Source organism: Lontra canadensis, unplaced genomic scaffold, assembly GCF_010015895.1.
Source record: "Lontra canadensis isolate GAN:19392208 unplaced genomic scaffold, GSC_riverotter_1.0 scaffold4, whole genome shotgun sequence".
NCBI classification, from domain to species: Eukaryota; Metazoa; Chordata; class Mammalia; order Carnivora; family Mustelidae; genus Lontra; species Lontra canadensis.
Genome location: NW_022630998.1, coordinates 29883935 through 30028113, shown reverse-complemented (window position 1 = coordinate 30028113; position 144179 = coordinate 29883935). Strand labels below are relative to the sequence as shown.

General features: G+C 38.4%; 2 protein-coding genes across 5 annotated transcripts in view; both read left to right on the top strand.

The window, feature by feature from the left end:
- The window catches only part of XRCC4 (X-ray repair cross complementing 4), a 332298-nt gene extending 310314 nt beyond the window's left edge, over positions 1 to 21984 (top strand). Inside the window, exon 9 of the mRNA XM_032847173.1 lies at positions 21440 to 21984. Coding sequence (XP_032703064.1) covers positions 21440 to 21606 — 167 coding nt within the window. The 3' untranslated portion in view covers positions 21607 to 21984. The remainder of the gene's footprint in view (positions 1 to 21439) is intronic.
- A 3237-nt stretch (positions 21985 to 25221) lies between these two features.
- Positions 25222 to 134626, top strand: VCAN (versican). 4 transcript variants are annotated; one of them, XM_032847135.1, is made up of 15 exons: positions 25227 to 25776; positions 37503 to 37578; positions 43502 to 43879; positions 47469 to 47643; positions 47728 to 47855; positions 65097 to 65390; positions 71938 to 74931; positions 91307 to 96535; positions 99857 to 99970; positions 101533 to 101646; positions 106545 to 106703; positions 107962 to 108044; positions 124919 to 125063; positions 132333 to 132515; positions 132661 to 134626. In XM_032847135.1, the coding sequence occupies exons 2-15, from the start codon at positions 37509 to 37511 to the stop codon at positions 132786 to 132788; spliced, it is 10194 nt and encodes a 3397-aa protein (XP_032703026.1). In that variant the 5' UTR covers positions 25227 to 25776; positions 37503 to 37508; the 3' UTR covers positions 132789 to 134626. The 4 variants fall into 4 exon arrangements, with proteins under 4 accessions (XP_032703040.1, XP_032703026.1, XP_032703031.1 ...); XM_032847149.1 differs by lacking the exon at positions 91307 to 96535 and having other exon boundaries at positions 25222 to 25776; XM_032847140.1 differs by lacking the exon at positions 71938 to 74931 and having other exon boundaries at positions 25243 to 25776; positions 132661 to 134148.
- The last annotated feature ends 9553 nt before the right edge of the window (positions 134627 to 144179 follow it).

Genomic DNA, 144179 nt, shown 5'->3' with positions numbered 1-144179 from the left:
CTTCCTTCCTTCCTTCCAAGAAAGTAGTTCAGAGCAATTCCAACTAAGGTATTAATACACTGTCTCTGAGTTCTATAGACCTATTTCCCAGTGGCAATTCTCTAGAGCCTCAGTCCTGACTAAATCACTCAAAGGATTCCATCAAGATTTCTAGCCATATTCTTGTACCACTGCTCTTGAACAGACTTTATAGGTTTTCTCTTCTTACCTGTAACTCCTGGAAGCTGCCTTGTACATCATTCCAAACAGCCAAAAACCAGAACTCAGTCAAGGGGGAAAAATGAAGAAATTATATGCCTAGAGCTAATCTTGGTCATGCCTCCCTCTACCCCTGAAGGAAAATACACTGTCAGACAAAAGCTGCCCTTGTTCCTCCTATACATTCATACCCTTAGCAAAATCTCTACAGAAACTGCAGACAAGGCAATATGAAAGGAATGTGCTCATCAATAAGCATGCAATAAATATCTATCTATACACATTAGACTGTCTTCAGTGTTGAGTAGAAAACAGAAATAAATATAAAGCACAGTTCTTGGATTCTCAGAGCTTGCATTGTTTGTTTGGCAAAACTTCCATTTAAATATTTACGGAAAACAGATAAGCAGGCATGCCCATAAATCACATCTAATTTTCGTATAGAAATAATGGCAGAATGAAACCTTGTGTTGTTGACCAAGAACTTGATGCTAAACCCTTTATAGCATTAATCATGAGCATCACATTGAATTAAGTAGAAATAGTACTTCTGAAAGAGGTACCAGGAGCTCCAACAGTGAAACATAGTGTAGTTGGTCAAAATGGTGGACTAACAACAAAAATATATGTCCATATCTTAATGAATATGACCTTATTTAGAAAAAAAAGGGTATTTGCACATGTAATTAAGTTAAGGATTTTGAAATGAGATTATTCTGGTTTATCCTGGTAGTCCTATGGCAAGTATCCTTATAAGAGACAGAAGAGGAGTCACAGACACAGGGGAAAAGGTCATATGAAGACAGAAGCAGGTATTTTAATTTTGCAGCCACAAATCAAGGAACCCCTTGAACCATAACAAGTTAGGAAAAGGCAAGGAATGTTCTCCCCTAGAGCTTTCAGAGGAGAGTGGCCCTGCCAACACCTTGACTTCTAGGTGTGACTTCTAGTCTATCACTGTGAGAAAATAAATTTCTGTTGTTTTAAACCACTAAGTTTTACTAATTTGTTATGGCAATCACAGGATACTAATACTTGTGGTAATAAATCACATAAAACCTTTTTTGATGGTCTCTTTTTCCTTACCATAATTTCCTGCCTTTTCTTTACGAATCAGAATTTAAATGAATCAGAAATGAAACCAGTAATGAATCAGAAATTAAAGGTAGAGGGTTCTACAGGGTGTGGGATAGCAGCTCTGAAGAGATATCCCAGGATGAAAATAAGAGTTAGAGAAGCTTACCCACGTGTATCTGTTTTGCAGTCACTTTTCCATGTATTCAAAGTTCTGGGTAACAAAGGAATTAAGGAATTAGCTTTTTTTTTTTCTTTTTTTGTAACCTGTTATTTTCATTCAACAAATATCACACACATTTTCTCATGCTAATAAACCCAAATCTAAAATTACATTCATTGTTGGTAGTGTATGGAATTAGCTTTGGTTCATCTGTTACCTCCAAACCAAAGTCTGTCTGGCTTCTTGAAGCAAACCCAATTAAAAACTTGTGTGTTTTTCTGTGTAACACAGTTGAAGAAACAAAATCATAAAACTTTGGAATATCCAAACCAACCCTTTTGCACCTTGATCTGTTAACAGTGTTATTTCATCATTTGGGAATCCCTAAAGCTCTATTTGGATTTTTACCAAATCGTTGTCGAAATTTGATCCTGAATATGCATAATTAAGAATGTATCTGAGACATACGACTGACTTTACCAGATAGCAATTGTTTGTAATTGCTAGTCATCTTGGAGGAAAACTGAGATATAACTTTAAATTAATGGGATTGATTCCTAAACAATGCCGGGTATATAGCCGGCACTCCATAAATATTTGCTCAGTGAATGAATTTATTCAGCTAAGAAAGAGTTCAACTTTAAGTAGCTTTATTATTAGTAGTTAAAATATTATTAGTAGTTAAAATAAACCCATTCAAACTGATGGTGTCTGTAGGAAGCCAGAGACAACCACCAAATGAAGCCCATCGGATTTCTTTATGTAGAACAAACAGCTGCAGGTCCCTCAAGAGGCTACAAGAGCAATGTTACCTGGGGTCGCATAAGAGAGAGAGTTGGGTCTGGAGAGTTGGGGGTACACTGGAGGGCACACACTCTGTCTTAAGGGAGCAGCCACTACTCAGCTGGAGCAAACTGTCACCATGCAGAAATTGGAGCCTAATTTGCCATTCATCACATATTTTCAAGAGAAGCCCGAAATATACATGAGAACACTTGCCATTTTAAAAGTTGGCAATGAATTCGCTCTTTTCAAACATGCTCTGTGGTGGCCAAACAAAACACATCTGCTAGCCAGATAGGCCTAGAGTCCTCCAGGCTGGGTCTCAACTTCTTAGTATCTTTTCCTTTCTTTACTTCCCTTGGACTTCTCTCTATTTCCTTTTTCTTTCTTTCTCTCCTTTCAGCCTCCAGAATCACTGATTGTTGAGAAACTAGGTGTCTGGGATAAAAGTTGTGCAGGACAGGAAGACTGGAGAACTGGATGTGTTTTCAATATCAGAGCAAGGTTTAGTTTGATCAAGTCAGAAAACAGGGAAGCAAGTAAATGGGTTTTGGATATCATAAATGCTTGGTTTAGTCCATAATCTAACAACTATCTAATCATTGAAACGTTACTTAACTTCTTTGGTTCTTACTTGCACCATCCACAAAATGGGAGTGATTGTACTAATATCCATTGCACCATTATTATGAGACATAATAGTTTTAAATGAACCTTATCGATATATAGGGCCATAAAGCTATTAATCATACAATAATTATTAATAACAAGAGGCTTATTGGTGTGCTGCATGCTTTTTTTCATATGGTAGTTATAATTTACGGAGCACCAGCAATGTAAATAGCCAGAAGTCATATAGTCGTAAATCGAGCATGCTGTATTGAGTTCTACAAGATAGTGTATAAATTATATGGTAAAGACTAAAAGTGCTATACCATTTCAGAGGAGAAGGTTGGTGACAACTAGAGTGAAAGCATGCTAGAAGTAGTGAGACTTACACCAGACTTTAAATGCTGCAAAGGATAGTGATAGTGTTACTGGCTTGTTTCAGGCCTCAAAACAGAGTTTACTTCGGAATTACATTTTTATGTATGTGGTCTGTGGGAAGCACCAAACCGATTTAGTTGGTTTCCCAAACTTCATTCATTCATTCCTTCATTCTTTCACCTGTTGCTGGTTGACATCTCTGTACTAGGTACTTTGGTAGGTGCTAGAGATACACTGTCTTTGCCCTCAGGGAGCTTGCCATCAAGATGTTAAGTTCAGGGGAAATGCTAGGTTAGTTGGGATAAACGTTCTTGGGTGGGACTCTTGTATGTGGGTGTGTGTGTATCTATGTGTGTTGAGCTGAAGGATTTTCAGATCTTTTATTATCCTTGAGTCTGGAGATACAGAGAGAATAGTGTATGGAGAGTTCCTTTTACAGATTAGCAGTTGGGACTTATTGTTTAAATTTAGAGATGCTGCACCTGAGAAGAACAAAACTGGAGGACTCAGACTTCCTGGTTTCAAAGCTTGCCACAAAGCTCCAGTAATCAGAATGGAGTGGTACTGACATAAGGACATTTCACTCTGTGAGGTACATGAAATAATCAAAACCATAGAGACAGAAGGAAAATGGTGGTTGCCAGGGGCTGGGAGGACATGACGGGCATGAGCACTTCATGTTTAAAGGGCATTTCAATTTTGCAACATGAAAACAGCTCTAGAGATGAGTGGTGCTGATGGTCGCACAATCATCTTGAGTGTACTAAATATCACTGAGCTCTACACTTAAAAATAGTTATTCAAAAGAGTATGCTTTATGTTATGTGGTTTTGTCACACTCCAAAAGCTGGAGAAAAAAATAAAAATGATTTTCCAATAATTATGGTAAAACATTGACTTTGTCATCTTTTAAAGACGTCAGCCTACACCACTTAAGCTTTCTGGTTTTTTTTCCACACTTTACTCTTCACTGTCGTTTTCTGTTTTGCCTCATTTCAGGGCCTCTGGCACCAAAAAGGTTAATGTTTAAAGCTCTTAAAAAGTGGGTGCATTTATTCACAGGTCTTTTACATGTAGTGAGGGTATTTCACTTCCCCAGTCCCATCCCCAGTCTGTACCTGCATTGGAGGGATTTATTACAAATATACACCTTGTAGTCAGGACCTCCTCTTTGCCTCGGGACACTCACCACCTGTGAGAGGCTCCCCCAGAGATTGCTCAGCCTCTTGGGAACCACTTCTCTTCTCCTGAAGGTTTGTCACTTTCCACCCCCACCACCTCACTGTGTACAAGTCCTTGGTTTCACCTAGTCTAGAATTTTTTCATCTAGTTTTCTCATCTAAATTGGCATTCATTTGGAATAAAGCAAAGATGGAAGGATAACATGAGGGGCCTAAACTGTGTACGAACTAGAACACTCACATCCAGAAGCCCATGACCTCTCCTCTCTGTAACCTCCCATAACATTTTAGCCCGTGGCTCAGGTCACTGTGTCTCAGGGGCTGTCCTTCCTCTTGGGATGTTGGAGAGCAGCATTTAGCTCATACCTACTCCCCCAAACCAGGAAATATTATTTTAACAGATGAAGCATACTGTTGACACCAGAAAAGATGCAAAGCATAATGTGGTATGTGTTCATCAGCTCCCAGAACACCTAAGGCAAGTAGGTTCTTTACAAACCCTATTTAGTGAGAGTTGCTTGACAATCCACAGGAGAGGTAAAATAGGATAAGTGAAAAATTCCTTAGAAGTATCTCTTGCAGTTCAGCTGATGTATAACTGTGTTTCTGAACTAACCCATAACCATCCTCATTTATTAAGTTCTTACGATTGGATGCAGGGCTATGAAACACCACACTGAACTGTCCTCTCTGATCTGAATGTGTAAATAGTATGAAATCAACTAACTGGCCAATTATATATATCCAAGATATAATCAACCAACTGGCCAGGATATATCCATTTTGCTTTTCTTCTTCCCAGATAAATAGGTGAGAAATTGCATTTTCTTATGTTCAATGTACTTCATGATGAAGATCCAACATCCAAATGTAACACAATATAAATAATAGACTAATTATTTGATGTCCATTGTAAACTGAAATATTAGAAAACGTGAGATATGACTACAGTTTCATTTAATGATCACATCTTTCTTGGTTTACTTGGTAAATCATACTGTTCACATCATAAGAATGAAGTCATGCAAGAGTGACACTTGTGATCAAGGTAAAATAAAAGGGCCTAGATCTATTCCCTTCCCAGAAATAGCTGGAAAATTGGACAAAATGTATTACACAGTGGCTTTCAAGTAACTGGAAGTCAGGCAAGAAAATATAAGCAATATCAATGGGAAATGAACATGGCAAGCCCCACCATTGTCCTACTTTACTGGCAAGAGAGCTTCCGGGCCATGGTGCCATGTGTCTAAGCCATGGAGGAACTGAAACTTATAGGCACTGCTGGTGGTCATATAAAGGGCTCAGTGACCTTGGACAACAAGTTAGCAGTTTCTTTAAAAAGTTAAACAGACACATACTGTGAAATCCAGCCATTCCAGTCCTAGTTATTTATGCAATAGAACAAAAGCATATGTCCTTAGATTTGTGTGTGACTCTTCATAACATCTTTATTTGTAATGGCTAAAAAACTGGAAACAAACCAAATGTCCATCAAGAGATGAATGAATAAACACATGGGTAAAATACATACAATAGTATACTAACCAACAATAAAGAGGAATAATCTATAGTCTGTTGATACTTACAAGAGCATGAGTAAATCTAAAAGAAAGAAGCAGACTACATAGGATACATACTTACTCCACTTACATAAAATCCTAGAAAACATATATTAATCTTTAGTGACAGAAAGAATATCAACAGTGGGCTAGGAGTGAGGGCAGAGGTAGAGGAAGGGCAGGATTGCATAGTGACCCAATGAATATTTTGGAGATGATAAATATGTTCATTGTTTTACTGTGGTGATGGTGTTACAGGTGTACAGATGTCAAAATTGTCAAAAATTTTGTACACTTTTAATACATGAAGTTTATTGTATGCCATTGAAAAGTATGTTTCAAATGTTTAAAATTGTGGTAAAAGATACAGAACAGAAAATTTACCATTTTGATCATTTTTTAACTGTACCGTTCAGTGACATTAAATACATTCACGTTGTCTGGTGCCACCATCACCGAACTGTTTTCATCTTGCAGCCCTGAACACATTAATATGTTTGTCACTCATATCTCAGTAAAGCTGTTGGAGGAGAGGGAGGGGGAGGTGGAGCAGAAGGAGAAGCCCCCCAAAGTGAGAATTTTTTTCCAGCTTTTTAAAAAGAGAATAGATTATAAGACACTAGCCTTATTATTTGTCATTTATAAAAGCTGATCCCATGATGCTGGGCTTTGGGCAAAACCTCCTATGTACATTACATCTTTCAATCTTCACAAGAACCCTATGAGGTGTAAATCGTGTTACAATCCTGGTTTCACAGATGAGTAGACTGAGGAAGTGTGTATGTGTGTGTGTGTGTGTGTGCGCGCGTGTGTGTGCAGAAAGCGCAGAATGAAGTTACTCTTCCAAGTTTATTTGACTAGTAAAATGGTGAAGCCACTTTTTTAAAATTTTTTTAAAGATTTTTAAAATTTATTTATTTGACAGATTACAAGTAGGCAGAGAGGCAGGCAGAGAGAGAGGAGGAGGAGGAGGCAGGCTCCCTGCTGAGCAGAGAGCCCAATGCTGGACTCGATCCTAGGACCCTGAGATCATGACCTGAGCCGAAGGCAAAGGCTTTAACCCACTGAGCCTTCCAGGTGCCCCTGAAGCCACTTTTTAAGCACCGGCAGCCTCTTACCATTTCAATTCTTATATGTCCATGAATAATTTTTCAGTGACAACAAAATAGGTGCACTGATAATTTTACTTCATTTGGAAGACTGGGAAGGAAACAAAAGTTTCCTGAAATATCTCAAATCTGAAATTCCTCAAAAATCTGAAATGGAAACCAGATGTGTTCTTTCTCATCATTCATTTTTCACCCAATAATTTTTTAGGATACCTAGGTGTTAAGCACTGCTCCAAAAATTTGGGATACAAGTACAAACAAAACAAAACATGGCCCTTGCTTTTAAAGTCTCATATAATCCATGAATTCTAACAGTACTGTGATACATGTAATAATGAAAGGGTGTGCAGTTTACAGTAGCGATTCTGAGAGGCAGCAGGAGCTGGGGTGGAGTATAATAAGCAGGCAAGTCACCTGAGAAATACTTTTACTACTATACCTTTAATCCAGGTCTTGAAATTCTGGTCAGGTTTTTCTAGATAAACAAAGGTGGGAGACAGGGAAAGAAGTTTGTAAGTTGTAGAAATGCTGTATATGAAGGCAAGAGGGGGTTATAAAAGAGCAGATGTTTTCAAAGGTAGAAGCCACAGGGAAATGAGTTCTTTAACTTAATTTGTTATAAGGAAAATCATCAGTATTTTAGTTGGAAATTTCTGGAAAGTGTGTAGTGTTCATTAGGAGTTCATTAGGCTACTGTAATTTCCAGAAATATTAAAACTGAAACATGCTGTGCTTTGTGGCCAAGAGGTAACAAAAATAGATGAACTTGAGGTTTGCTGTGATATACACTTCGGGTCACAACGTGTGACCTAGGATTGCTAAGTACATGGTATCTCTAAGTGGTATATCAGTAAGATGAAAATACTTTGAGTCTGGACTAAACTTTTCCTGGCAAGCTAAACTCTACATGGAAATAAGACTGCCTCAAAGCTATTTTAACAAATGAAATGATGTTTATTAAACATTTTTTTACAAAATTTGCACTTTCATGCAAATGTCATAAAACTTTTTCTAAATCTCGATTTCTCTTTAAGAAAATGGAGCACTTGAAATGCTGAAACATTTAATGCTCATTTTCCCCTTACAGAGTCCAATTCTTATGAAATCACTGTTTTACTTTTGTTGGAAAATTTTAAGTCTATAATTTTTAGTACCTATAAACAGATTTCTTAGTTATGTTCTTAAAAGATTCCTGTTTTTATTTTTATAGATTATTGACCCAACTTTTAAACATTACATTAACTTTGGAGAGACCCCCAAAGACAGTTTTTTTTTTTTTAAGGCCAAAATTTCCTAAAGATTTTGAGGTTTTAGTTTGTGTTTATTATGACTACCTCAGAGACTGATAGGAGTCTGAGAGCATGGGTAACATATTACAAAAAGTCCTACTGAACTTATTTCAAGAACATTTCTATCTGTGAGGGCTAATATCCAAGGCTGATGCTATCATGTTGTTACTTTGAAGCATGGTAGGAAAAAAAAAAAAAAGGTAAAAGGAAGCATTTAATTGAATGAAAGCAATGAAACAAAACACCAATTGATTTTTCTGTGTTCTTGCGTAAAACGGAAAAAGGTCGAAGACAAATTATCAAAATAAAAATAATGTCCCCAGAACTGAGTTTATCAGAATGACCAGGATGGTAAGGATTTACAGAGCACGTAACTACATCTGAGACCTTTCAAATGTGATAACTAGTTTTGCCACACACTTCCCCCTCCTCCTTTTATTTTTTTAAATTTTTTTTTTAAGGAGGGTGGTAGCAGGGCACTCCTTGTTCGGTTCAGCTTCAGTTTAGCAAAGAAGAAGAAAAGAGTAATAATATTTACTATCTTGGGGCACCTGGATGGCTCAGTCGTTAAGCATCTGCCTTCAGCTCAGGTTATGATCCCAGTGTTCTGGGATCGAGTCCCGCTTTGTGCTTCCTGCTCGGCGGGAAGCTTGCTTCTCCCTCTCCCACTCCCCCTGCTTGTGTTCCCTCTCGATGTGTGTCTCTCTGCCAAATAAAATCTTTAAATAATACTATCTAAACAGTAATGACTCCCTGGCAAGTTACAGTATTCTTTGGAAATTCATTTGCAGCCTGACACAGGAATATATGACCATGTAGAGACTGGACTGTATGTGATACATGGAAGTAGCAGTCATGGGATCAGACAGATTTTGGATGGTTGAGGTAGTGGCCTTCCCCTCTAAACTTCACATTTCTCTTCTGTAGAACCAGAATAATAATACCCACTTTTCAAGAGTATCATGAAGATATGCTTGGCCTACATTAGGTGCTCAGCGATTGGTGGCTATTACAACTGTTATTTTTACTACTGTCATTATTATTTTTATTATTATTATAATTGTATTTGGAGAATGAATAAGAGAAATTTAGAGTTCATCTGAGATTATAGTATCTTTTGGACGAACAGTACCCTGGAAACAAAATATTTTGGTTTCCATAACAGGGAGATAGTATGATGATTAGATTTGTCACCAAAATAGAAGTAAGAAATCAGTGCCAGCCATGTGCATTTACTTTAACCAACGACAACATTCTTTTTAAAACCTAATGGTGGTTGTCCCATTCAATTTAAAAACTACTATTGGCCGGGTGCCTGGGTGGTTCAGTAAGTGAAGTGTCAGACTCTTGGTTTTGGCTCAGGTCATGAACTTGGGGTATGAGATTGAGCCTCTCATAGTCTGCTTGAGATTCTCTCTCTCTCCTTCTGCCTCTGCCCTTCCCCTCTTAATCTTCCCCCCCCCCTTTCTAAATAAATAAAATATTTTTTTCCTTTTTTTAAGAATTTATTTATTTCTTTGACAGAGAGAGATCACAAGCAGGCAGAGAGGCAGGCAGAGGGGGAGGGGGAAGCAGGCCCCCCGCTGAGCAGAGAGCGCCGCGGGGCTCAATTCCCAGACCCTGAGACCATGACAAGTAAAATCTTTGAAAAAATATTTTTTAATAAAAAAATGAAATGATAATTACTGTTGGCTGCAAACGTCTTGAATGTAACTTTACCCAGCATTTTAGGTTAAAATTGTTCTAAAATCATTGTTTCAAGATGCCTAACAGTATTGCCCCGTGCCAGCCACCAGCAGCCAGGTGAACCCAGCATGGCCAGGGGCCTTCACCTCAGGCCACAAGTCCTCCTGCTTTCCTTCTGGCTCTCTGGAAGAACTGGAGACCATCTCTCAGACTTGCCAACACAAAGCTAATTTTCAAGCAATACAAGAGTAGTTGAAAGCACTCATTACAACTTGAGATATAGTAGATATAATAATGTTTTGTTTATAGTAATACGGCACTAGGTATGGGTAGGACAACTTCTGCTTGAGTAAAGATGGCTTGCTTTTAAGACTATTCCATTTCCTATGGAAATGGACAAACAGGGGAAAGAAGTGACTTTTCAAGAAAGCAGAAAACTTTTGTGAATATTAAACTATAAATCCCAGGGTGTCTGTAGGAAAGTATCTCTTAGGACTCTGGAGGCAAAATTCAGTTTTGCAATTGCTAGTATTATGCATGTATGTTTTAGAACAACTGGCAGATAATTGCAGGACCTTTTTACGAGTCATTCAAATATAAAATGTTGACACTTTTTTGGAAAGCTACAGAGCTGATATGATATATCCTGCTGATAAAATGATACTTTGCAGTTGTTTTCTTATTACAAATTAATTATTTCAACCATCACTTAACTGTATCTCCCAATTAAAGTGCAGCTTTAAGTGCAGAAAATCAAATTGGACCCTTCAAATAAATGAATCCCCAGATATCAAATGTTTAAAGTAAACTAAATTTGAATCCTTTATCTAATCTTTCTTTCATTAAAGAAGTCTCTAGTCATTTATGTCAAAACTGGACCTCCCAAATGGAGTTACTGTGTACCTCTTTCCATCCTTAAACCACACATTTGATTCAGAAATCAAGTAATTACATGTACAAAGGGATCTTGGGAAGTGCAATCACTTCACTGGCACATGTAAGTAAAATATGGATGCTCAATTTCCATCTTAATGCATGCAAATGATAGACCCACACATACAGGCATTATAACTGGCCCCATGCACAGCCTGTCACGTTCACTACTGAATTTAAAGACATATCCTGTTCCTCCGAGCATGTTGAACAACATTCAGCAGGATAATTGTCTCCAAGTCTATTTTTGTTTAAAATTCTTACTTTCATTTCTAAAATAAGAAATATTGAATTCTGATGCTTATCATATTTTTATCTTTTGCCTAAGAATGTTGATATATTACTGTATTTCATTTTATAGTGAAACTGGCATATTATCCCTTTAGGTTCTATAATCCTTGCAGAGCTTTGGGTCTAGGATTTACTAAAGGTATGGCCTAACCTCCATGAGACTTTCTTTCCTCGTCTGAGCAATGGGACTGTATTCATGGCTGCCGTGTACAGAACAGAGGCTGTACACTGTGTGGTGGGAAAGATGCTTGCACAACTATACACAGTAGCTCACCTCTGTCCATTACAATATAGGTTTAATCTTTCTAACAGAGGCTCAAAATTAGAGTGACTTGGTGAGCTGCAAGTTTATTTCTTTCTCATGGAACAATCTGATTAATTAATGTAAGCTCCGTCAACACTGGTATGGCAAATTCACAGGCCAAGTACCCAGGCTCCTTCTCTCTTGCCCTTTTGCCATCCCTAGGCTATTGTCTTTGTACACATGATCCAAGAAATTGAACGGGGACATCAACATTTTAGGCAGCAGAATGAAGGAAGTGAGGAAGAGGGACCGTGTTGCCTTCCTTGAATGACATGTCATAGAAGTTACTCATGTCATTTCCTCTCCCATCCTATTAGCCAAAATTCAGTCATATGGTCCTTCCTGGCTGTAAGAGAAGCTGGGAAATGTTGCCATTTTCCTGGTAGTGATGATCCAAGGATACTATGAAAGAGGTGTGACCTGTTGAGCAGACAATTAGTTGGGGGGGGAATATATTGACTGTATTTACTTATTTTCTGTATTCTTGATGCACTGGCATTTGGAGCCTTCCTCATGGAGAGACTGTCCCTCCTAGAGCTAGCTAATTCCGAGAGATGGTAAACAATTCTCCTGCAAACCAACCAATCCAGAGTCCACAACCCCAACCAACCCCTTTATCAAACACACATCAAGCCAACACCAACCCTGTATCTCCCCAAGGCCAGGTACTAGACCACTAGGGATCATCTCACTAGCCCAGAGCCTGCCAAAACTATTCAAACTATCCAAACCTAAAGTTACTCAGTGTACCTACCCTTTCTTACCTATTACTTACCATACACTAAATAATAAATAAAATAAAATAAAACTAATAATAAAGGCTCTGGGCCATGCTCTGCTTTCACCCCTTGTCTGACTCTTGACCACCCCTGGTCCTTCTCCATATGACACTGTGTGGCATGCAATGTGTCTTATTTCTAGAGATCTGTGTGTGCATACTTCTTCCTTCATGATAATATTGGTGTCTTACCAAATCTAATAAAAACAAATTATGGGTACATTTTCAACTTAGGGAACAACTAGATGTCTCTGCCATCACACCTCTTATTATCTTCCACATACACTACTCAGGGATTGTTCAAACATTAAGTGACTAGTGAATACTAACTTTGTAACTTTGTAAATACTAACATTCTGTAGAAATAGAAGGGCAGATATGCAAATCCAAGAGTGAAAAAATCTTTAATAGGAAAATTTTTAATTTTTAACATTGTGTCATGCAGTTCACATTAACAACTTTCACCTCAAACTTTTATTCTGATTTAGTAAACACTGTAAAAGGAATGGCCAGAGTTGGAAATGGGAAAGATGAAATCTCATTCCAGTGGTAGTGGTGAAGGGGAAAGTAGAAACTGGATCCCCTAAGCTTTAGAAACTTTCCAGGGTCGTCTTGTCTTTATTTTGGTTGATGGTGATGATGATGGAAATTTTTACCACTAATTACTGAAATTTTACTTGCTTTTTTTTTCTTTTTTTACTACTTTTAACTTTTATCATTGAGCACATGAGTGAGAAAAGTAGAAAGATAGACTCTTCCAATTTGTTGCCTTTAACTGCTCACGTGGGAAAAAAAGGTTTTTGTTTGTTTGTTTTTATCCAAACTATTTGTCAACTGTTGGACTTCAAATGCCACACTTATTACAAGGAAAAATCTCCCAGCAAATGCTATAACAAAAAATATAATACAATTACTTCTTATGACAAAATGGTCGTGTGGTTGACAAACTTATAGCATAAAAGAATGATTCAGTGTACTTGTTTGTATTACACATATCTGGGTTTCACTCACAGAAATTCTAATTTAGGAAGTCTGGAGAAGGGCTGAGACTCCTGCATTTTTACGAGTGTCACAAGTAAGATTTTTAAAGATACCTTTACATTTCTTCGGTAACACCTTTGAGATATAATTTGTATACCACACAATTCACATTTAAAATGTACAAATAAATGCCTTTCATTATATTTACAGAGTTATGCATCTATCAGCACTAACATAATCCAGAGCATTTTCATTACCACAAAAAGAAACACGACGCCCACTAACAGTCAACCCCATTTCCCCATACTGCTCAGCCCTAGGTAGCCCTATTAATCTGCTGTCTGTCTCTATAGGTTTGCCTGTTCTGGACATTTCATATGAGTGGAATCCTATAATATGTGGTCTTCTGTGTCTGGCTTTTGTCCCCCTAGCATAGTGTTTTCAAGGTCCATCAATTTATAGCATGTCTCAGTTCTTCACTCTTTTTTTATTGCTGAATAATTCCCTTGTGTGGATATACCATATTTTATTTATTCATTCATCAGTTTATAGACATAGAGGTTGTTCCCATTCTTGGAACAATGATACTATGAACATTTGTAAGCAGATTTTTTTGTTGACATATGTTTTTGTTTCTCTCAGATATATACCTAGGAGTGCAATTGCTAGGGCAAATGAGTAACTTCTGAAGAAACTACCAGACCACTTTCCAAAGTAGCATTACCATCTTACACTTCCACCAACAGTGAGCAGGGTTCTAAATTCTGCATATTCTCAACAACACTTGTTATAATCTGACATTTTGATTCTAGCTCTCTAGTGGCTGCAAAGTAGAATCTCATTATGGTTTTGAATTGTGTTTTCCAGATGGCTAATGGTATTGAGCATCTTTCATGAGTTTACTGGTTATTTGTTTATCTTCTTTGGAGAAAGTTATCTTCTTCACAAACTTTGATCATTTTTTAAAAAATAGGTTGCCTTTTTATTATTGAGTTGTAAAATTTCCTCATCTTCTAGATAAAAGTTCCTTCCCAGATCTGTGATTTGCAAAAATTGTGTCCTATTTTGTGCATTGTCTTTTCACTTTCTGGATGGTATGCTTTGACACCGTGCAAGTTTTCAATTGTGAGGAAGTCCCATTTTTAAAATTTTTCTTCTATTGCTTTTAACATTGGTGTCAGAACTGTAAAATACAGATTGTTTTCTATAGTGGCACAAGATATACACTGAAAAATACTGATCTAGTTGTAGATGGTCCTTGACTTGAACCAGTGCATTCAGTTGGAGCTGGCTCTTGTGAATTGATTGAGAGCAGTCTTCGGTAGGAAGTTTAGCCAAAGCCATGCCCCAGTAACAAGACACCACATTCCATTTATTTGTTCGTCTAATGGCTATCCCCAAGTTTGCAGGCATTATGAAAATTACAAAGAGGGACCAGCTGTGGGAAAATAGAGTCCCTTGGTAAAAGTCTTGGCAGGTTGTGTCAGACGTGGAAAAAAATCTGCCCCTTGCTCCTGTCGATTATAGACCTTTGCTGGGTCAATGGCGTAACTAGCAGAGCTTGGATGCTGTGTTTCAGCCTCTGCTCATTTGCTTGGCTGGACACTTATTTAGTGCAAAGATTGAAGAGCAATGCACAGTGGCCCTGGCCAATTTGTTAGGTGGGTCAAATCTTGTTAACTCTATTGTGTAGGTATTGTTACCGCCGTTTTGCCAGTGAGGAAACAGGTTGGTGGGCTTGCTCAAATTCATGAAACTGGCAAGTAGTCGAGCTGAGATTTGTTCCCCCTTCCTATGACTTCAATTCTACAAGGCTTTCCACTCTGCCACTGTTTTGTATTCTGTTTGTCACTCAGGTTTTAAGACCTTAAAAGCTTATTAAATTCCTCCATCTGAAACCAGATCAAGAACTGCCAGACATGTCGGGAACCCGTTTACCTTGCTGGAGTCTGTGCTCAGATTACTACTTCTTTCCCATTGCTTCCCTATACCAAACCCCTGACCTTCCTATTTAGAACTTTCCAAGGCTTGACAGCGTTTCTCTTCCCTTACTGCTGAACCATAGCCAGATCTCTTCTCCCTTCATGGAGTTACCAAAATGCTATTTATCAGAGAAAATCCTGGAATTTGGTATGGAATTGCCATATCACTGGAATGCCTGGAGGCTTTTCATTCAAATGAGACATGAAGGTCTACGATATGAAGTACATGCACACCTACAGTTCCATAAAGGAACAGATAGAAAGTCAAGGGGCTATGGCAGAGGAGAATAGAGGAAAGGTTTTTGTAATATCTTTCTTGCTGGACAAATCTGTTTTCACCAAGATACATCTTGCTACATTTCTAGACAACCTGACAACCTGCTTTACTCCTCACCAATATCTCCTGCGCTACCGTCCACCAAACTATATGCCAGTATTTTTTTGTGGTGAGTACTGTCCATTTTCTCTCTTCTCCTCAAAGGAGAGGTGAAGGGGAGACTCCAAGAGAAGTCACAGAAAATGAGGATGTTTCTAAGAAGTAGAGCTCAGTGTATGTACTCAGAAGGGGACTTTGTTGTTCATCCTTGTGCCTACTGTACAGGAGGGAAGGTATTTGGTGGGAAGTGATTGGAAGGAGAGAGGGCACGGGGAGCCTACACTCCCACTATTTGGTCTGGCGAAGACCAGAATTTGGGTCTTTTTCTTAATGAGCTAAGTGATGGGCAGGAAGTAGCTGCACTAGAGCTGCCTCGCTGGTGTCCCAAGGGTCACCTGTCAGACTTGGGGAACAACAGCAGGGGGTGTAGGGTGTATCAACTGAGACTGAGTTGAGGGTGAAAGAAGCACAAGTGCACCTCCTAGGGCATGAGATTGCACCACAGGATGTCCTTTAAAGACTCCTGGAAATCGCACACTTGACTTCTAGGTGGGCAGCATTGGGACACCTGACCCATGGAGGGCATCAGCTGCCAGTCACTGTTGTCCAGGAAGCTTTAATTATCCCAAAGAGGATTCTAACAACAGCCCATAAAGAAGAGGGTCTTGTCCCTTTCCTTCCCCCTCACTTGCGCCTCTTTGTAGCAGGAATGCTGAAGCCTAGAAGAGAGCAAGTACAGAGGTCCCAGAGTAGCCCGCCTGGCCCTGCCCCATGCCAGAGTCAGGGAGGGGTAAGAAGAGTGAAAACATAGACACCCTCTTTCCCTAGTTCGTATCGCTTGAGCCACAGGCAGAGAAGCTTTGGAGGAAGGAGTACCTTAATTAGTCCATGAGATTCGTATTTTCAACTATGTAAAAATAAGCATATGTTAATGAAAAGTGTACAGAGAGTTATGGAACCTTACTCTTAATGGGAAGGGAACATTTAACACAGCACTTTGGACAGTGATTGGGAACAAAAACAATAATATTCGGTGGTTATTTTTTAACCTGGAAGCTACCAAATAGCTTGCTTTCAGGCAACCGAATTTTTCATTCACCTTTGCTTTTTGCTACCCCCATTCCCACTGTTTTGTAGGCATCAGCTATCCGTCTGTTCCTAGGTTAACACTGCCCTCCCTCAGCTTCCATTTCCCATCCGGATCTGCCATCTCTGTTAGACATCACTGGGTCATTTTAGGAAATCATTCCCAGTTATAATCCAGATTCCATCTTCTTCCTCACTCTCTTGATATCTGCTTCACCACTACTTCCCCCTCCAAAATGCACATGTCTTTGTCACAGGAGGTATTCTTTCCTATTTTGTTTATAGCTTCATGGGCCAGTCTTTATTTGTAAATAGTGTAAAATCGTGCTTTTCGTCCTCACCATACATCACCTCAAGGATAAAAAGTCAAGAATGTACATTGAAGAGTGCAGATTAACCATGTTCTTGGTTAAGACCCACTTAGGAAGATGCATTGTTACTACTTGGGTTGCTGGGTATTTGGATCCCTTGACTACAAGGGGAAGAGGGACTTTCTTGGCCCCTAGAACAGGAGCTCAGGTGGAGTCATGGGCACCGGTCGAACAGAGTAAGGATAGGTGTTCCCAAGAGAGGTAGATGGCTGGGTAGGGAGGCAGCATCTTCCCTGCCTGCTACATTTTGGTTTCAGCCTTCTTTGATTCTTCAGAAATCCTTGTGTATTGGTCCCCTTTCTTCCTTGAAATCTCCCTGCCATTGTTTCTCCCCTTCCTAAGCCTCTGTACAGCATACAGGCCTCTTGGGAATTCATAAGAGTGTTTACTGTTGTGGGGTATGGGTAGGTAAGCAAAAGAAGAAAAGGAGAGCATAGATAAAGGGAATAAAATGAGTCTTACCCTCCACTAGATTCCCACCAGCCTTCCCTTGGATCCTTTAAACCTATGGTCAGAATCTTAGGATCCTTCGATGGGAATCAGTCCACAGACCATTTTGCAGGGCCTGTTGAATGTTTTAAGAACAGGAAGCACTGGACCAACTGTCCCACGTTCCGAATGACTAGGCTCTCTTGCTTCCAAACTTCTTACTGTTCTCTCTCATTTACTTCTCCGCCTACTTCACTCTTTAGTGAAGTCCTCATGACCTTTATAGAAGCATTTGAGTTTTCGCTGTTTCTTGAGACAGAGAGTATGAGTTATTCCTGTTTCCATTTCTATTCATTAATGATAGTCTTTAGGACATAAAACATAATCAACAAATATATTCATTCTACATCTATTAACAAATCTATCGATCACCTCCTATGGGCCAGGCACTGTGCTAAGGAACTGTGTGAGAATGTGAACCGGACACATAAAAGCCCTATTCTCACACAGCTTCTGTCAGTGATGACATGTGGAAAGTAAGAGGAACTCCACGTGAGGTGAATTTACGAACTAGATCGGTCAGAGGAAGAAGAGGCGCTGAGATTTAGACTAGGGATCCTGCTAATGAGGCAGCTCTTGTGTGACCAAGTAGTTCTGATGTGATCCCGGCATGGGGGGAGCATGACCTCCCCAGAAGGGGCCATGGCTGGATTCACACTCCTCCTTGATACCTTATAACCTGTAGCCTCATCTTGCCCTGAACCAAAGCAGGAAAACTGTTGTTGCCAGTCCTGCCTTTCTAGCCAGCCAAGTGGTGATTAGAGTTTTGAGAATTATAGCATATGTGATTGGTATCCCACCTGGCATCCCCTCACCTTTATCATTTCCTGCAGGCTGGCCCAGTTTCCCATCACAACCCCTGGATCTTTTAGCCTGGGAAGCCTTCTCTGGGCACCAGAGCCCAGTGTGCAGGCACATATACCCAAGGGGCAGAAGATTAACACCCCTTAGAAAAGCCTTCAACCTGTAAATAACCCAGAAGGGATACCTCTGTGGTGCACCTTCTCTACTCTTTCTCAGCAGCCCCCAGTGGGAATGAGCTCCAGTTGCCTATGGTGACAGCCTGCTTGAAATGCACCCTCCACTAGCCTCCTTCCCTTCCCTGTCTCCTGCCTTCTTCTCTACAGATGTTTCTTGGTCTTTCCTCCTAAATGAATTGCTCGCATTTGAATTCTGGTCTCAGGGTTTGCCTCTGTGGGAACCCAAACTAAGATAGATAGCATGCTTTTTTGTTTCTCCTTTTAAATTTCTTTGGAAAATTTCTCCTTCCAAATTTCATTGGAATTTTGATAGGGATTACATGGAATCTATAAATAGCTTTGGGTATTAGGGACATTTTCAAAATATTAACTTTTCCGGGATATCTTCCCATTGATTTGTGTCATCTTCAACTTATTTTCCTCAATGTCTTATAGTTTTCAGCATATAGTTCTTTCACTTCCTTGGTTAAATTTATACCTAAGTATTTTATTGTTTTTGGTGCTACTGTTTACATGGGATTGTTTTATTTCTTTTTCAGATGGTTGTTACTATATAATATAAATATGCAACTGATTTTTGTATGTTGATTTTTACTGAAACTTTACGGTATTCCTTTATTAGGTCTGACAGTTTCTTGATGAAATATTTAGGATTTTCTATATATAAGATCATATCATCCACAGACAGGGACAATTTTTCTTCTCCCTTTCTGATTTGGATGTCTTTTAATTTCTTTTTCTTGACTAATTGCTCTGGATAGGATATCCAGTACCCCATTGAATAAGAGTGGTAAGAGTGGACACCTGATATTAGAGAAAAAGATTTCTACCTTTCACCATGGAATGTGATGTTAGCTGTGGGTTTGTCATATATGGCCAGGCTTTCATCATGTTGAGAGTAAAATGGTGGTCTAGGGGAAACGGAGAGATGTTGGCCAAAGACTACAAACTTTTAATTATAAAATGAGTAAGTTCTGGAGACCTAATGCACAGCACAGTGACTATAGTTAACAATACTGTATTGTATACTTGAAAGTCACTGTGGGAATAGAGCTGTAATGTTCTCACTGAAACAACAGCAACAAAATGATAATTACAGAGGTAAAAGATGTGTTAACCAACCTTACTGGGTTAAAGATTTCACAGTATTTACATGTATCAAGTCATCACATTGTACACCTTCAACTTACATAATGCTATATGTGATTTATATCTCAATAAAGCTGGAGAGAGATACTGTGTGAAATGATATGGGGGGAGGAGGCAGTCACAGGTAGCTATGACCAAAGAGAAGGAAACAAAAGTTCCCAAGAGAGTTGCAGAAATGGGGATGGGAAGGGCTATAACACATTGTCAACTGCATTTTTGAGGGGAGACTGTGAATTCAATACAATATTTAAAATCAAATTATTTCAGCTTTGTGATGACTAAGAAGAATTTTTAGTGCCTATTCTTTTCTCTCGTTTTCTAATGCCTACATTTTGATGCCCATGTCCATCAGCCAGAGACCCTAGTGTCCTTGGAGTGATCAATCTCCCTGACCTTCTTTTCTTGTTAGGATGACATTTAATGGTTTCCTTCCACTTTTAACTTCAGTTTGATTTATCAACTTCAGAAGACCTTCAGAAACTTAAAATGAACCCTGAGTTCATGACATATAATGAACTATTTTTATTGTGGAAAAGCAAGAAACACAATTTCTTCATGCATAACAAGATTAATGCCTGGACTCAATGTCAGTAGACTATGCATGCAAGTGATTTTCCAGTAAAGGAGATTTGTTGAGCTGTCATTCTCCCCTGATCTGTTTGTAATCAGTGACATGTTCTTAAAAGGTGGCTGATTAGATCAGCCAATGGACACACACACACACACAAATGCTTTTTTTCCCTTTAAATTCATTAGTCATTACATAGATAAATAATAACCTTGGCCACTCCAATAAGTTACTTTTTCCTATAGAGATTATAAACTTCTTTAGGCTGAGGAGCAATTCTTAACTTTTGAATAATGCTCGAATGCCTGAGGTCTAAAACAGTACACATTAACAGTGCTCAGTAAATGCTTGCGGGGTTGAACAAAGAAAATAGAAATGAAATTGAGGGCAGTCTGTTTGTGATAAGTATTTGCTGAGTCTTATAGATATTCTTCTCTTCTTTTTTCTTGATGAGCTATCGCAAATATTTAATGTCCTTTGAATTGCAGGGTTAAAATGGGATATTTTTTGACAAAAGCCTAAAGTCCCTGGCGTTCAACTTGTCCTGCAGTTCTTTTTGCTGAAAAAACTAAAATGGAATGCCTGCCTGTTACTTCTGTGTCTTGTTCTGATACTATACTGAAGTTCTCACTATGTAGAACTTCCTTTGTTTGCTGTCTTGCTTCGCACCTTTGCTCACCCGAGACATTAATGATGCTGGGGTGGCTTTTGGTGCCATCCATAGTGCTTTCATCAAATTTCTTGTCTCTGGGTCCCATTGTACTCTGATTAAATACATGGAAGCTGGTACTTGCTGAAAATAAATAGTAACTGCAAAAGTTTTGCCTCTTAAGAAAACCTTTGCGTCTTTCTCTGCCCTACCGCAAAGATTGTAAGATCTCTACCACTTCCTTGTGTTCAGAAACCGAATCCTTCGGTTCATCTTGGTTCAGTGAGACAAATGCTTTATAAAAAGTGACCTATATTTCTCGGGCTGTGGGAGGGGAAGAAAAGAGTTTGAGAAAGTGACTGAAGAGGGGAGTCAGGTTGACACTGTCTCGGTTCAATTCAGTTGAACTGCTTCATTTATGGCTTGAACTTTTTCTGTATAAAAACGATGGCATTTTTGATACTCTGCTCCAGACAGCTTTCCCGGGGGCGGGTGCAGATGTGCTGAGCCATTTGGCTGCCGTGTGGACCGACTCAGAGAACCTCTCTTCTCCCTAATGAAGTCATCTCCTCTGGGCAGCCCAGCCTTTCCCATCACTCCATGTTGGAACTTGGCTTTCCCTTGCATAGTTCCGTCGTGATGTAGATGGTCTTCCAGTTAAGTTCTGGAATAATCTGCCCAACCATGAACAGGACATTTACAGCAAAGAAGAAAAAAAAAGACTTTTATTGAAAGAAACATTTTACTGTAACATTCTGATTTGGGGGTTGGGGAGCAAAGTCTCACTCTGGAAAAATCAACTTTTTCATGGCTTTCTGAAGATATTTGTCTGTGTTTAATTTCTCTGAGTAATTTATATATGCCAGGATAAAGAATAATGAGATTGTCACCCTCACTTTGCCTTTTATAGAGTTTCCTTTATTTTTTAAGGAAGGCAACAAAGACCGCATATTATTTCTGCATTTCCTAGAAAACAAAGAGGGTTTAAAATGTTGGATAAAATATCTCTCCCTAACATGTAAAAAAAAAAAAGAGAAATGAAAAGAAAAAAAAAAAAGAAGAAAAAATCAATGAAGCGATTTTAGAAGTTGGCTTTCTTTTTCTAGGCACTGTGGAATTAATTAAAGGTACATTTTTTTAATGACATATTTTTTTCACCATCCACAGAGGATATTTGCTTCATTGTGCCTAGGATCAGTCAGATCAGGGACTTGAAATGCGAACCTGTTTTCTGAATGTGGGTGGGACTAGAACCTTAGGGCAGCAAAAGATGATACCACGTCTAAGAATACTTCACCTGATCACTAAAAAAGGAGAAGACTTGAAATGTGATCCTAAAGCTCAGAAGGAGGTTCAGATGAAGATAATGAAATTCCCTGGACACCCACCTGCCAGCTACACCTTTCTTGTCCAGTCATTGGCTGACTGCCCCTGACTCGGGCCAAGTTCCTGAAGACAAGATCAAGTCAACGAAGCAAGGCACGCAGCTTCTGGCTTCTGGTTTCTTGTAGACACCAGCACTAGGAATGAAGATCTTGCTTTATTGATACCTGGGACGATGGAGTTTACATAAAGGGGGACACATAGAATGAGATTTTAATTACTGTTTGATTCAGACTTGAGTATAATGGGCAAAGTTGTTTTGGTTATAGAAGATAAAAAATATATTTTTCCATTCAAAAACTTGTGATAATTTTTCAAACATGGGAGAATCAGAAATAATGCTCTGTCATTCACTTTGTCTTCATAAAGAGACAGACAGGGAGAGAGAGAGGGAGGGAGTGAGAGAGTAGGAGAAAGAGAGAGGGAGGGAGACACAGAGGGAGGGAGAAGCCCTCAAGGACAATTAGATAGAAATAATACATAGGTAGAGTCTACTCTGAATGTACCTTTATTTTTTCCTTTTTATTCCCTATTATAGGTAACTAGAGAGGAAAATCTGCTTTAGAGAAAGCAAGCTGATATTGGGCATGTCATTTCATTTTAGTTATTGGACAATCTGCAGAAGTGTTTAATTTTCTAAATAATGTTATAAGCCAAAGCAAAGAAAAGGCATAGGTATAAAGTTGTTCAAAATTGTCCATGTTCTCACAAGAGAACTCTTCCTGAGAAAGTGCTTTTGCCCTATAGAACTGCTCTGTCAAGAGTTGTTGTGTCTGTGGACATTATAAGAAACTATAAACATTAAAGGGCTAGAGAAACGCATTTGGCAAGATAGAGGAAACTATCTCAGGATGTAAGTAGTCTCTGACCCTTATTTTTCATCATGTTTCAACATGTAAAGTTGGCATTATCTACAGGGACTATTAAATATTAACATTTACTTAAAAATAGATATTAATCTGCTATTAGTTGCTTTCTTCTGCCTTAGGTCTCCTTTACAGAAATGCTTTACTTAACTGTATTATGAAGGGAGAGCTGTGTAATGGAAAGATAATAAGCTTTTCAGATTGGCAGATGTACCACTTAGAAAGTGGCCCACAGGAGAGACATTTAAACTCTTTGGAATTCAACTAGGTTTACTCAAATTTAGAATGAGAACAGTAATAGATACTTTGAGGTATTTCAGAGAACGGTCTATCCTAATGCCTGGAGTGTAAATTTCAATAAGGATTTTTCTCCCTTTTTGAATGAAGTGATCTTGATTATAAAGTCACTATGAGGAGTGCTGGAAAGACTACTGGACTTGGAGTCAAGAGTTGTGTTCTGGTAACAGCTCTGCTATTAATTGTGTGACTTTAGGAAAAATCACTTTCTGAGCTTTAGTTTGCTCATCTGCTAAATATAAAGGTTGAAATCTTATTCTGTTCTGTGACTCTGTTATTCTAAATATTTAATGAAATAGAACTTCAATATTAAGAATGGTGGTATAATAACAATAGTAAGAATAAACAAATCATTGTAAAACAAACAAAAAAATTGATTCCTAAATCCTGCAATTAATAGTTATCTTACTCACTGTAGTGAGCTGATAAATAAATGCGTAAAAAGAAATGGAAAACACATATTTTGAGGACAGAAATTCTCCCAACAACACTTCTACCTGTTTACCACTTAAAATCTAGCATCATGAAAAATGCATACAACTTGTGAAAGAAACTTAGGAAAGAAACGTTATAAATGTGCGTGCACAGAAGTCTAAGCTGCTACAAGTTTTAAAGTATGAATCTAAGGCCAACTCACTCAAAGAAATTCAGAGTGGAACTGGACTTTTTTCTTTAATCATCACTGTGTATTTGATAGAATTTTCTAAGTAGAGACTTCAGAGAGGAAAACCATGAGGATACTTCCATGTTTGTGTAGAAAGAAAAATTTGCTATCCACTCCAGTATCCCCCATGTTGAAACTTATGTGCACCTTGGACTTATTTTGTTCCCATTGTATAAACTCATACTTGACTTCAAAGAAAAGGAAAATACAAAGTCCCTCTTTTCTAAGAGGCAGAAATCCTTTGTGTTAACTGGTTGACCCTTTGCTCTCTAAGGTCCTATAGGAAACCTTTTGTAACACAATGCAGGGGACTCTTCCTTGTGTTGATGTTGTTTACATAGTTGGTCAGCCTGGCTGAAAACAAAAATCACAAAAACTCAAGAAAGACTGTGGTCCCATTTCCTGACCACAAAGAAGAGGATTGGTACATCCAAGGAGTCTCTGTTACTCAGAAAAATTATTAAATATTCTACCATAAGGGACACTTTGAAAAACTGAGGGAAAGAAAGAAAGAAGAAAGCAAAATCTAGACTTCTGTACGTTTGTGGCAGAGTTAGAGAATCTGTTTAAATCCAACAGGGGATTTGCTTGGGGGAATTTCCTGTTCAAGCCTTTATTACCAGGGTCTTTGCAAATTGCGCTATGACGTTGGGCTCCCCTTTGGGCAGTTCCGGGGTAAGGCAGTTCTTACACTTTCTCTCAAGGTCTTAGAAGGATCTCCTTTTCTCAGTGTCTCTTTCAGGTTGGCAAGCGGCGCAAGGCTGACACTTCCCTCAGATGGGACAGGCAGGTTCTGTGGCCGCATAAACACGCTGTAACCAAGTTCTCTCCTGATTTTACAGAGTTTCACTCGCTCCCAAGAGCTGAGGGGGCTCAGTCGTCTAGTGTTGGCCTGCCCTACAAGAGCCTGGGGGCTCCTTTCCCGAATCCCAGAACTGGCAGCACAGGGGGCGGGGAAGTGGGGGTGGGGAGGGGTGGGAGGGCAGTGGTTTCCGTGCGCACAGCGCGATGTTACTTAGTGAGTCGCTGAATGGGGAGCGCTGCTGTCCCCAAGCCGATTGGTACTTCTTGTCAGGAAGAAACGCCGAGAGGTGGGAGTGCCTGAGGAGGGAGGCAGGCGGTCCCTACCGCAGGCGCGGGGAGCTGCCTTTCCGCCCCTCTGCCTGCTTTCCAAGCCTTGGCTTTTAGGAGTGGCTGAAGCTGCCGAGCGCTTCAGGAGCCTGTGAATGAACCCTCCTCCTCTTCCTCCTCCTCCTCCTCGCTGAGTCTCCTCCTCGGTGCTGACGGTACAGTGATATAATGATGATGGGTGTCACAACCCGCATTTGAACTTGCAGGCGAGCTGCCCCGAGCCTTTCTGGGGAAGAACTCCAGGCGGGCGGGAGCAACAGCCGCGAACACTAGGTGCTGTGGACAGGCGCTGGGACCGGGATCTGCGGCCAGCTCCGCATCCTCTTGCATCCTTCAGCACCGTCCCGCACCCTCCGTACCCTTCCCCAGGCCACCGAGCTTCCTATGTGACCCGCCCCGGCAGCACCGAGCCCATTCGCGCAGCGCTGCGGTGATTTTTCCCCCAAACTGCAATAAGCCGCCTTTCAAGGTAATCACGTTTCTTTTGTTCCCCCTTAAAAAAAAAAAAAAAAAAAGGAAAAAAAAAAAAACAACAACAAAAACGAGCGAGCTTAGAAAAACGAAGTACATTGTAATTGGTAGAAGGCTTTAATTAAGGCAAAGAGATCTAGCTGTAAGGCGAAGTTAAGAAAATATATGCACTTTAAAAATGCAGGTAACTTTCAGAAGGACGTTTGGGGAGAGGAATACCGAGGGACCGTGGTGATGAAAAAGATCCAGACAAAAGAAGCCCGGAATGGGGTGGGGGTAGAAGGACTAACGGAATTGGGGGAAGGGAGGGAAGAGAATTGTAGAGAACCCTTAGAAAAGTCTTGGGGTCTTGTGCTGGAGAGCTGGAGGGACCGCTGGCACCTTGAGCTTTTTTGTTAACCTGCTCGAGGCAAAAGTTTGAATGGGGGACTCCCGAGACTTGTCCACTTGCAAGTACCCGAAGCCGCCTTGGTGCGGGCCACCTGGCTCCCGGGACCCTGGTGTGTGGTCAGTGCCCGGCGTTCCTGGAATGCTGCTCCAGGGCAGCTCCTGACAGGACGATCCGGAGACACAGCAGCCCGGGACCTGGGCGGACGTGACCCTCTCTGTCCGCAAGCAGTCTGGAAAGAGGTACGGCCGGAGGATGTGCGGGGTCCCCCGGCTGCGTCTCTTTGGAGACTTGGGGTCTGTCAAGGCCCTCCCTGGTGCCCCTGGGTTCTTTTGTCCTGCGCGCGGAGCACAGGGGCCGGTCGGGAAGGAGCAGGGGATGGGGGTGGGGTTGTTGGAGTGCCGCGGCGGTCTGGGGAGAGCCTGGGCGGGAAAAGCTTGCCTTGAACCATCAGTGATGTGCAAGAATTTTATCTCACCCCAGAAGAGTGAAGTGGAGGCTTCCATTCTGGTCTCAACGAGCAAACCAGCGCTCAGAGCGCTCTCCAGACAAAGGTGGCGCGGGGACCCGAATCTGGGGCCTCTAGGACCAGCCTTTTCGCCCCGACTACAACCCCTTCTTTTCCTACCATCTCCCCACCCCCTCCCAGCTCTTCGCTGTAGTTGAGCAACTTTATTGGCTAGTCCCCCAGCCAGGGAGAGCGTGTGTCGGGAGCGCTGGGGGACGCCCTAGGCTGGAGCGTCCCACCACCCTACAGAAGTGTGGGCGCCGCGGGGCGACATCCCCAGTGCATGCGGATTTGGGGGCCACAGGGTTGTCCCGGCATGCTGTCTGTGCCACTGGGCGTGGAGCGGTCTGTGTGTTAGGCTTCCCAGAGCGGGTTAGAAATACAGTGTCATAGCTTAAACTATTTGCTTTCCGATCCAGCTGCGCCCCAGCAAGTCCTGCTTGTCCCCGGGAGATGCTGCGGGAGGGGGGAGAAATCTACGCAACGCCTGGAGATCTGTCTCACCGTGCGCACACCCACAGACTGAAAGACAGTCTCGCTGTGTCCCGTTTCTCATCTTTGTGTCTCCCTTTTCTGTCTCCATCTTCTGTGCCTCCCTTCCCCTCTCCCAGCCTCTTCTCAGTGTCTCTTTCTCCTGAGTCCCCTCCCCCACGGCTGACAAATGAATGGCTAGTGTGAAATCCCTGCCTCCCGGGTCCGCGGAGGCAGGCTAGGAGGGAGGAGCGAGAGAGGCCGTGAGCTCCCTCGGATCTGCCCCCAGTAGGCGTGCTTAGGGCTTGCAGAACCCAGATGTCTAGGAATAGGGAGTTTTGTGGCGGCTGTGGGCGCCCCCTGATGGAGAAATGCAGCACAGGTGGAGAAAACCGAGCGCCCCCCCGCCCCAAAACGAAGAGAGCCACCTTACAGCTATACATTCAAGGGTGAAGAAACTTTAGTCGTTAGTTTTCTATTTCAGACTCTGCGACGTAAATCTAGGGATTTGGAGGACCCTGAAAGGAGACCTTGTCTTTGCAAAGTGCAGAAGCGCCTGCTCGCGAGTCCTTGGGGACTTGCGCAGAGCTCTGGGCTTGGTCGAGGAACGCACATGGCCAGGGGAGGATCCAAGTTTTGGAAGGCTTGATGTTCTATCTTAGGCATCACTTTAAGAAATATAATACAGAATGCTTTACTTTTGGAAACTTTACTAAGGCCTTTGACTACTAGAACCCGATACTAGGGCCCGCCCCAGGATATGGCAAATGAAAGGCCCCTAATCCAAAGTTTAAAGTTAATCAATTTCAAGAAACACATCAAATATGGAAATTTAGGGGAAGGAGTGCGCCGGGAGGAAGAAGAAGAGAAAGGAAGGGTAAAGAAAGGTATAGGGGAGGAAGTCGGAGTAAGGAAGGAGCGGAGATGGGGCTGATGGACGCCGACAGGCAGGAGAGGACCGGCAGGGTACGTTTTGAAGTTTGAGGCTGAATTTCGAGTCTTGTTTTAAGATATATTTTAATAAGTGACAACAAACGCGACTAAAGCGGCGTGGTAGGTTGGAAGGGTAGGGGAGAAACTAGCCCTTTAAAGCGGCTGGGTTTTCGGGCCGACCCCCACTCGCTCGGCAGGCGCGGAGATAGGAAGCGCGCCGGGCGCTCCTCGCTGCGCCGGAGTTCTCCAGCCGCCGCCACGTGGGCTGGGGCTTTAGTTCCCGGCCCTAGACGGGTGTGACTTAGACGCTGAGACAACCGCTCCGCCGAACCGGCAGTCCGCCCAGTCAGAATCTGGCGCGACGCCTGGGGCCCCAGCCCAGAGGCCGGTGGGGGCGGGGCCTTGCGCTATCGGCGGGGGCGGGGCGGGGAAAGGCTGGGCGGGGCAAGGCTGGGCGGGGCTCACTGGCGGAAGCTCTGCGGTCGCGCCCTCTGCGCTCAGGCTGAGGGCTGCTGCGGGAGGCTCCCGGACTTCTAAAAGGTGCTAAGCACTCTGACTAACAATTTGAAAAGAAAAAAAAAATTTTTTTCTTGCTTCTTGGGAATGGTAGGAGGAGTGTTTGCCCCGCATCAGGGAGGAAGTAAAGATTGACTCCAAGCAAAGTTTTTTTGACAGAAAAATGACACGAGTTTTTTCTGTGCTTCATACATTGACTTTGCAAATACGTTCAAGTACGTTTAAGGTCTGTTTTTAGGCAATTACAGGATAATCACGTCCACACTGTCATAAAGAGTGCGTCTAGAATGGCAAACGATTGCCATTTGACAGGGCTGATGTAATTCCAATGAGCATCAACATTAAGGGGCTGCGGGTGTAACTCAGGTCCCTGTGCATCAGGACCCTTAGCAAGGGTCTGGCGCACAGTGGCAGCTCAGTACACATTTATGAAATGATGGAGCTAGTGACTTGGGGGATCGCGGCACAGTCTAGACGCTGTCACTTGGAGCTGCATTTTAAACCCTCCTGCTTCCTCGCTTTACTTCAGAGAACTGGGTTTTAAGGATCTCTGAGATCTCAAATTCTGATTATCTAACTGATAGGCTTTCCCTTTCTTTTTGTCTCTTTCTAAAAGCTATGACCTTAATTATTTTAAGTACTGCTTGTCCACTATGCAAAACATATCATGAAAATATTCATGTGAAGTCCTGAAATAAGATGTTGTGAGTCTAATGTAAAAATGGTAAGGCATCAATGGAAGAAAAAACTAGTTTTCTAAGATGAAATCTGTTTCCGGTCCTGAGAATATGGAACTTGGATATAAGAGCGTATCAGGCAGAAGGTCTCAGGGATTGACTTCTAGTGCCATCTCTCAGTAAAGGAAAGGAAGATTTCACAATTGTATATGTCTGTCCAAACTAGTACAGCAAAGAGTTCCAGTGGATTCCAAAGTGATTGAGCAATTACTCCCTCCAGCAGTAAATCCACAGTCCTTAATCTCGTGGGTGGTGGGAAGAGGGATAAGAATAAGACCATCTAAGGATTTATGTCAGAATTCAAACTTTTATTTTGTTTTCCTAGTAGATAAATTAAAAATTACTCCTAAATTGTTTCTTCTTTAAAAAGTGAAGTTTGAAAAGAATCCCCCTAGAGTTAGTTATATGTTTACAAGTGTAGGTTTCCTCTAATTTTTCTCTGTGCTTGCAAACTGGAGAACGTCTCTGATATTCTAAGATACCTGAGTCGGCATGCTTGTAAATTCTGTTTGCAAAAGACCTAAAAAGCTAACTTTTTAAAGGCTGAATATGATTAATGTTAAAAAATACAGTCTTTGTTCTTTCTTTCCTCACCTTATTATTATGCGTAAGTACTTTGGGGTTGATGAATGTTCACTAATTGAGCATCAGAGCCTTTGAGAGCATAAAGATCCACTAAAGCTGTCTTCCAATAGTCATACAACCAAGCTTTTCTTTCCTACTGCAGTAGGACTGACCCAACTTCTCAAGATACATGGGTTCTCTTGAGACAACTCAGTGACTATACTGTAGTAGGCGATTATTCACCACCCACCTAGAAAAACCACTAGGAGTTGTAGGAGTTACAAACACTCATTGTTGAGGGTGAGTTGCTCTAGTCTGAGAAAACATGCTGATTGTTGCATAGGTCTGTACTTTACCAGAAAACACAACACTGGTACTCCCTCTGATTGGGAATCAGAACAAGAGGAAGTAGATGGGCACCTGGGTGGCACAGTTGGTTGACCGGCTGCCTTTGGCTCAGGTCATGATTTAGGGTCCTGGGATCAAGCCCAACATCGGGCTCTCTGCTAAGTGGGGAATCTTTTAAAAAGAATAGAAAAGAACAGGAGGAAGTAGAGATAAATGTCTTTTTGTTTGTTTTGTCAGAGAGAGAGAGAGATAGAGAGTGCGCACACACACAGGGGGAGTAGCAGACTGAGGGAGAAGGAGAAGCAGACTCCCTGCTAAGCAAGGAGCCGAATGCGGGACTGCATCCCAGAACCCTGGGATCATGACATGAGCCAAAAGCAGACACTTAACCAACTGAGCCACCCAGGTGGCTCTAAAGATAAACATCTTGGTCCAGCTCTGCTTCAATTATTGAGTTTTTGCCTATTTCCTCTGGTAGCCTAGATTTAGTAAATTACACCCACTCCCCCACACCCCTTACTCATAAATATATATTTATGTGTTTCTATTTTATTTATATGTATTCTCCAGTGTTTGAGTTTTTGTTTGGTTGGTTTGTTTTTTTACTCTGCTGGGTTCTTATCATTGAATGTACCAGGGTGGTTGTAGTTCAGTGGTCAGTGCAAAGTAACTTTGTTGAATGTGTTTATCTATTATGTTTCCTGCAACTCCTCCTGATAGATCTATGAAATATAAAAGTGTGTGAATGCACATCTGTGTTTAAATTTATCTCATTTCTTTATCTGTATATTTCCTACCTCATTCTTTTAAGAATTCTGAGAGTTGTTTATGTCTATAAAAATGAGATCACATAGCTTATAATAAACACATATATAATGTAACAATATTTTTTTATTATTAAATTACAGAGTTGCTATTACCAGTGGTGTGGGGGAAGGCACACTAGACTTGGAATCAAAAAGCTTGATTCAGAATCTATTAAATGCATATACAGTTATACACATCAAAAGGGTGAATACCTGTGGGAAAGCTTTGGCAAATGGAAAACTATACAAATAAGTGGTGTTAATATTGTATCCTTGGGACTCATATTGATCTAATTCAATAATCTCAATAAAAACACTTACCTAAATCACATCTTTCCTACTGAATCTATAAAGTGAGTTAGATAGGAGCATTTTGCTTTAAGAATTTTCTAGTTTCACTGAACAGGAGATAGAGTCCAGAAATATACTAAAATAGACATGGAAATACAGTGGAAAAGAAGGGTTATTCAACAAATGATTTGGGAACAACTGATTGGTCCACTAAGAATAATAGTCAATCTCTACTTCATTTCTTATCCTCATATAAAGTTAAGATGATCAAATATGAGATGTAAAGAATGATATTAAAAAAATAACTGGAGGGAGGCGCCTGGGTGGCTCAGTCCGTTAAGCTTCCTACTCTTGGTTTTGGCTCAGGTCCTGATCTGAGAGTCATGAGATCCAGCTCCATGTGGGGCTGGATGTGGAGCCTGCTTGAGAGTCTCTCTCTCTCTCTCCCTCTCCTTCTCCCTCTGCCCCACCTCCCCCCAGCTTGTACATGTTCTCTCTCTCTCTCTCTAAAAACTGAAATAAAATTTAAAAATAAAAAACTAGAAGAAATGACGGGGCTTTTAAAATAATAAAATAGAAGTAGAGAAACCTTTTCTAAGCAAAAGGTAAAATCCAGAAGTCATCCTAGAAAAGACTGATAAGTATGAGTAAGTAACAATTAAATTATTTACACAAAAACAAGTGACACCTTTGAAAAATATCTGCAACATATGAGCGACAAAGAGCTAATAACTCTTTTGATATAACAAGAACTTTTACAGATAAGTAAAGGACCACAACCCACCCACCCCCCAAAAAAAAATCAAATGTGAAATACAGGCAGTTGGCAGAGGAACAAATGTATTTTTAATCATATGAGAAATTGCTTAGTCTTATTTATAATTAAAGAAATAGTAATTTAAAAAAAGAAATAGTAATTAAAAAACAATGATATACTGCACTATTTTTTCATTCACAGCGCTAAAGATAAATAAGTTTGATGAAGGTTGTGTCAGCCAGGTTGTGGAGAAAGTGGATCCCTTACATACTACTGTGGCAATAAAATAGGGTCATCTTCTTCTTTTTTTTAAAGATTTTATTTATTTATTTGACAGAAAGAGAGATCACAAGTAGGCAGAGAGGCAGGCAGAGAGAGAGAGGTGGGAGAAGCAGGCTCCCCGCTGAGCAGAGAGCCCGATGCAGGGCTCAATCTCAGGACCCTGAGACCATGACCCGAGAAGAAGGCAGAGGCTTAACCCACTGAGCCACCCAGGTGCCCCCGGGTCATCTTCTTTACAAAATAATTTGGTAAGAGCTACTAGAAAATTTAAAAAATGCATATACTCTTTGACCCAGCAGTTCTCTTCTAGACATTGTCATATAAATATTGGTATAAGTGTCACCCAAGACAAATGGACAGAGATGATTCTAATAGCATAAATGTGAAACCAGCTTAAAGGCTTATCATAGGAACTGGTGAAATAAAAGATGCTGCATTCATCTAGTAGAAAACTATACAGCTGTTAAAAACAACCCAGAAAAACTATATTTCTCAGTTATAGTGTTTATAACATTCATCTTACATAACATACATTACAGACTGTTTATAATATGCATCTTATTATCTAAAAAAGTGAGCATATTTTACTGAGTGTCCTGAGCAATGAACAAAACACCAAAGTCTGCTCTCTCAGAGCTTATATTATGGTGGGTAAAGAAAAGCAATTCCTAATTTTGTGTGTGTGTGTGTGCGTGTGTGTGTGTGTATAATGATATGTGCTATGATGAAAATAGAGCATGGCAAAGGGAAGAGAGAATGCTGTTTTAAGGAATCCAGTCACAGGTTAGTGATAAATTCACATGGCGCAATTACTTTTGTGAAGTAAATTTATAGGATTTCCTGCTTAAACCACAATATTTCTCTCTGCGTTGCAGTGATTCTTCCTGTGAGAATGCACCCAGGAAGCAATATGGTAGGCACCGTATATCCACTTTGTGATTGAGGTGTCCTAGACAATTCGTTGTCTAGAGTAACTAATTTGAAGACTAGAAGACAAAATTGCTATGTTTGTGTCCTTAAGTCACCCTTAGCTCAGAGGATCTTCCCCGAGATTGAGGGGAGAATATTAAACATCTGTTTACTAGAACCTTGACTCTCTTTCCTCAAGGCAGCCCATCCTTGACATGACCCTTATCCATTTTGCAGATATTCCTCATGTATAGGAGTTCTGTTAACCTTGTTTCTTGTGTCTCCCAGGCAATTAAATAGCTTCAGTCGGCTGTGCCTTGATTGTTCCATGACTATCTCCTCTTCTCACTGATTTCACTAGAGTGCATGCTTAATATAGGCACTGGCTTTCATATCTCCCAGGTCTGTCTATGCAGACAGACTTGTTATCACTAGCAGATTATGCTTACAAGACCAACATGGAAGAGGGAAGAATAGAAGTGGGGGTTAGAGTGGTGCTGAAAAAAAGAAAGAGATTTTAGAAGGTTTCTTATTTAGTAAGATCTAGTGCAGAAGGTAAATAAGAGTGCCTTAACAACCATGAACATGGACACAGCCTTAAGAAAATTAGAGAAATGGGATGAATGCCCATAGACTCCAAGGAAGAGGCCACAGAAATGTAGTTCTAAGGCGATTAAGATGAGTAAAAGCACTCTGATATATTTATGAAAGAGATAAATGACCATTCTTTAAATCAGGTGCCTGAAGGGAACAGGCATGGAGTAGAACTGGATGAGAAGCTGAGTGGGGCCAATGATAACCTTGAGTGCACAGAGCCAGGGTGAGAGAGCTTGCTCCTTGCCCAGTGCTGATGACTGGCCAGCAAGAATATGGACCTAGAGTTGTTTAATCTGATTTTTCGAAAGAGATCTGAGACTTACTGTGAAAATTCCAATTTTTGGATGTTGGGTATTTATTAAAATATATTTATGTAACTATATTTAAGACATAACTTATCTCTCCCTTGTATTTTTAACATACCAGCTTCCTTCCCTAGCCTTGTCTTGGGGCAATCTTAAGGCAAGTGATGAGTATACTTTATATAGATGAAAGAACATTTTCCTTTCTCCTTTAAAAAAAAAAAAAAAAAAAGACGCTTTTATAAGGATGAAGCCTGACACAGAAATTTAGACTTTGAGTACTGGCCTTGGAGTGGAAATCTGGTTGCAGAAGATCCATTCCTGGGTCAAGGTCACACCTTCTCTGATTCTGTTATGAGATCTAACACCAATGTCCAAATATTGACAAACATCAGATATTATCATGACATGATGAATAGTCAACTGGACTAGTGTAAACGAATTTCACATTCAGTTAGCCTACTTGCCCATATTCGTTAAGAGATTGTTGGCACTTTGCTTCAAAGCATGTTTCGGAATAGGAGGTGGAGGCAGTTGTTCTGCATTTGGTCTATAAACCTTCCTCAAGGGTCTACTCTGAAGCTGACTCTTGGGAAATATTATGGGAATATTACAGGAATTAATAAATTGAATGTGATATTAGCTCTGTTCTCCAAAGCCTACTGTTCTACACAGAAGATAAAACACGTTTGCAAGCAATGCACATAGCAATAAGTTGTAGGGCAATATATTTTAAGTATAAACTTATCCCCTGCTTTTATAGTGGCAACCCATGTTATAATTTTTAAATCCAACAACTTCAAATACTTTTCTTTTTGCTGCTAGTGATATGAAAGCAGGAAGAGAACATCTGTAGAAAATCTGAATTAGTAATTTTAGTAAGAAATATTGAGTACTGAATACACTGTGTATCCCTGAGCTATATTTCATATGCATTATTTTATCCTCACATTCACTCCAACAGTTAAGTACTACTTTTCACAATTTGAAAGCTACTGAAAATGAGAGAGTTAGTAATTTACCTCCAAACTGCAGAGTATAAGTAAAGGATCCAGAACTTGAATTTAGGTGGAGACTTATATGCTTATAAAATAAAAGTTTCATGGAAAAAAAAAGAAAAAAATTGAGGACAGTTTTTTCTCTAATGACAATAGGAAATTATTGTTTATGAGTATATTTATAAAAAGACTTCTTAAATTCAGTTAATATTCATGAAATGCATTTTCTTTAATAGATTTTTTTATGGTACAACCTGAAATTTCACTTCTGCAACTTTAACATAGAATATGTTGAATTGAGGTCTTTTTTTTTTCCCCCTAAAATACTGAGGTATACTTCCTACTTGCTGTGGTAGCTTATAAGAAATACAGGCATGTAGAAACCAAATTTTCCAGTTAGTGTTTAATAGTGTCTGCTACATATCCCAGTAATTATATGATGAATAATAAACTTAATTATTAAGGTTAATTATCTGTATCAAGGATTATCAACTATATGCTTTTCATTGTGAGTTTTCAAATGGCTTATAGATGGAAAACAGATATACAATTTATTAGGTTTAAAAGATGCTCTTTAGGATTTTGCTGTAGAGAGTTTCTAATACTTATTTCAAGATAAAGACAATCAAATAAAGAAGAATATCAAGGAAAAAGGACTAGCTGTTATAATTATGAAATTGAACTTGAATCCAAATTGGGCTTGGATTCTTATAGCATTTACTTATTTTCAATATAGATTTCCTAAATCATACAGAATTTATGTACTCTCTAAAGATGATATTAAGAAGTTATTTAGGACACCATTTCAAATGTGTCAGTTGCAATGCCTTCAGCTACAAGTAACAAAAATCCCTGATTTTATTGGCTTTAAATAATAAAGGAGTTTATTATTTCATATAAAAAGAAAGTCCAAAGGTACAGTCTACTCTAGGCCTAATGCGTGAGGGCTTAAGCCCTAGCTCTCCTGATTCTTTCTCAGCTTCATCCCCAGAAGCTATCTTACACACTCATGGATTCAAGATGGCTACAATAGTAGGAGAAAAAATAGCCTATTGTTTCAGTATTCAATGAAGAAAAGCAACCATCTCTTCCTTTCTTTCTGTTCTTAAGATGAATGTACCTTTCCCAGGAGCATCCCCTCCTCCCTCACACCTGAGATCTCCTCACATCTCATTAGTTAAGACTGCTTCATCAACTCATTCCAAAACCAATCTGGAGAAAGGAATGGGAGCAGTGTGACTGACTTAGGACAATCAAGATCATTCCCTTGGGCTGGGTTTGACTCAGGCTTCTCTAAGTTGTATGGCTGTGAAATACAGGAAAATGGAATGGGAGTTTGTTAGAAAGGAGAAAGAAGAATGGCTACTGGGTAGCCAACCAGCAATGCTTGTTACAGAAGAGTTCTAAATGTAGCTGAGAAGGGAAAAACCATGGGGATCAAATAATCTATAGTTCTTCTGAGATTGGCTCTTGTTTTCCAGATGGTCCCCAACATTGGTACTTATCCACCTCATAATTAAAGCTTCATAGAAATTCGAGCTGGAAGGGGCCATCCTGAGACCCAGGCTATTAAATGTCTCCCCCAAACTCACACAATAAATTAACGACAAAGCCAGGGCAGGGTTCCTTGACTCTCAGAACAGTATTTTCTTTCTTTTTTCACCCCTAGAACTATTGGAACTGCTTTAAAACTCATGGCAAGCACTGGTCTTTTTGTAATTAACAGCTCCTTATAATACATTTGTTTTGTTTGTTCAGCCTCCAAGAAACTAAATTGAGTCTGTGCTTTAAAAAGCCTGCTGAAGTCCTTATTCCCTGTTTTGATACCATGTGCAGGAGACACCACCAGGGTCCTTCTCACCTTACATTTGATACGAATCCCTTTCTTTCAGCATCTCTGCCTATTGCTTCCCCATCTTTTTCTGCTCCATCTGTGACCAGCTTCCTGTTTCTAAATAGCCATTGTGGTCACCCCTCCCACTTTGTGCCAGTTCCTAGCCACTAAGTTACTTGGGCTGTGGTCTCAATTGTTCTTTCTACAGCCTACCCAGTTGTGGCTGTCCCACACATGCATATTGTTATATGTTCCCAAAGTGGGTTCTGGGGTTATTTTGGTAACAACTGCATTGGGTGAGAGTCAAACTAATAATTAAAGTGTTTGGATGACTTTTCCTATTACAAGTTCTCTCTTGTTTTTACAATCTAAGAGGAGCTGCTTCTTGTACTCTTATTACATACACTGCGCAAATAGCACGTGATTTATGGCCCACCACAAACCTGAATGCTTATGATTTCCTTTGTGTTTCTTCATTTCTAGGACAAGATGTTGATAAATATAAAGAGCATCTTATGGATATGTTCTACCTTAATAGCAACCCATGCACTACATAAAGGTGAGTGTGATAACAATTTATTTGGTGCTTAGCGAAATAAAAATATAAATACTAAGGCATTGAATGGCAATATGGGACCACTAGAATAAAGAATTAATTTTTATCTATTTAGTGATTTATAGTGCTGAACACTCTCAGCTGAAATATTTATTTTTTATTTAATAAATGGTTTTAAACAAATCAGTCAAAATGAAATAATGAGTAGAATGCCAAAGAAGCAAATGGGTTTTCAGTAAATTCCCAGATTACTTTTAGACTGCAAAAAGGTTCATATATGGCATTGGACATATTTTAAAAATCTGTCTTCTTCAATATACTCTAAGACTTTCCTATAAAGAAAAGAAAGCCTATCAAATCCTCAGGAGGCCAGAGTTTGAGAAGTCAAAAAGACAAAAAAAAAAAAAAGACAAAGAGCAAGCTGACAACCAAGTTTTTACCCACACCTGTATTTCTCTTCTCTCTTCTCCTCTCTTCTCCTCTCTTCTCTTCTCTTCTCTTCTCTTCTCTTCTCTTCTCTTCTCTTCTCTTCTCTTCTCTTCTCTCTTCTCTCCCTTTTGAAGTAACTGGGTAAGTGCACATGCACTGTTTTTCTCAGCTTTAAATTATATATCTACTTAATGAAGGTTCTATAATTCCAAATTCCTGGACCGTAGTCCATGAGAAAAGATACTGCCCTGAGTTTAAATGATGTGCTCCTCTCCATACTCAGCTTCCAGTTCCTTCTCACACTTATTCTATGCTTCAGACTCTCTGAACTAATTTGCAATTCCATGCATAGACTTTCATACTCCCTGGTTGTTGCTTCCTCCCCCCCCCCATTTGTTTGTTTGCTTTAATTAACATATAATGTATTATTAGCCCCAGAGGTACAGGTCTATGAATCATCAGGCTTACACACTTAACAGCACTCACCATAGACTCCCTGGTTTTTGACATGTAATTCCTTCTGCTTGGCAGACCCTTCTCTTGTTCTCTACAGTTCCTCTTCAATTCATTCTTCAAGACTCAAAACTTAAGTATCATTTTATCTATCTATCCATCTGTTCATTCATCAATGCATTCTCCTACCCATTCCTATGTCTACTTGCTAACAATATTGTTTGATTAGTTTCTATGTGCCAGCTTACATTATGGGTATCTGGGGATATACCAGTGGACAAGCCATATATTGTCTTGGATTTCATTAAATTCAGTCTCCTAGTTATATGATGCAGGCAATAAAGAAGGAAACTAACAATCCAGGTACTTTCAGACTGATGAAAATAAAGCTGAGTGATATGAGAAAGAATGGCCTGGGTTGGGGGAAGGTGAGAAGACCTTTTTGAGAAAGTAACATTTAAACCGAGATATGAGTGACCAAGATGGCTGTCAGAGTTTGGGCTCCACCAACCTATGAACAGCCCAGGAACTGTCTTCTTCAGTGTTTTCGGGAAGTAAAGGTGAAGGTCACAGACAGGGAAGAATAATAGCATCCAGTGACAAGGGAGAACACAGAAAGGAAATATGGAAAATGGAGTTGGTTTAGTTGGGTAATAACAGAAGAGGAATAACAGAGAAAAGAGTGGGAGAACTTTGAGGGACACTTAAAATAGTTTAGATCTTCTGCTTAAAACAAAGCAAGAACTCAAACAATGGGGAAAATCCCAAAACACTAGTGATATAGCTCCTTGATAGTATTTTAAAATAATAATAATAATAACTAGCAGTATTGAATCATTTCTACATGTCAGGCCTTCTTCTGAGTTTTTTACATAGTTAATTTATTGAATCTTAACTTTCCAGTGAGACAGATGCTTCTCTTCTCCCCATTTGGCAGATGAGGAAACTATTACCAAAAGGTTTAGAGGCATAGCTAATATAGAAGTTTACACAGCAGTTTAGTTATGAAACCTGGAGTTGAACCTGGGCAGTCAGGCTCCATAGTCCATGCTCTTAACCACTGTATTATACTTTATGCGAAGAATCAAGTTCTTTGCACATATGTGATCATAATTAAGAGATGTAATTAGGGGCTGATTTGAGAAGAAATTAATTTTTTCATATGACGGGTAAGAGTTGAAAACTTATCCACATAAAACAGATTTGCCAAGGTCGTAGTGGGATACACTGCAGTAAGTTGTTATGAGTCGACACAAGTATTGTCATTTTAAGCTCTTCTCTATTTATTCCTAGGCATTCAAAAGATCAATAACTAACATTAATGGATACCTTGTGCCCTGGTTAATGGCTTTATTTTAATGTAAAAAGAGCTCTGAGCTTTAACAATATCTATTATACTGATTATCTAGTGTTGACCTGGTTGTTTAGCTATTCCTCTAATATCAGTAAATGAGACATGTACAGTTATGAGTAAATGAATGAACAAGAGAGTGATATTTATCACCCAAGAGAGTAATAAATTCCCATATTCTCAATCTGACATTTATTTGGCCAAGGTGTGTGTGTGTGTGTGTGTGTGTGTGTGTGTGTGTTTGGTCAAATTGTGTAGATGGGAGGCACCTGGGTGGCTCAGCGGGTTAAGCCTCTGCCTTCAGCTCAGGTCATCGTCTCAGGGTCCTGGGATCGAGCTCTGCATCGGGCTCTCTGCTTGGCAGGGAGCCTGCTTTCCCCTCCCCCTCTGCCTACTTGTGATCTCTCCCTCTCTCTGTCAAATAAATAAATAAAATCTTTAAAAAAAAATTGTGTAGATGGAATTTACATCATTCTTTTCCACAGAATTTGCTGACAGAGAAAGAAGGGTAAATGATCATTCATTATTCAGAGATTTCTCCCTCACTATACTCATTTGGACCACAAACCATCTGGTGGGAACAGTGAACTTTTTGTTAACATACATTTTTATTACTTGCATTGTTCACAATTTCAGACAACTTCTTGCAGGTAACATTTTTTAAAAATATGCATGGTCTATAAACATTATCTTCTGAACTACTAAATTTCTTCCTTAAAATATTTAGATTCAGTGAACTTAGTTCTTGCGACCCAGTGCATTAAGACTCAAGATTTTATACACAAAAGCCTTGACCACACAGCTTCTTGTTAGTCCTGTTATTAAGATTGGATTCTACATGAATTTGTCTCCAACTGAAGCTTTTAATTTTCTTATATCTATAAACATCTAGAACAATAAATAACCCTTGGGAAATTTGCCTTTTGACATCATTTTGTTCTGATATATTTTTTTCATAATAGCACAGTTATTGAGCAATGCTCTCAGAAACCACACAACTGAATAGATTTGACTGACTCTCATTTCTGCCCCTACACGTCTAAAATTGTGAAAAAAATTAAAATTTAGTAATAAATATTACAGAATTGAACATCATTTATCTTAAACTCATTTTTAAGGTAGTGATAAAGAATCTCTTAATTTATATAATAATTGAGGTTGGTGGCAAAACTGTTTATTCTCCATTAAAAGAGCAATATTTTGTTTGTGGTGAAGTTTATCATTTAAATAATTCATCTTCAAGAAGGAAGATGGGATTTCCTAGGACATATAAATGTAAATTAGGAGATTTTTAGATCATAGAATTCTCACCCCTTCCCTTCTCAGAACCCCTTTCTTGGAAAAAAAAAACAAAACCTTTGTGTTGTCATCATCTCCTTAATGGGGCCCAAATTAAAGATTTATGAATCAGGTAGGAAGCCCCCTGTGGACTTTATAGATTTACGTAAAAGATCATGAAATTACTGAGAGCTGTCAGTGCCGATAGCAATTAAAGAAATAGGATGGAATAGAAATAAGATGGGATAGAAATTGGATGGGTATAGACTCTGAAAAGGAACAAAAACTAATTTAGGGATAGGGGAAGAATGCAGTAAATACCAAAGCTGAAAGATTCCTTGATTAGTTGTGAGGAGACTTGTGTTCTCACCCTGGTCTATAACCAGCCAGCTGGGAGCTTGAATGTCACTTCCTCTCAGTGGAGCAGCCATAGTAGGTGATTCGGCTAGTTTCACTCTGAGAGTTAGCTTCAAGTAAGATAATTTATTTTGTAAGCCAAGGACCTAATAGAATGGAATTGTTCCCTTGATACTATATTCCAGGATGATAATGATCTTAGTAACATCTTAAAGAAGAACTTAGTGCAGTTAATAGTATATTTTATTTTTATTTAATTTTGTTAAGTGCCTTAAAAACTGTTTTGGGGGGCACCTGGGTGGCTCAGTGGTTAAAGCCTCTGCCTTCAGCTCAGGTCATGATCTCAGGGTCCTGGGATCGAGCCCCGCATTGGGGCTCTCTGCTCAGCAGGGAGCCTGCTTTCCCCTCTCTCTCTGCCTGCCTCTCTGCCTACTTGTGATCTGTCAAATAAATAAATAAAATCTTTAAAAAAAAACTGTTTTGGGACAAGTTATATATAGATTAGTAAGATGACAAAGAAATGCATGACAGCAATGACTATTATAAATTAGAAATATGTGAGTGATTTCTATCAAACTCGATAAATAAAATATACTGTATTGATTGCTTTAGATTTATTTGTATCCTGTGAAAGGATAGGCCAGTCATCTTGAAGTTAAATTTCAATCTTTAATAGCAGAGATTATTTTTTTCTTAAAGTCCGTAGTATCTCCATATTGTCCTGCAATTTTCAAAATGACATATCCCCACCTGAATCCTCAGTGCTGTGTTGACAGCTATATTATTTCTGATGCATGTCTCTATTGAGATGTGTGTTGTCAATACATTTACTAACACACTAGGTGTTAGACACATGTCATTTTGTTAATTAAGAAATATTATGTCACTCCATCTGGAGGCTACTGTTAACTTGTTCATCATATTTTCATGAAGTAGGATTGCTTGTGTATTGACATAATTTCTATTGTTATTGCCAACACATTGTCTAGCCAATTAGTAGGAAGTGGAAGATGAAGGGGAAGAGGAAAGAAAGAGGTATGGATTCCTGTAAGAATAAAAGAACATTTTTTTTTTTTTTGCATGTGATAATATTAAATTGCAGTCAAGGTATTCTTTCTTACTAAAAGTTTAAGGGTTTAAACAGAAAGACATTGTGCAGAATAATACTTTACATGGGTTGGATGAACAGACCAAAATTTCCCCCCAGGATGTAATTGAGAGGTAATGTTTCACTGCAAAGTGATTGCAGCTGGATTTGTCATTATGATGAAAGCCTTTGGTTCAAAGACTGAACCAAATGAGGGTCCTTCAAGTGTTAGACTTCCTCCTGCTCCAGTCTACAGAAGTACATTTTTAAAATTTTTACTTCCTCTTTGGATTTTATTTTCATTTCCTCTAAGGTAATGTGTCAGTTATCTTAAATGTTTTTCCTCTTCTGACCTGTAGACATAAATTTGCCTTTCAACTGCTTTTCCTGACATTGGTCCAGTCTTTGAAACCTGCGTTGCTGATTCTAGTCTCCTTTTGCCCTTGATTGCTTGATTTCCTATACACACACGCCTTATTCTGTCACTTTTTCTGTTCCTGTTGAACACCAAGTTACAAATACTTCAAAATAAATGCCGTATTTTTAGTTCATAAAGATGAGCATTATGAATCCCTGTCTTTGTTGTAAAACATTATTAAAATTGTATACTATTCTTTATATATATAAAATCATCCTAATTACCTCACATATTGAAGGTATAACCAACCAAGGCAAGGGTTTCTTATCCATTCACTTATTTATAAATTTTTTTGAAGATTTTTTATTTATTTATTTGACAGAGAAAGACAGTGAGAGAGGGAACACAAGCAGGTGGTGGGAGAGGGAGAAGCACACTTCCTGCTGAGCAGAGAGCCCAATGTGGGGCTCCATCCCAGGACCCTAGGATCATGACCTGAGCCAAAGGCAGATGCCTAACAACTGAGCCACCCAGGCGCCCCTCCATTCACTTATTTAATAGACTCAGCTGAGTTTTCTAGGACTGTTAATTTGGTATTTTCTCTTTCTTCTAGTCAAAGTGCAAGAAAGCCCACCTGTCAAGGGCTCCCTTTCTGGAAAAGTCAACCTACCTTGTCATTTTTCAACCCTGCCTACCTTACCACCCAGTTACAACACCTCCAGTGAATTTCTCAGAATCAAATGGTCTAAGATCGAATTGGACAAGAATGGGAAAGATCTGAAGGAGACTACTGTTCTTGTAGCCCAAAACGGGAATATCAAGATTGGTCAAGGCTATAAAGGAAGAGTGTCAGTGCCCACACATTCCGAGGTAGTGGGTGATGCCTCACTCACTATGGTCAAACTGCGTGCCAGTGACGCGGGTCTGTACCGCTGTGACGTCATGTATGGGATTGAAGACACACAAGACGCAGTGTCCTTGGCGGTGGATGGTAAGGCTTTCCAGATCTGGAAGACAGTAGTGTAACATGATACCTGGTTCAGAAGTGTTGTGAAACAGTACCCAAAGTAACTATAGTTCAGGGTTTGGACAAGTGAAAGAAACATCAGTCATTTAAATAGTTCATGCCTTTCACCAAAAATGAGCTGTTATTTCTACAAGGGTCAAGGAAGGTGACTTTTTGCACAGCAACTTCACTGACTCAATACAGTCAAGTGCAATATCATGGAAATAATGAATACCTGAAGACATGATAAATAGCTCAAGAATTATTACTTCATTACTGAGACCTAACAATGATGACTTTTTAAGACCATAAAGGCTGATCTACAGTTTAATTTTTACAATATGTGTGTATGTACATTTACACACACACATGCACACTCTACCTTTTCTCCTTTTTTCTCGGTGTCCTAGCATGATTATTAAAACCTTTGAGTTTGTTTTTAAGAAATATAAATTCCATCTTAACTTATGTTGAAGAAATGAGGCACTTAATAAGTATCATGGTACTTTTCACAGTGCCTTAGAAGACTAGGACTTAATAAACATTTGAATTGGAACAAAATAAAATTCAGTGTATTTTTTACAAAGGGTAATACACTAGCTGTTATACATTAAGTCTTATGATGAAGCCCCTAAAATTTTCATTTTAGCCCCTTTTTAGTGGTGGTTTATATGTCATTTGAATTTAAGTTAGGAGACAAAGCAAAGAAAAATTGCTTTAATTGGGTACACACATAATACCATAGCTCTTGGAAACAGAATATTTTGGCAAGTTATTAAGCAAAATTCTAATATCCAGACATGATGGAACAGATTTTTCTTCCATCCCTCCATTTCCCTATAAAATATTTACCTTTCAGAAACATATACAAAGGGTTTTATTAAAACTTTCTTGTGTAGCCAAAAGGAAATACTTTGAATTTCAGATGCAATGAATTAATTTTCTGTACATCCTTTTATGTTCAGATTCTGTTACTCTCTCCTAACAATCTAGGAGATTTTATGTTGTCCACACATCCACAAAATATCCTGGGCTCTTCATTCTTTTAACCTTTTTATTATTTATTTTAGTTAGCCTAGGACTGTTTTTGCTCTGTTTCTGTGTGTGTGTGTGTTTATATGTGTGTATATTACCTTTATATCTTGTATAAGCATATAGATTATTAATAAATTATAAATATATATAGTAGTGGTAGATACACACTATGTATAAATTTATATACATATATGTTTTTTAAATCCCAAACGGGATTTTAACAACTTCTTACTATTTTCATCATTAAAGAATTAGCAGTGGATTTGCCCCTTGCCCCTCTGAAACAATGAAAATCCTCCACTTAATCTCCTTATCCCCATGAGGTCTTTAATTATTCCTACAATTGCAGATATTTATACCAACTGATACTCCCTGCCCTGCTCTTAGAGGCCCCTGTGGGCCCCCTTACTGCCAGTGTTCAGTGGACATGGAAGATTTTTAATTACCAAGAGGACTATTCTAAAACCATTCAAATTCTTACTTAAACCTTAGAGATCATTATAAACTATATCTCTTACTTACCAGATAGCACGATATAAACTTCCTGGCAATTTTAGAGTAGTTCTATAGAGGTATGAATTTTCTGAAAGGCATCTGATGAATTTTTCATTGCAGTATCGGAAATGGGAAAATGAATGTTAATTGTCAGTGCATCTACTTGGTGACCGTGCAGGTCTTTTTTGTGTTAACACTTACCAGAGGTCTTTTCTGTGATGTGGCTAGTCTGTCCCCCTGCGTCATTTTATTGGCACAAACCTGTCTTGGGAGAAGGAAACAATCTACTGATGAGCATGTGGAAGACAGTCTTATAGCTAGAAGTCAGGCTGTGGGATATAGACTGTTGTTATCCCCAGGGAATTACTAGGAAAAAAAGAGAGTGGAAGGTATCTTGGGAACCAAATTCATTCTGCATAGCATAATAAAAATAAAAGTGGTCCTAGGCAATATAATCTTAAAAAAAAAAAAAAAAGGTAGGTAGATAGATTGATTGACTGATTGATTTGAGGTGGTGGGGAACTAAGGGAGAAGGAGAGAATCCCAAGCAGACTTGCACCGAGGATAGAACCTGGCACCAGACTCAGTCTCACAACCCTGAGATCATGATCTGAGCTGAAGTGAAGAGTCAGTCACTCAACCGACTGAGCCACCCAGGTGCCCCAACAATATAATTCTTAATAAAGTCTCACCCATAAGACCCAGTTGCCCCAATTTCTATTTTCCAGTGACTTCCCAGTTACTTTACCTTGACTCACTTTGAAGTCTTGTAGAAATGAGTCACCATATTTACTCGGTTAAAAATGGAGATGCTCCTGTTGAAATGGCGGGAGAGGACCAAAGCTCCACCCCCCCACCCCCCACTCCTCAGCTGCTCTTCCCTTAGCTCTTTGACAATTCCTTAAGCCCTAGAGCACTGTTCAAGAGCCACTAGATTACAGCAACTCCCAACACACAGCAAAGTGGAATTTGAGGCAAGTACCAAGATGTCTAGCTTCAACTCAGGGGAGTCTTGGGAACTTTACTTCAGTCCTTTGAGATAAAAATCATACATTTTAGGGATACCTGGGTGGCTCAGTGGGCTAAAGCCTCTGCCTTCAGCTCAGGTCATGATCCCGGGGTCCGAGGATCGAGTCCTCCTCCATCAGGCTCCTTGCTCAGTGGGGAGCCTTCTTCCCACCCCCTCCCCGCCTCTGCCTGCCTCTCTGCCTACTTGTGATCTCTGTCTGTCAAATAAATAAGTAGAATCTTTTTAAAAAATACACATTTTATTTGTCTTAATAGAAACTCTCAGTTATGTTAGTCAGATGGTAAGTATGATGAACATTGGGTAGTGGTTAGTAGCCTATCCAGCATTTTTAAAGTCTTTACATAATTTGACTTTCATATCAGGAAACATAAGCAATATCCGTTACACTTTATGCTGGGGGGAGATTAACTCAATACATGGTTAAGGAACAAATTAGGGACAGGAATAAGCCTTCTCACTCATACACATTCTGATGTCTTTTCCATCTTAGTACATTGTTTCTGGAAGTAAATATCTCAATGTTTTATGTTTGGAGGAAGTGGTGTTGGTGAATGTTCCACATGCTTCTCTTGAGTTGACCTAGTGTAAAATCATGAAGTAGGGCAAGTTGATCCTGTGGCCCCCTTGACTCTTTGTATCTCCTGCAGCACTGACTCCCTTTGGTTATCCAGTGTTCCCATGACAGTGTGAATACTACCTGTAATTAGAACAACTATCCACCACGTGGCATTTAGTTGCTTAAATCTTTTTCTTAGATTATCTTCATGAGAATAGAAAATTCCTGTCTGGGAAACTTTCTAATGGAGCAGAATAGGACACCTGGGTGAACGGCATTTCTGGGGCTCCTCACATCACCATAATTTTGTGTAGTGCTACACCAAGTGAAAATAACAGATCACCATATTGCTCTGACCATGTGAGCAATGAATCTGATGTATTGCTCTGGTAAGAAACTTTGAGAAGTATGGGGGGATATTTGAACCTGCCCGTAATTGCTTGCTGCTCTCTCGGCAGGGGTTGTGTTTCACTACAGAGCAGCGACCAGCAGGTATACTCTGAATTTTGAGGCTGCACAGAAGGCTTGTTTGGATGTTGGAGCAGTCATAGCAACCCCAGAGCAGCTCTATGCCGCCTATGAAGATGGATTTGAGCAGTGTGACGCAGGCTGGCTTTCTGATCAGACTGTCAGGTGAGAGGTCTGGGGGCCACAGGCTATAATTCATTAATTTGAGAGGAAGGATAAATGCTACTTACTCGTCCTTTATTTCCCCAGGTATCCCATCCGGGCTCCCCGAGTAGGCTGTTATGGAGATATGATGGGGAAGGAAGGAGTCAGGACCTACGGATTCCGTTCACCTCATGAAACTTATGACGTGTACTGCTATGTGGACCACCTGGATGGTATGATGTTTAAATTTCTAACGCTTCCTTCGAACTAAGAAAATTGAAGACAGACTGGGAGCACGTAGGAATAGAACAAGTTTTCATGCTTGTTTGGATTCCAAACAGCAGCATTTAGTTTAAATTACCGCATGATTGTGGTGAAATAAGCTCAAATTAAAGTGGAAAGAGAAGGAGGAGTGTGCAAATGGTTATGCAGGTTAGAAATGTCTTCAGTTAATGGCAGGTTTTCTTTCAGGCATGCTGCTATTGGACTGTTTCCAGTACACTTTTAGAGCCTTAAGAATAGAAGGCTCTACGGGTGGTACCTATTCTTGTGAGAACTTCAGGTAAAATCCTGTGATGACAAACCACTTGTGAATCCAAGGGCTGATAAACACCCCGAACCTCAACTAAATAGCTGAAACTAGCCCAGGAGGGATTCTCAAGTTCTTCTGTTAACGTTGCTGCACTAATATTCAGAGCAATCATTCATTCATTAAAAAAAACCACTGACCGACCGTATGCTGGGTGCTGTGCTAGTTGTTAGGGATATGAAGCCAGAGGCCTTGCTTTTAAGAGGTCTAAAGCCCGACTGACTTTGGCACTATTATTTCTCATTTGGCATGAGTTAGAGGTTCTTAAAGACAGGTATGAGTTCAATGGTGGCACCCAAGGGGCACAGTACAGTTTTATTATAAGACACATGGAACAGAAGTTTCTGTGACTTTTGAAATAGGGTCTCCTTTTTATTAACAGGCAGCCTAAAGTCAAACTATATAAAGGGGAGTTTTGAATTGAGTTACACTTTTAATTTTGGCTGGGTATATATAGAAAGGATAATCTCAGTTTTCTTATGTGTAAAATAAAGACGTTGGACTAGATAATTTCCATGGTCCCTTCCAACATTAAAATTCTATGATTCTGTGACTTGAATAAACCATCTCAGAGACTGAAAGCTATGAACTAAGCAGCTTATATTTTCCTAATGCCCTGACTAAATTTGAATAAGCAGGATGGCTTACCAGAAGGCTGCTTAAGTGTGGTTCCCGAGTATCTTAACATTCTTATTATAACTATCCTTTAAAACTGATAAATGTATTTTCTAAATGAGAACTTTAGATACCAGCAATTTCTTTTTTTTATAGGGACAAAGGGAAAACATACCAAACCCATCCTATGATATATATATGATATGTATATTGAATTTTGGATATAAAATGTATGTTTGTATATACACAGAATTTGAATGTTTTTGTTTGGGCACATCAATGTTGGAAGAGAAAGGCAGAAGAATCAGTATAACTAATTCAAGCACTGACTGAAATTTCTGTGAGCAGAGTAAAAAGGCTTTTCATTGTTTTATAGAAGGAATTTAAAGGTTTTGAAGGCTATTCAGTATGTTTACAATGACATTGTTCTGGAAATTTTCTCTTCCTTGTTTGTTGTCCCTTAGAATAATTTGCAAATCTTTGGACACTGGTCTTTTCTTTCTTGACCTGAAATTGGACTGGTATGGTGGGGGAGGTTAGAAAGGCCTTTGCGACTAGGGATGAATGAGGAAGATCAAAAGATCGCTCTTGTAAAGGTCTCCCTCCTTCCTTTACTGAAGTGTGTGCCTCTCTTTGAAGTAAAGGCCATTGGCTGAACTTTGAATTGATAAAAACTCTTGTGGAAAGTTGACTATATAAAGTTACATCTGATGTTTCAATTGCCGCATTAATGCCAGATTATTTGAAAGTATGCCAAAATTCCTCGTAAGAGAGATTTATCACTGTATTCATGGGTATCATAGTTGCCACCTCTATTTTATTGTGTTTTTGACAGCTAAGTGTGTGTGAGAGACAGGAAAAAATAGAGATATTGATGCAGTCAGAATGCATGTGATGGAACACATAGCCAGTCATGAACTAAGGTGCAATAACTTTAGATCAGAAGCCAAATTATTCCAGATGGCTAATGAAAAGGTCAATTAAGTATAAAATGAAGCATAGTTTAAAAAGGTAATTAATTTGTTTTGATTTAGTCATTTAAAATGAAAGATATTTAGTTAACAGAATGTCAACCCTTTTTTCCCTCTTTCTTGTTGAATAATGTCATATTCATTCTGATGTATGTATTTCTTTATAAAAGTCAAATAATTATATTAGATCCAGCTAGTTTAAGGGAGGAAAAAAAACCTAATCTGGTTCATATTCTAAGATGGTGATTATAGCACAGATATACATACAAATATGATATTCAATTCTATTTTTAAAAATAACCTACTAAATGTAAAACAGCTATTGTATTAGCTATATCCACAAGCCAGGATTCCAGTATTAGCCTGTATTCTTGGAAATTAAGCCTGTATTCTTAGATATTGTGGTAGCTTATTAGCTTATTAGCTTATTAGCTGTGATTCGGTAACAGAACACTGTTACCAAGAAATTAAGGGAATTAAGATTCTAAAGTGGGGGCGCCTGGGTGGCTCAGTGGGTTAAAGCCTCTGCCTTCAGCTCAGGTCATGATCCCGGGGTCCTAGGATCGAGCCCCCGCATCGGACTCTCTGCTCAGCAGGGAGCCTGCTTCCCTTCCTCTCTTTCTGCCTGCCTCTCTGCCTACTTGTGATCTCTGTCTGTCAAATAAATAAATAAAATCTTTAAAAAAAAAAAAGATTCTAAAGTGGGAAATCTAGAAATTAAGATAATGTAATCACAAAATGATCCTTACTAGAAAATTTAATCTGTGTTTCCTGGTGAGGTAGCTTGGAAAACATTGAGAGGGTTCCTTATTAGAAAGTTTAATTTGAGTTTCCTGGAAACGTAGGTTTGGAAACTTTGAGAGCATTTAAAATAGAGTTGAGATGATTATACAGTTCAGAAAATTGAGTAAAGGATTGGAGTTATTTAGGAGTGATCAAGACAATGCTGAGAGAGGAGGGGGGCAGTTAAGGTCCCTATGATTAAGAACAGGAAGGACTTCAACTGAATTCCAGCTTTGTTACTTACTAGTTGTGAGATCCTGAGCAAGCCTTTACCTCTGTTTCAGTTTCTTTTCCTCTGACATGGGGACAATTAGAATACTTACTTTTTAATTAGGGTATGAAGATGAAGTGAGTTAATGTAAAGCTTTTATCACAGTGGGTGTCTCAAACTAACTGCTCAATAGATAAAGCTTATGGTTATATGAAAGGTTCTTTATTTCCTCTGAATTCATAAAAAGAAGAAATGACTTAAAATTGCAACTCTGTGAATTAGGTTCAATATAAGGAAAATTTTTCTGATAATGAATACTACAAAATGTAGAAACAATCCTGACAGACTGTAAAATTTCTTCTCTTGAATTTTCTTAAAACTAGGATTTTTCAGGGGCTCTTCGGTGGCTCAGTGGGTTAAAGCCTCTGCCTTCAGCTCAGGTTATGATCCCAGGGTCCTGGAATCGAGCCCCGCTGCCCCGCATCAGGCTCTCTGCCGAGCAGGGAGCCTGCTTCCCCTCCTCTCTCTCTGCCTGCCTCTCTGCCTACTTGTGATCTCTGTCTGTCAAATAAAAAAAAAATCTTTAAAAAAACACACTAGAATTTTTGTGAGATGTTCTGAGTGCAAAGCTTTGTCAAAGTCTGAGTCATGGTACTTTGAAATATATAGAAAATAACTGGAAATGGCTCACTTTATGAGAAGGATGACTTTCATGTCAAGGCATTTTGAATATAATAAATTGCTTAAATATTACTGAAGAATTAAAATTAATACAGTGGCAAAAACAGAATTCTTTTGTGTTATCCCTCCTAAATAGTTTAAAATCAGTTTATTCTCTGATTAGAATATTATATTCTTGACTATCAGTGTTCAGGAATTAATCTAGTATCTGATTCCCCGTAGGAGGTCATGCCAGTGGGACATTTAAATAATTCTGAGAGTGCTTTGTGAATTAATGCATTTCTGTGCTAAAACTGGCAGTTTGTAGGAAGTATGTGTGTCATAGAAAAATAAAACAAAAACAAAACAAACAAAAAACTATCCTAAATAAGATCGATAAGAGAATGTTGGAAAGAATGGTGATGGGTGAGGTCAGACTGCTTTCATTTTCACCGGTGACCTGCTTAGTTTCCTTGCAAATGAGTCAATACTTCCAGTCTCATACCTAAACCTGACAAATGACTGATCTAAGAGCTCCTTGCCCCTCTGATATAGGCAAACTTGGGGACTTATATCTCATCCTTCCATGGCCTGTATTTTCTCTGCAACTCTACCCTTTGGCTGTTACTTCTCCTGGAATACTACTACCCTACTATTCTGATTTCGTGGCTTTCACTTAAGGTTCCCAGCACTTTGATGTGTCTGTATTATGGGCTTTCTCCTTCATCTCATATCCTCTTCCTAAGTCCTAGTTGATCTTTCTCACCTTTACATCTCCAAACCTTGAATATATGACTATAACCACCCCCAAATGTTTGCGTATGCCTCTAACTCTCCCATAAGACTGGCTTCTAGGGGCGCCTGGGTGGCTCAGTGGGTTAAAGCCTCTGCCTTTGGCTCCTGTCATGATCCCAGGGTCCTGGGATTGAGCCCCGCATCGGGCTCTGTGCTCAGCGGGGAGCCTGCTTCCTCCTCTCTCTCTGCCTGCCTCTCTGCCTACATGTGATCTCTGTTTGTCAAATAAATAAAAATTTAAAAAAAAAATCTTAAAAAAAAAAAAGACTGTGGCTTCTAGGAGGGAAGGAACCATGTATATCCCTACCATGTCCATGCTCCACAGATAGAGTTGAATAAATTTTGAATTACTGAATTAACCTCCAACCTAAAAGTGCCCACTCTACTCACTTTGCTTTGCACTTACCCCTTGGATAACTTCACCCCTCTCCAGGCTTAACTGCTACTCTACCTGCTTCCCAAATTTTCATTCTCAGATTTTCATCCAGTGTCCTTTAGTTTAAACAAACTAATGTTTGTTTAATGTAATATTTGTTCTTGCAGGTAAACTGTAAATCAAATGCCTTTTGGGATGAATGGGGCATGAAAGTACACCAAAATAACAAATAAGTGAAAATGGAAATATTAGTTTCTGGTTTTGCTTGTTTAGCCCTGAATCCTCTTCTGATTTCCATACCCATGTTTCTAGTTTGTGAATCATTTCTGTTTCTCATCTGTGGTTTTGATTCTTACAGATAATCCCTGTGCTTTTAACAGACCTTCAAAGGGCCTGTTTCACAACCATCAAAGCGCTCAAATACTATGTCCATGTTCTTCTCCTACTCAACATCCTGTGGTGAGATTTCTGTCATCTTCCTCCTCAAGCATAAACACTGCATGAGCTTTGAAGTCCCTCAAACCTGGCTGGAGAATAACCAGTTCAACCTTGTCTCCCTCTTTCCAACATGACACATGCACGGGCCCTCCACAGGCCCTGCATTTGCTCCTACCTGCAGTTCTGCTTTGGTCCTCTCCGAGAACATAGACCCCTCAGCTTTCCAACACTCTGCTCTTCCCTGTGCCTGAAAACTCCAAGAGCCTATCTTTGGCTCTTCCAGATCACATGATTCCCTTAGTCTGAACTGGTCTTCTCATAGAGTTAGTTCCACGTGTTTGGCGTTTAACTGTCCTTTATTTGCTTTTTAGTCACAGAATGCAAAATGTGATCTGTTCGTTTTGTGTTGCAAAACTTCTGTCATTGATGGTAGAGATGAGGCCATAAACATCTTCTCTGCCTCTCTCAGTCACAATGAAAGACCTATTCCATTAATACAAACATAAAAGTTACTCGAGAAATACTTGGTGGTAATTGTATTATTTCTTCAGACTTTGTCTCTTTTGGGATACAATACCACCACTACCTTCCATTTCTATAATATTTGAAAAAAAATGCTTCACTTTGTTCACCAAATTTACTAAGAATCAATTTTTTTAATCTTTATTGGATCACCATGGTACGAATTTTTCTCACTGAATTGCTCCTCTCGTTCTTTTCCATGGCGTCCGTTAAAATTCCTTCCTAGAGATATTTTTTTCTCTTTTCCAGCTTCTCTCAGTAATTTTCCTTTCTTGCCACCCTAGCCAATTATTGGGATTGGTTCCTTTGTTCCTATTGGCAATTTACAGGTTAATTTTTATAGTGCTTCCTCATGTCAAAATCCAAGATAGTTCTATCACCTTCATGACCACGTAATACTTCTATGCCATGCTCGTGTCTGGCCTAGAACCAAAAAATAACCTTTCCTTTTTGTTATCATATGTTCTCCTTTAGATGTGCCAGACTAAAAATTTAGGTAAATGCCCAATGTCATTAAACAGGTCTTAAGCAGAACTTAAAGATTCAGGCTTTTTTTGGAGGCTTTGATTGGACAAAAATCAGATATCAAATCTGGGAATTGTGTGACTTCCTGCCTGTAGATTCTTGGATTGACTTTTTTTTTTTTTAAGATTTTATTTATTTATTTGATAGACAGAGATCACAAGTAGGCAGAGAGGCAGACAGAGAGAGAGGGGGAAGCAGGCTCCCCGCTGAGCAGAGAGTCTGATGTGGGGCTCAATCCCAGGACTCTGGGATCGTGACCTGAGCTGAAGGCAGAGGCTTTAACCCACTGAACCACCCAGGCTCCCCTCTCAGATTGACTTTTAATTTTAATGGGATTCATAGGATATAATCTACAAAATATTTCACCAGTGGGAGTTATCTAAGAATTAGTGATACTGGTCTTTTTCAGTTAAAAAGTCCCACGTCAGCTAGAAGAGCTTCCTGCTCACTGAGGTTCAGTGGATGATTCAAATATTGATTCTGGATTACAGAACCTCTTCACTTTAGTTCACTCTGGTTTGGTGCTAGAAGATGCTGAAATCTTTTCATTTATTCACTGTAGAATGTGTAGTATCATATATCATAGCTGTGGCTGTGGCTTCTTGCATAGGCTTTGGAAATTACCATGTCTTGCTAGGGACCTGAAACTGACCTTGGGAGTTTTGAACAGTGTAGCTAAGAGTCAGTGAGGAAAGCAACCAGGCATGGCACAATGGCAGCCCCTCTGGAAGATGATATCCTCATTCAGTACAATGATTTCCATAGACTGACTGTGAAGTAGCTCCGTGGGTAATAAGGAAGGAAACCATTTATTGTTTGGTTGTATTATTATTTAACTCAATCCTTGTGAAAACCTTGTCAAGTATTTCCTTTTTTTTTTTTAATAAAGATTTTATTTATTTATTTGACAGAGAGAGAGATCACAAGTAGGCAGAGAGGCAGGCAGAAAAAGAGGGGGAAGCAGGCTCCCTGCTGAGCAGAGAGCCCAACACAGGGCTCAATCCCAGGACCCTGAGATCATAACCTGAGCTGAAGGCAGAGGCTTAACTTACTGAGCCACCCAGGCACCCCAAGTATTTCCTTTTTTTAACTCTTCTTTTTGCCATAATGGGATATGCCCTTTTTCCTGTTCCACTGTGGCAAACTCTTGTGGCCACCACAGATACCCCAGCAGAGTAGTAGACAGTCTTAACAGCCAAGAAGAGAGAAAATGTTCTCCAGGCTCTCCCAAATCTCCAATAAGATTTATTGGAGATTTATTTATTTATTTATTTATTTATCTCCAATAAGATTTCTCCAATAGGAATATCTTAATTCTTGAGTAATGATTTGTTTATTCATTGTGTTGTAATGATTAGAATTGCTGGATTAAATGGTAATTCTGTTTTTAACTTTTTGAGGAACTGCTAGCCTGTTTTCCAGTGTGGCCACACCATTTTCAGTTCTCACCAGCACTATAATAGGATCCTGGTTCTTTCCCATCCTTGCCCACACTTGTTTTTATCGGAGATTTTGATTGCAGCCATCCTAACATGTATGCAATGATATCTCATTGTGGTTTTAATTTGTACTTCTCTTATGGCTAATGATGTTAAGCAACTTTCCATGTGCTTATTGACCGTTTATATATCTTCTCGGAGAAATGTCTATTCAGTCCAGTTATAAAATGAACAAGTCATGATGATGTAATATACACCATGGCAACCATAGTTAATTATATTATATTGCATATCTGAAAGTTGCCCAGAGAGTAAAAATTAAAAGCTCTCATAACAAGAAAAAATATCTGTAACTATGTATGGTGATGGATATTAATTAGATTTACTATAGTGATCATTTTGAATATTTACAAATATTCAATCATCATGTTGTACACCTGAAATGAATATAATGTATGTCAATGAAACCTCACTTTAAAAAAAAAAGAAATGTCTGTTGAGAACCTTTACCCATTTGTAACTGGGATGTCTTTTTGTTGTTGAGTCACAAGAGATCTTTATATACTCTAGATTAAAGCCTATTTTCGGAAGATTTGCACATATTTTTCCCATTCCATGACTTGTCTTTTTTACTTTTTCAGTAGGGTACTTTGACATGCAAAATTTTTGAATTTTAATGAAGTCCAGTTTAACTATATGTTCTTATTTGTTTGTACTTTTGATGTCATATCTAAGAAAACACTGCCAAATCCTCAGTCATGAAGACTTGCTTCTGTGTTTTCTTCTACAAGTTTTAAGTTTTACTTTTCTTTTGATTGATTTTGAGTTAATTTTGTATGTAGTATGAGTTAAGAGTCCAGATTCATTCTTTAGCATGTGGACCTCTAGTTGTCCCCGCACCATTTGTTGAAAAGACTATTCTTTCCCCTATTTAATGGCCTTGGCACCTTTTTGAAAATCAACTGATCATAGATACATTGGGCTTGTCTCTGGACTTTCCATTCTGTTCCATTGATCTCTGTGTCTGTGCTTATGTCAGTCCCACATTGTCTTGATTACTATTGCTTTGTAGTAAATTTTGAAATTGGTAAGTATGAGACCTCTGTGTTCTTTTTCAAAATCATTTTAGTTATTCTGGGTTCCTTGAGTTCTCATATGAATTTTAGGATCAGCTTGTCCATTTCTACAAAGAGGCCAGCTGGGCTTCTGATAGGGATTGTGTTGAATCTCTAGATCAATTTGAAGAGTATTGCCATCTAAAACCATATTAAATCTTCTGATCCATGAATATGGGATGTTTTTCTTGTTCTTAAGACTGTCTTTAATTTCTTTCATCAGTGTTTTATACCTTTCAGAGAATAAACTTTACAGTACTTTTGTCAAATTTCATCCTAAATATTTTGTTATTTTTAATACAAATGAAAATGGAGTTTTCTTTATTTCTTTTTCTGTTTGTGGGAAGTATTTGGAAATGCATTTATATATTGGTCTTGTACCTTGTATCCTGCAACTCTGCTGAACTTGTTTATTTGTTCTAATAGCTTTTTAATGACATTCTTAGGATTTTCTATATATAGACCCTTGCATTTATAATCTTACCATAAGTAGACTTGTCATGATGTACATCCCTTGAAACATGTGACAATTGTTTGCTCTAAGGTTTTGATGTCAGGATCTTTTGGAGTTCTGAACTAAAAGAGCTTCTTAGGAAATACAGTGGCCATTTACCTTTCATCTGTGAAAAGTAAAAAAAAAAAAAAAAAGCCAAATGAGGCTGATTGTCCTGTGCTGACCTGCAGCCATACTGTGCCTGTCAAATCAAATAACACATTCAATCTCACATATTTTGAAGACTCAGACATCCAGAAATTTTTTAGAACTTCTTTCTCACTCTAATTAAAATCTTACTGCTCTGTCAGTGGGAAGGAATGAGATCTGACATCCTGAAAAACCATAAAAATATGTTTAAATTTTAGTGGGACTTCCTATCTCTTTAAGCCCTTGAAATTGACATACACAAGATCTTGTATAATAACACATTGACAAGTACATGGATTCCTTTTCTCATGAATTATTTTCTGACTTAGAGCATGTTAACTGACTATCAGAGCCAGTTGATGACAATTCTTTAGTAATTAGAAGTTAAAAATTCAAAATTCTATCTATGCTCTAAGCCACATCATGCTTCTCCTTCAGCCTAAGAAAAGTGAGAAATCTGAAAGGTGCTGATCTGTCTTTCTAGTCTCATTGCCCCCATATTGGAAACACTGCCAGCCTAGCACTAGAGATGGAGTAAAGTTATGTTGGCAGCCCCTGAGGTTTTCTTGTCATCGTGATGGAAGTTTGATCTCCGAGCAGGTTAAAGGATCAAATCTTAGGGAAACTGACATGCTTTTGAATTATCTTTACATATCAGCCCTCAAAAGGTTATATAGCAGTGTATGTTAGCTGTTAATCAAACATGTACAACTGATGGATTTTGTGATCCAGAGTATAATGGGCACTAGTCTTCAATGCTTTGATTGTGGGTATATAGATGAAGTCAGAAAAAGAGCAAGAATGAAAGAGTGAGAGAGGACAGGAGAGAGATGGAGAGAAAGAAAAGAAAAAAGAAACCTCCTTTGAAACTTAAAAGTCCAAAACTTCAAAGCTAGTAATAATTATGCTGAATTGCTTTTATTATCAGGATACTTGCCATAAGTGATTTTATTTTATCGGCATTTAGAAGCTCATGTCAGGTGACTGCTTCTGGCTTACTTACTGTAACTACTGTTACATATATTTATTACTTTAGTATAACTTAAATAGCAAGACAATGTAGTAACATTTACAAATCTTGAACTTCCTTAAAGTGAAAAAAAATTAGAGTTATTTTTTAAATGGATAAAGGGAAATATGATTAGTTTATAAGAAGTTATTTTCAGACTGGACAGTTCATGATAGAAGGGTTATGAGCACAAGTAAACAGAAACAAACAATAAACACTTATCACATTACCCAGCAGATATACCCAGTGAGAAAAATTGTGGGATTTTTGGTTTTGGCTACCTGGCTGCTGAGTCCAGCAGGGAATGGAGTAATTATGTATGTCCTGCCTCTGCCAATTCCCTTTTTCTCTTGGTATTCACAGGGAATTGTCAGCAGGAGAGAAAGAGCTTATCCTCACTTTGCTCTAGAGCCAGGCTCTCTAATAGTTGTTCTGAGTTACTCCTGGTTATAAACTCTAGCTTTTGAACAGTGTGGGTCATTTTAATGTTTGATTTGTTTTAATCATTGCTTGCCATTTTAGTGTGTGTCATTTTTTAGTCTGCCAAGAAACCACTTTTCCATTTAGCAATCAGAAGTGTGGAAAAAAGAACATGCATGGTCCAATTTCCAGGGAGTCTTGAGGCAGTTAGTTGTCAAATAAAGTATTTTTTTCCTTAATATTTCTGATGATGTTAATTCCCATGATTATGGTAAATTTAGTTTGTGGGATGTCACCAGATATTAAGGTCTCACCAGCGGGGTGTTCCAGCTTCTTCCAGGACATCCCTAGAAAGTTGAAATAACAGTAATAATTCAAACCAGTGACATTTAACTTGAGATTTTGGGAAAATATGCATTAAGATACCACATATATGTTTTTCAGATGAATATGAAAATTATCCTATGTGTGCAATCCTCCGTTCTGCATTATTATATCTCACGTGTGTACTAAAGTGAGCATATATGTATACACCTCAATGAATTCTTATTTACGCTAACTTAAATTAACTTGACCTCTTATGTTAAATAATTATATGTAAACATTTTGTGTATTTCTTTCCTGACATTTTATTTGTTCTCTTTAGAGAAAAATTAAGTATTTTCTCATAGGTAGATAACATTTACAAACAGGTTCCAAATCTATACTCTAGTTACCAGTTTGATGATAAGTGTCTTATAGATGTAGCTACCTTGAAGAGGCTACTTCTGAAACTTAGAGAGTGGACTCATTGTCAACTTGTGAAAGTAATTTTTGCCATCCGAGAATGCAACTATCCAGTAAATCTAAGGTACATTAAATGGCTTAGTTCCAAGTACGCAGAGGTAGGAAGAGAACACAACCTTTTCCTGTGCTAATAAAATAGGCATTTTATCTCACAAAAGATTTGCTTCCTCTCCCTCTCTAAAGCAGTACTGTGATTCAGAAGGAACTTTCATTACATACATCTGAGGCAAAAAAGGTGCTTTTAAGATACCTTCAGGGCACTTACACAACCTGACCACTTAAGTCATGTTGTAGAGAGAGAAACTAAGTGAATGCACTGAGTGGCTTTTCTTAATTTCCCAGGTTTGCTTTCTCTTTCTCTTGGTTCTCTGGTGCCTTATTTGCCCTTACCTCTGGACTTTAGATAAGTCACCTATGTTTGTATTATGCTAGATAAAAGATATATAATGTCAAAGGATTATTAAGGAAAACCAAGCATCTAATGAACAACAACAACAGAAAAGTACTTCTCAGCAGGTCATAGATGTCTTAGGAATCCAAGACACTTAGTAATATGGATTAGTTCAATTACTGCTATGCATTACCTATTGACTTACCTTTTATATTTTCTGGTTTGGGTTTCAGTATAAAACAGATGCTAGGATATTTTTGCATACTTTTCAAAAGTATAAGATGTCCTAGCCTTAATATTTTGAGGTTAATACATATGAAGAGCAAAGTTTGGTTATTTGACTTGCCATTTTTGGTATGGATTGAGTGTTAATTATAACAGCTTCAGGATACAGTAAGATAATTCTATACTGTAGGTACTTTACTATATTATTAGATTTTCTAAGTGGGAAAAGTAATGTTCATGTTAAAGGATCATGATTTAGGAGGTCTTAGATATTTACTTTTTGGAACAGTTAAAATAAATATTTTTCTTTTCATCTTCTTAAAATAATTTGTCATATATATCTTTATAAATGAATTATTTTGATTCTCACCTTAAACTCAGTGCCAGTGAAATCTTTTTTTTTAATCTGAGTTGAATGAAACCCAATAATGATAACTTTTTCATTTTTTTTTAAATTTTATTTTCAGTGTTTGAAAAGTTCCTACATATAAAGGAAAACAGGTGGCATTGTGGATAATAGAATTTAATCAAATAAGTAAAATAATTATTTTATGGGCACTGGATAGGTGGATGGAAATTATATCTTCCAAACAAATGAATTAAATAATTGACTGCAATATAGTCAGATCTAATGAGTGTCTATATAAAAATTGTAAAAGTAGATCTGTATAGATTTAATAATAATAATAAGGGAATTCTCTTTTTAACCTATCAGCATATTCTGAAACCTTTCTTTCCTTTAACACCCCAAACATGTTTGCTGTTTAAGAGGGGAAACCAGTTACCCATGAAATCATGCTATCATTTTCCTTCATTAGCCCTTTGGTCTGGCCACAGTTGGAGAAGTTGATTTCCCCCCACATACAGACTGACACTTCTGTTTGCAGTAACAGACTTTTACTCTCCCAATTTCAGTTCTCTGCCTGCTCCGGCTGGCTGATCACTCTCATTACTATAAAGGAGCAGTCGTTCGCCTCAAAGTTGCAGTACGTCACAATGCAGAGAACTAAGGCCACAGAAAGATATTCCAGCTGTAATAACAAATGCAAGTGTTCTACCTTAGAGGCAAGCAGTCTGGCGCGCTGCCCTCTTTCACACTCGCCTTCCTTTGAAGTGAATGAGGCTGCTCAGGAGCACACAGACACAGTCTCTCTGTCTGCCTTTCCCCTTGTTGCTTTAAGCCAAATCCATAGGTGAGATGAATCAGCTGTTCTTGGACCGCAGCTCCCCAAAGCTCTGCAGCAGGCAGCTTTTTTGAATGTGCTGCTTGGGGAGGGTGGAAGAAAAAGAGCACCTTGTTTCTTAACAAGAACTTGAAATGCCATTCACTTAGCGAGGATTATTGAAGATCTACTCCGTAAGTGGGACTGTGACCCTTATGCTTTTACAACTTCTTAGGGAGGGAGATGGTGCAGGAATGGGGGGCAGCAACTTACGTTCTTGCGGTATATTTTTGGATTTGAGATTGCTTTCCTTGCCAGCCTACACAGTTAAGGACAAAAACCCATTCCCACTTTCCCTTACTTTTTTCCATCAGGTAGAAGTCATTTTGTTCTCTCTTCTTCAAATAGCTCTTACAGGGATTTTGCCTATTTTAGATTCATAGTGACAAAAGCTGACGTGTGTGATTTGACCATTTTTCCCGTCACTAATTTTTCTTGTTTTATAAAGCTATCGCACACTGAGAGAGAGTAATGGCTCTATTCATTTTAAACAATTGCCTGTTACATCTGCCTTCAGTCAGGTGAAAAGAGCTGAATCCTGAGAGCTCTGGAGTCCCCATTGTCTAATATATCATAGAATCAGAAAGCGGTCTCAGTGAGAGGCAGACCAGGACCCGCTGCTGCTGGGCTATCAATATTTTAGCTTCCTCCCTGCCTCATTTTCTATTCCTTCTGCCTGCTCTATTTTCTTAGGTACTCTCTCATCCTGCCTCTGTCTTCGAGCCACTTGTGGTCAAATGTGAGAGGCATCATTTAATTTGTATTGAATTTATATCTGCCAGTTGTTTTGTTAGCTCCCTAAGTACCAATTTAACAAAGTCTCTAGCATTTCCAGAATATTTTATTGTGACATGTTAAGTTATTATGAACAGATTCTCTGCTAATTGGGCTGGGTGATGAGCAAAGTAAACGTTCAGCCTTTCTTTGTTAATCAGTAAGCAAATAGAAGAGTTTCTCAAACATGGTTAGAGCCCCTGCTAGCACATATGGTGTCTTTGTGAGACCTGGAAAAGGGCCCCTCTTCTGAGCAGACAGATTTTGAGAGGTTGCACCCTGGGCAGAGTGAGTAGCAACTGAGCAGAGTGAGTAGCAAATAAAAATGTGCCAGTTCTGCCCATTTTTTGACTTGATTATCTATTTCTGGGGTGTTGAGTTTGAGAAGTTCTTTGTAGACCTTGGATATCAGCCCTTTGTCTGTAGTGTCATTTGCAAATATCTTCTCCCATTCTGTGGGTTCTTTCTTTGTTTTGTTGACTGTTTCCTTTGCTGTGCGGAAGCTTTTTATCTTGATGAAGTCCCAATAGTTCATTTTCGCTTTTGTTTCCCTTGCCTTTGGAGACGTGTCTTGAAAGAAGTTGCTGTGGTCGATGTCAAGGAGATTACTGCCTATGTTCTCCTCTAGGATTTTGATGGATTCCTGTCTCACATTGAGGTCATTCATCCATTTAGAGTTTATCTTTGTGTATGGTGTAAAAGAATGGTCCAGTTTCATTTTTCTGTATATAGCTGTCCAATTTTCCCAACACCATTTATTGAAGAGACTATCTTTTCTTCCATTGGATATTTTTTCCTGCTTTGTCGAAGATTAGTTGACCATAGAGTTGAGGGTCCATATCTGGCCTCTCTATTCTGTTTCATTGGTCTATGTCTGTTTTTATGCTAGTACCATGCTGTCTTGGTGATGACACCTTTGTAATATAGCTTGAAATCAGGCAACGTGATCCCCCCCAGCATTGTTTTCTTTTTCAACATTTTTCTGAGAGATTTGGGGTCTTTTCTGGTTCCATACAAATTTTAGGATTGTTTGTTCCAGCATTTTGAAAAATGCCATTGGTATTCTGATTGGGATGGCATTGAAAGTATAGATGCTCTAGGCAGCATAGTCATTTTAACAATGTTTATTCTTCCAATCCATGAGCATGGAATGTTCTTCCATCCTTTTGTGTCTTCTTGAGCAGGCATTTCTCCAAAGAAGACATGCAAATGGCTAACAGACATGTGAAAAATTGATCATCATCATTAGCCATCAGGGAAATTCAAATCAAAACCACAAAATCAATACCACCTTATACCAGTTAGAATGGCAAAAATCAACAAGGCATTAAACAACAAATGTTGGGGGAATTGTGGAGAAAGGGGAACTCTCTTACATTGTTGGTGGGAATGTAAATTGGTACAGCCACATTGGAAAATTGTTAAGGTTCCTCAAAAAATTAAAAATAGAGCTACCCTATGACCCGGCAATTGCACTAATGGGTATTTACCCCAAAGATACAGATGCAGTGAAAAGAAGGGCCATATATACCCTAATGTTCATGGCAGCAATGTCCACAATAGCCAAAATGTGGAAAGAGCCAAGATGCCCTTCAACAAAAAAATGGATAAAGAAGATGTGGTCCATATACACAATGGAATATTACTCAGCCATCGGAAAGGATGAACACCCAACTTTTTCATTAACATGGATGGGACTGGAGGAGATTGTGCTAAGTGAAATAAATCAAATTGTCAATTAGAGAAAGTCAATTATATGCCTTCACTTATTTGTGGAACGTAAGGAATAGCATGGAGAACATTAGGAGAAAGGAAAAATGAAAGGGGAGAAATCGGAGTGGGAGATGAACCATGAGAGACTATGGATTCCAGAAAACAAATGGAGAGTTTTAGAAGAGAGGGGGATGGGTGAGCCTGGTGATGGGTATTAAGGAGGGCACGAATTGCATGGAGCACTGGGTGTGCTGTACACAAACAATGAATCATGGAATAGTACATCAGAAACTAATGACGTACTGTATGGTGACTAACATACACAATTAAAAAAATACATAAAGATGGGAGCCTGGGTGGCTCAGTGGGTTAAGCCTCTGCCTTCGGCTCAGGTCATGATCTCAGAGTTCTGGGATCGAGTCCCGCATCGGGCTCTCTACTCAGCAGGGAGCCTGCTTCCTCCTCTCTCTCTCTCTCTCTCTCTCCTCTCTCTCTCTCTCTCTGTGCCTACTTGTGATCTCTCTCTGACAAATAAATAAAATCTTTAAAAAAAAATACATAAAGAGGAAAAAGAAAAAAAAAATGCCACTTCCTCCAGGGGGACCTTGGTCACTTGGGCCAGTTGAATGGGAGCTAAGTTAGCTGGCCTCCATGCACTCTTAGTCTCTGACATAGCCATCATGGAATCCATCTTGCTTCTGTCCCTTCCCATCTTTAAACCCTGGAGTTTTTCTTGTTTTGTTGTTTAATTTGATGGGAGCTCATCCATTTTGATGGTAGTGATAGGTGAGAAGGAGGGTTCAAGAGCTACTGTTTGATTTCAGGTGAAACAACATGAAATAACCTGGGTGACATTTTGGTGCAGTTTCCCTTTCCAGCCTGCTCTTTTGCTGAAGAGAAAACTCTTTTCCCAGAGAGTAGTCCAAAGAATCAATGGAAAAGATTTGTTCATTTTGAAGAACTGACTGTGACTTTATTATCAAATTGTTGCTTCTATATACCCATGGCCCATAGAAGCAGTCAATTGATAATAAAGTTAATATATGTGAACTTTTCTGGAATGTGTGACATTAATAGTGACAAAATTGAGTAACCATGCTGTTTACTGCTTTAAAGTATCAGAAGCTGCTGCCTTGACATGAAAAAAGCATTATATCCTTCTTCTTGTACCTCCTGCCCACCCCTGAAGTGGATGGGAATGAATGGTAAAACTTATGTTTGTTGTTGTGTTTTTTCCCCTCCTTATTTCAGGTGAGGTGTTCCATATCACTGCTCCTGATAAACTTACCTTTGAGGAGGCTGAAGAAGAGTGTGAAAACCAGGACGCCCGGCTGGCAACAGTGGGGGAACTCCAAGCCGCTTGGAGGAATGGCTTTGATCAGTGCGATTATGGGTGGCTGTCCGACGCCAGCGTTCGCCACCCTGTGACTGTGGCCAGGGCCCAGTGTGGAGGTGGTTTACTTGGGGTGAGAACCCTGTATCGTTTTGAGAACCAGACAGGCTTCCCTACCCCTGATAGCAGATTTGATGCCTACTGCTTTAAACGTAAGTGTTTGATACCTTTTTAAAAATTACAGATTTTAAAAAAATACTTCGAAGACAGGCATTGGTGTTCATCTAGCAATGGGAATGGATTCCATGTCTTGCAGTGTATGCACAGAACGGAAACAGTTTGGTGACTTTCAAAAACCAATAAATGGCAGTGATACGGTTAAAACAACAGGAAGTTTGACAGATGTTCTTTTAGAGGTGATGAGTAGTGTCAAGTTAGGGTCTTAACTGTGCTCCTTTGTTCCTAGAACCACAGAACATATTTCTGATTAGCTTTTTTGTGCTTCTTTTTAACATTAATTGCAGTCCTTAAATGTAATTAGATTGTTGGTGCTGTAATTTTGAAGCCAACTGTGGCTGAGTTGAATCCTTGAATTTTGCTTATTTTCTTTTTGGTATGTGGTGGAGAATTCCAGTTTCAGTAATTGCAGGTGAGTACTTGGAACAGAGATGGATAATCATAACATTCAATTAATACCTAACAGGAAACCATGCTATAAATAAGTATCTCCTTTTATCTGATTTTAATTCAAGTAATGGAAATATGTGCCTTCTAATCACCAATTCTCTAGTATCATATTGAAGTACGGTCTGTGTTCTTTGAAAGGTGTAATGTAGGCTATCTTCAGTTAGGTTTGCTCTTTAAAAGTGATCTTAAGTAACATCTCTCCACATTCATGATATAATTATTTAGAATTTTCAGATGTCCTTAAATTATTTTAGCAGTAGTAGTCACATGATATAATATCGTGCTTGTAGAATGCTTGATCAAACAAGCGAGTAATCCAGAATCTCATTGTGATTTTTACTGAAGGATCTATATTGTGGTGACAGCTAAACAAAGATTTCCTAGCATTTGGGGTGAGTATGTTCAAAGTAGAGCCACGTTATATTGAAATATAGTAAAAGGTTTTACCAAGTTTACAATATATTTTGTTTTAGCAATACATAATAAATGAAAAGAAAATATACTAGCTTATTATGTAATTGATTTCTAAAGTGAAATAAACAAGCATTCTTTAGATCAACCAAAAAGTCACAGCTAGGATGTCTGAGTAGAATAGGCATTAGTGCGGCGGAAAACCGTGATCTCACATGCTGCTGCCTCCCTTCTGAGCTGCCTCTGCCCACATCCCCTCCCATGGACTCAGCTTTCTCAGTGTGAAAGCCATGTGTTGGGTATCAGTGCAATACAAGCTGGCCATAAAAAGCCACTTGAAAATACTGACTTTTGTCCCTAGACTCTGAAACAACAGAAAAGTTCTTCCTTAGTTATTTTCAGCAAAAGAAACATTAAAAAGGAAAGCCTATCTCTAAAAGTAGAAACATAGACATTCTTTTAACAGTGACTTTCAAGTATTTGAAGCTCTAAAATCAGTTTTTCATTAAGTGACTATGATTAAGAACTGAAGTCAGATTGGTTTCGGGGGACAGGGTTAGAGAGGTTTAATTAGGGAAGGAGTGGAATTATCCAATTTGACTACCTTGCTCAATTGTATTTTCTTGTGCTTGGTACAACTGGCAAGAGAGAACTTTTAAACAACACTTTTTTTTCCTCCCTGAGGGTAAAACTAAACCGAAGGCTGTCTGTAGCCACAAAGAATTCATCCTGATGTGTTTTAAATTATTTATTTAAATGAGGAATTCACATGAACATATGAAATGACAAGATACTTAGTTTCAAATACAATAACCTCCTGCTAAAAACCTATATAAAATCTGACAAAAGTTTGAAAGTTTAGGTCCAGTTTTTTTCTAATTCATTTGAATCTATAGAACTTGGAAATATATAACTTCCAAATATCATGGTTCAAATTTTGTTTTTTTTCCAAACCAAAGCATAATCTAATCTAAATCTAATCTAAGGTTTAGATTCTTGTTTATTTCTTCCCTAAGATCTATTATATTCAAAATGTATTCAGCATCTAAAAGATTTAGAAGGCTTAGTCATAACATAAAAATCTTTCTTAAACCATACAAAGTGCCAACAGCTTCCCAAAATTTCTTAATTCTTTTTTCAAGGATTCTCTTAGTTTATATCTTTAAAGGAATTTTTAAAATATTCTCAGAATGACTTGACTGCTATTCACTTTTGCCACATAGTTGAGTGGTGGCTAAATACTTAGGGTAAAGTGTATGAGTTGTGACCTCAGCAATAGCTCCAAATACGATTTCAGAGATGTACTGCTGATTGGTTAAGTAGAGGAATTTAGAAATATAACCATATTTCTCTTGCTTGCTTTTTACCGTATGTAGAAGGGGCTTTTAAAGACACTTCTTGGTGAATGAACAATACCAAACCTCACTTTGCTTTCATTCTCTTTCCCTTCTACCATCACTGAATAGAATATTAACAATGGCCAATGACAAGCATAATTAGAATCTATTCATGTCAAGCAGAATGAAAAACAAGGAAATTAGTACATTTTTGAAATGAAATTTTCCTGTGTATTTCCCTGTGATGATTAAATTAAATTGTGCACCTTTGATTTTTCTTTGACTTCAGAGTTAAACAAGTTCTGTCAAAGAGAGGGCTTTGAAAAATCACCCACCCATACATCCCCAAATTTAAGTGAATCAGAGCCACTCAAGACACAGGATAATCTCTCATGGTATGTTATTAATGCTCTCCATTACAGGGAGATAGAGCATGTTTCCTAGAAAACCCATTCTCATATTCTATTACCATCGTCGTTGGATAGTTTTTCTAATTATTGAAATTCATTACATTGGACTTTGAGCCCATTTTTCCTTTTTAAGTTGGAGACCAAACTCTAAATAACACCCATTTCTATTATTGAGCACAGTTGTTCAGTTGACCCTCAGCATCTTCCTCAACTGAAATAATTTTCTTGTTTTGAAATTCTAATTTGTGTTTGGTCATCTATGTGATCTAGCTTTGAACCCTCATTTTTTAAAATCCCTCTGTTTGATTAAGCTAGGAACTAGAATTATGATTTAGAAAGGCTAAATAATTTCCCGCCACTTCATATGCTATACTTCTTATATATTTGTTCACTTTCAGGTTGACCTTCCCTTCTAACCTATGGTGTGCTTGTGATCCTTTTTGTGCCCTCGACCATAATCTGACTGTAGGCACCAAAACTAATCCTTCCCTAAATGGTATTTTAAATATGTTTTCTGTTTATTGAATTTCAGTCTGTTGGCATTCAATCACTCATAAAACTTTTTAATAAGAGTTTGCATTCTAATGCCATCGTTCCAGCCTTTACTCTTTATTTAACAATGAAGTCCAAATCAACTTACTGTATTCCCACTCTATTTGTGAATTCTTATGTTTACAGTTATTTACATAGGAAACATTTTAATATAGGAGAACTAATTTGAAATTAGTCACTTTCATATAATGTGGGTGGTACAGGTGTGCGTTAAATCGACTATCATGCTGCTAACAGGATCTTTATATTTTATTGGGAAAATCTGCCTCATGTCTTATAACAGAAGCACAGAGAAGAGAGTCCATAGGACATAAAATACCATAAGTATAGTGATGCAAAACATCTGTGTGGCAGACAGCTGCAAAGATTGGAAGGGAGCTTTTGTGGGAGAAGAAATATGCTGATTTCTGTTGGCTTCCTTAATAATGAAGCTAAAGGAACACTGGTAGTTTTCCAATTCAAAAATTTCTCCACGTGAATTCTTTTGGAAGGACACTTTTGGCATAACTTGGAGTTGCATTTTCACCTTTGTAATAGTCACCATTAATATATTAGCATTTATCCTTAAGATATCTCTTTGTAGATACTTGTGGTTTTTAAAATTATTTCCTTTTTTTGGAGTGGTTGAAACAATGATCAGATATTCTGAGTTATGATGGAAGTCAGCTGTTAAGTTGACGAAAAAGCCACCCAACCTCAAGGAAGTCTGAGGTTTTCCATTCCAAATAGTAGAATTAATTAACTTAATTATAAGCAGACTTTTAAACAGAGCTCTAAAATTATTAAAAACCCTTATTTTTGATTTTTGAAAACAAAGTCACATAAATCCTGCCTTTGTAAGGGGGATTCTCTGAGACATATTGCTGAACAGGACGAGACAAAGGCAACACCAATGATACAGTAATAATCGGCAATGACGTACAATTTAGATTTTAAAATCTGAATCCTTTATTTTTAAAACACTACAAAAGTATTTTCATAGCATTGTAAGAGGATGCTAGCCCAGAACTTGGATTGGAACGTGGGACAACCTGATACACAGGCCTTCTGTTTGGCCCTAATGCTATATTATCTCCTTTTAAGTTAATTTCATCAGCCATGGAAATACTCAGAGGAAAAAAGGAAAATTAGGTCCTTTGCAGTTATTAACAGTAATATGATTATTTTTTCTCTACTATGAAGTGTGATAAGTGATTATGTTATGCTTCCACGGGAACTTTCTCTGTATGTACATTTTACTATTTCCCCAAAGAAAACTGTTAGAAGATGAACATAATATTTGGCAGTGAAATGAGGTAATAGTTGTGGAATTTCAGAGAATAGAGAATTGAATTAAAAGAGAGATCATCAGCCACACTTTGGCTCCTTAAGTTGTTCATGTCAATCAAAATAGACCAAATCTTCTTCCAGGAAATGCATATAGAAAAAGATTTTCTTATGAGGAGAAAAAAATTACTTAATGTTTCTGAAGAGTCCAATTATTTTTGTTTAATTTTGTTCCAGCATAAAATAGTAACAGGTAAATAGTGACAGACTTTGGAGAATACTTAAACGATACCATAATGTAAATGGCCACCAAGTTTTCATTCTAAAATTAGTGAATCTGGGCTTCAGAATGGTCTGGGGAATGACCACAGCTAATAGCAGCTCATCCCAACCAAAAATAAAGAACCTGTTATAACTCAAGTCCGATTTACAACAAAATCACATCATTTTGTCCTCAAATTATTATGATAGATGTTAGTTTTTAAAGTAGTTTTAGGTTTCAGAGTAGTTAGATTTCCTATGTACCCCTGTCCCTTGTCATGCACAGCCTCCCCTATTATGAGCATTGCCCACCAAAATGGTGCATTTGTTACAGCTGATGAACACACGTGGACATACCATAATCAAAGTTCATAGTAGGTAAAGTTTTATCCTTTGTGCTCTATGTTCTGTGGGTTTGGACAATTACATAACAACATATATTTATGATTCTTATATCAGACACAGCAGTTTCACTGCCTTAATATAATTAAGTTTTGACAGAATAGGTAGAGTGCAAAGATACCCAGTTTAGTTTTCCAAGGACTGTTTGGGGATTATTGAGAGTTAGACACAGATATTACAGATACTACAGATGTGAAAACTCTCATCAGGGAGAACAGGTATTCCCCCATATAGCTAGTTTTAAATCATACCGGATATGGTGAGACAATGACTACAGGTTTCTTTAGAACAGTTCTTTCTGAGTTTAGTGGTGACTAGTTGTTGATTTTTGAAAATCCAATTTTTTCGTAAAAAACAAAATCTTTGCATGCTAAGCTCTGCTGCATTTTCCCTATGTTGAAGAAGAATCTTGTTGTCTACAACATTGTCACTTAACTACTCAGTTTAAATTTCTTTAAAAAGGAGAGGCCATCCTCTGTAAATCTGGAGGTATTATAATGTAGCATTTTATGATGACATGTTACTTTTTATTGCCTGAGCCCATTCTTTCTGATGCTCAGGGTTGTTTCCAGTGATTTGTAATTACAGACCTAAAATACATCATGTGGGTACTTCACTTCCTGTTCGACTTTTGCGTTTCATGCTAAAGTAAGCCTGGAACCAAGACCCTTGTAAGAGTTACAAATGTAGTGTGTAGAACATAGAGCAAAATGTGGATCTATCACAAATGCCAAGCAGCCTCTGCCAGAAATGTCTTATTGTTTATTAGAAACCCAAGACTACACTGCAGAGTTGAAATGAAGGTGAAGACAAATGTCCCAACACCTGGACTCAAGTGAAGGGTGGTACTAAAAAGTTTAATATCCTGTTTTTATGAAGCCCTCCACGTTATGGACAATGTAATAGCTTATATGTAACTCGGGTACATTTGATGTGGCTTTTTTGTTGTTTTGCAATCTGAGGCACTCCCTCTCCCCTGAGACAGAGTGCAGCATGAGAAGGAGGGAGAAGAGGCAGCGGACAGAAGAAGCCTTCAGAACAGTATTACCACGTTTTCCTAGTAGGCCCCAAGTTGCTGCTGTAGTTTCTGATAAGTAACCAAGCAACTATTTCCAAACTCTGCGTTTATATGGTTTTGGACTTCTCCTTGTCTTAAAACTACAACATATTCATTTTCCTTAACCGAAAGCAGCCATTCATCCTTATGGGTGAAAGCAGTGATAAGCCTTACCATGTAAAACAAGTGATGAGTTTGTGACTATGATATGTTCAAATGTCTGCCCTTGAGTTAATGTAATTATAGTTTCTAGATGCCCTTCATCACAGAACACTTCTGGGTCACCTCAATATACACAGCAGCACTTCACAAACACTGGACATACAACTTTTTATTAGTGACTTGTCTAATCAACTCTTTGAAATTATTTTTCTAGCTAAACAGAATATATCAGAGGCTACAACCATCGAACTGAATATTCTTTCTGAAGAACTACAAATGGTACCCGAAAGAACAACACCAATCATCCCTCTAATCACCGAATTACCTATCATTACAACAAAGTCCCCTCCTGTAGGAAATATATTCAATTTTGAGCAGAAAACCATAGTTCAGGCTCAAGCTGTCACACACAGATTAGCCACCGAATCATCCACACCTGGTGGGATTACCATGAAGCCTTTGGATATGGACTACTACTCACCTTCAGCTTTAGAACCACTTGGAAAGCCAGACATACCTGAAATTCAGAAAGAAGTACCCCAGAGTACAGCTGTCATCTCCCATCATGCTACTGATTCATGGGATGGTGTCAGGGAAGACATACAAACCCAAGAGTCAGTTACACAGATTGAACAAATAGAAGTGGGTCCCTTGGTAACATCAGTGGAAATTTCAAAGCATATTCCTTCCAAGGAATTGTCTGTAACTGAAATACCATTTGTGTCTACAACAATGACCCTGGATTCCAAAACTGAAAAAAGAACAGTAAGCCCTATTTCTGAATCTATGACCACAAGCCGCTATGGATTCACTCTGGGAGAAGATGACAGTGAAGACAGAACATTTACAGTTAGATCTGCTCAGAGCACCTTGACCTTTAGCCAAATACCCGAAGTTGTTACAGTGTCAAAGACTTCAGAAGATACCACCTTCACTCCACTAGAGGACAGGGAGCCATTATCAGAGTCTACAGTTGTTTCACCTGAAACTATGCCTGACGGTGACGGATCATCCACAGACAACTGGGAAGAGAAACAAACTAATGGAAGGATAACTGAAGATTTTTTTGGCCAGTATGTGTCCACCACACCTTTCCCATCACAGCATCGTACAGAAGTAGAATTGTTTCCTTATTCTGGTGATAAAAGATTAGTCGAGGGAATACCCACAGTTATTTATCCCTCTCCACAAACAGAAATGGCAGAAGGAAGAGAGAGAACAGAAATACTTAGTCCAGAGATGAGAACAGTTACTTACACTGATGATGAGATACAGGAAAAGATCCCCAAAGATCCATTTATAGGAAAGACAGAGGAGGAAGGCTTCCCTGGAATGAAGTTCTCTACAGCTTCTTCAGAGGAAATTCATCTTACAGAGCCTTCAGTGGAAATGACCAGATCTTTTGATTCCCCAACACTGACAACAGCAAAGCTACATGTGGTGCCAACAGAGGCAGGAGATGCGGAGGAAGACTCTACAACAACACTGGTTGAATTGGACACAGATGGCTATCAAGATACTACAAAGTATGAAGAGGGTATTACAACACTGAATGTGAGCCACAGCACTATAACTGTGGAGGTGGTCACTGTATCAAAATGGGCATGGGATGAAGATAATATAACAGCGAAGCCTTTAGAGCCCACAGAAGATGAAGGTCCTCCAAAATTACCCCCTGCCTTACTCACCACTACAGAAGTGAGTGGGAAGGATAAGGAAATCCCAAGTTTCACTGAAGATGAAGGAGATGAATTTACTCTTATCCCAGATAGTACTCAAAAGCCATTAGAAGAGTTTACTAAGGAAGATACAACAGATATGCATGGGAAAGTCACAGTTGGATTTCAGCCAACTACATTAATTGATATTACAGAAAAGCCGACTTTGAGAGATTCTACAACCAAGGAAAGAGTTCCACCTACCACAAGTGTGGAAGGCCAAGTTATTTATGCAACCACAGAAGGAAGTGCTTTGGATGAAGGAGAAGATATGGATGTCTCTAAGCCAGTATCTGCTGTCCCCCAATTTGTAGACACTTCAGACGTGGAAGGATTGGCATTTGTTAATTATAGTAGCACCCAAGAACCTACTGCTTATGTAGACAGCTCCCATACCGTTCCTCTTTCTGTAATTCCCAAGACAGAATGGGGAGTGTTGGTACCTTCTGTTCCACCAGAAGGTGAAGTTCTAGGTGAACCCTCTCAAGACATACATGTCGTTAATCAGACTCATCTGGAAGCAACCATTTCCCCTGAAACTGTAAGAACAACAATAGAAATTACACAGGGAAGAGGTCAGGAAGAATTCCCTTGGAAAGAAGCAACCGCAGAGAAGCCAGTTCCTACTCTCAGTTCTACAGCTGCCACAGCTGAGGAGGCAACAACAGCTGTGGGTAAACAAGAGCGTGACGGGCCACCATACACAGTCTCTGAAGACAGGTTGGTGACAGCTTCTGAGAGAGTCCCAGTTGTCGAAACAACTCCAGTTGGAAAAATTGAGCACAGTATGTATTATCCACCTGGTGCTGTCCCTGAGCACAAAGCAGAAACAGATGACGTGGTAACCCTAACACCAAGCGTAGGACCAACAGTGTCTTTGAGTCCAGAGCCTGAAGAGAAGTATGAGACAGAAAGTGCTAGTCCAGGGGAATTTGTATCACCTTTCAGCACCCATGTTACCCGGCTTATAGAGGAAACCACTACTGAGAAAAGAGAGAAAGCATTCCTAGATTATACTGATGTAGGCTCAGGATTATTCGAAAAGCCCACAGCCACAGAACTCCCAGAATTTTCAACAATTAAAGCCACAGTTGCAAGTAATATCACGGCTGCCTTCACTTCAATAGAAAGACCCCACACCACGTCAGCATCCAAGCCATCCCCAGGACCCACTGAGAAACCGCCTCTCATTGACAGGGAGCCTGGAGAAGAAACAACCCGTGACATGGTAATCATTGGAGAATCAACATCTCATGTTCCTCCCACTACCCTGGAGGATGTTGTAGGGAAGGAAACAGAAACTGATATTGACAGAGAGTATTTCACAACTTCAAGTACTCCCTCTGCTACACAGCCAGCAAGACCACCCACTGTGGAAGGCAAAGAGGCCCTCAGACCTCAGGAAATTTCCACTTCAGAACCCCCAGCAGGGACAAAATTCCGCCCCGACATTAATGTTTATATTATTGAGGTCAGAGAAAATAAGACAGGTAAGTCTTTGCTTTCTGGACATGCCAGTCAAGGCAATCAGCATTTTATCTTGAAAATTACTTTTGGGAAAAAAAAAATCAACATGCCAAATGCTGCCATTAGAAGATAACTGGAGTGTGAAAAAAAATTCTGTATTTTAGCTTCATATATTTGTACAAGAATTGGAAAAATATGTTATTTGGAAGAATGTTAGATACGATTGTGTTTTAAAAGTCCTAAGCAGCCCTGCTTTGTCATCTAATATAACCAATCATCACTGTTACATCACTTCAGAACATGCAGAACAAAGTGTTTTAATTTCAGTGTCTTTCCATGCATTACTACTCAAATGTAGTACTAGACTGTGTTAACATTCCATTGGTCTTTAACTATTAACCTTCAGTACTTACATTGTGGACAGCTAAAACTGTATTGCACATGTCTTGGGCTGGTAGAAGGATGTCTAAAGGTTTGCTTTGGTTTATTTCTTTCCCAGGATTTTATAGGTTTGTTGTATAGCTTGTCTATAGTTGAAATGTTATAGGTTTGTTGTATAGCTTGTCTGTAGTTGAAATGTTATTTTAATACCAGTTCAGCATACTGTTAAGCTGTTGTCCTTGGGTATTTTAATGAGGCTTTACATGTTTAGAACAAATGCACCCTAGCTCAGTCCAAAAAAAAAAAAAATGCTATAGTTCATTGTGTCACATATAATTTCAGATATGGGTATGTCAGCATTACCTCTGTTCCCTAAAATCCAGGCTGTTGATGCTATTTATTTTATGATTTAATTGTTTCATCTCTAGGAATTTTTACGATTGCCTTCTATTCTGCTCAAATATTTTATTTTTCTCTCCGGCAAAAATTCTTAAAAACTGCTGCTTAACGTTGAATAATATTTTCAATTTTCATTATCGAACATAACTTATTCCTTCCTAAAGGTGAAACACACCATCTTTGACTTTGGTAAGCTGAGCTGAGGACACATAGTGAATACAGTTTAATAGATCAATTCAGGTTTGTATCTTTTTAATTTAGAAGTTGAGATCACTGATTTGTGAGTGAAGTTGCTGTATTCTAGTTTGAATATGTGAATTGAAAGAATGAATAGTTATTTTTTTCCTTGACTGGGGTCCAAGAAGTTGGGCTAGAAGAATTTTTTTTCTTTCTTTCTTTTTTTTTTTTTAGCACCACATTTTCTCTCTTGTTGTTGGGATATTCCTTTCGGGGTGTCATTTTCTTAAGAGTGTCACTATCCTCATTAGAGTGTTCAGGAGTGCACCTGTTGGAAACAAACAGGTAACTCTGTTGTCATGTCAGCTGGCTTCCAGTGTTGTAGGTGGAAACTTCATGCTTCTAGTATCCAGAATGTGCTCGTGTAAAAGCTCTTGCGGAGCAATGAATAGAAGGAAATACATTCCCAGAGTATTACTGTTAATCTCCACTTTCTCATATGGTTGAAAGAGGCCAGGATTGGACATCACTGTCCTGCTAATGAAGCCGTTTCCTGGAAACTATATCATGTCTCCTGTCTCTTATATTCCTTTTCCACCTCTTGAAACTGGGATCAGAGGGAGAAGATGAGTTGACAAGTAGTGGAAATGAGGACTGATGGTAGTAGGGTTGGAAAAGTGACAAGACAATATTACTATGAAAAACAAAAAGCCAAAGTGAAAGGGAATTACTACTAGCACTTAATTTTAGAATTTTTAAAAAATGCTTGAGTGAATGACTATGCAGAAGTTTTTCCCAATTTAGATGACTCGCAAATTAGTGTAGATACTAAGTTGAATCAAATAGTAGAGAAAACAGTAAAAACTAGTCTGCATTTAAAATCTCTTAAAATGGGAAACTGTGTGATAAGGTTAAGGTGATCAAATTATAAAATAGAAGATGTGCAACTCAGTCTCCCTGAAAGCATTGACAGTCATCAGAAAAAAAAAAAAAAAAATCCAAGTTGGTAAATGGTGACTTGAATGGAGGGTCTGAGTCACCTGATCCAGAACCCATTTATACAAAGGTGCGTGTTTATATTGGAGTTGTTAACTTAGTTCAACTGGGTCTGAGAAACATGCCTAGGTATGTCCTCTTCCTTCTTCCACTTTTAAAACATGGGATCATGATTTGCTTTCAAACCAGTTTTTCTTCAGCGCAGAATACTCTGTGGAAAGGGAATTGTTGGGTATCCCCATCAGGACCAGATTCCAATGTGTGTATGGTGGGGTGCGTCGGTGTAGAGCCTGTATCTATCTAGATCCCTCCCTCATTTCTCTGTCTCTCTCTTTCATCTGTCATTTTTGTATATTTTATATATGTCATTCTTCTGAAGACTAAAAGTGTTGATTATTTCTTGACAAGACAATGAGGTTTACTCAGAAACAGCTGCTTACTTTTACAAATTTTACTTGTTTTCTATGAGAAATTTAATTTTTCAAGCATCTTGAACTTAGGCAAGGGAAAACGTTAAAGCAGATGTTAAATTAATGGGTTCTAAGGCAGGTGTACATTAATAAGGAAAAATATATATGTGCCTGGAAACCAACTTCTTTATGTGTCAAGGCACATTTTTCCAGATTGGAAAATCCTTGGTTCATGTATGAACTTGTATAAATCTCTTCACAAACACAGAACCGACCTCTACATATACTGTATATTCAAGCAAGCAAAAATGCCACCCATGCTACACTAAACCAAGGCATTCATAATTTTTTGCTATGCTCAGCAAGTCTCATAAATCTTGACTTTTTTTTTTTTAACTACCATGAAACGAAACATGCTACTCAAGAAACGTTTATGTTATATTTGCTGAAATGGATCTTAATAGCAACTTAAGGTACTGTTGCTGGAGGGCAACTGTAGTTAGCATTAAAAAAAAAAATCTGAAGGAACTTTCAGCTCATAAAAGTTTTATGAGCTGAAAAATGCTATGGGGTGTGTTTAACAGTGGTTCAGGGGATACTGAAAACATGACTCCTGTCTACTTCAGGAGTAATTTGCACACCTGCATTATGAAAAATTATTGAAAGGCTTTCTTTGTGAACACATATGAAGTCTACAGGATTTAGTGGTGTGGGAATAGTTTCTTCAATTCTGTTTTTTGTTTTTTTTTTTTTAAAGAACGCTCCTCTAAATCATCAAAAAAGTTAGTGTGACAGAACTGTGAATGTCTTTAAAAACTGGTGTGCTATTATCATTAAACCAAAGAATTATTTGGAAATGTACAGATATTAAATTCAAACATTATTATGCAAATGCTCATAGTTATAACCTTAAAATAGATGGTTTATTAGTTTTTTTAATGAGTTCATATATATTCCATATGATTTGTCAGGCCAGCTCGATGTTATTTGTTTCATCAAACATTCATTTTTGCTAGTTTTATAATTTATATCTAAGTGCAGGGCAGGTATAAAGCCAATACTAAACTATAAAGTGATACAGATATTAAAATATTGATGAAATTATTAATATAATGATATTAGAGATTAATGAGATGTTGAGAAATAATTTTGACCTCTATCTTAGAATTCATTTTGCTCAGTTTCTGTATTGAAAATTATGGCACCTTATTGCTTATATCATTGAGAAATAACTCTTACATGATTAATTCCTCCTGCATTTTTGTTTGTACTTTGGAGAAATGTACGTAAAGCTGAAGGCATTGGGGAGAGAATGAAGAATAAGGGCGTTGGTTCTGAGAACAGGAAATAGACACCTGGCAAAATGGCAGTATTTATTTCATTGCATTCACAATCATCGTTTTTTAAAAGGCAATGTTTATATGAGATTGCTTCATATAACTTTTCAAAATCACATATTTTTCATTTTGATAGAATTGATTATATAGAAAAATTACTTTAAAATTTTTTTATTATAGCAGATTCCTTTCTTCAAATAAAACCTTATTAGGAACACTATATCTTGAGGAGATAAAAAGTGGCTCCCCTGTTTAATATCTGACAGGCAGCTATACTCACCACTATACCAGCAACGCTGCATTGTTCTGGTTGACGTTTGAGAAAGGAGATCAGGACCCCCAATTTCTTGGGACCTCTCTCTTAACTTGTGATAGTTTCTAAAATAATAAGTACCTCAGACCACGGCTAGAAAAAGAATACCGTCATCTAGCTAATTCAAAAGCAATCAGCAACAATTATTCATTCCTGAATGAATTGATCTTTTTAACGTAAAAGCATTTTTTTTTATGATGTTATTTATTTATTAGAGAGATGGAGAGAGAGCACAACTAGGCAGCAGGCAGAGAGAGAGGGAGAAACAGGCTCTCCACTGAGCAGGGAGCCCGACGCGGGGCTTGATCCCAGGATCATGGGATTGTGACCTGAGCCGAAGGCAGCTGCTTAACCAACTGAGCCATCCAGGTGCCCCAAAAGCATTTTTTAAATTGGTCTGATTATCAATACTTTATCTCACTATCATCATATGCGTCCACTGATATTTACCTTTGAATAACTTTGTATGATGCTGAATAAAGCAAATTAGGCAAATCTAGGTTTTTTTTCCCCAAAGATGTTATTTACTTATTTGAAAGAGGGAGAGAGAGAGAGAGCATGGGCACAAGCAAGGGGAGGGGCAGGCAAAGGGAGAGAGAGAAGCAGGCTCCCTGCTTAGCAGGGAGCTCTATACGGTGCTCCATCCCAGGACCCTGGGATCATGACCTGGGCCCAAGGCAGACACTTAACCTACTGAGACACCCAGGCACCTGCAAATATACTTTCAATCTCACTGATGCCTATGTGTCATCAAGGTAGTACATAGTTACATTTCAGAATATCACATGCATGTGCAGAGCTCAGTCATCATCAAGCTTGCAGAGCTTGATACTTTCAGGGCACGATTTACATCTATTTTCATGTTTAAGCATTGGAGATCGGTTGTGAGACAACTAGGGAAAGTATTGCCAGTGGGCGAATGGAGGCATGTGTTTAGGTTTAGTTTGCTGCTAATATGGGGGACAACGTATGCTGTTCAGATACCTGCTGTGTCAAGATAACAGCACCCTGAAATTGGTAGCCCTGGGTCTGGGCTGCTTCTTCCCGGTAGAATTTTGGAGCACATCCCTGAAATTGGTTGGGGCTGGTGCTTGCACACATGAGTGGTTCTCTTTGCTGGGCTTCCACTGTGGCTCCCTGCCAGAGAAGCACATTTCTTTCTGCAGGGAATTAGGATGGCTTCTCCCATCCCTCCTTTACTGCCTGAAATCTGGAAAAGGATTAAGTTCCTCTTCCATTAGTCAAATAAAATGAAAAGGGAAGAGGCTATATCTTCCCTTTGTTTCTACACTTTGAAGAAAAAAATTGACCCTAGTGTTTCTAAATGATTAGTGAGTTTAACCCTGTATTGCAGATCAAAGGTTACCTTTCTAAAAATTCCTTCTAAATGTAGTATTTTGTATGTGTCACACGTAATGTGCACACCACTCACATGTAGACATACATACACAAGCACACAATAGACCCTCAATTTTTAAAATGCTCTATGAATGTTTGATTAACCCACTCACCTCGAGGAAAAATTGAAGAAACTGAAATTGTTTCTTCACAGGTTAAAGTTTAATAAAAGACATGTTCCATAGATAGCTAAAAAGGCCTTTGTTATCTTCCTAAAATGAGCCTCTTCTTTCTGAAAATAGCATTTGCAGTTAAAACTTAGGAGTTCTCAAAACTACTATTGAGGTGGGGCATTATTTAAAGACAAATGCCACTTAGCTGTCACTGGCAGTGAACTTGAGAGAAAGGCACAGACTGTCTTCCAGCAGAGTACAGTCAAGGAAGATTTATCTTTAGTTAAATCTACAGCATGCCTAGTCCTTTGACAGATATTAAAAGAGACACAAAATAAACATAAACTGCTCCCAAGGACTTTAAACGCATTCTGGGGAGCCAGCATTAACACAATTAGGTATAATTACAGTACAGAAAAATACAGTTACACACTAGGTAACGTGATACCAACTATAAATGGCAGTTGAGATCTGCGAAGGAAGGAATCAATGAAGACAGGAAGCCAGAGACTATTTTATGAGAAGGGAGAAACTTCAGCTAGTCCTTGTTGGAGAGGAAGATCAAAAACAAATGACTGGAAGCCAGTTATTAGCCAGCCTCTTGCTGCCCAGCAGAGACTCATCAGTGGAGCTAAGGAGCCACAAGCATAATCAGGCATTTTTCTAAATCACACTTGGATGACAGAGGGGCACGGCCCACTCAGGAAGATGAATGCCTTCTTAGTGTTCACCTAGAAACCTGTGCAGGTGGGTGAACACCAAATACTCAGCCAACTTCTTCAGGAGGGAGTGCTCTCATAAGACTTTCCTGTGCTTCAGTGATTCATGCTTTTTGACAAATACAGCATCTCCTGTAGGTTAAGTATGTTTAACTTTTCAAAATATATTCCCATGAAATATCATGGTTCAGAGTTACACATATAACTTGTAAAGTTAAATGGCATGGAACTGCTTTTTAAAGAGTGGGCTGTGTACTCTAAAAGGTGAGCTAAAGGTTTACGCCATCTTAATTCAGTAGTATTACAGAAGCAAGTGCTAGAAGTTGGTGAGTCTGGAGTCAGTCTCTCCTTCACTTATCTGCAGTGTGGACCCAGAAATTTCTTAGGTTCACCGTCAGAATTTTTTTGCCAGTAAATTAGACCTAATGGCTATTACTGTGTAGAAGGAATGTTTCCTAAACTTTGACACATACTCTTTTTTCCAAATCACAGGGATCATGAAACGAGATGATCACGTGTGTACATGTACACACACATACGTGTATACACACCTATACACAAAATACACAGATATATGTTTTCTCATTTATTCAACAAGTAGTCAAGTAATGACCACACATAAGATTCTCCACTAGAACTGGATTCTTGAAGCACGTTCTGTGATTCTCTGAATGAATGTGGATGGGTGGTCAGTTAGCCCCATAAGATCGATGGCAGAGGTAGTTGACGTCCTGGAAGGAGCCTTTGGAAACAGGCCTGGGTTCATTGTCAGCATTGTGATTTCCATCTGTTTGGTCGTAAAGATTGCTTTATCTCAGGAGGTCTTAGTTGTTATAACATTTAAAATGTATAATAATACCACAAACTCACCAGGTTTCTTAGAGGAGGAAGGGATCTCTTTGAGGGCTTTTCGGTCCCTGTGGTAGGCACATCACACCAATATTCTTGTGACAACAAAGGACTCCATGTAGTGCCTGGCACGTGGGGACTACTGAGTACAAATTAATCCCCTCTCTGCCTTAGCAGTTGTTTTATTCTGGACGTCAATGTGTAGGGACACTTATAGATTGTTTTGTACTGGAAAAAGGTAAAAAAAATTTAATTATCTTAAAAATTCCAGATTTAGACACATAGGGAGCCAAATATAACTATACTGTAGTATCCCTGTGACTGTAAGAGCTTGTTAAAATTTTAATCCTCTATGAATTGTGTTTGTCTAGGGTGATGCCATTTTGGGTGCAAATCAGAGGCAGCTGCAACCCTTATTTAAAATTTAAATGTAGTATTGATTCTACAGCACCTATATGTAGAATTCATTAGCTTTCTGCTATTTCTTCATGTGTGAGAATTGGGCTTATGATTTTGATAACCACCCATTTAATTTTTTTTTTTCCAAAGAAAAAGATCTTTTCACAAATTCTTTATAAATTTTTTCCAGGTACTAGGCCTAGTCTCTTCTTGCATATTCATGGAATGCATGGGCATTCCCTGCTGTCTTTTTGTTGTTGTCAAGGAAACCCCCAGTTCTCTACACAGGGATTACATTCTTCTTTCTTAATAGCTCTTAGATCATTCATTTGTGCAATGAATAAAAAATGTATTCATGGGCCCAGACAGTGTTCAGAACATTTCTGAGGGAAGGGATGTAGCCAAGGGGAGAGACGTGCATCGTGAAAGGAGCAAGAGGGATAAAAGAAAAGGAAAAAGAAATGCTCTCTGGTGTTTCATTTTTATGACGTAAAGCTGAAAATTGTATATTTTTAATAAGGCATTGCCTATTTGTATCAGTTTACAAAATGTGTGACATTACACCTCAGTGAGGGAGGTCATTCAGGTACAAGAAGAGTTGCCTATTCAGCTGTTTCATTGGTAGAATGACTCCAAGAAGGGGGCGTTGGCGAAGAGGTAGGGATTGGGGATGTGTTTTAGTGAAAACTGCTGTATATATTTTTTCATTTGTATCAAAGTGCTTTGAATTTTTTTTAACACCATAATTGAGGTGATAGAAAATGTAAAATAGTCTTTCATCCCAGAGCCATCATGTGAACAACTGAGAACCTATTTTATTGTATTACAAATGGTGTTCCTTAGAGAGGTATATGGGTGTTTAGACTTTTTGAGTACAGATCAGGAGGAAAACACCTATCTATTGGTAAGAAGGCTGTAATTGTCGTAAAAAGAATGATTAGACTCTTGGGAGGAAAATAAATTATGATAAGCCTTCTAAATACTTGTTGGAATTATTGTAATAGTGGACAAAGTATTTCTCCATAAATAATTTAAAGTGTAAGTGTGAAAGGAAGACTCTCTGGAGTGAGAGGGAAAGTTTAATTATATTTCAGCATCTGTGTCTATAAAAATTTGACCTATTGTGTTTTGATATTATGTCCAGATGTGCTTGCACACGTGTATAATTGACCGGCTTCTGGTGGCTTCATCTTTTGGCTTTGTCCTGTAGTCTTCTTGGTTTCTCACAGGGTGATTTAAGTTGCTTTGGCCATGTGCTGCAAAGAGTAGGTTTCTGAAGGTTTTGGTTTTCCTAAGTTGAAAAAGGAAAAGGAAATATATTAAAGTATATTTCTGTAGAGTATAACGGAATATACTATAGTTACCATTTTTCACTATGCTGCACACTCACCTTACTCTGCTCTGTAGGGAAGCCATTTGACTGTCTGCAGATGAAACATTCTCCTCCCATCTCTTCACACTCACTTCCAGGAAATAATTGGAAGTGTTGAAATAAAGTCATTCAGTCAAGCTATTGTGTGGCTGGAGAAAAGAAGATAACGCAATCTATTGCTTAACAGGGAAGGCAACTTGAAATAATTAGTAAGCAAAACATATAATAAAGACTATTTGCTTGTTTTAGTAAAAAGAGAAAACTAGACATGATATAAAATAAATTAATAGAAGAAGCATCTTTAGATTTTGCTTCACAGGAAACTCTGGGCACTCATTCCCTTACTGAGCAACCACTCAGCTTGCCTGGGAGGGCCCAGAGCTACACTAACCAGGCACCAGGCAGCTAACCAAAAGTGATGCCATTCTGAGCACGGGGGTTTGAGAAACACCAGGAAATGGCCCAGTGCATAAATACTGCCAACACCACTTCTCAACCCTTGCTGACTATTAGAATGACCCAGGAGCCTCTAAGTAAAAATGCCCGTGTCCCTATCCCTCATCAGACAACTTGAATTTGGATTTCTAGTGGGAGGGCCCCGACATTTGTACTTTTGGTTAGTTTGTTTTCTTAAATTTCCTTCATTTATTTTTCATTACTAGATATCTGTATTTTTAAAAGTGTGATTTTGATACAGTGAGCGTTGAACATCAGTAAAGTAAAAGATACAACCAGTTTGGGCTGAGGAGTTTTAAAGAAGATGTCCTGGAGAACCGAGGGCTTTAGCTGGATCATTCATAAATGCAAGGTCAAGTTCAAAGGAGGATTTAGAAGCATTCCAAGTTGGTCGGAGGGCTCTTCTTGAACAGAAGTTGAGCCAGGAATTAGGAGTATAATAAGTTGGGGACATGGAGTTGCTGAGCTCCAAGGCAGCACAGAATTCTAACAGAGAACTGAAGGAAGAGGATAAATATGGGACAGTTCATGGGACCGTTCAAACGCCCTGTTGAAGAAGTCAGATAGAAGAGGTGAGCAGAAACTGCTATTGACTATTGAAGAAAGGAGTAACATAATTAAAAATAAAATGGTGTCTGGTAAAGTTTACCTTACCAGTGATGATTTAGAGGTCTTAGAAAAGAAGTATAAACATATTTATGAGAGGCATTTGTTTTACTTTACTCAAAGCATTTTTCTGGTGTTAGGATATTTGGTATCTATCTATCTATCTATCTATCTATCTATCATCTGTCAAAGGCTTTCACAATGTTGGAGAAGTGAAAAGAATAATAAATATACTGCCTGTGGTTGGTTCTTGTTTATTTGTTATATTTTAAAGCAACTTTGAAACCTAAGTAACCTGGCTTACTTCTCTTTCATATAGTTCTTTATCTTATCTCATTGTTCAGAAATGCTTGAAGGTCCCAAACTTACTTGATTGTTCTCCAGGAAAGCCCATGCTCTTTAAATATTGGAAGTTGCAAAGTCCCCTAGGGCTTTTCTGTAAGTAAGAAGAGCTCACACTTGGTGAAATCTCTTTGAGCACACTTAGACCAGATGACTCTATCTAAACACATTCTTTCCACTTGAAGGAATAGCATTATTAGGGGATTATCTCAAGTTGGGGAAAAGAGATGATTTTTATCATCCTCATAACATGTCTGCCTCTTTAAAGTGAGGCCATCAGAAACGCTTATGTTGTTTATACACATGTATTACCCTTTCTGGGTGTAAAATTCATGAATTAAAAAATATCAAGCTCCCGCTCAGCAGGAGTAGGCTACGTCTACGGTAACATGCTTGGGAGATGCACCAAATGAACCTCAGCTAGCAGAGTTAATAGGGAGGTAGGGGTCACAGAGTCCAGTGCTGGTCTCCCAATGTTCAGATTAGTCTCTCTTATCTCTGAGGAGATTGAGTATTGATGTAAATATCACTTGATTTTCAGTTATTGAGGTAATTAAGGGTGCAAACATATCTGAAGAGATTTGGGGAGGGTGTTTATATCTCGATTACTAACCTCAATTTTTGTAGCATATTGAGTCAGCACCATTTTTAGTGTCTCAAATTTTGAGACTATTAGGGGATTTAGGATATCTGAAACAATCTGATTGAAATTTCTATTAGGTGGGAGCACCTGGGTGGCTCAGTCAATTAAGCATCTGATTGCGGCTCAGGAATCAAGCCCCATGTTGGGCTTCCCTGCTCAGCTGGGAGCCTGCTGCTCCTTCTCCCTCTGCCCCTCCCCCTGCTTGTGCTCACTTTCTGTCTCTCTCTCAAATAAATAAAATCTTTAAAAAAGATTAGGTGATTTTCTTTGCTTCCTGAGCTGCCAGCATTGTATTTTAAATTAAGAACACATCAAATATGAAGGAAGTTGAGGCATTTTTTTCTCTCTGGTTGTTGGACCTATAGATAAGTGTCAGAAAACATATAAACATCTTAAAGAACTTCAGACTTTCTCTATTTAAATTCTATAAGTATTGCTCAGCCACTTCAGTATGGTTGCCTATTTTATTTTTAAAATAAGAGAACAAACTATTTTTGTTGCACATTAAAATGAAATCCATTTTACTAAAGAAATGTGATCCTACTATATCTCTGCTGAGTATATTGGTATATAGTTATATTTAATTAAAAGCTCTTAAACTTAAATTGTAAAATTCCCCGAAGAGAATGTGAACCTTAGCCAGCTGCCTATGCATCTTAGCAACAATGTTTTGTGTCCACTAGCAGCATGACTGGAAGATTGTGCTATGTCCACAAAATTCTGCCATGAAGTACTTAAATATACTTGGTGAATAATTTGAGGTCAGCTAGGAATTAAGTGTTGTGTGAAATGCCATTAAAAAATCTATTAACTGTGGTACTAGTATATTCAAGTCAAGCTGTTAAAATACGTTTGTATAAACATAGAACAGATTATACATACACTGTGTAGAGTTCTGTGGTTTGACTCTTGAAATCCAAATAAAAGTTATATTATCCTTAGAATAAAATTCTAAAATAGAGAGTCTTTTATAAGGACTTGTTCATCTAAGAGCTGGGAATGTTAATTACTCCATTAGGTTGCACTGTTAATAGGAACTAGAGCAGATCATGATTTTGGAGTAAGATACCTGCTTTTAGAATGCACAGGTGTCTCCCCACCACAACCCACAAAGAAAATTTATATGGTTTGCAATCATGATAGTACTTATAACTGTCTAATAACATGGGTGGTGGGTGGTGGTAGTAACAAGAAAGAGGGATGAAGAAATAATTTTAAAGACTGAATAATAAAAAGGAGTAAAGGGGAATCTGGGTGAGATGTCCAGTAGCCATAACAGGAATATAAGATGGTGGCAAAGAACTCGCCCATCTGTGCTGGGTAGATTTCAGAGCTCCACACCCCCTGTGAGATTTTTAAAGTATGAGAACACATTAGCCACACTGACAGAATAAAATGTAGATTGATCTGTAGAGAACCTGTTGGTGGGAAAAAAATATGTTTAAAGCCCTAGAAAATGAACATTTCCCTCACCCTCAAGACAATATTAAGAAATCTGATGAAAGCATTTGGAAGCTGACACAACTTACTTAAACAATGAATATTAGTCACTTAGTTATGAGACTATAGAAAAAGGAAACAAAATAATTTCAGCTGTTATTTTGTATCTGTTTTATTTAAGAATTCCCCTCTAGTAGAACATTTTTGTGATACAGATCAAATGAGCACATGTTAAAATCTATCTCTTCTTCTCAGTCACTGTTTAGTATAATGTGCTGATAGTTCTTTGGTGGTCACTGGCTTCATGGTATAATGAGAAGCATAAGACAAAACAGCTTAAGATGTTTCTGTGTTTTCTACTATTCTGAGAGTAAGTCAGATCAGACACGGGAGGCAGGTGCAAGAAGGAATCCTAGGTTAAATATAATGATTGGTACATTTGCAATATGTACACCCCAAAATTTTCCTTTTCAAATTAAGAGAAACAAGTGTAATAAGGCCATTTTTTTAACCTCTTGGAAAGAGCGTTTGTTTGAAAAAGAGAAAAAGAGGCAGGTAGGCAGACAAACAGACTTAGAAGATATTCTTGGAGGTTCTATGTCTCTACAGAGTTTCAAGCATCTGCAATACAGTCTGGCACATAATAGGTAGTACATTTTATGCAGTCAGTTGTCCTTTAGGAAGATAATACAGTTGGGTGGCATGCGTGGTTGTGGTAGTGAATTTAATTTTATGTGCAAAAACCAAGATGCAAAGGCCAACTCTGCTACGTTTGTATTGCTGTGATAGAAATATTGTGATATTTACTTGGGTTAGAAAATGGAATATATTGCATCTAACATTTGAATCTTTGGGTAAAATATTCTGATATGATGGTCTGAAGTGCTAAGGGAGGTCCCCATAGATTCACGTACAATACGAAATGTGGAAGTTCATTATCTAAGTGGAAACTGGACTAAAACAGCATTACACTTTGTTCATTGGAATTAAAATTAGAAAAATATAAAGTAAATGCCAGGGTGTTTTATTAATTGAATTAAGTAGATTTAATAAGAATTGATAGTCAATGAAATTAGTATATAAATTGTTGATTTACAATTATAGTTCTTTGTTTTCTATTCTAGAGGAAAAAAAACATTTAATTTTAAATTATTCATTCCTTTGTAAAACACTTAAGTGAACATCATGACATGTCAGTTCCTTCGACACACTGAGAGTTAATGCAGTGACACACCTTAGTGTCTTCTCTCTCTCTCTCTCTCTCTGCTTTTCTTCACCCCACTTATTTTTAGAGCTACCACCATTCTTCATTGATGGGACCTCCATTTATATTCACTAAGAAGGTGATGGGATATGTTTTAATCGGTTTTTCTTTTTTTACTAATTTTTAAAGTAAGGAATTTATTTAGAAACCTATATAAACCTATGCAGGCGATGAGTTTTATTTACCCTGTTCCTGGCCTAGGAGTTTATAAATAAACACTATCAAGCAGTCATTTCCTTATTTTTCCTATGTTTGTTTGGAGAAGCTTGGCTGAATGGTTAGTTTTACCTTCATTATTTATAAAACAGTAAAAAATGTGGTGGGATTCTTTCTATGCTTGACACAAAACTGTGTTTCTTATTTAAAATTCTTTCCATATTTAAATGGAAGATTCTGTGTGAATTTAGTGTCCATGTGTGATACTTCTTGATGCAAATCCCAGTTTTATTTACACCTCATGAAATCTAATGCAAAAGGTTGAACGTAAAATGAGAATATTAGCAGTTGAAGATAGGCATACTTTTGAAGCTCCAGTTAGATGCTATAAAGTTGTACAAAATAGTTTTCCTGAGTCTGGCTTACCTTGACTATGTTAAAATAGTATTAGCAATGAGATACTACTTAAGCTGGTGATTAGATAAAATTGCTGATATGATATTTGAAAAGATTCATTTGTACAAAGGCATTTAAAATGTATTCTCATATACATATATGTACATATGCATATATATTATCACTTTTTTTCATAGCAAAACAGTGGGCTTCATTGCAAGCACTATTAAGAGATATCTATCTGAAGATTTTAAAAGTGTCCTCGTCTAAAACATACACACCATGAGACACTGTAAGAGCACAATAACAACTTCAGTGATGTAATATTGAACGAGCTTATGCTTCTAATTATATTTTTTGAAAAAACGTAAGGCATTTAGTCATGTTCTTGTTTGGCAATTAGGAGTTGTTGCAGCATCTGTGGCAGAAATCATTTGTCTTCATTTTATATTTTCGTAATATGCTAGAGTTATGTGTTGATCTCATTTTTCTTATGGTAGAAGAATTTTTTATTCATTTGAATACCCATGAGCCTTTGTTTTTATAGTTGAAAGGCAGAATATCTGAGGTAGAATGAGAGGGAGATTTGGTTATAGGACATATGGTTAGGGTAAGAATAACCCAGCCTTATACAAGTAATATTTTATGGAGATTACACAGTGAAGACATGATGGGATACAGAGAAAAGTTGTTTTTTTGTTTGTTTTGTTTTGTTTTTGCTTTTAGTAGGGTGAAAGGGATAAAGGTAGATAATATGTCTTCCGGTTACATAAAAGTTCTGTGGTCTTTCGTTTTCTAAGCAAACCATAGTTAAAAACATAGAGGAGCTTCTTAGAGTTTTTCTTGGTAGTTCCTGTACTTCTGAATTTATTTTGATGCATAAGGAATACAAGCAAGACCCTTTTTTTCTCGTCTAACTTATCAGTAAATGATTGATGTTGATCTTTTCATACATGGAAAGAAGTGGCTTCTTGCTACAGGAACAATCTTCCTACCAAAGGGGGATAGGGCTGGCTCCGTCATAATTATTCTTTCTGTAAGCTTCTCAGTTTCATCTGAGTGTATGTGGCATGAATTGGGGCTCGGCTGAAAATTAATTCTGCAACAGGAGAGTGAGATACTGTGCAATCCTCCGTGCTGCTCTCTGTCTTCTCACGGGCCCTTGCACACACAGGTACCTTTTCGCACTCCCGTGACAGTGGGACGAAGACAATTGCACTGGCAGAAATCTCTCCTAGGACAACTGAATTACACTCTGATAAAAGTGATGGCCCAGAATTTCCTCCTTCCTGGTGCCCAGACAAGGCGTTTGGCTTGTGTAATTCTGGAAGCACAAGAGTCCATTGAGCTTAGTGGTTGGTACCTTATAGCAATTTACAATTTACAAAAGAGTGTTCTCAGGATATGTGTTATTTAAAGTGTGCTAGTTCAGATGTTTAGATGTGACTCTTGAACTTTCCTTGGAGAAATGTTAATAAAAGGAACTGTAACTGACCCAATCCAGATCACCTCTCATGAAGGACAAAGGTGTGAAGTGTGGGGGGCCCTTCCTTCCTTCTTGGTGTTCTCAGTGAGCTCTCCCTGCGTGGAGCCTCCATGCATGGCCTCCTGCCTGGGTGTCTGGCCCATGGCTACAGCCTTTGCAGCTAAATTTTGTCTCACTGTTACACTGGGGAGGGGCTGTGGTTGCACTGTGAAAGATCTGTAAAGACCCTCTCTTTTACTTTCCTGAAACCAGTCTTCTCTAGGACAGATTATGGCAAGAGAAGGAATCTCTTCTTATTTCCTTACCGAATAGAGGGTGTCTCAGACTCCCCTTACATAAAACAATAATCGCTTACTTTTTCTGTATGATTTGGTGAAATGGTCTTAATTTTTCTTTTTTTTTTTTTTCAGTTCACATGCATATGAATTTCCACATTTCACAATTACAATGTATATATGTGACTCCTTGTTTCATTTTAAGGGTCTTGCTTTGTTAAACATGTTGAAGAGTTCTCATAACCTGTTCCTATAATCTTATATTGAGTTTATTTTTCCGATAGTTAATGTGAATCCACAAGTTTGGAGACTGAGAGCCACGTGTAGAAGGGTAGTTGCACTCTATGTGAAAAGATTCGAATTCTTCTTTGTGTGCATGAGTGTGATCAGTCAGCCTTGCTGTCGATTTCTTCTGTCGTACACTGCCAAATCTTCTATTCAAGTATTGTGAAAACTCTTTGTTTTTTTCAGGTCGAATGAGTGATTTGAGTGTAAGTGGTCATCCAATAGATTCAGAATCTAAAGAAGATGAACCTTGTAGTGAAGAAACAGATCCAGAGCACGAGCTAATTGCTGAAATTTTACCCGAGTTTATTGAAATAGATCTGTACCACAGTGAAGAAGATGAAGAGGAAGACGAAGAGTGTGCAAACGCTACGGACGTCACGACCACCCCATCAGTTCAGTACATTAACGGGAAGCAGCTAGTTACCACTGTGCCCAAGGACCCAGAAGCAGCAGAAGCTAGACGTGGCCAGTTTGAGAGTGTTGCACCTTCTCAAAATTTTTCAGACAGCGGTGAAAGTGAAACACATCTGTTTGTGATCACCGAGACCGGATTGTCTACAGCCGTGCAGCCTAATGAATCAAAAGAAACAACCGAGTCGTTTGAACTTACGTGGAAGCCTGAGACTTACCCTGAAACACCCGAACATTTTTCAAGTGGTGAGCCTGATGTTTTCCCCACAGTCCCGTTCCATGAGGGAAAAGCCACAGAGGGGCCAGAATCAGTCACAGAGAGAGAGCCTCAACTTGATAATCTGGTCCATGAACATATGGAACCTGTAACTCTGTTTTCTGAAGAGTTTTCAGGAGATGCTGCCATTGACCAAGAATCTCAAAAAATCTTTTTGAGGGCTACTGAAGGAACATTTGATGAAGAGGCCGACAAAAGTACTTCTATCGCATATACTCCAAGTATAGTTCCAAGTTCTGTGTCAGCAGATGTTTCAGAGGAAGTATCAGTTGCCTTCACAGGAAATGCCCTCCCTGATGGCCCATTGTCCACTGTAGAAAGCTGGGTAGAAACAACCCCTAGAGAAAATGTAGAGCTCTCAGGGAGTCCTTCAATTCCATTTCCAGAAGGCTCTGGAGAAGCCGAAGAAGATAAAAAGAAAATGTTCACTTTGACAACTGATTTATCACAGAGAAATACTACGGATACACTGGTTACTTTAGACACCAGCAAGATCATGATCACAGAAGGTCTTTTTGATATTTCTGCAACGACCTTTTACTCCGTTTCTCAACAACCTTCTGCAGAAGTAGCACCTACCAAATTTGGAGGGGAAGCAGACACTTCTGAGTGGGTCTTCAGTACATCTCTTGATGGAATGAAAAGGAAAGATGAGGAGGGAACCCCAGGTATAGCTTCTACAGTTCAGGTATATTCATCAACACCAAGATCAGATCAATTGATTTTACCTTCTGAATTAGAAAGCTCAAGTGAACCAACATCTGGCGATTCAGCATCTGCTACCAGGAACAGTTTTATGTCCTCAACAAAACCCACAGAGTCTGAAAATGAAATGACAAGTTCTACTCTTGTCTTTACAGAATCAAATGTTTTAGACAGTCTGGGGGCACAGACTGCTAAGCCCAGCAGTAGCAGTCAACCTGAGGTTCAGGAGGGGCTGTCCACTATTCCAGGGAGCCCCGCCTCTCTCTCTATGGAGCCAGGCTCTGGAGAAGCTGCTGCTGACCCAGAAACAGTCACTGCGTCTTCATTTTCATTAAATTTAGAGTCTGAAAGTCCAACCAGGAAGGAAGCAGCTGGCACTTTGTCTCCCCATGTGGAAACTGTATTCCCTTATGAGCCAACAGGATTAGTTTTGAGTACTGTAATGGACAGAGAGGTTGCTGAAATTGTAAGCCAAACATCCAAAGAAAACTTGATTTCAGAAGTCTCAGGAGAACAAAATCATGGGCCAGGAATAAAGGGCTTTTCTACAGATTTTCCTTTGGAAGAAGATTTCAGTGGTGACTTTAGAGAGTACTCAACAGTAACTTATCCCATAGCAAAAGAAGGAATGGTAATGATGGAAGGCTCTGGAGATGCAGCATTTCAGGATGCCCAGATTTCATCATCTGTAATACCTGCTTCAGATCACACTAACCATAGAGCTGACTCAGAAGGACTGAGGAGTACCTCGGTCAGCACTTCCACCTTCCCTTGGGAAGAGTTCACAGCCTCAGCTGAGGGCTCAGGGGAGCAGCTGGTCTCAGTAAGCAGCTCTGTGGACCAAGTGTTTCCTAGTGCTGTGGGGAATGTTTCTGGTACAGACTCCCCATTCATTGACCAAGGATTGGGAGAAGAAGATGCTATTAATGAAGCCAATGAAAGGACCACGATTTTACCAATAGCAGAAGCTGAAGGTACTGAAGCCACAACAGAAAAGGTGGAAATGACAGTCAGTGGCACAGTTTCAGTGAATTTTCCCCAGACTATGGAGCCAGCCAAATTATGGTCCATGCAAGAAGTCAACCCTGTAAGGCAAGGAATTGAAAGTGAGACAGCATCAGAGGAAAAGATTCAGGAGCCAAAGTCTTTTGAATCCCCTCAAAGTCCGGTTGCACCAGAACAAACAATGTTTGATTCACAGACATTTACTGAAACTGGACTCCGATCCACAGATTATTCTACACGAACAGTGAATTGGACTGACAGTACTGCTGAGGAAATGGAGAAGGAAGGCATTTCCTTCACTGATGTGTCTACTCCAAATCCAGAGTTAAAGGGCTTGGAACTCTATACTGCTCTCCCTGAAGTTACTGAAAAATCCCATTTTTTCTTAGCTACTACCTCAGTGACTGAATCTGTATCAGCTGAAAGTTTAGTTACAGGTTCTCCAATCCAAAAGGAGGAAACTATAAAACCTTTTCCCAAAGTTGTGAGGCCAACGATGATAGAGTCAGATGCTGATCTTTTATTCTCCGGACTGGGATCAGGAGAAGAAGTTTTGGCTATTACAGCTTCAGTGAATTTTACTGAAATGGAGCAAATCGTTACCACATTCTCTCCCCAGCCTTCTCGCATGGAGAGTTTAGAAACCGGCCTCATAAGCGATACAACAGAAGACTATGAGAAAATGGAAAATGTAGCAAATGAAGTTAGACCACCCATTTCCAAAACAGACAGCCTCTCTGAAGATAGTGAGACAACGTCTAGCACAACCTTACTAAAAATTTTAAGTGACACCAGAACTGAAGGACCTTCTATGGCACCTCTCACTTTCTCCACAGATACTGAACATCCTCAAAATCAGACCCACGGTCGGGCGGAAGAAATCCAGACTAGTAGACCTCAACCAGTGACTGAACAAGTCTCTGATGAGAATTCTTCAACAGTGGAAACAAAAGAAACACCAGTCCCTCCCTCTGATTTTCTGGCTAGAACGTATGGTCTTGAAACAGCAATAGGATTTGTTACATCAGCACCAAAACCATCTGACTTGCTTTATGAACATTCTGGAGAGGGATCTGGGGAATTGGATATGGTTGATTTAGTCCACACTTCTGGAACTACTCAGGCAAACAGGCAAGGAAGCACCACATTTGTTTCTGATAGATCCCTGGAAAAACATTCTGAGGTTCCAAGTGCTGAAGCTGTTACTGTTGATGGATTCCCAACAGTTTCAATGTTGCTGCCTCTTGATTTAGAGCAGAATGAAAGCTCCCCTGATCCAACTAGCACACTGTCAAATACAGTGTCATACGAGAGGGCCACAGAAGATGCTGCAGATAGTTTCCAAGACCATCTCAGAGGATTTGAGGATTCCACCATAAAACCTAACAGAAGAAAAACCACTGAAAACATCATTATAGATCTGGACAAAGAGGACAAGGATTTAATATTGACAATTACAGAGAGTACCATTCTTGAAATTCTGCCTGAGCTGACATCAGATAAAAATACTATCATAGATATTGATCACACTAAACCTATATATGTAGACATCCTTGGAATGCAAACGGACATAGATCCAGAGGTACTATCAGGACCACTTGGCAGTAGCGAAGAAAGCACTCAAGTTCAAGAGAAGTATGAGGCAGCGGTTAACCTTTCTTTAACTGAAGAAAACTTTGAGGGTTCTGGTGACCCAATTCTGGCTAACTACATGCAGACAACACATAATGAATCAATGCCTTCTGAAGACAGAAGCCACTTAGATCCCATGGGCTTTACCTTCACACCTGGGCTCCCTCTTCCTAGCACAGAAGCAGAGTTAGATATTTTGCTTCCCACAGCAACATCCCTGCTCCTTCCTAGTACATCTGCCACAGTTAATCCAGATATTGAAGAACCGAAAAGTGAAGCAAAAGTCCTAGATGACATCTTTGAATCAAGTACTTTGTCTGATGGTCAAGCTATTGCAGACCAAAGTGAAGTAATATCAACGTTGGGCCATTTGGAGACACAGGATGAGTATGATGAAAAGAAAAATGTAGGTCCTTCTTTTCAGCCAGAATTCTCATCAGGATCTGAGGAGGCACTGATCGATCCTACACCCTACGTAAGTATTGGTACTATCCACCTTATGGCTCAGAGTTTAACAGAGGCACCTAACCTGATGGAAGGATCCAATCCCTCAGATTACACTGATACAACATCAGCAGTTTCAGCTTTTGAAAAGTTATCCTCTCAGACACCGTCATCTCTGCTCACTGTCTACTTAGGCAGTGGAGCCTCTGAACACACAGAGGACCATGCAGCAAGTACTCTGCCTGGTACAGATGCTGCCACATCTCAGAGGTCTCCAGGAAGTCTGGCAGATATGGAAGTGACTTTCACATCATTGAATGAAGAGCTCCTTCACATAACCGAGCCTCCATCCTTATCTCCTGACACTGGATTAGAACCTTCAGAAGATGAAAGTCATCCTAAGTTATTAGAACAAATGGAAACTTCTTCCACAGAACTGACTGCTGAAGAGGGAACTGAGATTCTCCAAGATTCCCAAACCCAAGCCAATATTCAACTTTCTGGAGAAACAATGACGAGCAATATTAGAACCCCTGAGCCTGGAACTATGGTCACAACTGCAGGTGAAACTAAGTTAGAAGGTGCTACACTGTGGCCACATTCTACTTCTGCTTCTGCAATTTATGGAGTTGAGGCAGATGTCGTGCCTCAGCCCAGCCCACAGACTTCTGAGTGGCCCACCGTTCCTTCCTCTCTGGAAATAAACCCTGAAACCCATGCAGCTTTGATCAGAGGGGAGGATTACACAGTACCAACATCAGAACAGCAAGTAACGACAAGAATTCTTGATTCCAATAATCAGGCAACAGTAAGCATTGCAGAGTTAAATACTGAGCTTCCAACACCATCATTTTCCCTTCTGGAAACTTCTAATGAAACCGGTTTCCTGATTGGCATTAATGAAGAGTCAGTGGAAGGCACAGCAGTCTATTTACCAGGTAAGGTCACAACATTGATAAATCTGTTTCCAAACTTGGAAACAGTCCCTTGATCCTAACACATCTATGCATATAGTTTTTATTGTGATATTAAATCAGTGGAGATTGTTATGTTATTCACATAACCATGGGACAGGCCACATTACTGAGTCCATAATTAGAGGCAAAGAAAATAAGTGTAGAGTATTTCTGGGCTTTATAGATATTCTTTGTATTCTTCTGGGTTTTAGAAACAACATACAGTTATGACATAGAAAAAGTGAAATATAAAGATTCAATTTGGTTTTACCTATAACTAAAATATTGCTTTGTCATATGCCCTGTAGTTACACATCTTAGTTTAAAAACGGGGGGAAATCCCATTTTTAAAAATCTCTCATTGACGGGTGCTATTATGGCAATATCAAAATCTGTCAGGCCTTTAAAATTTTTTGAGTGGTAAATAACTCTAATAAACATCCACATAGTTTGTGCAATATCAGTTATCAGTTCATACTTTTGTGTAATTCCGTGTTCCCGATAATCTGTATAATGCTTCTAGCCCAGTGCCTAGCCAGGTGTGGGGGCAGGGAAGGGGAAGGGGGTATATATTTGCATCCTGCCTGTCAAAAGAGGACCTATTTTTTTTCTTTTAACTGAATGGACAGCAAGCATGAATTTGATATTGGTTCATACAGACTCTCTTACATGATCTTCACAAAAATGCTATGTTATTATTATCATCATCCCCATATTATTATCCCTACTTAGAAGGGCGGGATGTGGATGTTCAGAGAAGTTCTGTAATTTGCTTGTGGTTGCATAGCCACACGCACCATGGCATTGGTGGGATTTGAACCCAGATCAGCTCCACTCCAAAGTCATGGTCTTTTCATTGCTCTTTGCTGGTTACCAATTAATATAGTATAAAAATGAATAATTGATATTTAATTATTTATAAACTAGATATCTTAGAATATTTACTTTGTAGAGTTTATTGTCCTTTTAATCTAGCTTGATAATGCTGACAAGTCTTCTTTAATGGGGTATTTTCTAATAATGTTACTTAAATAACAATGTCAGTGGAATCCACAAATAGCCATTACCACCTAGTGACCTAGTGAAAAAGAAAATAAATAAAAATCCGTACTTCAAGGGCTGTGTTGTTGAAAATATGTTTTATTTTAATGAATATATTTTACAGCATGGATATAGTTGGAATTATTCTCCCCACCGTTTCAATGTTATCTTTTTGCCGCTAATGGTTCTCTGTTTGTTGTGCTTCAGACAGAGTAAAATAATCAATCATAAAGTGCAACTTTTATAAATGACTTAGAGTATTTGGTGAATACAGTTAATTGGAGGTGGTTGATGGATTTTTGTTGTTGTTACTGTCATTCTATATTTAGTCTGTAAATGATAACCTAGTAATCTGGCCAATATTTATTCTCTTATAATTTAGTTGAAAGTTCCTCAGGTTGATGAAATACAATACAGAAATCATGGGTAAGTCATAGAGAGTTAGGTTTGACTGATGGATGAGAAATTTGTGCCAGTAATCCATCCAGACCACAGGATTTACCTAGAATGAGAGCCTGCGTCTTCATTGCAAAGCAAATTGTGACCTTAGGCGAATTCGGTAAACAGTGGCTCACATTGGATTGCCTGGTTTCTCTCTCGTAGGTTCAACTTTCAGAGAGTAATACAAACTGTTTAGGGAAGAACAGAATTCGTCAAAACAAAACTTTTCTCCTGATCTAAACTACTTTAGGTTCACAGAGGACCCACTCTCTTGCCAAGTCCTTGTCCATAGTCTCAGCATGGTGTCTGGAGTCTGTGGTGGGAATAATAATAATACTTCACATTTGTGTGGCACGTCACAGTTTTATCAAGCACTGTCACATACGTGTCATTTTGGTTTTGCATCGAGGGCAGCGTGTAGATGTGTTGTGGATGGCGTCCTTGACAGAGAAGCAGTGTCCTTTCAAAGGCAGAAGGCTAAAATGGCTAGGGAGATTTTGCATATTTTTAGAACTATAGGAGAAAGAGTCTTAGAAAAATTAGGGTCATTTTTGAAGAAGTAGGTGTAAGCATCTGAATCAACCTGATTATAATGTTGAACTCATGCATGTGAATGTCTTATCTGTCAAGTCTTTCTCCTAGTCCAGAATTTACTTTACATTTAGATAGTTTGAGTTTGACTTTGTTGTGTGGAAAGGCTCAGTTACCTTCTAGAGCAGTGCCTCCTTACTTGAATGTTCCTTAAGTTTGTGCTTCATAAGTAGATATCTTTTTTTTTCATGTGTAATTGCTTCAGGGTTTCAGGACTGAAGATTCTTGAAAATATGGTTTTTATTCCATATATAACCTATTTGTCTCAATTATTTTGTAAGACTTTTGACTCTCATCCGAATTTTTAAACATTTTGAAACAAAAGCAATTCTGAAAACTCATTCAAATAATAAATAGAAGCAACTCATTTAAATACAATTATCCAAGCAATACCACAGAATAATATATGTGCTTGAAGTATTGTAAAAATATTTGCCTTTAGGAAACATATCTTAAAGTGTTTCTCAGAAATTTGTGTCTCTGGCCTTTACATTTATCTTCTAGGAGTGTCGATTTTATTTGTGTTCTAATAAGAAAAACTGTAATAAAAATTGGGGGTTTCAAAAAAATGGGGGTCTCATTTTAGGTGAGATTTTTGTCTTTGGGTCTGTTTTTATACAGTAGAGCTTAATTTATGTGTTGCTTTTCTTCAAGTATAGTTTAAAGGAGTACATTTGGAACGTGTTTTTGGAAAAAGCATATTAATGTAGCAGAAGAGACTTCAGTGCACACTTTCGAAGAAAAACAGTTTCTGAGCATTAAGTGGTAAAAGGCAATAATAATTCAAATGATGATAACAAGCCAAACTGCTAAAAAGAATGCATGTTTTGTGTATCCAACCATTTCACATGAACTAACCTCGTTTAAAAGAATACATTTTCCATTCACTGTGCACATATGTGTAATCATTTTTGACTAAAATCAATTGCCATTATCATGCCGACTAAATCTGCAGTAGAATATATTAGTTGCCAGATACTGTACAAAATATTGCTTAGAAATAATGATGACTGAATCCCAGAAATGAATATATGCGATTTGTAACGATTAGTTATAATGCCAAGAAACACTCCAGAGAGTAAAGTTAATGTTAATTTTTATGCATAGTATCTAAATTGCTATAAATGGTAAAGCTTACATTATGGTAGCAATCAGTGGCAATTTATGCTACAAAACATGGAAACCTGGATATGAGCCTAATTGCTTTTCTTACTTTCCTGAATATGGTAGGACCCGATCGTTGCAAAACGAACCCGTGCCTTAATGGAGGCACCTGTTACCCTACTGAAACTTCCTATGTGTGCACCTGTGTGCCGGGATTCAGTGGCGACCAGTGTGAACTTGGTAAGATGTTCTTGTCTGAAAGAGTGTAATGCTTTTCCAGAAGATATATTGGGCAGAATTTATATTGCTCAAAGGATTTCAGAGAAACCCATGTGTAAATGAATTATTTGTTAAATGACGTTAAAATCATAGAGTAATTTAAGTGGAGTCTGGGAAATGGGGACAGGTGTTTGCTGAATTTTGTTAATATACCCAAAACTCAGTGAAGCTTAGTGAGGTGAACAGTGTCTTTTTATAGTTTCTACAGATAGGCTTTACAAATGTCAAGTTGCCTAAATAGTAAGGAACTATTTTAATCTCTTTCCCCAGATCTGCATATCAATAATCAATTTAAATACACAAAAAATTTTAGAAAGCCGTATTTAAAAATGAAGGAGTTTAGTTTTTGTGTTTTGAGTTAACTTGCTCCTCTGAGGTGGGATGGGCAGGATCCTTCTCTAGTTCTCTCCAGAGGCCAGCCTGACGCACCTCTACCTGCATAAGTTTTGAGGTTGTTGTCCTCGTCTTTTTGGGTTTCAAGGAGTATCATTGTCTCTTTACTAAATCAGTTCCTTTTACTCTCACTTTTATTTAGGTTTCCTTTTCTTAAAAAAAAAAAATATGGTGGGACAAAAAAAAAAAAAGCTGGTGGGACAAGACTTAGACACAGCAAACAAAGGCACAGACACCACAGATGGCAGAATACATTTAGGTGACTGCGACTGTTCAGGCATGCCTATGTATGGGTTTGTGGCTTTCACCTTGAAAGCCGGGTGGATATGGGTAGGTCTGAGAAGGTTCTGAATCCAATGTACAGACGAGTTTACTTCCTACTCTAGTAGAGGGATTTTTAAGACTTCAGTGGGCATCAAAATCATGGGCAGGGCTTCTACAATACCAGTTGTTCCCATCCCCCGCCCCAAGGTCTGATTCTGGAGGTCTGGTTCGGGGGGCCACTGGGAATGTGCCTCTCTGACATTCTCAGGTAATGCTTATTCTGCTGGTCCAGGGACTACACTTGGAAGATCTCTGCCCTGGGCAGTTGGGATATCTTGAATGTTTGAAAGCCAAAGAGTAAATTATCATGTCTGTGTTTGAAGGAGATGACAGTCAGCAGAATGAAGGATGGAATGGAAAGGAAAAGGCCCAGTCAGGCCAGTTACATATTTTCAGTATTCCACAGGTATGGTAATCAGAGCATGAGCTAAGATTGAGGGTAGAATGTTCCAGGGATTTCTTTGTCAGTTCTAGGATTCATGTGCCCATCTAAAAGCAATGGAGAAAATGACCCTCCTATGAATAACTTTGAAATTTTTTTAGGGTTGCCAGATTTAGGAAATCAAGTGCAGGAAGGTCAGTTAAATTTGAATTTTGGGTTAAAAGAAAAGAATAATTTTTGAGTGTAAGTAGCCCTAAATACAGCATGGGATATATTTATACTAAAAAATTATTATTTTCTTAAAATCTGAAATTGACATTTAACTGGCTGTTCTTTCTGTTCTTTATCTGGTAACCTTATACTAATTAGGATCCTTTGACCTTTTCTGAAAGTATTTTTGTGGCCTTTTATGATTTTATTTCAGATTTTGATGAATGTCACTCTAACCCCTGTCGCAATGGAGCCACATGCGTTGATGGTTTTAATACGTTCAGGTGCCTCTGCCTTCCGAGCTATGTTGGTGCACTTTGTGAACAAGGTAAGAGCTCATGCAACATCTGTAGGATGAACAGGATAGCTATTTCATTTCAAATGTTACTTCTGGACGGCTTTTTGGCACAATTATTGGGTGTTTTCAGCAATGTTGGCCATACAGCATGTTTTTTCCTGCAAAGGAAATTCACGGATTACCTAAGTATGTTCAGTGTCCTTATGTGTCCATAGCCCATGGAAAACAGCATTGATTTAATCACTGATGTTTTGCTGATAGAACAAAATTGCAGACAGGCACACTGAGCTGAATTTAAGGACATCTAGCTCACAAAAGGAACCTTGTTGTCAGTATTCTTACTGAGGACAAACTAAGCATTGACCTTAATCCATCTGTGTAGCTTGTACCAAGGAGTATCGAATTCAGTGCTAGCTGCCTTTATTTTCTCCTCCTAAGCACTTGGGAGTCAATGGGCTTATTTTTCGTCATCAGTCATCTCTGGAGAATGCATTGGTATAGCTGTTAGAATGCATTAGCTTTGGCTTGGTAAATGTTACATAAAAGGTATTGTAAATCTGCTCAACGGGGAATTTTCCTACTACAAGAAGCATCTGCTTTTTCTGAATGAAACAAAGGCCTGTGTTCATGATTGCTTGAATCTCATGATCCCTGTAATTGGTATTTTATGGCCAACCTGAGAATGTATTTTAGGTGGTTAATGGTAACATTTCTTAGTCATCAATCAGAAACAAATTGCACGTTCGGCTATACTCAGCTTTGAAATTTTGATTTCCTTTACTTAAAGTCATACAGTGGTTTGGCTTTGACAAAAATGCCCAGTGCCAAACTTCCATTCCACCAGACAGAATGGAAATGCATTAGACACTCAGACACATTGGTCTGGCCCCACATTCTGCTTTACTGTGTTAATCCAGATGTCACCACAATTAGAACAAAACCGAAAGTGGCACGTATTGAACTGCCCATCAAAAAGGGTAGGTAATGGCTTCATTTCTAGTTTTTTTTTTTTTCTAGTTGCATAGGATGAGTCTATTTAGAATTTAAAAGGTAAATATGAAAACGGACCGGTCTCATCCTTTTCTTAAGGAAAACAGTAAGAAAGATGCCATTTCTTGAAGAAAACGTAAGGGTGAGATCCTTGAAGTATCACATATGCTACAACGATTCTGGCTTCCCTTAGTTCCAAGTCCGAGCAGCAATTCAAAAAATCACTCATTCAGCAAATGTTTACGGAGCACCTACTGTCTTCCAAGTGCTATCCTGGGTACTGGAGGTAGAACTTGGAGCAAACTAGACAAGATCCCCAGTCTGGTGACTCAACTTAATTCTTGGCAGGGAATAAAAAGAGATGCTATTTGTTGAATGCCTTATAGTTTATCAGATGTTCCCAGGTACATCATTTCGTTTAGTTGACAGTATCTCTGTGTGGCTAAATGGGCCAGAAATTGAGGCTCAGAGAAGTGATGTATTCAAGGTCACACAGCTAGTAAATTAGAGAGTGGGAAAAATGAACCTAGGCTGCCTTTTAAGGCCCAGGTTTATCTCAGTATCTTCACACTTTCAAAGTAACTCTCACAGATAAGCATTTTATTTACATGTGTATTAAAAAGGTTTTGCTTTTCTTCTCTCATTTGTAGTACCACTTAGTTTTCAGGTACATTCTGTTTTGTCTTAAAGCGAGTATACTTTCATTGCCATTATTTGCTGAGAAACAGCTTTCCCGGTCTGTTTACCCGACGCAGCTGTGCTTCTGTGATTTATTGCCAGGACCCTGAAAGATTTTTTTCTCCTCTTTGCAGGTTGCCTAAGAACAAATGTTTTTTTCATTAACAGCAGCATTGTTGTCTAAACAGTTTTCTATCCAAATTTCAGCAATGACTGTGTTGTTGTTTCTTCAGCTGACCTTTTCTTCTCTGCATTAGTAACTTCCCAACTCCCAGCAACTCTGGAATAAGGGACCTATTTTGGTAGTGATAACCGACATAAACTCTAGAAGGGGATCTTAGAACAGTATGGAGACAATTCTGTACACACTGGTTGCCCCAAACCAAAGTCAGGGGTAGGACTCACCAGCGAAAAGCACCAAAATGTTAACAGTTTCTTAAGGCTTGACAGCTCTATGTCCCGGATGTTGAAAATATTACCTACATGACATAAAGAGAATACATTTTTAGTAAAATTGTTTAAAAGTGATAGTTTTGGCTTCTGTAGTGATGAATGGGAGCTGTCACACTTTCCCTTACAACACACACAGGCAGCCAGCACACACACACACACACAACTAAATGTGGGTCTTTGTGATATAACCCATGCATTATAGTAGTCTTAAAGTGTAAGAAGTATTTCCCTATGTCAGATGATTTTTACAAAAATATCACCCAAATGTGTTGCTTTTAATGAATGAAATGTGTATCGTGCTCTTTTTAGGTGAAATTGGAAAAACACACTGCTTCTAATAACTGCTATCAGAATAGCATCCTAGAAGATGCTGCGGGATGCCTAGTCCTTCATTACATATTTAGAGAATTCATGAATAATAATTAAGTAAATCCACGTGGATATTTGGCTTTTTTTTCAATAAAGAGTCACTTTGTTAAGTAGTGTTTGCACATATATTCATAATCATTAGGACCATAAGTCTATGGTTTCAGTAGGATAGATGAATAAAAAAAATTAGCAAAAACCAACAAGCAGTCCCATTTGGACCTGTGTTCTGATAGGAATATATGCAACTGTTAACTGCAGAAGGTGTTATAGCGATGATGTGGTGATACATCTAAATTTTATGATCCTTTGGGTTTTTTGGTGTAAGAGAAAAAAATACTTAATGATAAACTGTTTTAATGATAAAACACAAAGAAAGAAGACTGGACTAAACCATTGGATTAATAGAGGATATGAGGGTATAGAAGCATTTTTTTTTTCCTAATGTCTTATTCGGAAAGGTAGGGATCCTCTTGAATTTTGAGCTGTGACTTAAAATATTATTAATTTCCATGGTTAAGGCAAGCTATGCTGATATAATAATACATTACTGACTTTGGCAGTAGAGTTTTCTAAAAAATCTTTCCAGTTCTCCTCCTTTATAAACTAACTCCCTCAAATATGAAGATCCATTTCCTGCCTACCCCTCCTACCTCACTTCTAAATCCTTCCATGGGGAGCATTGCAAAAGGAAATTTATAGCATCTAAGTCCCCCAACTGCACTTCATCCTTGGGGGCTACTTTAATCCCAAATCATCTAGCTGTGCCTTGATTCTTTTCCTGTGAGATTTGGTGATCTCCAGAAACACTTTAGTATAACTCAAACTTCCAGGGCGCAGTATCTAAACCAGTTAGTCAGCTGGCCGTAACCAAACAAGAAGCCAGATAGACTAAACTGAAATAAAGCCCGCTCTCCGAGATAAGTTGCATATGTTGTATGACGATGGTCAAAATCCCTGGAGCCAGGAAAACATGAAAAGCTCTCAGAATGCATACTTTCCCACAATTACAGAAAGAGGAGCAAATGGTGTGACAGACAGGAGACTATCTGACTATCAGTTTGGCCCCCAGGTCTGACGTATACAGAAAGCATGTATTTCATCTGGAAGGATTTTGTTTCCTTCATCAACCAGGAAGATTAGAGTAAGGGAGGGCAGTTCCTAGGTGATTTGGAAAGTTTTCTTGGTGCCTAAAATTCTATAAACTTTGTTAGTGTTTGCGTGTAACTAGTTCAGTGAATTTCTGAGGTATGTTTTGTGATAGTCAAAATTATTTCCAGTGATCATCATTGAATATGTACCATTGAGCCAACTGCTTTCCTATAAAAGTATTTAAAAACTGGCACGCTAGAATCTAGAACGTACAGCCGAAGCTTCCTGTCAGCGTAAAATTTAGATTTATTTGAAAAATGTTGACATCCTACCAGGACACTGGTTATAGTGTGCTGTTATAAAAGAGAAAATATGCATATACATATATAAACAGACATATATATATGAGTGTGTGTGTATGGCTTGGTGGAAGGTGGGGCACGAAGTTGAAGAACTTAAGTTATTTCTTTTTTTTTTTTTTTTAAGATTTTATTTATTTATTTGACAGAGAGAGAGATCACAAGTAGAGAGAGAGGCAGGCCGGGGGGTGGGGGGGGTGGGAGGAAGCAGGCTCCCTGATGAGCAGAGAGCCCTATGTGGGGCTCGATTCCAGGACCCTGAGATCATGTCCTGAGCCAAAGACAGAGGCTTAACCCACTGAGCCTCCCAGGCACCCAAGTTATTTGATTCTTAAAAAACTTAAAAGAAACTTAAAATCCTGATGCATTTATACAGGGAGTTACCTCTATTTCCTCTCCCTTAGAGAAAGGCCAGCAGTCCTAGCTATATCCCAGAAGCTGCCTACTGATGACAATTATTTTTTTTTCTCTTTGTAAATCTTATTTGACAAGATCCTGTGGCCACCCAGGGCTCTCTCTGGGAAGTGGTAAAGGAACTACTTAGCCTTTGAAGTCCTTATTCGAATAGGGCATTCATAATCCTATTAGCCAGAATTCTTATCTTATCACTTGAATGGCTCTCCTCAGAAAAGTTGTGTTGGTGAGGATTTAGCCCCAGTTGCTTTACAAGTGAGTCAGTAGACATTGCATCCTGAGAAGTTTTGTCTGGCCCCTCTGCCAGTTTTCTTTCCTGCTGACACTGGCTCTAAACAAGGAAACTGCAGTTAGATACTGCCTCTTCCGTCCAGAGACGTACAGCCACCCACTTGGCAGGAGTCAGTGAGCTGGCTTTACCATACTTCCTTTGTCATCATGACCAAATTTATTAACATGTAACTTCAGGGACATTGCACTGATACTGGCTTAGGTCTTCTTACCAACGCTCAGATCCATGAAGCTAGATTGAATGACATAGGTGAAGTTACTAAGCCCCTGCCTTGTTTCTTCCAGACACAGAGACGTGTGACTACGGCTGGCACAAATTCCAAGGGCAGTGCTACAAATACTTCGCCCACCGGCGCACATGGGATGCAGCTGAACGGGAGTGCCGTCTGCAGGGCGCGCATCTCACAAGCATCCTGTCTCATGAAGAACAGATGTTTGTGAACCGTATGTACCAAATAGACGCAGGGCTCCTGAAGCTTCGCTCTGTGTCCCCATCTTCTTCATTTTCTCTGTATCTAACCGAACAGATGTAGCTTCCTCCATTGCGGTTCAACTTATTAAATCCCTCTTCTGAACTACTTAAAACCGTCTCTCCTATGTGAGACCCCCACTTTGAGAAACACTCATCTCTAACAGAGGAAAGCCTTTCCTGGTCTTCAGCAATAGTGGGTGAAACGGCATGCTGTTGGTGGAGTCCAATGACGTTGCTGCTTGATCATTTTCTGACTTAGGAAAATGGCCACTTCTTATGGTTCCATCTCACTCTTGTCACAGCTGCCTTCGTAGTTCTGTTTTGAAGATGTGCACATGTTGTCCAGAGTTAAAGAGAAAATCGCTTTCAGTTCTTTTTATCCCACTAATTAAAATTGAATTGTCAATAGCACCCTAATCCTACCCTCTGCATAAAATTGGTTCTCATCCATGCTGCTAATGATTTTAGGCCATAGAAAGTGGGTTTCATATTAAGAACATGAACAAACGGAGAATGAAAGCTAATGAAACTTACTACCAGCCCTGCTGAATAACTTATTAAACTATAGCAAAGAGGAGGGCAGCTAGCTTTTATGTAGCAGTTTTTTTGATATGAAGCATTGTTCAATGCTCTATTAAATATGTTCTCATAATGCCTGCTGGCTTTCAGAAGTTTGGTTGTTAGGTAGCAATCTGTACAGAGGTTCAATTAACTTTCTTGCATGGTTTTCTTGTCAGTGATTCGTCTCATGATGAAATTAATTATTTTTGAAGACAGTTTTGTAGAACTGTCTGATCTAGGTATTCACTGTTCAAAATGCTTTAAGAAGAAACATGTGGCTTTCAAAGTGAGGCTAGCATGGGAATGATCTGTCACATTTTATTGGGTCACTGAATTTTTGCCAATGGCATAGCTTAATTTAAAAAAAATGGAAAGTTTTTATCATGAGTAAGGAAGGGAAAAATATTTAATTATAGTAAACTGCTAGGGAAATTATTTTCTTATGTCTGATATTTTAATGTTTCTCAATGTTTGTGAATTAGCTTTTTAGTTTAAAGCACATTGGGCAGAAGAACAAAAGATAGCTAGACTATGAGAGATTTTTATGAGCAACTAAATAAAAATCCAGCCAGAAAAGAGAATGCATGATTCACTCTGAAAATAATTTTGATACATTTCATCCATATATGGGAAAGGTAGTAAAAATATCTGTTGTTTCCCTTCTCTTAGGCGTGGGCCATGACTATCAGTGGATAGGCCTCAATGACAAGATGTTTGAACATGACTTCCGTTGGACTGATGGCAGCACACTGGTAAGTTGCTCATGAAAAATGATACCAATTCTGGGAACTTGGTAGTATGTGCTGATTGCATTTTACAGGGGGTGTATTTGATTGAGACCTATTAAGTGACTTGCTCAGGTTCACTCAGTAAGATAAATGAGTGTTAGAATAGAGTCACTGTGGCTCTCTTTGAAAGAGGAGTGTATCAGAGTCCATTGAACTGGAAAACCACATCAGCAGCAGAATTGCCTCAGGTTTGTCTTTCAGATGGTTATCTTTGCTTTTTATGGCTTAAAAAAAAAAAGGGAAAGAATAAATGTAAGAGAAAAAGCCTTGAAAAAAAAAAAAATCTACCTTTCCCTCTTATATAACTGCACTGGAAATCTATGCGGCATAGCTCATTTTTATCCAAACCAAGATGCTCATTTTTTTCATCTTAAAAAAGATTGCTGAATTATGATCTTGTGGATTTTCTTCCATTCAAACTCTGCTGACTAATTATATATTTTAAGCTTTTTCTGCCTCTTAAAGAAAGGAGTAGAATGGTAACACGGCCCCAAACTTGAATTGGCTGAAATAAGATTTTGGGGACAGCTGAACCTGTTTTGAGTCACTACTCTGAATACATATGAGTATAATTTTTTAAAAATAGTTCAAGTGTGATTAGCTATATACTAGTGGTTCTAGGCACTGGCTGTTCATTAGAATCACCTGGGAACATAATTTAACAACTGGTGCCTAGGCATCAACTCAAATTCATTAAAGCAAATCCCCACTTTGCTTTTTAAAAATTATCACTAGAAAAAAACAAAACAAAACAAAACCCTGGTGGCTGGCTGTATTTTCCACGTGTTCTCCAGGTGACTCTAAAATGCAGACAAGTTGGGATCCATTGGGCTGGACAATAAGTATAAATTCAATTCTAAATTAGATAAATAACAGGAAGAATTGAAAATAATGTTTAAGCTCTTTGTGTGAATTTATTTAGGTACCTAAGATTCATTCATTACTTGCCATTCATGTGGATTTAATGAGTTTGGCAAAATGTAAAATTCATCCTTAGAACAGATGCCGAAGGAATTTCTGCTTTTGGATGTTCTCCTCTGTCTGCTGAAGGAAGCTTTTCTGTGTTCTTATGGACATACCGCTCAGCTCATCTTTGTGTTGGTTGCTATACTCAGCACCTTGCATTTGTGTATTCCCCACAATAACCTCTAAGAGAGGTATGAAGTGTTTTATAGGTATAGAAAGGGAAGGTCAGTTAGGCTGAAATTTTTGCCCGGAGTCACAGAGCTATTAAGTGATGAAGCCAGTCTCCAAAGCCATGCTTTATTTTGGCTGGCACCTCCTTGACTTGAAATGATATCCCTTATTACATTTTGCCTTTAGCAACCCTGAAATAAAATCTGGCCTCCCCTCTCTGTGTCATCATGCCTTATCTTTAATCTGGACTGTTGTCACTCAGGTCCAAACGTAGGTCATTTGGCAAGATGCAGAAAAAACAGGGAAGGTAGATTGTCAATGAAATACATTCCCACTAAAATATGTGAACCACATTCTCTGGATCAATACTCCTTGTTTTATAATTGTCCTAACTGGACAATTGTTGCATCTGTTTATTTTTATTTTGCTAAAATGAATAATAATTTCAGGGGGGATAATTTTGGTCAGTTAGATTAATAGGCTGGTAGGCCATGAGTTCTTCTATATTAATTTTAACTGAAGATGGACTATTTTGCTTTTATTAATTTAATTTATATGTGAACATAAAAACTAAAGGATTTTTTTTCCTGTATGTTAAAACTGTTTTTATAATTTTGTTGATGTATTTTTATATAGTATAGACATTTGTTGAGTTTTCTTTTGTGGAAAGAATTATTTCGTTCCTATGGTGTTATTTGGGTCTAAAGACCCTCTGTTGATCTTCCTCCCATACACTTTCCCTTATACATAGCCCACTGAAAAGTGCAGGTTCTGTGAGGTCCCAACCATATTAGAGAAACTAGAAAGCCAAGGACTCAGGTAGGGTTCTTGTTGATACTTACTTGTGCCTTGCAGACCGTGACCACAAATTATCTCACGGTGTCCATATGTGTTCTTACCCTGAGCCTGGAATAGCTGCATTTGGCCGGGTATAATGTATGTAAAGTCCGTCATCTGCTACATACCGCCCTGATTAGACGAAGTCCCCAACTTCCAGTCTGTTGTTGATTATATAGAATTGATTTGTTTTCATTCATGGCATTTTTTTGTATGTTTCTAGATGTTTATTCTGGTCATTAGCAGTTCAGTTTTTCAAAGAAGTGGTTCTCTTGCTCGCTTTTTCTTTCTTATGGTGTCTGGGACAAGGCCATATACTACCTATGAGCTTGGCTAATGACACTGAAATTGGCTTGTAGCTGGTAGCTGTGTCGGGGTCTCTAAAGCATCTCAGGGAACCTTTCTCTCCTGCCAGGTGCCATTCAGTGAGCCTTCACTCATCAAATGTCACTCTGCCACTGTGCCCAAGCAAGCCAACTTAACGATTTTTTTTTTCTGTGTCCATTAATTTTTAATGGACTATGAAAAATACTGTAAAAAAATAACTTCATTGCCATTTCCATGGTCCAGACTGGTCCTCAACTTAGTAAATAAGCGAGCATTACACTTTGCAAAAAACAAATCTTGATCTTCCCAGGAAATTTTCCAGAGGAAGATAACATCCCTCGTGTTCTGGTGAACCTTACCCTAAATAAGTTTACATTTTTACACTAAAACCCAAAGGTTATGAAGAGAGCATCAAGTGAAGCCCTCAGTTTGAAGAAGGCAGCAGATGAATTACATAAACAAGGAAAGTGTATCAAAGAAATGACACAAGCAAATCCAGAAAGCACTCTAACAGACCCTTGGTCCCTTCTTAATTCCCTCTTTGTGTCAAATAAAAGTGTGCTAAGGAGTGTCCCTAACTTTGAACATTTTGGAACAGAAAAGACCATCTGCCCTCCCTCCCATTTGACTGATCTCTGGCCCACTCTGCTTTTGTAGCCACCCTCGACTGCCTCTATCCCTTCCTTTCTGAGACGGCCTTAGGTGTCTCTTCAACTCGTTTGTAGTTCTTTCTGCAGCCACCATCCCCTTAACAGGTTCCATATGTTTGCAGGCTTTGACTAAAATAGGTCTTCTTTGTTTCGCTGTTTACTCCAAGTGTCTTGCCTTTGAAAAAATCCCTAATAGTAAACTCTCCGTCTTCAAGGGAAAGCTGTATCTGCTTACACTTGGAAATGGTGTTACCTTGACTGTGTGCAATTTTAAGGACTTTGTTTATGTTTTAAAGTGATTTCTCCCCTCTCCCCTTTGCCCCCATTTTTTGTTTGAAAGATTTAGTAGAGCTTATTCTCCTTGGGAGGTAGAGCAGTATTAAAATCAAAAGAACCTTTGATAGTTACCATATATCATCTTTTATTATTCGGTCCTACAATTCAGTAAAAACAAACTAGTTTCTACTAGGTTTTTCAGTCTCAATAATTTCTTTTCTTGAAATAATAAAACTGTGCTTCCAATAAACTTGTAGTATAATTATAACATATTTACATGATTATGCTTTATAGCTAGACTAAATCAATTTATATGCTTATACTAAATTAATAATGTTATTTGGCCGAGTTATTTAAATTGCCCTTGTTCTTCAGATTCTGATTGACCCATTCCACATTATTGGCCCATATAATATGGTGTTGATAACATGCCATATTCCTGCTTTTGTTGTATCTTTGAAGTCCTTTTTTATTATTATTTGGGGTGTTTACCCAATAAGTTTCACAAAAGTGTACTCAGTGCAGAGACTGGGTCTAGCCTTACCCTTGTGATTTCCATTAAGGTTATTTTCTCCTAACACATTTCAGTTTTTATTTTGTTACTTGGTTTTCGAATAACTAGTCACATTTCAATTTGTCCCTTGGTTTTCTACTAATGAGTTATTCTTTAACTTGACTATTGATCTCTTAACAGTGAAATGCCCCAAGTGCTTTATTAGAAACTGACAAATAACTTCAATAATGAATTACTTTACTTGTCACCCAAGTAATGTCTTCAAAGACACTAAGTTAAACCATCCAAGTTAAATACACATGAAAGCTGGCAAACTTAAACAAACACTTCTTATCTAGCTTCTATACTTTTAGCTGACTTTTAAGTTCTTTCTTTAACCTAATTGTTAAATGAATGACTAGTCTGAAGTGTTTCCCCCAGATCTGGTTTCCAGTGCCTATGACCTGCCTCTCCCCGTGCTATGAACTCTTGTTACTCTCTTTTTGAAATTTTGTATACCTTCCTCTTGCCTTCAATATAAAATTCTGATTATTAGTGTGCTATACCAAGCCCAGCAATTCCACCTGCCTTCCTAAGCTGTATCATCTCAAAATATTCACAGTTCCTGGAATGAGCCATGACACCTAACTCCTGAAGTTCTTTGCATAGCCTTGCCCTAGTGCTTAGAATGTTCTTATCTCTTGTCCTAATTTTATTTAATTAACGTTCAAATGACATGTTTAGCTGACTCCCCTTCGTCTCGGAAGACTACCCATTTGAGTGTGACTAAGAGCTCCTCTACTGTGTTCCAGAAGCCCCTTGTGTCCCTTTCCCATCTACCACCATCCCCTGTGGGGCTGACTTCCTGCCACCGAGCTTTCTAAATCAGGGAGTAACTTTCATCTCTATTTTTTCGGCACCTGGCAGAATTGTTGACAAAAATAGATACTTAATAATTTTTTAATGATAATTAATATTTATACATTGCTTAACCAACTTACTGTTACATGTTGAGTCATTAAATGGCCAGTTAAGTCTTTTAGCAGACTCTCTTTGTGACAATTCTTGTTCATCTAAGTTAAATATTTTATTTAATGTTGTGCCAATATGAAAAACTTAAAACATAGTAGGTGAGATTTCAAAAATGGTGAAAAGAAAAAAAAAAGTTCTCCCCAAACAGATATATATAACTGGGTATAATGCATCTTACAAAAGTTATTAACCCAAAGGAAAACAGATGTGCCTACTGGAAATGATGACAGTCTTGTCCATGGTTGTCCCAAGAATACATTTACAGTAAGCTTTGGGAAGAAAAAAATGGGAAGCAAACTTTTCAGCCTCTGCCACCCCTGCGGGTTTGAGTTATATCAGGACAGATTTTCCATGAAGCTTTAGGAAACCAACAATTACTCAAAACTTAGAAGAGGATTTTTTTTTCAAGATAGGTACACATTCTGTCATTGCACTTTCTAAAGAAAAATGACTTAAAAAACAAAAAACAAACAAACAAAAACCCTTGTTAAACCATAAGTGACTCTTAATCTCACAAAACAAACTGAGGGTTGCTGGGGGAAGGGGGGTTGGGAGAGGAGGGGTGGGGCTATGGACATTGGGGAGGGTATGTGCTATGGTGAGTGCTGTGAAGTGTGTAAACCTGGAGATTCACAGACCTGTACCCCTGGGGAAAAAAAATATATGTTTATAAAAAATAAAAAAAATAAAAAATTAAAAAAAACCCTTGTTATCCAAAAACAAGCAAAAGAAAATCTTACTCCTGAATGTTATCAGATCATTTTATTATAGACTGGTTGACCAAGAATGAATTGGTTGCCTGAGGCTGGACAGGGCTTCATTTATTCACCTTCTCTCTGAGTCGATTTTTTCAAACACAGAGAGAGGCAGACATCAGGAACACTATGGAGTCATTTATCCTGCCCTGTCTGTGTGTTTCCTAGCAAAATCATTTCCATAACTTTCTTTTCAACTATAGACTATGGTGTGTCTGTGGATAGCACAATTAGGGACTGGACACTATTAGGTGCCTTCATGACACTACTTTGTATAACAGATCTCTGCAGCCAATGATTTAACATCAACCTGTGGCCCTCAGGTGACAACTGTTACTGTCTTGCTCCCTCCTCTCTCTGTCAGGAAGAAATTCTGACGGGAGAATCTGGTCCCTTCTCTCTTCTCTTTAGTGAGTTTCTGCAGCACCATCAAAGCTTACCCCTCACTACTGGGGATTGGATGCTTCAGCGGATCAGAAGCGGTCAGTTCAAAGAAAAACGTCACCTTAGATAGTGTTGGCCAGAGGTTGAGGATTGAATGGAACTGACAATCCAGTTCCCTTTTAAAAATATTGAAGAACTTCTGGAAAGTTTGATTTGTTTGGTGAAAAAAAAAAAAAAAATCCCTGACTTTATTCTTAGGCATTTAAAAAAAAAAAAAAAATTTCTATGCCCCTTTCACATTTCCTTCTGCCATCTCTATTCTTTTTTTTTTTTTTAAAGATTTTATTTATTTATTTGAAACAGAGAGAGAGAGATCACAAGTATGCAGAGAGGCAGGCATAGAGAAAGAGGAGAAAGCAGGCTCCCCGCTGAGCAGAGAGCCTGATGCGGGCCTCGATCCCAGGATCCTGAGATCATGACCTGAGCTGAAGGCAGAGGCTTAACCCACTGAGCCACCCAGGCGCCCTGCCATCTCTATTCTGTCGGCACGCTGACTCACCGTAAGAAGCTGCTTGCTGGTTTGTCAGCTTCCCAGGAAGTAGTCTTGGCCTCCTTCACTCTCCAGCGTACTGCTGGAGGAAACAAAAATTTCATCTCCTCTGCTCTTGTCTCACTCCATCCAGCAAGTTCTCAAATAAGTTCTTAATTCACAGAACCATAAAAATCTTATTTTCTAGCTTTAACCAACTCATCTTACCCCCTGATAGTTATGAGACAGATTACAAAAGGCTAATTGGTAGGCTTTTGCACTTAAAAATATCCCACTTGAAAGCCATTTATGGAAAATAAGTGAATTTTGCTTTTTTTTTTTTTTTTTTTTTTTGGATAAGCATGGTTCAGCACTGGCAAGCTGCACACCTGGAATTTGGGACAATGGGTTACCCTCCTGGTTAGAGTTGATGCATGAGAAGAGCCAGATTTGTGGATTGACTTCAAATACAGACATCCCTTTTTTCATAAATAAACATGTCAGTCTGTCACACAAAATATTGTGAGAAAACCCAGCTTTGAAAAAAGGTAGAAACCATAAAGAAATAGCCCTAAACTCAGGAAGAGACACTTAAAAGGGGCAGAGAAAAGGAGTAACAAGTCGCAGGCCATAAACCATTATTTTTCTTCTGCAGGACTGTATCATTATTCCCCTTTTATAAACACAAAGGTTCCTATCCTCCTCCCTTTCCCAGATGTCTTGGACATTGAAAAGAGAATCAAGAGTATGAACTAATTCCCACTGTTTTCCAAGCTTGTTTGTAGGTTTCTGCTCGTTTGAAAAGATTGCCCATAATTTGGCAGAAAACAATGAAAAACAAAAGCCCCAAACCAAAAACTTAAGGTTTACTTTTTCTACCTGAAAATGTTAGAAGACTTTCGAAAAATTATTTGCAGATGGATGTGTGTCCGCTGTGGTGTGGTTTGAGCTCCGAGTCCAATGCCACTTCTCTATGAACAAGTCACACTGCATATCAACATTAATTTAATTATGTTAAACCTCACAGGCTTCATTATATTAACCTAAAAGCCAAGGAAAACATATGCTGTTTCCTCATCCTTTAACACATTACTCATGAGTGAAAGAATTCCCAGTTTCTGTTCTGCAGAAGACCACTGAGCTCTTAATAAAAGCTCATACTTGTGTTGCAGTTCAGCTTGATTGGAAACCAAGAACTGGTTCTTGTGATTCTGCATGTGAAATAAAACAAGTCACAGAGTGGTTCCGGAACACAAAACCCTCATCTCTGCCTTGCCTTTCCTTGAGTGCAGATAGCTAATGATAGGTCAGGTAGCTGGAAGAACACTTACCCATCACTGGAAAATCATTTCATCATTGACAAGATTACCCTTCAGAAAATTATCAATGCAGTAGTTCCTTCTCATGGAGGCTTTTCCAGCAGTGCTCTGTGAACCTCTAAAATCCCGTACAGAAATTTACATTTAATTGCTAATTGCTTTAGTGCAATTCACCAATTCACGGAAAAGGCAAACAAAAATGTAGAATGGGTTTTGGCAGTTTCCCACTGCATGCGGATGGGATCCTTAGCACTTCCTGACTGAAGACCTCTGCAAACAAGCTTGGGGTGAAGGAACCCACCAGCACCATTTGAGGTGGGGGTTAAATGCAAAGGGCTCCTTGGGGCTCTGTCTGCCCTCCCACCCCTGACCCAAGTGCTCTCACAGTGGGAGGAACTCACATCCTTTGGAAAATGCTGTTGATAATTACAGCTTTGCAGGCCAGTGAGCTCACGCTATTACACAAGATTATTGTCTCTCCCGCACAGACACTTGCCAGCTAGCAAAATAATGGACATATTGGCACTTTAACAACTATCAGGAGACCCTAAGTTAGTTTTTCTTCCCTTCAGCATATTTAAGTTTGTAGGCTCCAACTCCAGCCTGCCAGCCCAGGGCAATGACACCAAAACAAATGTCTCTTTCTCCATTAAAAACAAGCTGTTCTTTTCCTTTTGGTGTGAAAGACAACAGGAAAACCTTAACCTCCCTTAAAACATAAATAAAGCAGGCCCCGGCCAGAGTAACCTTAAGCAAGTATCAGGATCATTAGTGGTGTATCTCTCCTGGAAGGCAGGTCATTTGCCCCCAGGAGTTAAATAAAACAAAGTGAAATATACCCTCCACAGACTGGAAACAAACGCCTATTGTGTACCACAGCCATCTAGGGGGGGACAAAGGCATTTTAAAGTTACCAAATGTTTTGATTTCTGTAATAAGTAGTCCTCCTAACTTCCTTGCAGATAACCGTTTGACCTCTGTTCTGAAAGGCTGGGGGTAATCCAGAGTGATTATTCTGAGTTCTGTATTTTGTGAAAAGGTGGTTTCTTATCAGTGTATGTTTCAAATGGGGAAGCAGTCCTCTTGGGAAAGCGTTTTCTATTTGTGGAGTTTGCTTTTATACTTGGTGGTTATCTGTTTCCCCTTGGTATCGCCTGTGTTTGGGTGTTACTTGGAGCTGTGAGAGCACAGCCATGGCACCCTCAGTCCCAGGTGATGACAGGGCTTTGCACAGAGAAATCAGCTCTGAATCCAGGTGCCACTTTTTGTGGCTAGTCTGGATAAGTTTTTGCCTAAAAACAAACAACATGTGAATCACACTGCAGACATCAATTTGCGTGCACAAATAGGTATTTGTCTATGATCCACCCTGTCGTAAGGATTTGGGGTGGAGAGTATATATTCAGCATTGCTTCCGATGCAGTTTCACCACTGATGTAAACATAAATAATCTGATAATTTTAAAAGTCAAAATGGAGAAAAATCAACTATTGTAGATGAACTTTCCAATCAGATAGAAAATTCAGATTATAGCTGCCATGACCTATAACAAAAGAAAATGCAATCTCATGGGTAAATCCTGTTTAGCTGAGGTCCGTCTTCTAGCAAAATACTCTCTTTATGCTTTCCCTCACAAAACTGAGAGGACATACCACAGATAACCCTTTAATCTTGCCACATGAAGGAAATAATCATGATGGAGGGGGGTATTTTAAATTCTGTTAAGTAGCTTGGTTGGTAATTCATAATATAATAATGGATAGACATCACCACCTAGTGGCCATATTGTATTTTGTGTTTCAAACCACATACCCAGAACTCCACTTAGATCTAGTAAGAATAGCGTTCCCTGTGAATTAAGTTCCTGTAGTTTTGAGTGTAAAAATTCTAGTGTGGTCTGCATTATACTGTGAACTTAAAAGTTAAATGTGAAATTAGATGATTTTTCAAATGCACTGTGAGGCTAACACACGGAGCCACATGCTTAGTAAGTTCCCAACAACTGAGGCAAATATTGGATCCAGTCTTTCCCATATCTTCACTTTATACACAGTAAGAGAACACAGTGGAAAGTTTTCCTTGGCCAGTTTCACTGGTATGTGAACCTAGAGGACTTTTTTGGTTTTCTTATGAAACTTTTTACAGTGAATTAAATTAGCAGTGTTTGGGGGAGGGAGAGTAAGTAGAAAGCAGTGACTAGACCCTTCATGGAAAGATTCTAAGTTATAGCTGGAAGACTTAGGAAGTTTTCCCAACAAGTACAATAATATATTATGTCACAGGACAGCTTCACTGGACAAATGTCAAGAATGGTTTTTATCAATGGAATGTGTATGATTTATTAAGTGTACTTAGCAAAATCCATAATAGTTCTAAAACATAGAGGCTTTAATTGGCCACTTAAGATAATCTAAATTATAGTGAATTTTAAAGAATAAAAAGTGACTCTGTCTAAGCTAAAGAAGTATAGCTAAATATGTGGATAGGTGGATGATAAATAAATAGATGATAGGTTGATATATAGATAGATAGATAGATAGATAGATAGACAAATAGAGTGGGTCCTTGGTGGCTGCAGATTCAAGATTTGCAGTTTCAGTTATAACAAGAGACCCTAAAGATCTACAATATGAAATAATTTGTACTTCTTTCTCAGGTTCAAATTTGAACCATACTCAGTTGTTTACTAGTGTGTAAGAATTCTTCAATTACCTCTCATGTGTTTCTAGTAGATAGCTTGATTTTAGCACCTCAAGAGGTCTATTGCTACTTATTCCTCTATCAATTTAAACATGTTGGATCTTCTGTATTGTATTTATGGTGGAACCTATCTGCCGCACAGTTCTGTGGAAATAGGAGGCATTTCTAATTATCCTAGATAATTCTTCTCTAGTGCCAAGAAGTACTGTATTTGTAGGGGTGTGTGTATCTGTGTGTGTCTGTATTTCTGTGTTTGTGACTGATAGTGGTAAATCTCACATTTTTTTTTTTTTCACAAAAAGATGAACTTCAATTTAATTAGTATCTGTGAAAATTCTGCTTTCTTTTTAGTAAAGAGGAAGAGAAATCAAAAAATTCTAAAGAGTATCTAACTTTTTAGGAGAAATACATAGTGCCACTCATTATTCTTTATAGTTATTTGTCCAAGTTAAGAAATCATAAAACTCAGTGAAAAGAATTTGAAATGGGTCAAATATGGAGAAAAGTTAATTATCAATGAAGTTTTGATAGGACCAGTTGCTTTGAACACTTCTTTGTTTTAAGATGCTGATAGAAAGGATTTAAAATTAAAGTCAAAAATAAAGAGTTCAATGTTTCTGGGATTCTTTCTCCACTAGAGGTTGAAAATGACCTTGTACCTTCAAAGTTTTGGTTTTTGAATTGACAGTCTCTTGGAAAGATGTGTTTTTAAAAAACTTGTTTTTTTCCAAACATACTATTGGGAAAGTTGCATGGAGGGATAAGGCTAAGTCAGTCTGTGTTTCAAGAACCTCCCTTGCTCCGGTCTTTACTTTTCACCACCTAGCTGGTAGCATTTTTCCTCCTAAATGGATTTGCTTATATACGTATCAAGTAAAGGACCAGCTGGGTTGTGACTGTCCCAGCAGTAACTGATTAATACTGGATATCTTGTTTCTTTTCTTTAACTGAGAGCCATGCTCAAAGCTGAACCCAAGAAACTCCTTTTCTAAAAGCAAAGCAAAGGAACTAGTTTATTTCTAAATCTTGGATATTTCTGAAATAATGTTTTTTTAACCTCAGAAAAAAAAAGGCAGTTATCCATCTCCACATAAGGAAAAGGTCAATTTAGTCTCATTACATTTTTATCATCAATTTGTTTTGTTCATGCCTGTGATACCAGTTATCTGCTGAGACTTTAGGGCCATTGATCATGGCCCCGTGGTGTGTATTTTAAAGATAAAAAGTGTGTCCAGTATCTCTGAGTGATAGTTGGGACTCCTAGACACTATATAACCAGAGATTTACCTTGAAAGGATGTCAACCCTATCTAACTTGAGTAGATTGCTAATAACTTTCCAAAGCAGAGACCCCACCTCTACCCCCAAACACACACACACACACACACACACACACACCACACTTTATCCTGCTCAGTGTGTTTATGGAATCAAGTTGGAGACTTGCAAAGCTCTGGGAAGAGAAAGTATCTCTTCAGCCATGCTGCTTGAGAAGAATGAGTCAGGTCCCTTGTAGGTCTGTGAAATTGAGGTCACTTGTTGAGACTGAAGAGTTTTGGCAGACAGAGAATTTTTGCGTGCTCCAGAGGACCTGCAGGTTAATTCTTTGGTTTTATGTTAAGGTGAGACAGAAACAAATTTTTTACAATAAAATACAAATTATTTGGAACAACGTAAGCTAAACATCTATAAAGTTTGATAGATTTTGGTGAATAACTTCGGTCTCTTCTGAGTTTTTCTTTTTGATATCAGGACTGATTGAAAATGAGTTCTCTGGTTTGTGGAGACAGTTTTCATGTGAGAGAACCATGCTTCGCTGTTGGATTGTGGCCAGGATTTTTTGAATCATTTTATGCTTTTGGCAGTTGACTTGTTTGAACCCATTTGGGGGAAAAAGAAAGAGAAAGCAATAACTGAAAAGTTATTAAATCCAATTTAATTGAAATAGTTGTCTTTTTTGGCACTTGTTTTCTATAGATACAGAGAAGTCATTTAACTGGAACTCTTTGTCATACAATAGACAACATGAAGCAATTTCATACTGATACAAAATAATATACAAGTTTGTTATAGATTAGGTAGAAAATTTTCTACCTTGAGGAGGCTTCTTCTGTGTCAGCTACTTGAGTTTTATGTCGTGATTTTCTTTGCTGTAGAAGAGAATGAAAATGCAAAGTAATTTAGGGTTCTCTTTTCAGATATAGTCTTCATCTAATTCTGCTTTCTTGGCGAGGCAATGAGAGTTTGGGGTTTGGGTTGGAGCACATGAGTCTCTGAGACACAGACAGACATTCAGAGGTCTGATCAGCGTTTGTTTTTGTTGATGGTGTTAAAATGAATTCTCTGCAAACCATGCTGGCTTTTTTGGAATAATTCTTAGTTTGCCCATCCAGCCCTAGAATAGGGTTGATTTAGGGGAGATCACCCAGGATGTCTGCTTAGAATTCCAAATGAAGAGAAAAAATATCAAGATGGGAGTGGGGGTATTTTTCTCTGCTCGTTCCAGGAATCTACGTTTCTGTATGTATAAGACACTGCCTATATGAGAGAGGCTCTATTAACATTCTTATAACTCAGAATTGATTTCCTGAGCAGAGATGTCTATCTAACATTTAACTTTAGTGAGAAAAATACATTATTAAACCTGAAGTCAACGATTTATTTTTTATACTCTTTCCCCTGCAAGTGATATTAAAAATAAAGCTATAAAGAATTCCGGGAGAAACAAAGAAAGTTATTCAGAAAAGTGAAGTTTCCTTTGCTAAGTTAGTTAGGCAATAACATGGAGCAAAATCAAAGCATCCTAGCCAAAATAAATCTGCACAATGGAGCTATCAGATATGAGGTAATAGTGTGACATGCCTGTGGGTATCAGACATTCTTGTAAAAACCACAGACCCAAAGTTTGGTCCTGCACCATTAAGCCACAGTTCTGCCCAAGCAATGACACAGAACACAGGTTTTAAATCACTGTTGCAAGCCAAATGTAATTCCTACCAAAAACAATTAAATCTTTTACCAGAGGTCTGTGTCTGGGCAGCTTAAGCCCTGAGAATCACTTCAGTGGCATGGAATCTGAATCTCATTTCAGTGTGAAAATGAGACGATCATTGTTCAGATCAGGAGGAAATGTCAGCTGCAAAATCCATGGCAGTCAAGTAACTGGTAACTTGAAGTGATATTTGTTGAGGTTAGATCAGAAAAAGTTTAGCTAAGAATTTTACAAGTTCTTTCTGATTGCTGTATAGATCATTTTACAATGTTCATTTTTACCGATTCGAAAAATAATTTATGCTCACTCTAGGGAAGTGAAAAATGTATAAGAATATATGGAATAAAATATTATCTCTGTCTCATATAACTCAGATATAAACTTTGTCACATTTTGCTGCATTTCCTTTTGGTCTTTCACAGACATGCACATGGGCACATGCGTGCACACACACATATACACACACAGCTATATCTGAGAGTATGTGTAAAATTTGGATCATTGTGTATTTTTAGTATTTTGCTTTTTAATTTTAACTTAACACATCTTTTAATATTTTCTGTCTCCTTATATATTTTTCACAGACAAATAATTTAATGGTTATATAACATATTATTTGTTTGACCATAATTTATTGAATACATATTCACTCCATAGATTTTTACCCATTTACTGCTAGTATAAATAATATTTTGGATAAACTATTGTTCACACCTCTGATTACTTTTTAAGATAGAATTTTAGAAGTGGAATTAGGGGGTCTAAGGGTTGGAACTTTTTGAGGCTCTTGATATGTATTACCAACTGTTTTCCTGAATGGTACTGCCTGTCTTGCCCAGCATTTGGTAGCCGCAAGCAACATCTTCAATTAGAAGTTGATATGAAGGGGCACCTGGGTGGCTCAGTGGGTTAAAGCCTCTGCCTTCGGCTCGGGTCATGATCCCGGGGTCCTGGGATCGAGCCCCGCATCGGGCTCTCTGCTCAGCGGGGAGCCTGCTTCCTCCTCTCTCTCTGCCTGCCCTCTGCCTGCCTCTCTGCCTACTTGTGATCTCTGTCTGTCAAATAAATAAATTAAAAAAAAAAAGAAGTTGATATGAATAAGGAAGAAGGCAACACACGCTGTTGTTCATTATTACTAAATATCAAATTATTTATTAAACAATACCAGTATGTGCAGGCATAATTCCCAGCACTAAGGATACAGTAGTAAACAGAAGAGCCCCAAATTCATGTCTTTTTTTTTTTTTAAGATTTTTATGTATTTATTTGATAGACAGAGATCACAAGTAGGCAGAGAGAGAGGCAGAGAGAGAGAGGAGGAAGCAGGCTTCCTGGCGAACAGAGAGCCCTATGAGGGGCTCGATCCCAGGACCCTGAGATCATGACCTGAGCCGAAGGCAGAGGCTTTAACCCACTGAGCCACTCAGGCGCCCCCCAAATTCATGTCTTCAATGAGTTTACATTCTACTAAGGAGAAAACAATACAATGCATAAATTATATGGGACAGGAGAAGCTAATAGTTGTTATGAAGACAAAGCAAGGAAGAGACATGAGCAGTGTGGGTAGGGACAAAGAAGCAGGGAGCATTGCATAGTTTGCACATTCTATTGAGATCTTCAAAAATGTTCCACCTCTGAGGACTTTTATTTGTTTCATGTAAGAGTTTAGTTAGAAAGTTACCTAGAAATTATTGAGCTCCAAAATCCATAAGTATCTCAGGAACTCTGGAACCTTTGGCCATTAGAAAGTATGAAATACAGATCTTTGTTAGTTTCAAGGCATTCCTATTCCTTTATTTATTAATTTCATTTAGTGTAAGAATTTTTATTTTGATCCTGCTTTAATTTATCTGCTAAAGGCCACTTAGTTATATAGACCAGCAATAGGCTGAATATGACTTATATCTCTGCTTTCTTTTCCCATTTTCTTGTTTATTATCTATTTTAAAAGAGTAGCAAACAAACAAACAAAAACAAACATAGGTGGAGGGTGAGGGATGATAAGGGATGTCAGTTTACAAAGAGAAGGAAATGGAGAAATAATTGGAAACCCATTTTAGAGCAAATGTCAGTTCCTGGTTGCGGGGCGACCTGCCAGTCAAAGACGCTTTGGTGAGTATGGTCCTGTGAGCAACTTTCCAAGGCCAACTCAGTGTGGTACCATTCAGGCTACTAAATTGAATTTCAGTCCATAAAATTCGTGGATTTTCACCAGAAAAATAAAAACACCCTTCATTCTGTGTTTTGGTAAACAAACAAACCAAAAGACCCACAAAAATACAAAACAAAAATTAAAACACCACAGTAACTTTATTAAGCTTATTTTGGTTCTTTCCAATTTTATTACTTTCCAAAGATTCTTTTTTACATAGCAGGAATCTCTTATCTCCTATCTTAATTTTGGCATGATTGAGGAGGATTTTAAAGCAAAGGGAGGCAAAGAAATTGAAGGAAAACGTAGAAGGTCTCTTAATCTGGAAGCTTTCAAACTTTAGATCTTCTCGCAAATTATTTTATCAAAGATCAAGGTTTTTACCATACTTAACGGTCTTAAAAGGTATTTGTTTTTCTGAGAAGAAAGAAAAAAAATAGATATTCTCTAATCTATATATGTATATATATCTATATACATTTTTAAAAGCCATAAAAGTAGCCATTGTGCTTTTTTGTTTGTTTGTTTGGTTGGTTTTTTGACATGCCCTGAATTGGAAACAATTGCCTTACCCTTACATACAGTTCTTTCTTCTCTGACTTTATCTTTCCAAATATATTCTTGTAATTCATTCTTAGATAAAAACAATAACATTAAATAAGGCAAGAAACATACTTTATAGTGATAAAGATGTAAAAGGAAGAATAAAAATCCTATTACACTATAATCACAACTACATAAAATTATACCTGCACATAAGGCCCGAGAGAAAGCATGACAGAGTGACGAGTAATGGATTTTTTCTATTTCCACTTCCATTAATATTGTTACATCTAATAATAATAACATGATTACATTTCTAAAGTCGAGCATTGATTATATATTTAAACATCTAAGATAACTAGAACAGAATTTCTCAGACCTATTTTATTGTCAAAGGAAAAAAAATTATATATTTGTTGAAGAGAGACTGAGATACAGATGTTTTTCACTTGGAGCATAGAAGTCTTTTTCTTTACCATTAAAATAATTTCAGTTAGGTAGTTTAAAAGTTGAGTATTTCTTTTCTTTTCTTTTTTTTTTTTAATTTCTTTTCAGCGTAACAGTATTCATTGTTTTTGCACCATACCCAGTGCTCCATGCAATCAAAGTTGAGTATTTCTAATTCCATTGTGATGTCATGTCTCTGTCAGTCTTATCATTTGCTACTTTTTAACTATCAAGTAGTTAGTTCTATTCTTCCTCCATTTTCACAGCAATATGAGAACTGGAGGCCCAACCAGCCAGACAGCTTCTTCTCTGCTGGAGAAGATTGTGTCGTAATCATTTGGCATGAGAACGGCCAGTGGAATGATGTTCCCTGCAATTATCATCTCACCTATACCTGCAAAAAAGGAACAGGTAATGATTAATTAATAAAGAACTTGATCTGCATTTTAGTTATCAAGTGAATTCAGGAAGAATAACCTTCATCACTTCAAGACACGAGCTGGATGTCATGCACGGCATCTCTTGCTGCCTCTGGAATATTCCACTCTTCCAGTACATTTGAAAAGTTTATTTTCAGTAATGTCTTTACTTTAGATGCGAGAGGCTAAGATAACAATGTAGCATTTATATTTAAAAAAAAAAAAAAAAACCCTACCTGGCAATATCTTTCAGAAAAACAAAGTGCTGTCCAAGAGACTATCCACCTGCTTATTCTGATGAGGAGAACATTAAGAAAAATTAGTTGTCAACATTTAAAAATTGGGATATATTGGGGCACTTGGGTGGCTCAGTGGGTTAAACCTCTGCCTTCGGCTCAGGTCATGATCTCAGGGTCCTGGGATCGCTCTGCTCAGCAGGGAGCCTGCTTCCTGCCCCCCTCTCTGCCTGCCTCTCTGCCTACTTGTGATCTCTCTCTCTGTTAAATAAAAACAAAGAACAACAAAAAAAAATGGGATATATTATAAAATAATCTGGATTTTTTACTTTTGTAAAAAAATAAGAACTGGTACCATTTGGTCCATGTGCAAATTTACGAGTGCTCAAAACCACCATCCTCCTTCCGTGGGGACTACAGTCTCCAGCTCTTTGCTCCTTCCCTCACTGTGGTTAAGTGCCTGGTCTTTGTAGGCAGGCATTTGAATTTTTTCATCATTGCCTTAGGAGTTCCTTGGGTGTAAACAATAGCCCAAAACAGCATTGCTCTCTCTCTGGCTGAATACCTTCAACATATGATAAAATAATAACACTTGAAATGTAAGTTCTGTAATAAGAATTACTCAGTTGACATTAAATAGTTAAAATTACAAATGCTGATTTTAAAAAGTCTTTATTATTGACCAATATGTTTGAATTTCTAAGGTACACTGTCCAGACTTCTTCATTTAAAAAATGGGAATTCCATCACATTTTTTTTAACCTGCTTACAATTGATAATGGTCTTTGAACATGAAATTTTGCCTATAACTTTACCTAGACTTTTTCATCGAGTGAGAATACAAGTGCAAAAAATGAAATCCAATCAATTTTTTTGGTCTTTGGATGAAAAATAATCAACTAAAAATATACACTCTGTAGATATTTTAGGAAAGACTTCAACTGTAATAGTAAGAAATTCTATCAGAAAAAAGAAAACACTGAGATACACAGAGCTCGGATGAAACTCAGCTACAGGCTTGTCACTCTCTTCTGCTCTTCTCTTACCTAAAGCAGAACTGACTCTGAATATCCTTTCTGTTTGAGCAGCTTCCTCGGCTACGTGCGTTACTTCCGCACTTTTGCCATGGGACTCATGAAAACAGCAAACCAAGTGTTTGCTGTTTTCCCTGTTCCTAGTCTAAGAAGTCTTTGATGAACTGTTTGCCTTAATCTGAATGTCATGTTTGTCTTCTTCCATATCTAGATGTTCCCTGGAGTCATGTTTTTCCCTTTCTGATCTGAGAGCATTCGTCTATTTCCCCTGGTTTTTTTTTCCTAAAGCAGGATTTCTCAACAGTATCACTGTTCAACTTTTGGTCCAGATAATGCTTAGTTGTGGGGGCAGTCCTGTGCATTGCAGAAGGTTTTGCAGCATTTTTGCCCTCAGTGCACTGAATGCCAGTAGCAGTCTCCTCCCCTCCAGACCCTCCTCCTTTGCTGTGTAATAACCATCAGTGTCTCTAAACTTTACCACCTATTTTTGGGGAGGGAGGGAGAGGAAAAAAACTGCCCCAGGTTGACCACCACAGCCCTATAGCTACAAATGTTTCACAAAAACAGCACTATGGTTTGCATTTTCTGAGGGGGAAAGAGATTTGTAAAATAGGGACTCCATTTCATTAAAGGGAAAACAAAACAAAAGAAAAATGATTCTTGTATTTGATCATCCTACTATCATTTTAGTCATAGAGACTTAACTCTTTATTAATCAATACTCTGGGGAATTTTATTAATGTCTATAGACTTAATAAAAGACTCATTTCTCCTTTCAGATGATCTTAGACATCTTTAAACATACAGAACCAAGTAATTTTACTTGAATTAAATACCTGTAAAGAAGATTATATTTCCTAGTTTTACTAAGAGGTAACTGACAGACATCACTGTATAAGTTCAAGGCGTACTGTGTGACGGTTTGATTTACATATATTATGTAACGATTACCACAGTTCGGCTGACATCTGTCCTCTCTCTTGGATAAAATAAAAAGAAAAGAAAGAAGAATAAAGGGGGAAAATTTTTTCTACTTGTGATGAGAACTCAGGCTTTACTCTCATCTACTTTCCTATGTATCATACAGCAGTGTTAACTGAAGTCATCATGTTACATTAAATCCTTACTATTTATTTATCTTACAACTGGGAGTTTGTACCTTTTGACACTTTCCTCCAATTCCCCCACCTCCTACCCCCAACTCTGGTAACCACATATTTAGAATTAGATTTTAGATTTGCTTTAGCTTCCACACATAAGGGAGATCATACAGTATTTGTCTTTCTCTGTCTGACATACTTCGCTTAGTGTAATGCTCTCAAGGCCCATTCATGTTGTCCTAAATAGCATGATTTCCTCAGTCTTTATGGCTGAATAATATTCTATGGTACATGTATGTACATCTACCACAGCTTCTTTATCCCATCATCCATTGATGGACATTTAGGTTGTTTCCACATCTTGACTAGTGTAAATAATGCTGCAGTAGACATGGAGGGTGCAGATATCTTTTAGCGTTAGTGTTTTTGTAACTTTTGTGTATATTCCCAGAAGCAGAATTGCTGGATATACGGCAATTCTATTTTAAGTTTTTGAGGATCCCCCAAACCTCCTCCCTACTTTCCTAGTACCTGTACCAATTTACAATCTCACAAGGGTTCCCTTTTCTCCGTATCCTGTCTGGTATGTTATCTCTGGTCTTTTTGATGATAGCCATTCAAATAGGCGTGAGGTGACGTCATTATGGTTTTAATTTGCATTTCCCTCATGACTAGTCTGTTGAGCATCTTTTCACAGACCTCTTGGCCTTTCATAGATCTTTGGAGAAATGTCTCTTCAGGCCCTTTGTCCATTTTTTTAAACTCGGTTGTTTGGAGTTGTCATCAGCCCTCCTGGTCAGAGGAGTTGAAAGACACTCTCCATAGCAGATGGGGCTGCGACTCAGCACCTTGCCTGGATGCGGGCAAGCCAGCCTCTAGCCTGGCAAAACTCATTTGAGGATCTGAATGAGGCAGATCTGTATCCGGCCAAGGTCCATGATCAGAGTATGCTCTGCCTGGCCTCAGCAGGTAACCAAAACTGCTGTCTGGGGGCTACTCCTTGGGCAGTACAGGTATGAATTTAGTCTGCCAAAGTTGAATAAGTACTGGTTGTTTCAAGCCCCTCCCCCTTCACAGTCACAGTCGGATTCCCAGTGGCTGGACCCCAAAAATCCCCCTGTAAGCCCTGCAGTGCAAGAGCAGAGTAGGGCTCCCACAAAGTATCCCATAGTGCTGGGGCAGGCTGATTATCTTCCGCGGGTTCTTTTTTGCAACTGTGGGAACCAGCGGCTCAGGGAAGACCTCTGCACATGGTGCTGCGCAGTCCTGGGGGAAGAACAGAGTGGTCAACGTTTAACCCCTCTGTTACCAGCTAATGTAGTCTGTCCTGGTCTCTGTGGTGCAGGGGTTTCAGCCTCACCTCCCGGTACTAGGAATCTCTCAGTGGTGTCTTGTTCTTGAATAGATGCTAGTGGTTCTTGGTAACATCACCCTCGAAGTGTGCGTGCGTGTGTGTGTGTGTGTGTGTGTGTATTTTTTTATTTTATTTATTTGTTTATTTATTTATTTTAAAGATTTTACTTATTTATTTGACAGACAGATCACAAGTAGGCAGAGAGGCAGGCAGAGAGAGAGAGGAGGAAGCAGGCTCCCTGCTGAGCTCCATCCGAGGACCCTGAGATCATACCTGAGCTGAAGGCAGAGACTTAACCCACTGAGCCACCCAGGCGCCCCAAGTGTATTTTCTAAAGAACACGGTGCATGCTGTCCACACATCTTTGGAGCATCCTGCAGGTCCCTTACAATCCCATTCCAATTCCAACCATAGATAATGACTTAATTCCCTCACTTTTCTCTTTAGTATTATCACACATACTTGCATTTGTAAACAACAAATTGTTTTGTTTTGCACACTTTTGAATTTCAAGCAGAATCATCCTATATGTATTTTGTGACTTGCTTTTTTTGTTCAGCATCATTTGTGAGATTTACCCATATTGATATATTTAGCTATATTTCTTCATTTTGCTGCTTACAGTATTTTATGTATAACTAACTATATATTGCTTCATTTACCAGTTCTCCTGTCAGTAGACACTGGGTTATTTTGAGTGTTTTTGCTACTATAAACACTATTTTTTTTTTCTTAAGATTTTATTTATTTATTTGACAGACAGAGATCACAAGTAGGCAGGGAGGCAGGCAGAGAGAGAGAGGGGGGAAGCAGGCTCCCCACTGAGCAGAGAGCCTGACGTGGGGCTCAATCCCAGGACCCTGGGATCATGACCTGAGCCAAAGGCAGAGGCTTTAACCCACTGAGCCACCCAGGCACCCCTGAACACTATTTCTATCCACATTCTTGAACTTGATCCCAGGAGCCCTTTGTGAGCTTTCGTAGGGTATTTTTCTAGGAGTGGCATTGCTGAGTCATGGGATATATGTACCATCAAATTTACTAGAAAATGCCAGATTGTTTTCCAAAGTAGTTGTACCAATTTGCAGTCCCACCAGCGTATGTGAGAGGTCCTGTTACTCCACATCTTCTCTAACATTTGATATTATTGGACTTGGAGATTTTTGCCAATCTAGTGGGTATAAAATGTTATCTCTTGTGATTTATTTTGCATTTTCTTGGATGCTTTTCCCTGAATATCATTTAATATACTTACATGTCTTTCATTTATAGCTCTTTTGTGAAGTTTCTGTTCATGTGCATTCCTTATTTTTAAAAAATTGATTGCTTCTCTTTTATATGATGATTTATCACATATCATATATCATCCTTTTTATATCCTAGTTAGTAATCCTTTGACAATTATATATGGTGTATATATCTTCTTACAATTTGTACATTGTTTTTACTTTTACCCTGTGGTATTTATTGATGAACAGATTCTCCATTTTGTTGCAATTTCCTTTATGGTTCAAATCTTTTTGTGTCTTAAGAAATTTTTACCTAACCTAAAGTCAGAAAGATCTTCTATGTTGTTTTATAAATGTTTTATAGTTTTTGCCTTCTTTATTCTTATATTTAAATCATCTAGAATTCATTTCCCATATATATTTTGAGGTAGGAAACCAAGTACATTTTTATCCATAATAATACCCAGTTGTCCAAGTGAAAAAACTACCTTTCCCCCACTTTTCTGCCATGTTGCTTCTGTCAAGTATCGAGCATATATATGTGGATCTATTTCTGGTCTATTTGCCTGTCCTTCCCAATACCACACTGACTGAATTATTTTAGCTTCATCATAAGTCTTCATATATAGTTTTGGAAGAAATCTATCCATTGATAAAGACAACTTTTAATTTGTTGGCATAGCACAGAATCAAGTATAAATGAGTTATTTAATTGGTAGTTTTTAACCTTTTGTATCTCTTTGGTTTCATTCTATCTGATGCTTGCTAGTATCTTGACCAGGTATAGGCTATAGATATTCCAGATTGGAGTTATCATTGATCCATATACATAGTGTAGTTTACTAATTGAAAATAACATATTTTTATAGACATTGCAGTTTATCCTGTAGGAATTTGTGAAGATCAAATATTCACATACACAAATATTTTTAATTTCTTAGTTATAGATAGTATGACATCATAATCTATTTTTAGATTCTATCTAAGTGACAGTATCTTATGTGAATAAAAAGATACACTTGGATTGTGTTTCTTTAAAGATAACTTTGTCATGAGGTCAATATGTCCCAAGCTGTTCTGCCAGGGAGAAGTAAATCAGAGGAACAAAATATTTAAGTGAAACCACATTTGTCATTACAAAAGAATGTAGTTGTAAACAGCCTTCTGAATATGTAAATAAATTTAATGTTTGTAAACTTCTTGATATTAGGATGTTGATATCCAAACATCTTGGTATGAAAGTTTCTGGTAATCATTCTCCCTTAGAAGACTTGCATTATTTTGTGAGAGCGTATGACATGGGCTTTATGATATCAGAATTCTCAAAGTAAACTGGAAAGGAAGTGCTATTTAGGGAAATTATATTGAAGTTAAGTTATATTTTTTATTAGAGACATATAGCAAAACATAGTAACTTAATAAAGGTTAATTATTGAAGTGTATAATTTAAAACAAATGCACTAATATTGAATAAAACTGTAAGTTTAATACAAATTCAGTTGAATCAATTTTCCCAGCTTTTTGAATTTCAAAATTGCAAGGTTTCTTTTACTGCTGTTTCTTTTTTGTTATTTCTGCTTTGATACATTTGTTGATATTCAGAATTTTTCATTGTAAATTTAGAATGATGGTTACATATTCCAAGATTTACCTTTATTTTACCCTTCTGAAGAGTTGAAATTTATAAGTGAGTTATAAAACTGAGACATGAATGCTGGGTCCTGACTTTCCCCCTATTTCCAGGCAGAAGACAGACAGAGAAAATAAGCATAAAGGGAACCAAAGATTTTTTCTTTCTGCTTAGGAATCCATCTTTTGTCCATATTTATCCATATTATAAAACTACATGTTATTATAGATTATAAGTTTTTTCAGGGAGGTGACTGTGATAGTTAATTGTCACAAATCCATTATTGTTCCAATTGCAGATGGGTAGTAAATACAAACTTTAGGATGCTGTGAAGACGATACCAAAAAACCATATGTTGGCATGAGACAGGTGATTTTTAATTTGGAATTTTTCAGAAAAGTAACCCTTCCAGATGAATAGATGCATATATATGTCATTTAGCCCAAAGGTTCTTTAATAAAACACAACTGAAGATGATATAATCTGAGATTTAAACTAGGCCCAGAGCCTCAGTATTTAGTATTTCTCTTGAAAATTTTGTTTTTTAATTCTAAATGATTGCCTTTGATGAGGGTACTTGGCTGGGTAGCAGAAAAAGGGAAAGAAGAAAAAAATAAAGATTCATACTAATAAAAATATTTAGATTATTTGGCAATAACCCAATTTACTTTTCTTTAGTTGCTTGCGGCCAGCCCCCTGTTGTAGAAAACGCCAAGACCTTTGGAAAGATGAAAGCTCGTTATGAAATCAACTCCCTGATTAGATATCACTGCAAAGATGGTTTCATTCAACGCCACCTTCCAACTATCCGTTGCCTAGGAAATGGAAGATGGGCTATGCCTAAAATTACCTGCATGAACCGTAAGTGGTCCTTTAGAAAGAATGGACAACCGTGCTATAACAACCACTAGACACCCTCATTTTACGACTATGGTATTGGTAGTTTAGGGTATGGAGCAAGTAATATTGTTGTGTTTTCTTTCTTTCTTTCTTTCCTTCCATGTAGCGTCTGCATACCAAAGGACTTACTCTAAGAAATACTTTAAAAATTCCTCATCAGCAAAGGACAATTCAATAAATACATCAAAACATGATCACCGTTGGAGCCGGAGGTGGCAGGAGTCCAGGCGCTGATCCCTAAAATGGCGAACATGTGTCTTCATCATTTCAGCCAAAGTCCTAACTTCCTGTGCCTTTCCTATCACCTCGAGAAGTATTATCAGTTGGTTTGGATTTTTGGACCACCATCCAGTCATTTGGGGTTGCTGTGCTCCCAAAACGTTTAATGAAAGTATTGGCATTCAGAAGGAAAGCTAATAAAATGAAAGAAAATGAGGGCAGAAAGTAACCGTTTCCAGCCTACCTAATTTCTTTAGTTTTCTATTTGCCTCCAGTGCAGAGCATTTTATAATGTATACCAGCCTACTGTACTATTTAAAAAGCTCCATTTCAGCACCAATGGCAATGTAAATAAGATGATTTAATGTTGATTTTAATCCTGTATATAAAATAAAAAGTCACACAGAGTTTGGGCGTATTTAATGATGATTATGGAGCCTCAGAGGTCTTTAATCATTGGTTCGGCTGCTTTTTGTAGTTTGTTTAGGCTGGAAACGGTTTCACTTGCTCTTTGTCAGCAAGACTGAGGACGGCTTTTTCTGGACAGCTAACAAAAACGCAAGGTCTCGTAGGTCATTGCGCCATGTCAGCCATAAGGGCAATTTGCTTCCATGTGATGCCGAAGCCTGGCTGACAGGATCCCCACAGAACTAGGGACTGCACCGTGGAACTCTTCTTTGCTGCATTCCTTTTTCTTCACTTACAAGAAAGGCCTGAATGGAGGACTTTTCTAGGACCAGAAGCATTTTTTTAGGGGTCAAAGTGCTAATTATTAACTCAACCAGGTCTCCTTTTTAATGGCTTTCGTAACACTAACTTGCAAGGTTATACAGATCAACACATTTCAAGTGGATATAGACCTAAGGGTTCTGGAGGGTGGGGGATTGTTAAAACAACCACACACATTCAAAGAAAGAAATTTTGTATATATAACCATTTTAATCTTTTATAAAGTTTTGAATGTTCATGTATGAATGCTGCAGCTGTGAAGCATACATAAATAAATGAAGTAAGCCATACTGATTTAATTTATTGGATGTTATTTCCCCCCAAACCTGAAAATTGACCTAGTATGCTAGTTATTTTTCAGTGTTAGCCTTTTTTGCTTCCCCCACACCGTTTGGGACCATATAATCTAGGTATTTTGTCCTTGATTAAATAATGTGATGGATAGAACGCATCCAGTGTTTATTCTGAGAAGAGTGGAAAATGTATAGCTTTCAGCAAATGGTGTTTGCCCCTTCTGAGCAAGGAGCTACGCATGGAGTGTGGGTATTTCTTCCTGTTAGGTGGAGTGTACATGTTGACATTTCTCCCTATCTCTTCCTACTGTGTTTTCTCCCCTTTATTTGAATAAAGTGACTGCTGAAGATGACTTCGAATCATTATCCACTTAACATTTGAGGAAAACCCTGTAATGGAAAGAAGGCATTTAGGAGTCTTTCCCCAGTTTCAGTTTAGAACAACCTTGAGAAGAGCAGACAACAAATAAAATGCAAAAAGAGCAGACCCAACACGAATTCGTTTTCATGAAACCTCCTTGGCTTGGAAGGAGCAACAGTGGCTCCCATCATCCTCAGTGTCTTTGAGCAACTTCCCTTGGTGGCTGCACCAAGTATAATCCACCTCTGAGTGTTCCAGAGCACAGAACAATACTGTGTTGACCTCTTAGGTTTCAATGTTTCTCCTTCATTACAATGCACATAATACGTTCCTGTATTTATATTATAACGTGTATAGTGTAAAATGTGAATGACTGTTTTTTTTTTTTCTTTGTGAATGAAAATCTAAAACCTTTGTAACTTTTTATACCTGCTTTTGTTTCACCAAAGAAACCTAAAGTCCTTCTTTTACTATACTGTGACTGGTCTGGTTATTTACAACTGTAAATGCTAATGTGCACCGACATTTTTACGTTCTAGTTCCATCACAAAGTTCAAGCTGATGACTTGGATGAAATTATTTTTGTGGCTAACAGAGAAGTGATTATATACATACCTGCGAAAACTGAAAGAGTAATTCCGATAGTGTTTACATCTACGTGGTTAGGCATTAATCTCAAATGTGAAAGAAACATGCAGTAGGAGAAGTGATACCTCGATTTACAGAGTGTTTCCTGTGAACCGGGCCAAGTGCTTTATGTGTATCATCTCCTGACAGGCCTATGAGACAGGTGTTGTTACTGTCTGATTAATGAGAGACCAGCTGTAGAAAACTCAAGTTTTTGGTCTAAAGTCACATAATTAGTTTGTAGTCAATGTAGGTAATCTCCAGAGCCTGCATGATATCCTCAAGAAAAATACAAAATTTTATGTTCCAATTGTTATACATTTAAGAGATTGATTTACTGGCTAGAAGGTTCTATCTAAAAAGTGATCAGAATATGTCAAAAATATCAAGTTTCTGTCCACCCAGATTTCCGTCCATTCCTTCATGTTGGATTCTTTCACTACTTATTGAGTACTTGCTACATCAGGCACTGTCCTAGGCCCTGGAGATCCAGCAATGAATGAGTTAGACAGGTCTCTGCCCACAGGAAGTTTTTATACTGCATGCATCCCATGGGGATTATTTTACAGCCCATTCTTTTCAATATGTTTACCGATAATTTGGAAGAACACATCCATGATATGTTCTAAGGTTGTATAGAAGATATCAGAAAGGACAAAGGTGAGTTGAAAATTATTTTGAGGTTTTTTTCTTGGAATGTCAAAAATATCTGGGAAGTTGGGCATGAATAGATGCAGAAGAGATTCTTTTCCTTGCTGAGCTTGTCCTTATAATGTGCAATCCAGTCTGTCATACCTTTTACCCAGAACTTTAAACAGAAATTACCCAAGGGATTGGACAAGAATTTCCATTACTTGTGCATATACACTCTTAGTAGATGTTTATAAGCCCATCACATAAGTTTTTATTGATCTAGGTGCAAATAATGCAATCGTGGGATGTTCTAGTACCCAGAATATGGGACAGAGTGAGAAGTTTAAGGAGGCTTGTAGCACTCAAAGTCAGCCAGAGGTAGTTTTCTGTTTCTAAAGGCTAGACTGCATATCAGGAAGAAGAATGTGTCCCTACCAGTGAGGGCTATTGAGAAGAGGTAATCTTCCAGAGTAGCTAAAATGAAAAAGAGGTAAGAGATTGTACAGGGAGGGATATATCATTTTAATGTGATAGACAATAGACCTTTGCTAATCTTAAGTGAATTTTTAGTACAGTATAGGAAATAGGAACTGGGTTAGCCTTGAGCTAATTGTCCAGAAGTCGTATATCATGTACAATAAAGTTAGGGAGTTTGGAAATGGACAGAAAAGATGTAATAGCTTGCAAAAAGTCCAGAGTAGATTTTGTGCCTAACGTGAGCATGAATGTCTCCCAAGAAAATAATCTGCAAAGAACATATATATTAGAAAAAGAAATATGTTATTATCAAGTGGCTACAGACTTGATGATGTCAATGTGTTCTAATGCGTTTCTCTTTGTATTTCCTAATATTACAAATGCAGTGAAATGGTTTTTGAAGAAAAATGCCCACAGCAATGTTTTTGTACTGATATCTGGGCTTTTTTTTTTTTTTTTCACAATTTACATTTGCTAAACAAACCAAACTTCGGGAAAATGATTCTTTTCTAAAACAAGTCTAAATAGAAAGTTTATAAAGGTCTTTGAGTGAGTCATTCAAGATTGTATAATCTTTTCCCATTATTACTCATTTCTGTATGTTTGGATCCCAGCTGGACAAGAAAGAGCGAATGCCAAACAAGAACAGAAATGGTTTTGTTGAGGTGTTTACAGAATAAGCAAAGCTTGGGTTTTAATTAAAACTTAATTCAGAGTTCTGTCTGAGCCTATCAAATGATCCCTGCCAAAGATTAAAAGTTTACTGCCTGAAAGCAGGAAGTCTGAAATGATTTTTGGTAGTGTTGCTTCTAAAATAAAATTTTAAAGCTTATATGCCCATCACATTTTAAGTTGTCAACAAAAACATTTTTCATCATAAAGTCAAAGAGTTGTAAAGGATGGTATATTTGGCATATTTTAAATATTGCCATTCTAAAATAAACAAGTAACATTACTCTTAAATATATTCAGTGGAATCTAAATACCATAGTGGTTTCATACCTACTATTATCCATTTTTAAAATGCTTGAAGAAAAAGACTTTTAACAGTCAGACATTTTATAATTTTCTTTTTCTTATTTTTAGACTTTTTTTTAAAAAAGATTTTATTTATTTATTTGACAGAGAGATCACAAGCAGGCAGAGAGGCAGGCAGAGAGAGAGGGGGAAGCAGGCTCCCCGCTGAGCAGAGAGCCCGAAGCGGGGCTTGATCCCAGGACCCTGAGATCATGACCTGAGCCGAAGGCAGGGGCTTAACCCACTGAGCCACCCAGGGGCCCCTAGACTTGTTTTTTAATTTCAGTTTTCCCCATGGAATTTTATACAAATATTATACATTTATATGCCTGAAAGTCTTCTACTGATTTAGTTATCAAACATATATAGATCAAAACTTAGATTTAAAAGTTGAAAATTAATTTTTCTTGTGAACGTAAAGTGTAAAAGTTTAAAATCTTCTCTCATACTGAATTATTGTAATTTACTGATTATATAATTGATCAAAACAATATTACGCTATTACAGAACTTGAAAGATAATTATACAAATTGTAAAATTTTATTAGAAATGTATCTCAGGGGTGCTTGTGTGGCTCAATGGGTTAAGCATCTGCCTTTGGCTCAGGCTCCTGTGATGGAGCTGTTTCTGGCTCCCTGCTCAGGAGGGATTCTGCTTCTCCCTCTCCCTCTACCTCTCCCCTTACCTCTCCCCCTGCTCATGTTCTCCTGCTCTCACTCTCTCTCAAATAAATACATAAAATCTTTAAAATAGAGAAATACATCTCAGTGACATAATTGGAACTGTTCTTCCCAATTCAGATTTCTGTGAGTAAATATTACTTAAGAACTAGAATTATATCATAGCTTCAGTTCTGTTCCTATTTTGTTTTTACAGATTTAAACACTGAGACAACTTATTCACATACAAGGAAATGATGGAAATCATAGTTTTATTATGCAATGTTACTCAACTTTTTCACCTCTTTCTGAATTATGTGCCAAAAATCCCATAGCATTCTACTGAAAGTTGTTTTCAATTATCTTTCAGCTGACCACTCAATGAAGTCATTCTTAATATTTTTGCAAACACCTGCCTTAAAAAACGATTTGATTTGTACACTATCATCGGGATAATTAATTTTGGTTTGTCCTGTTTGCTCATAGTTTTTCCACGTTCCATGGAAATGCATCCTAAGATTCAGGATGGATTAGAACTGTGTTTGATGTGGTGGTTGTTTTTTGTAAAGTGGGAAAAGACTGATTGTCTGAAGCCTTTGACTCTCAAAGTTTGTTCCTGAAAAAACACCTTTAGCACCACCTAGAAACTTAAAAGAAATGCAAGACCCTACCCTACCCTACTTTTTGGTAATGAGGGAAATTCTGGTAATGGGAGAGCAACCAGGTTTCCACAAGAATTCCAGATGATTTGGATCCATACTGAAGTTTATGAGAACTGGTAAAGAAGATGCAAAAAGAGAACAAACAGCCTCTACCACAGACACCTTCTTAGGCAGATGAGTCTTAGGCAAGAGGCCAAGTAAGACTGGAAGTTTTGGAAATTGCTTCCCTCTTGTGCCCATGTACCCTTTGGCGGGGTGGGGGGTGTCTTGGGGTACTCCCAGGGTAGGCAACCCTGGTTTGGAGACCACTGCTTTAAGATACACAGTCCTTAAAGTACTTGTGATTTTTGGTACATGATCTCTCCATATTTATGAGCATGTGTCCTATCAGTCTGGTGATGATTACTATCCAAACTTTGAATGGACCTCTGGTTTTACAAGAAAAAAGTGAGATAATCTTTCTCTACAGAAAACAAAAAACAAAAACAAAAAGAACTGAATAAAGCAGCATAATTAAAAATATTTATTTCTTAAAGAATAAATACTTAAATACTTAAATAAATAAATACTTCTTAAACGAAGTCTGAAATGCAGGAATTAAAAACCACGTTATTCAATGAATCATTCTGATGACAAAGTTAAAAATTGAAAAATAGAAGCAAAGAAGATAAATTGTAAATTCCCAGCAACTGAGTTGAGGAAAAGAAATTCAGATTCAGTGCAGAGCCCCAAAAAAGGCAGAAGTGGGAGAATCCTTGGGAGTGAATTAATCTCGGAATACTCTAGTTCCAAATCAGATCACCCTCTCCTGTGTCCATTAGCCAAACTGAACTCACCAGTTGTTCAATAATATGTAGCCAGGGCTTAACCATATACCAGGCACTGCGCTAGATCTTGAGGAGAAACAAAACAGGCCAGTCTCTGTCCCGGATGGGGCTTACAGTCATGGGAAGGATTTGCAATGGCACTAAAACAGGAAGAGGTCTGATTTCTCAAAATGTTGTTGGCCAAAGCCTCCATTCTTGGCCATCTCTTTGTGCTCCCCTCCATCTTTATCTGATTCTACCATCATCATTGCCTTAACGACTTCCTACACTATGATAACTTCCATATCTCTTTCTTGTGTGTGATGGGTAAGTATCCAGTTGGTTGGACTTTGTAGGCACATTAGCTGCATATGTCCCTAATTAAATCAGTATCCACCTCTCCCAATAACCATCTACACGTTTGTTGTTTTTCAAAGTAGGAGTCTAAGAGTCACTCTGCACTCATAATTTAATGCTCATATTCAATTAAGATGGAATCCTATTAATGTTACCTCTGCAAATTTCTATATCCCTCGCCTTCTCTTTCTCCCAACTTTCAGAGAGTATTACTATCTCTAGATGCATCACTTTCAAAATCAGCTTTTAAATACTATAGGCATTATTTAAAATATGCAAATAGAGCTTGGCATTCTCCAGCTCAAAATTCTTCAGAACCTATGACCTACAAAATAAAATCTAATTTCATATGTATACCAAAATGCTTTAGGAGAAACAAAACCAAAAACCCTGTTCTAGGTGTTATGTGCCTAAGAAGAATGGAGGAATTAATTTTTAAAAAATCGTAAGTAAATCAATCATTAAATTTATTTTTTTCTTTCTATTAGATCAGCATGGCTTCCTATTCATTCTCTGATCAAAAGTCAGACTCCCTTTGTACCAGTTGTGTACAAGGCAGAAATGGAAGACCAGAAAAACTATCTGACTTAGGGAGACATATGTTTTGCCCCTCCAGATATGCTCTATACCCTTCTCCTCCTGCTTTGTGCCCTGTGAGACTCTGTGAGACTGTTCCTATCAGGTTCAGCCATGGGAACCAATGGTGGGTGATCACAGGGAGAGAAGGCTGACATCAGCATGTGTTTCTTCTTGGCTTCTTCCTGACACTGTGAGATTTTCATAGGCTGCCCTATCCCTACAATAATGTCATTAGCTTCTACAAGGCACCCATCTCCAGATAGCCTTCTCTGCCTCCTGGTTCCCAACTGTTCTCTCTTCTTGACCCTTCAGGACTGAGGCAGTAAGACCTCACCACTATTGGCCCACTAGTACTGCACTACCAATTGTGGTTTCCTTAAGCTGCCCACCATTATAAATAGTTCCTTTATTAAACTATCTTTAACTTATCCAATTTGATTATGTCATCTGTTTCCTACTGGATTGCTGACTGGCAGAGTGTTTTAGATGCATTTCTTTAGAGAAATTATGGCAGTAACCCAGTTCATATCAATCATAGGATGGGCATGCTACATTACAGTCTGGAAGACTATGTGTCAGTTCCTCTGGGTTTCTTCCTATTGTGTGCTTTTATCTTTAGTTATCTTATCCTTAAAACCACTAAACACTAACCACGTAATTGTCGCAACTGCCAGTCTTCTCAGTTGTGCCCCAGCTGTGCATAAACATAGCCACACGGCAACTGATTGGTCCTGAGGTTGTATTCTCTGCGTTAAATTTCCAAAATAAAGTATGACACTCCTTAGCTTGAAATCATAAGCAGGTTTGGTTTTCAATGCTTGTCTTACAATTAGGAGTGAAGAAAAGAGTAGGAGTTAGGTTACACATGTGCGTCACAACTTTCTCTTGAGGCTAAACCCCAATATTTTTTAAAGCGTTATGGCCATATATGGGGAAAGTGAGGAGTAGGGAAGGAAGGTTATTTTACAGCTGCCAGCCCATCTTGGTTCTCTGGATAGAGGCATGCCTTTATCCTTCAGAGAACACTTTTTCCCCTTTGTTGTTGGAACACCCATTTCAGTAAGTCTTTGAGTTCTACAAGTTGAAGAATAAGCACCTACTTTGGAATGAATTGGTAAAAAAGAAAAGCTGAGCTGGTCTCCATTAAGAAGGTGATGTTACTTTCTTCTTCTACAAAATGTTGTATTTTTAGAGTAAATTTTTACTTTAAGAAATATTCTTTTTTTTTTTTTTTTAAGATTTTGTTCCTTTACTTGTCAAAGAGAGAGTGAGTGAGCACAAGCATGGGGTGTGGCAGGGGGAGGGAGAAGGAGAAGCAGATTTCCCACTGAGGAGGGAGCCCAATCCGGGGCTCCATCCCAGGACCTTGGGATCATGATCTTAGCTGAAGGCAGCCACTTAACTAACTGAGCCACCCGGGAACCCCAAGAAATATTCTGTTCATTTTCTCTGGGGTCTTGATTCCAAGGAGTGGAAAATTATTGGTAGAAGGGCTTCCCTCTTCAACAGAGGTGATAGATGTACTGAAAGGAAGAGAAACCTCTAGTGGAGTTCAGTGGAACAGCCTATAAACTTTGGAAGTAGTCCAGTAAAATACAGTTTTAAGTGTTGCCTGACTGGGTCAGAAATCTTTATGTTCCCTCAAGTCCTCAGCATAATTTTGTTAAGGCTTAACTGACCTTCTCAGAAGTAAAGGTTGGGCCATTCCCTCACTGGGGAGGAATAGGGAGAAATCAGCTCCAGTCCCAGTTCGCCACCTAGGGATGGTGTGATGTGCTTTGCCATCATATGCATGGTATCAGACTTGCTGGGGTCAGAGTGACATGCAAGGTGGATTTATGAAACATACCGGTGTGCCGGTATGTTTCATAAATGTTGGGGGAAAGGAGACTGCTAAAATTTTTCTGTATTTTTTTCAAGTACCATGTGGTCTTAGGAATATTGTTTTAGCACTAAAAGGAGGTGCAATTTTTTTAAACCTATATTTAAAAACATCTGTATGGTATAGGCTTTCTTATAAGTAATATCTTCAATGCTTCTACGTGGCAATACTTTTGATTTTTTTAACTTTGAGTCTTTTCTCCTGAGAGTGTTGTGGAAATTAACAAATTAACAGATACTTTTATTTTGTACAAGTTTGTGTAGAACAAAAAAGTACTTTGGGAATTGAAAAAGGAACGTCATGAGCAAAGCAGAAAGGTAACCCAGGAAAATGAATAGCCAAGTAATTTCTGCAGAATGAGAGTAACACAACAATGTCATGGTTTTGGAAAAGGATTTAGGAAAGGAAGATCATTTGCTGGGATTGTTAGAGGTTGTACTACTTTAAGTAGAGCCAAAACGTGTCATTAAAAAGAAAGTGTTGTGGTTTGGTGAGGCTCTAATGAAAGGCTGAAAGAAGAAAAATATTAATTATAACATTTAGCATCCATAGTTAAGGAAAATAAATACTACAAAGCATTCATGCTAAAGATACAAGACAGTTCCTCTGAAAAAGCAAGAAATAGCTGAAGCTCACTAGCAATAGGACAGATAGTTGCCTGGGATTTTCTCGTTGTATAAAGACGAAAAAAATTTGGAGTGATTTTTTTTTAATTAAATGCAGGATCGAAAACACAAAAATAGCACTCTTGTCCATCCACAAAGGAGGAGGTTCAGGATAGAGACTAGACCAAAGGATGAGAGATGCTGAAATAACAGAAAAGCTTGCAGGGCTGCAAAGAGCCTGGGCAGTGGATATTCATGGAATCATTACCAGAACCATATCTCTCTCCAGTAGACACCCATGAGGTATTTGTTAAATTATGTCGTTGCTCTTTTTGTTGTTGTTGTTGTTAATTTACTACCTAAGTATCCAGCGCTCATTGTAAATGTGTTGGAAAATACAGAAAAGCATGACTAGGAAAGAAAATGTTCAAAAGCGTTATTTGCTTGAGATCGCTATTTTTAACCCTCATGACTCCTAAAAGCGCTCAGTAACTAAGTGCAGAAGGACTATTTATTGGGAACCAGTCACTCTCCTAAGTGTATTTCCCACTGTTTCTTCTCACAAGAACGTGAGCTCCATGAGCACAGGGACTTTCTTTTCTGTCTTGATCATCACTCTGTTCCAAACACCTGCATAGTGCCTGGCATGCAGTGAGTGGGCACTTGATAAACATCTGTTCAATGGATGACTGAACCACCTTCCTTAAGATTCACATTGATGTTATTGTCATTCCTATTTACTGACAGAGGAACAGGAGCAGGGAGGTTACAGTGACAGCCCCAAGTCACTTAGTGCATAAGATAGGATGTATACCCAGGAAGTTGGACTCTGGAGCTCATTAATACTTTTGGTTGTTACTCCTTAGGTGTGGGGGCGAAGCGGGGGAGCCTGTTGAAATTAAGGTCAGTGGGATGATGTTAATAACACCACACCAAAACTAAGACAGAAACTCTTTACCTCCTTGCCACAGGTGCCATCAAGAACTTATGTTTTATTCACTGAGCAGTTCTACTAACCAGTAGCTTCAGAAGCTGAGGACAAAAGAAAAATGTGAAGCTGTTTGTCTCTCTGTCTCTCACCATTCTGCTCCAGGAATATGCCATCCACGATTGTCAGCCACCTAAGGTAAGTGGCTGAATGGTTTAGCAGATGAGGATATATGGACTATTGGGATTTGTAGACTATCACAGAAATGAATGTTTTGAAAAATACAGGTGCAATTCATGTCTCAATAAGCCTACGTTGTCAGAGTAAATATCAGTGTCCTTTCTTGCTGGAGGTCAGTACGTTGTGACTTTCACTCTTGCCTGTTTAACCGAAGGAAATATTTGTCATTAGAACCGAACCAGAATTTGCTTTCCAGAAAGATGTGGGCAAATCTCCATATAGCCATTTAACTTGATCCCAGAGATCAAGAAAGTATTGGAGGAAATTTGCAAGTATAGCCCACATCATAGCATGCACAATACTGAAGTCCTGATACACTTTTACCACGTGTCCTGAGAATGTTTATGTAAGTATGTGGATATGCGAATTTTTGAAGTGAAAATAGAGGTCAAATAAAATATCCAACTTTTTACTTTCAAAGAAAAGATAACAAAAATAATTAGGGAAGTAATGTGCTCCAAGTTTTCATAACCTTAGAAATCTCTTTAGGTTTAGGCTACCAACATAAAAGCAGAAATTGATTAATTTGTACACCAGTTTCTTCATTCATT

Coding starts and splice junctions, on each gene's coding strand:
- VCAN (XM_032847135.1), top strand. CDS start 37,509: ATGTTGATAAATATAAAGAGCATCTTATGGATATGTTCTACCTTAATA. Junction 47,644..47,727: donor CTTTCTGATCAGACTGTCAG/GTGAGAGGTCTG, acceptor TTATTTCCCCAG/GTATCCCATCCGGGCTCCCC. Junction 99,971..101,532: donor TGGCGACCAGTGTGAACTTG/GTAAGATGTTCT, acceptor ATTTTATTTCAG/ATTTTGATGAATGTCACTCT.